The following is a 142,781-nucleotide window of genomic DNA, read 5'->3' as shown; positions in this document are numbered from 1 at the left end:
AACAAGTGAAAATATAAGTCCAAGAAAAAACAAAATATAGTCAGAAAATGTAATTAATGTTTATTTTCAGCAGTGCATGGGGATTCTTTCTACATTTTTGTTTGTTTTCAGTACTGGGGATTGAACTCAGCCCCTCACATATGTAGGCAACAGCTCTATCACTGACTTACATCTCCAGCCCTCTCGGAACTATTTTTGAGTACTAAAATTTCATCTTAAAATATCTCAAAGTGAAATGTTACACAGGTAAAGAATACATTTGACAGTGAGGTGTGTAAGAACCCAAGACACAACATGCTGCAGAGAAAGACAGACAGCGGAGAGGTTTTAGATGATGGCTTAGGGCCAGGGAGTTGGACTCCTTGTCCACTTACGAGACTTTACACCTTTGACAGGTTATTTAGCCTCTTTCAGCTCTGGTGACTTCATCTACTAGGGATGCAGATGGGAGCTGGACAGGAGGATGCAAACATAGTGTTAAGGACAAGGCCTGGCACTAGCAACAACCTAGGAGATGGTCGGTGGGAGCAAAATGAGGCACAGCTCTCCCCTGTCCAAGCCCTATGACTTTTCAGTCTCTGGTACCCCAGGTCTCAGTGTCTACGTCATAGATATTGTAAGGGAGAAGACCATTTGTTTCCCGGCCACTCAACAGCTTAGTCCCGAAAATAATGACACAGAAACCGTATCAATTAAATCACTGCTTGGCCCATTAGCTCTAGCTTCTTATTGGCTAACTCTTACATATTAATTTAACCAATTTCTATTAATCTGTGGCTTACCAGCTAAAGTTCTGTCTGGTATCTGTCTCCCTGACTCTGCCTACTTTCTCCCAGCATTTAGTTTAGTCCCCCACCACCTCCTAGCTCGGTACCCCTATAGCTCTGCTACAGGCCCAAAGCAGTTCCTTTATTAACCAATGATATTCACAGCATACAGAGGGGAATTCCACATCACAGACTCCCTGGTGTTGGCTCACATGAGGAACAGGCCAGGGTCTGTCCTTAGACTGTTTCCTGAGGTTTCTAACTGTCTTATTTATTATTATTATTATTTTAAGATAGGACCTCAGGGCTGGAGAGATGGCTCAGTGGTTAAGAGTACTGACTGCTCTGCCAGAGGACCCAGATTCAATCCCTAGCACCCACATGGCAGCTAACAACTGTTTGTAATTCCAGTTCCACGTGACCCAACACCCATGGCAAAACATGAATACACATAAAATTAAAAAGAAAAAAGATAGAACCTTAGCTGGTCTTGACCTAAGAACCTCCCGTCTCAGCCTGTAGAGTGCTGGGTTTCCAGGTGTGCAACACCCTGTCTCATTAGGACTGCTTGTTTTAAAGGCCAGTAGGAAAGACGCTTATGAACACCTCTTGTTTTATAAGATTGGGGACATAGACCCCAGTTCATTCGTTTGTTCATTTGCGTAACATGTGTCAGTTGGGCGAGGAAGCTGGAAACCACGGGCCAGGCCCTGTATTAGACACGTGGAATGCGGAACAGAAGTGACCTGTCCTTGCCCCCTTGGGTACTCACTCCCTAGGAACTAGCCTTTCTCTGTGGTTTCCTCTGGCTCCCAGCCTTACTCAATCATCCAGACACAAAAACCCTTCACTGTAGGATCCAGACAGCTCAGGCTCACACAGTCGCGTAGGCCAGGTACACAGCACATTGACAGTGCTGTAGACTATTGGGGGTCATGCAAGGTACAAAGCTGCCACTGTCTTATCTGCCATCTCGTCCCCCACCCCAGTGTCCTCCGTTCCACATCAGCTATATGTATGCTTTATCTAGTCTATACCTAAGACTGTTTATCACCTGTGCACCAGGAGTGGGGACCAGTCTCGGAGTACTCCAGACTCTAGGTTCGATCCTCAGCCCTGCAAAACAGACACTCAGTTTTCCTCTTTCCATACAATATCCCTTCTTCCCAAACTTGCAGTCTCTCCTGTGAGGACTGGATCCTCATCTGTCTACCGAGAGTCCATAACTCCAGGCATCAACGTAAGTCAAGGCCCCTGTCCAGCCTCGCTCCATGCAGTTTTCCTGCTGGCCTTTACCCCTGGTGCTGAGCAGCCTGTGTCTTCCAGGCAAGTGAGTGCCCTCCACTGGATGAAGTCCGCACCCCGACTCATCTGCTTTACAGGAAAGCTGCAGTGACATCCAGAACACAAGCAGACTAGATGAACCTCACCTCCTTCCTATCTTTTTTTTTTTTTTTTTTTTTTTTGGTTTTTCGAGACAGGGTTTCTCTGTGGTTTTGGAGCCTGTCCTGGAACTAGCTCTGTAGACCAGGCTGGTCTCGAACTCACAGAGATCCGCCTGCCTCTGCCTCCCGAGTGCTGGGATTAAAGGCGTGCGCCACCACGCCCGGCCTCTTCCTATCTTAATAAACGCGTGAGACAGATTTATCTTGGGTCCTCTCAGTGAAAACAATTCCTTTTCCCTTCAGAGCATTATTTTAGTATTACTTACTGCTTATGCTCTGTAATCTGTAGAGAAGTCTTCGAGATTCTTCATAGATAAGGCCTACTAGCCACAAAAAATTATTAAGCACATTTTATTTTGTTTTGTTTTTTGAGACAGGATTTTTTTGTATGTAACAGCCCTGGCTGTCCTAGAATTTGCTTTGTAGACCAGGCTGGCCTCAAACTCACTGACATCCACCTGCCTCTGCTCCCAAGTGCCGGAATTAAAGATGCGCGCCACCACCATCTGGCTATTAACCACATTTTAGAGGAGGGCCCCAGGTGCCTTCTGCATGGTGAGACAGCCAGGTATAAGATTCTGTTTCTGGAAGGCTATGTGTTTGGTTAAGGAAGGGAAAGATGTGCAGCAGTTAACTTGTGTGTTTCCATTGTGAAAAAGTAAGTTTTGGTAAAGGTGAAGAGCCCAGACTCTGGACACAGTCTGGGTTTTGCTTTCCTTTCCATTAAGAACTTGCTTAGAGGTGAAACAAAAATGGAAAGCGACAAAGGAGGTAAATTGGTGACCACAGGACCTCAAGAGGTGATATCAAAAACCGCTGGCGACATATGCTAAAATCTGTTGTTAGTAACCGAACCCTGATTTTTATCTGCGCACAGGGCCTTCCTCTGCAGCTAGGTGCAGTCATGTGATGAGACTGGTGGGCTCTAAACAGAAGCATTGCACGGGTTTTACAAACTGCTCCAGGTGGAGGCAGCATTTGTCAAAGTGGTTCTGCCTGTTAACGGTCTGGACTATATGGCTGGTGGCTGTGTCTCAGTTGCTCTTTAGGAGAAAGAGAAGGAGGGACACACCCTGGGATTGTCATTGCAACGAGCTAAAGAGTTTGGGTCCTCGGGACTGGAGAGACATCTCAGAGGTTAAGAACACATACTGCTCTTCCTAAGGACTGGAATATGACTCCCAGCACCCACTTCCTGTGACTCTAGTTCCAGGGAATCCGATGTCCTATCTGACTTCACATGCACCCTCTTAGACAAGTTTTTTAATTAAAAAAGAAAAGAATTTTGGTTCCTCGATAGACAGAAAAAGGCTATTCTAGTCCTGGACTTCCTGAAGATCTCTTTTTGTAAATATCAGAGAATTCTTCTTATATTTAAGCCATTACTTTTCAGATCTTATTTTCTCAAAGTGAAACTAATCATAACGATAACTATTATCATCATTATTGTTATTGTTGGCCTACAATCCTACTCTCTTAGGTCCCTCGTTTAGGCCCACACGGCATCAGCGGTGCAAGAGCCTTGCCAGGTTCTGGTTTGATTGCCAACCCATTCATGCCTTTGATGGTGGAGGGTACCCGTGTTCCCTGGCCCAGGAACATGCCTGGCATCCCCTCTACTTTTGTTTTCTAAGTCTCTGAGTTCCTGATTCCTGGAATTCTCCAGTGAGTGGGTGGGACTGTGCCACCTTGAGAGTGGAGAGTATGGATTAGGCAGAAGGAAGCAGAGGGGATCCAGGCGCAGGTAAACCTAAGCAAAAAGGGGGAAGCAGAGGAACATGATCTGAGGCTGAGACGGAAAGAGACTAAGATGCCTGTTGAGGGTGCGGAAAATCGGCTTGAATGAGAGGGTGGGGGATCTTGTTATGGAGGGTCTCCAAGGCCTTGGAGAAGAGTCTGGACTTGATCAGGGAGGGAAAAGAAAACCCCTCCATTTCTGAGTAGGGCAGGGACAGGCGGTAGGCGATGTTTCCAAAAGAGTTAATCTGGCCACAATGTGCAAAACAGACCGAAGGCAGGAAGAGCCTGGAGACAGGGAGAGCAACATAAATCTTCTAGCCAGTCATCAGATAGCCAAACATTGTCAACAGAGTTTGAAAGAAGCCGTATGAAGCAGCTGACCAAAAGTGTAGCGATTTCAGCCAAGCCATAGATGAGAAGTCTTTCCCCAGAAAGCCATGTCCATCCCCAGAATTCTCACACAGAGCAAGCTACAATAGTGAAAATCGGTTCAATCCTTTTGGAAAATAATTTGGCGTGATGGATCAAGAGCCTTAAGCATGGTCACACCCTTTGACCTAGTAATTCCACTTCTGGGAAGGCTAGGGAAAGAATCCAAACTAGAGAGGAAGAAACTACAGGGAGATTTTAATCACAACACATTCTATAACAGCAAGTATTAGAAACTATCAGTGGCCAGTGCTGGTAGGGGGCATGGGGTGGATAAGCAACTATGGCTGTCAATTATTGCACGGCCATTAAGTCCAAGGCAGAGGATGACTAAGCTAATCATGTGAGAAATACGTACAATAGAATTTGAGGAAGATTGGGTGTAAGTTGCATGTGGTTGGTTAACGTACATCTCAAGTACAAACAGCTCAAGAACAGAGAAAACAAGACTTAAAAATAATTGTTCTCAATCATTCTCTTGTTTCATTTCATTGGTGGAAGTATAGATTTTTGCTTGTTTTTCCATTAACTTATTCTCCAATGATTTTTTTTGCTGCTAATTTTGCTGTTTTGTTTGTTTATCTTTTGAAACAGGGTTTCTCTGTAGCTCTGGAGCCTGTCCTGGAACTTGCTCTGTAGACCAGACTGGCCTTGAACTCACAGAGATCTGCCTATGTCTGCTTCCCAGGGTCTGGGATTAAAGGCATGAGCCGCCGCCTGGCTCCAGTGCTTTTATTAATGCATATTCTTTTGGGGTGCTGGGGCTCAAACTCAGAGCCTAGTGCATGCTACATCCACCCATCTCACTGAGCTATACCCACGCTTATATATCTAACTATAGGGAATGCCCAGGAGAATTGCTGCTTTTCACACGTCTGGCCTGGCAAGATGGCTCAGCAGGTAAAGGTGCTTGCTACCCAAACCAGTGATCTCAGTTCGATCCCTGGGACCCACATGGTAGAAGGAGAGAACCGACTTACGCAAGTTGTCCTCTGACCTCCACATGCACACGGCGGCTTACCCCTTCGCAAACAAATAAACAAGTGTAATGTAAAACCTTTCACATTGCAATAATGTGTCAAATATGTCTTGCTTATGTATTAAAATGAATATTTAGACAAAATATGCTAACAAGTGCGTAAGCAATGTTCATGTCATCACCAGCATGTATGCTTGTGTGTATGCATGCATAGGTATATGCACATGTCTACATGCATATATACACATGCATACACACACACAGGGTTTGGAGGGGCAGAGGTGTGACTGGTCATCTGTGCAGAGCTGAATGACGGGGGAAATGATCTAGGAAGCAGGGAATAGGGCTCCTTTGCCCCGTTTTTGAGGAGCTCAAGTGAGAGCATGTGTGAGCTCTCTTAGCGCAGTGCTGTGTTTAGGAACATGCAGTAAACTGGCCGTAAATTTCTCTAGCTATCACTCCCTCCTTTCTTTCTCCTGCCTCTTCTAGCTGAAGAGCTGTGCATTTACAAGATCAACTGTCTAAGAGAGAGACAGAAACCCCAGGCAGTTTCTCAGGCTCTCCGTGAGTTTACGATGCAGCCACTCAAATCAGAACTTCCCCGCTCTGATTTCTGCGGGAAGTTTCTACTCTTTGACAACCTGCCCAGATCACACTCCTGATACAAACGAACCAACTACAGAGACAAAGTTTATTTTTGAAAGAAAGTTTTATGCTTTGCATACTCAGTTGGCATATATTCCAGAATTGTTTAATGTTTTAGATGCTTAGGTTGAAACATAAAGTGGCTTTAGTTTAAATCACTCTGTTACACGTCCCTTGACCCTGGTTTTTATGCAAGTCCCAGGTTACAACTTCAAGAAGGATGCTTTGAGAATTTAAGGGGTCATTGAGATTAGCAGAAAGACAGAGGGAGAATAAGATAAGGAGAGTCGTGGACCACCTAGGATAAAGCCAATTAATGCCAAGAATGATTTTGGGGGCTGCTAAATGGCACCACAAATTTCCCCAACATCCTGCTTAATAAAACCTTCTCACTCGGCCGGATTTTCCAAGTTTCTCAAGGACTACTTAAGTGGGAACCATTCAAAACCTTATTAAAGTCCAGGGAGATGATGTTTATGGGCTCTGTGTGGTCCCATAAGGCTGCTGACTGTCAACGGATACCAGGCATTGCTGGTTCCAAGCACACTGGAGAATGATCCTCTGAGAGGCAAGGACAATGCCCAGCTTCCCTTCCCCATCTTGGGTTCTGTTTTTGCACCAAAGACCACAGCCACTCTGCAAATGGGAACACCGTGTGTGTGTGTCACACTAAACTCATGGATCCTGCCCTTTTCCAAGCCAGATTTACTGTTGTTGTGACGACAGTAAGCCACTCAGGGGAAGGGGACACTTCACCTCCATTTAGAAGGACTGACTCATTTTAAGTGCTGGAGGCAGAGGGAATGGTTTATTGGCATCTTGGGAACCAGCAGGCTCTCCAGGTATGCGCTCCTTTGCTGTAAGTTGTTAGTACTTGTTGGACCAGGATTAGTTCTGAGTTACGTCTCCCTGGCTGTGCATGTGTGGAGAAGGGTGTGTGTTTTATCTCCCATCTGTGGGTGCTTCCTGCTGCCCCACATTGTTTCTGAACCTTTTTCCCAGGTGTGACTTCATCTGACGCTTGGGGTATAGACGATCACCTTCGTCCTCAGACAGAAACTTAGCTGTAGAGGTTTCTTGCTCTTTGTCGGCAGACAGAGGGAATGGGTCCATGTGCCCAGTTATAATAACTATATATTTAGTGAATGAAGGGACTGGGGAATGACTAACAGCTCATTTCTCAAACATTTAATTATCCAAAGCAATGTAGATGGGAGTTATTGCTCTAATTAATAATCAAAATCTCTGCCTGAGGTATAGCTCATGACTTGAGCACTTGCCTAACAAGCACCCGGCCTTTCATTCTTGTGGTAAGTGATCATGTGCATACAACATGCATTTACACACATGTGCTTCGGACACAGATGGAAGAGAAAATACAAAATGTATTTTTCTTATTACAATGGATACATCCCAGGTAGGCTGCAGCTCGGTTGCTCTGTCTAGCTCTTACCTACCATGCTGTAGGTCCTGGGTTAGATCTTGCCTGGATACGGTCAAGCTACAGCACTTGGGTGTTAAAGTGGGAGCGGCAGGGCTGCGTCCCGCCACCCGGTTAGCTTTACCCGGAATAATTACACGGAAACTGTATTCTTTTAAATACTGTCTGGCCCACTAGTTCCAGCCTCTTATTGGCTAGCTCTTACATTTTGATCTAACCCATTTCTAATATTCTGTGTAGCACCATGAGCTGGCTTACCAGGAAAGATCTTAACCTGCATCTGTCTGGAGTGGGAGAATCATGGCGACTGCCTGACTCAGCTTCTTTCTCCCAGCATTCTGTTCTGTTTACTCCACCCACCTAAGGGTTGGCCTATCAAATGGGCCTAGGCAGTTTCTTTATTAATTAACCAATGAAAGCAACAGATAAATACAAGACCCACCTCCATCACTTGGGAGGTGAGGACCAGAGGATCAGGACCTCAAAGCCAGTCTTCCATAAATAGCGAGTTCAAGCCAGCCTGGGTTGCTACGTAACACCTTAACTCAAAAGTAAACTAGCAAATCAAATAAGGATATATCAAGGAAAATATAACAAACATAACCAGTACTTTAAAGAAAAAATTCTTTCATTTACAGCTTACAATCACTATTCCATTTTTTGTATAGACTGTAGTTTCTAAGATGCCTTCACCTGTTTGCTAGTGGATTTAAGTATTAAATCACAAGAAGGACTCTGAATATTTTTTTAAAAATCTCCATGTAACAAAGGGATTGTTTCCCCAATGCCATACAATATAGTTTATATGAAGTGGGCTTCCCTACAAACCCAGATCTCCCAACTGCTTAAATATTTCTTCTCTCTCTGTGTCTCTGTCTGTCTATATCTCTCTGTGTCTCTGTCTATTGTCTCAGTCTCTTCCTTTGTCTCTGGCTGTCTGACTGTCTGGCTGTCTGGCTGGATCTCCCCACCCCCTGTCTCTGTCTGTCTTTCTGTCTGTCTCTGAGAGATAGACAGTCACCTGCAGTCCCATATCTACACACTCCCCGTCGTGTCCTCACCTCTCCCTCCCTTGCTGTCCCCCTGTGCGGCCTCTGCCTAGCACAGTCCTGGGAAATTTTACACGAGGAAACCCAACAGACCATGGCTACTAGGTTCACAGACTTCACAGTGCTGAGATTGACCCTGCTATCCCCCAGGGACTGTGCATCTGTCCCATAGACAAGGTGGCCTGTCCCTTCCTTCCTCCTAGCCAGCGTCTCTAACCCAACCCTTCTGTCTCAGCCTCCCGAAGATCTGGGGTTACAGGCAGGTACCACCATGCCCAGTTGTGAGTTGGGCATGTTTTTGCTCTACACTGAGTCTCTTGAGACAGCAGCACTGGCCGCTGCTCCCAGAGAAAGGCCAGGATGAAGGAGGCAGGTGTCTCTTGCCTTCTGGCTGGTGAATGATGCTAAACCCATCGACCGCTGGATGCGAGGCAGCAACTTCAAGGGCCACCTTTAGAATGGGTGACACAGATCCTGTGCTATGCTCCTCGGAGGACACGACCCTGCCCTGCCCAAGGACTTAAAAAGAGCTCTCCCGGGTATTGTTGGATCTCTTTCCTCTCCACAAGGAAGGACAACCTCTGGGCCACAAGACTATAGAACATCTGAGTCAGAAGAGGAGAGGGGTGTTGTGGGAAAGAGGGGCCTGGCGTGCATGCAGCCTGATATATGTGCATTTGTGACCTGGACCTGCCGGAGACTCCTCTGAGCCCAATTCCTTATTTCTAAAACAGCGGCCAGGCTCCAAAGCTACAGAGAAACCCTGTCTCGAAAAACCAAAAAAAAAAAAAAACAGCAACATGCCTAATGCTTTAGTGATACATAACTTTCAAACTGCTGTAAAGTTTACATTGATTTTTCTCAACTAAATGCTCCTGAGCTTGTTTCCAGGCCCTGTGCTGTGCAGCAGACAGAAGAGGCCCTCGGCCTCGCGTTGGGGAGGAAGGCAGTATCGCACGCACTGTTATGTGTGAGAAAAGAGAGAAAGCCACAAGCCCTGGGCGGAGGGCAGGGAGGGCTGTGTTAAAAGAGACTTCAGGGACATCTCTCTGAACAAGTAGCCCAGGAGGAAGTGTGAGGGACTTGGTGCCATCTGCAGGACAGCAAATTCAACAACAGAGTTTGGTGTGGAGAAAAATGCGCTTCCCTGCCCTGTCCCCTCTGGATATCACGTGCAAGCAGTTAGACCGTCCTAGATGCCCATCCTCTGTGGACTCCTTGACTCCCTAGACAGTTAGCAAAGTGACAGCCACAGAAAAGTAAGAGTGACAGTGTCATGCTGAGAGACCCTGGGATGTCACTCATGAGAGCCAGCTCAAGAGCAGCCAGAAAGAAAGACATCAGAACCTTCTTCACGCCTCCGCTAGAGCAAGGAGCCCCTGTCATGCTTGGTCTATTTCCAGGCAGCTTTATGCCTGGGTCCTGGGCTTCTAGCACCAGAGATGCTTCCCACTGTACAGGGGCCCCAGGGGCTAGCGGTGTGCCACACAGTCTTGGAGTTCTTGACTGGAATCCTGGATCTCTGGCTGTGCTCTCACGATGGTGATTCAGGCATGTTTCTCAATTTTCAGATTTCTGCTTTTATCTGTAGACTGAGACATTTTCAAAGTGAATTATCAGGATGTTGGTAAGAATGAACAGGGCCCAGAACATAGTGTATGCAAAAGTTTAAGCTACAGACTTTGAGGTGGGCGTGGTGGTACATGCCTGTAAATCCCAGCACTTGGGGAACTGAGGCAGGGGGATTGCTGTTCAAGGCAATATGGACTATGTGGTGGATTGCAGTCTAGACCGAGCTATACAATGAGATTCAGTCTCAGAACAGACAAAACAAGAATCAAATTACAAGCTTTTTCGTTATAAGTGTGTTACCATTGCCCGCATTCCAGATGTTGGGAGGTGGTCTGTGCGCGGTACGCTTTGTGTGGTGAACCTCTAGAAAATGGTCCCGAGAGCCTTTCATACTTAGAGCCACTGCTAAAACAAGAATATTCTTACCTGGAACATGCCCTTGGAGGGTTAGAGCTGTCTGTCTTGGATCGCCTGTGAGACAAGCTAAATCCCTAATCTAACTCCTTGCTCCGAAGCTGTTTTAATGCCTTGTTCTCCGATGGAAGCCGTGTCAAACCATTAACTTGATATGAACAGGTTGCCTCGAGCTAAGAAGCTGCAGCAGCTTCGCATCCAGCTTGGCTGCCTTCCAGCTCCCGGGAACAGGGTCTCTAGCAGCCCTGTGTGGCCTTTGGCTCACGGGGACCCTACTTAGAGCTTAGATCTGAAAACCTTCTAAGATCAAGCTGGTAGAAAGGAAAGCAGAACACCAGCCTTCAACCAGGTGTCAGCGCGGACTGTGTGGCCTAGGAAAAGCTGTCAAAGCAGTGCCTCCCAGCCCGAGAGAAGGAGGCTTCAAGAAAAAAGGGAAGAATGTATCCGTCAAAAGAGCATGGCGGTGGTTGTGGGGCTATTTGAGGATCCTAACAGTGAGCCTACTGCTGGAGGGGATTCGCAAGAGATGGCAGAAGGACAAGGGCTTTGCTAACTCGGATTCCAAGTGCCACCAGCATTTTATTTGCTGTCCTGAGACCTGACTCCAGCACGGAGCAAAACTGTCGCTGTGAGCGTGCGGGATTGTTCAGCTGGGAAAGGCACACCTGGGATCGCATCGTGGAAAGGGAGAGCCAGCTCCGGCAGGTCGTCCTCTGACCCCCACGTGTGGCGCTTAAGCTTCTGACACATACGAACAAATAATTGAAATGAAATAAAACTGCGAACTGATACAGGCTCTTTACGTTTTGCACCGCGGGACAATGCAAATCCTAGATATCTAGAAGCTACCATCATCCCAGGCTTCCTTTGAGCTGGGCAACTGAAAACAGGCGGGGAGCTGCCTGGCAGCCGGGCTAATGTCTACGCCTACTTTCATTTCATGGGCACTTTGTCCTGGCAGACAAGGCTCAGCTGAGTGACCCTGAACAAGATGAGCTTTGAATTTTGGTGAAACATTCCCCGGAGTTCAGGGTGTGGCTGGAGTGAACTACAGATCAAGGCCAGGACAGCACTGTCTGGAACCCCGAGTCTCTGCTAACCCTTTCCCATGAAGCCAGAGTGAAAATCAGGGCCCTCATCTAAGGTCCAAGTTGTTGGCTGACAGCCTATGGCTGTGTGACATCAAGCAAGGGCCGTACCTGTCTTAGTATCTAGTTTCTCGTCTATAAAATGGGGGCAATTACTCCTGCCACATCGTTAGCTCTCAGGAGATTGCACTGAGCAACCCTGAACTTCAAAATAATGTAACATATGAAAACTCTCTTTACTCTCTCGTTCATTTGCTGGCAGGTGGGGTTAACACAGTTCCGGGTCCATCCATCTTAGCATTGTAAAGTTCTTCCACCCAGAACCTCTGAGATTCCCCTGCCATTCTCCTTGTCTTTGGCTATTTCCCAGCTCAGCCCTGAACAGCCTCTCCTCAAACACCCCTCCCCTCAGAGCTGGACCCCTCTGGAGGAACATTGATTGCTTCTTACAGACAGACGTCCAGGGCACCCTGCCCTGTCTCCTGTCTCTGCTCCCAGGGTCGAGTCAGCTCCTCTCTGTACCTCTGTTTATTCCCGGAGTAGTCTTCGTCATCATCCACCCCCGCCCCAGCCACACACACACATCAAAAGAGCAAGACACCACCATCTCTTCCCTATTCTCCCTTTAGGCTCTCACATTTCCTGTCCCTCCTTCTTTTAGACGCCCCCTCTGACTACCCCCCACCCCCAACCAGATCGCTTGGCTCACAGGGCTCAGTTTGTGAGGTGTGGTCTTACTTTGACATACAGATATCTTTCTAAACATTCTTTAAGCCACATGGCAGAGAGCAGGGTCTCTTTTAGATTGTCCCCCTGTGCTTAGTAGGATGGACTGAACAGAGCCGCTCAGGGGACACGTGTGGTTGACTGGGAGTCCTCCTTGTCTGCCTTCATAGGCCCCTGTTGAGCAGGAGTTCCCAGAGGGTAGTGCTGCCCTCTAACGAAGCAACTTGGTTCCGATGCCGGGATGGGGCGCTCCCTGAAACTGCAGGGGGCACTACACTCCTGACTCACAGCCTCTCTCTTCAGGAGGCCCTCTTGCCCTCCAGTTTGTCAGGGTCCTGGCAGGCACACACACGCACACAGACACACACACACACCCATGCAGAGTATAAGACAGACAGGGTTAGTGTCTGCACTGTGAGCCAGACATCTGTACTGTAAGCTGGATATTACCCTCTAGTAGTATTGTTTTGTACACCTGCAGAAAGATATACAGGCTCTTTGTGTGAGTGTGTGTGTGTGTATGTGTGTGTGTGTCCACTGTGGATTGCTCCTAGGCCTGCCCTGGGCCCCAGAATCTAAGACTCTGACATGATGTCATTTGTAAAGAGATAATCAGAAAAGAAAAACCGTCCCGACTTGTTTCAAGGTACAGATTTGAAACTAAATTTCTCTTTGTTTCCTCTCCTTGGGAAAGCCTATGCCAAGCCAGATAGATAAGAACACCATGAAGGTCCTGCTCCAGACTCTCGCCCTCTGGCTGACTTCCTACCTCTCTGTCCTAGGGGCCCCAGAGTCCTGATCTCCCGCTCAAGCTTCCTCTGTGAATCTCACAGAAAGTGGGAGTCTCTACACCTCCCCTCCCCCATACACACACTCATATCACGTAGTTTGTATGAAACTCTAGGGAGATTTACAAACCTTATGAAGCCTACCCCCGAAATCCACAGGGGAGGACCACTCCTTGTAACGGACAGGCTGCAAGGATGAGAGAACGGGACAATGTAAACAGAAACACATGGCAAATGAACCCAGCTCTGTTCCAAACAAGTGATATCAGCATACATGTGCGGCGTCTAAAAACAAACCTAGCAAATATTGGATTCTAGCTAGGAGGTTTGCTTGTGTGACAAGAGCTAGCAGTCTGGCAGATTTCGTGTGTTATAGACTAAGATAATGAATAAAAAAGAGTGGGAATAATGGCAGTCTGTTTGGGTATTGGAAAGTGAGTTATAAATATGATAAAAAGGAAAGGGTAAGATGGAGGTATCTGAATGCAGGTGTGTGTCTGTGTGTACAGATCAAGAAATATACTGAGATACAGTTGGTGATATTCCTTCGTTTTCTCTGCTGAAGGGCTTAGAAATAGACACCACAGGAACACTAAACTCACCCAGCACTGAGGTTTTGTTTTTGTTTTGATTTCAAGACAGGGTTTCTCTGTAGCCTTGGCTGTCCAGGAACTCGCTCAGTAGACCAGGCTGGCCTCGAACTCAGAGATCCACCTGCCTCTGCCTCCCAAATACTGGGATTAAAGGCGTGCGCCCTCTTGGTTGTTAAGTACCACCTCCACTAAAAGAAACCACAGTTTCTGTGAGAAATATCCAGTCTAGGGACCAAGAGAAGGAAGGTACAAGGTGAGTCTTTGTGGCAAAAAGCAAGGAAGTGAGGACATGTCAAAAGGATGAAAGAACTGGAGGGGTCCCCCTGGCCTAATCTGGATAATCTGAGCACCAAAATAAGTAACCATGGCAAGAGTAGCACCAAATAAAATAGCCACGAGTGCATTTAATATAGCTGGGCATACAGGAGACAGAAGGGCCAGCTCTTCTATAACAAACACTAGCAAATGCCAAGTATAGGAGGAGCCATAGGCCTGGCATAGCTTCATTGTGTAACCACATTAGTCAAGACTGATTCAGACAGAATAACCAATGGCCACTAAGACTAGTCACTGAAAGTTTAGAGATAAACAGGGTATTTACACAGAGTCAAAACACTTTCCTGGAGCCCAGAGAGATGGCTCCGTGGTTAAGAATACATACTGTTCTTGCAGAGAATGAGCGTTTGGTTTCCAGCATCCATCAAACTTCCTGAAACTCGCTCAGTCAGGATCAATGACCTCTTCTGGCCTCCATGGGCACTTACAGTCATGTACATCCACACACAAACAAACACACACACACCTACACTTCTTAAATTAAAAAATGAGAATATGACCAAAATTCATTGCATAAATTAAAAAATAAAATAGATAAGTTTTAAAATTTTGGTCATGTTGGTGCACACTTTTAATCCCAGTACTCGGGGCAGAGATGGGTAGATCTCTGAGCTTAAGGTCAGTCTGTTCTACACAGTGAGTTTCCGGAACAATCAAGGCTATATAGCAAGACTTTGTATCAAAAAACAAACAAACAAAAACTTATAAAAAAGTTCCCTACCATCAACTTCTTAATTACAAAGGGATCGCTAGTAACTCCATAGTTGGTTAACTTGGTGGAAACCATCATAACTCTTAAATCAAAGTTAGTAATAACAACAAATAACCAGGAGAAGTGGTGTGGCGTATGGTGACAGATGCCTACAATTCCAACCTGAGAGACTGACACAGTTGGCTTCAAGGCCAAACCATGTCATAATAATAAAAAAATAATAATAACAATAACAACAATAGAAATAGAGATGCTGCTGGGTCCCAATGGCTCCCATGGGAGAGGGGGTGAGAAGGCGTAGTGTCAACAACATAGACAGCAAAAGACAGTTGGCCTACAGCAGACTTATTTGTTCAGCTATGGAGAGAGCCTTATATACTCTGCTGCAGGCCTGACTCCTGGTGTCTATGTCAGTGACACTGTGCCTTTCCCTCCCTCCCCTGAGGGAGCTGTTAGGGCCCAGCAACAGGGACACACCAACCTCTCGTGTCTTCTGATATGCTGCCCCCTAAAAGGACTCAATGTCATTCCCTTGGTACACTTGCCAAAATTGCACAACTGGAATCTAGTTATGAAGAAATTGTAAACAAACCAAACCAAAGGATTTGTCGTAATAACTGGCCTGTGATCTCAAAAACAAAAGCCAAGTTTATACAAACTGAAAGGAGGCCTAGACCTGGATGAAATTAAAGGAGAAAAAAAAAACAAGACAAACAGGAAGTGCACCATGTGACCCTGGAGTGAATACCATATGAGGGGAAATCAATATAAAGGGCATTATTGAAGTAACTGGCCAAGTACAAATATGACCTGTGCATCAGAGAATTTAGTAGCAAGGTTCCATTTTCTGATTTTCATAAATGTATTGTGGTTATGCAAGAGAAAGCTTTTGTTCTCAGGAAATATGCATAAAGATATCTATGGCTGGTAGGATAGAGTATGTGTGCATGTGTGCACACACACACACAGATGGATGAATATCAAATTACAGACTGGAATTGGGTCTTAGTGGCATAGACCTGTAATCCAGGATACCCAAGAGACTGAGGCAGAACCACAAATTCAATGCCTGTCTTGGCTATAGCGTGAGTTCAAAGCCAGCCTTAACAACTTTAGTGACCCCCCCCCCCATATTCTCACACTCTTAAAGCCTCAGAATATAGCTTAGTGATGAAGTTATATTCTAGGTTCAATCCTGAGTTCAGAAGAACAAAAACAAAAGCTGGATCAAATGGGACAAAATAGAGGCAATTTGTTGGAAGGCTAAAAATGTGCCTTCTATGACCAGCAAGCATGTTATTATACTTATCCACCTGAAAAGAATGCCTCTGTCCATTAAGGGACAGATAAAAAAATGTTTGTAGTAGTTAAAAACTAGAAATACAAGAATACAGGAAGTCTGGTGGTGTGGGAGTTCCTTCCATATATGTGTTGCTTTTATCAGTTAATGAATAAAGCTGTTTTCATCCAATGGCTTAACAGAATATAATGAGGATGGAAGAGAGAGAGAGAGAGTAGGCAGAGTCAGGGAGACACCATGTAGCTGCCAGAGAAGAAAGATGCAAGCTGCCAGCCGGAATCTTTCTGGTAGTCTGGTAGGCCACGAGCCTCTTGGTAATATATAAAATAATAGAAATGGGTTAATTTCAGATGTAAGAGCTAGATAGAAATACATTTAAGCTTATTGGCCAAACAGTATTGCAAATAATATAGTTTCTGAGTGATTATTTCAAGTCAGGGCAATTGGGAGACAAACTAGCAGCCTCTCCCAACAGTTTGGGGAGATAGCTCAGTGGTTAAGAGCATTGCCTGCTCTTCCAGAGGACCAGGATTCAATTCCCAGCACCCACATGGCAGTTCACAAGTGTCTATAACTCCAGTTCCAGGGTATCCAACACCCTCATACAGATGTGCATGCAGGCTCATAAGCACCAATGCACATGGAATTAAAAAAAGAATACTGGAAGCCCTTGCGATGGTTAATTTTATGTTATCTTGGCTTGGTTAATTTTATGTTATCTTGGCTAAACAACCTGGCAGTAGTCTAAGTAAATGTTTATCTAGATACTGTTGTGAAAGTATTTTGTAGATATGAGCCCTGTGCAATCACATGAAGGCCTTAAAACCAAAACCCAGAGTTTCCCAGGGAAGGAGGAGCCACCTGAGGCCCAACCCACAAACCCTAAGTTTCCAGGCTGCTCCTGAGCAGACTTCAGGCTCAAGACGCCAACAGCATCAGGAGCAGCCTGTCCATAGGATTGCCTGGCAAACCGTGAATGTGCTAGCCCCTCCATCATGCCAGTGACTTCCTTTTCAAAATCTCTCTTAGAAGCTTAGATAAGGCACTGGGAAGTGGAGGGGCTTAAATAGCAGGGCTAGTTTTCCTTTAATTTCAGCACTCGGGAGGCAGAGGCAGGTCAGTCTCTATGAGTTTGAGGTCAGCCTGGTTTACATAGCAAGTTCCAGGGCAGCTAGGACTGTTAGACAGCGTAACCCTGTCTCGAAAAAACAAAAAACACAACAAAAATACTGTATGGTTTAGTGATCATCTCTGTAAGTTGAGTTCTACATCCACATCGCAGATACTGTCAATCTGTTCCAGCCCAAACACACACTTAGGACTAAGCTATTTTTCCCCAAGAAAATTGGCTGTTTCTGCTGGGTGATGGTGGTGCACGCCTTTAATCCCAGCACTCAGGAGGCAGGGGCAGGTAGATCTCTGGAGTTTGAGATCTACAGAGTGAGTTCCAGGACAGTCAGGGCTACACAGGGAAACCGTCTCAAAAAACAAACAAACAAACAAAAACGTAAAAAAGAAAAGAAGAAAAAAATTGCTGTCTCCAAAATTCGGAAGCTGCCCCAGCAGTCCTCTGCCTCTGCACCTGACACACCGGCAGCCACGCTGAGTCTTTCCTGGCCCTGCGCTCCCTTTACTCCCTTTTTGCTATCACTTCCTTCACTTAGGTGTTTATATTTCTACTTTGCCTGCATCGTTTTCTAAGTGACGCCACTTTGATTAGCTTTTGTATAAAGGGAGACCACGGCTTCACGTGGCCACAACGCAGCCCTGACCATCCCACAGGCCCAGTGTCTGCTGCCGAGCCCGTGTTTGCTCAGTCCCCGGCTGCAAGGGGAAATGGCTCATCCTTAGGGCAACAGCCGTGCTTCCGCTCATAAATCTTGGTGTCTGACCACAACTATTCCACAGTCAAGCAGGCTGAAGCCTGGGTGCAGAAAGTCATATAACTACGACACTGTCTTGGGACCTGTCCACCTGACACACCCGGCACAGCTTCCCGCCTGAGTGTAGCCATACCTCTGTGACAATCTAACTGCTTCGTCGCTGTCTAGGTGATGGCCTAGACTCCTTCAGCTTGAGTCCCTGCTTCTAGGCTGTCCTGTGTCTGGGCTCATACATGTCCTCAGTCAAGTCCTTCCCTATACCGATTAGTTGCAAAGTCCAAGCTCCTCTAACCAAGTTCCAGACCCTCCCTGGATGATGTGACAGCTATCTCCTTATTTTTGAAGGGTTGTCAGAGAGGAGAGCGGATTAGCAAACTTCTGTGCTGCCCTGGCAGGCAGAAGCAGCCATCGGAGGCGGAAATTACAGGGAGACTTAAATGCCTCTATTTCTAAAGAAACTGTCTTGAGTGTGTGATATGAATGTGGGTGGTAAGGGTGCTGATGGGGGATGGTTTCCAGGTTGTTCATGGAGCTCTATGTGTGGACCACTGTGTGGAACCCCCAAGACTCTATGTCTGTCCACCAGTCTAACACAGCATTGCACATCCAGCCTCAGCAGCGGCTGGGTGGCGGTTCTGAGTGTACACAGACTGCCCTACAAGAATCTGAGAGTAATGAATGCGGACCCAGGAGGAGCTTCAGGTTTTGAAGAAACTGTAGATTGTGTCACTGCCTCACCTTCTGGAGGCAGGATGGGGTTAGAGGGGCTGAGCCAAATTATGTAAAATCCTATCGACCACAATGAAGAATTTTACTTTTATTCCAAAGGCAACAAGAACAGGCAAGTGACAGGATACCTGAGTAGAAGCAGGAGATTGGGGGGCTTTGCTTTGTAATAGAAGGAGCTTTGGTGCTACTGATGGCCTCACATAGCAGCAAGCTCCCGAACACAGGAGCAGGGATGGACAACCTGACAAAGCTCCTGCTGAGACGCAAAGCTTCCAGGAACCTCCCAGCCCTGATATTCCTGGGCCCAGCCTCTCTCACCTCCACCATCTGACCTACGCTGTGGTCTCTGGGCAGAATCTATTCAAGCTGTCACTCCTCTTCTATTCTTCTCCTTATGTCTAGCTATTCCCCTTCTGCTCATTCAGAGTCTAATGCTGCTACATTTCTGAGAATACCAGAGGACGGATGGGACTTACATGTTTATATGGCAGGGTGTTGTGTGACCACTTATACTGATGTGGTAGAAAGACATTTAATGATGTGGGGAAATGGATACTATATTCTATTCTATAAAAGAAGCTGGTTACAGGGAACTCCCACTCTTGAAGATGAATAGAGATTATTTGTGGTTTGCCTCATATGCGAAAGGGCCTGGGTTCAACCCCCACTACCCCCACACACACACAAATAGAAACCTATACGTTGAAAAATGACATAAAGCATTATATTCTAGTCTAGGTTGCTGGTACATGCATGCCTATATTCTGAGCACTGGGAAGGCTGAGGCAGGAAGATACTGGGTTTGAGGCCAGCCTGGGCTACAAAGTGAGACCTATCACAAGCAAGAGCTGGGATGTATTTAGTAGCAGATGCTTGCCTAGCGCGCACGATGCACTGGGTTGTCTCCAGGACTGCAGGAACCACGACAAAGCCATATTCTCTAGGACCAGACACACTTCTTCTTTAATCTGTTTTCTAAATTCTACAAACGCAGCATGTTTTTGCTGTTACAGATGTCTTTTTATCTGTTTGTCACCTTTCTCTGTCAACTGACCCACACTTACCTTGTGTCCTGCCACTGTGAACCAAGGGCATGACTACATAGCACTCTTTGCTATTTCAAGACTGCTAGTTCACACTGGCCGGATCTCTGCAGGTCAGGGTTTTCTCTAGTCAAATTGTGCCCCCCGCCCCATTTTCCCTGATGCTTCCCTGATGAAACGGGCTGCTTGGAAGGGGGCCAAGGTATGTCCAAGCATACTTATTCAAAAGGCTCTGGCCTCTGTGTCACCAAATACCCACAGGTCTCTTGGGCATAGTGAGCTCTATAGAGGTGCCCCAGGCATCTGGTCACTGGCATATTAGACCTTGTCCCAATTATAACATTCTGTCTCTAAGGGTTGGGCTGAGACACCCTCTTCCCTCCAGAACCTACTGCCTCACACAAATACCAAGTGAACCATCATCTAGTAGCCAGATCACAACTGGAAGTTGGAAGGTCACTTTTGTAATTTCTATTTGTGAACAGCATCAGAGCCAAGAGGGTCTATAGGGGCCACCATTTCTTCAGAAAACACCCTCACCCTCCTCTTGAAAAATGAGCCTTACTGTCACTGTACCTAATGCACTACTGCACCAACAGCATTTCCAGAGCTGACAGTGGGGCAAAGTCCAGACAGCTGCTCCTTTGTTTTGTGGTTTGGTCCATGCTGGGAAGCACCTACTCGCTCACTTTCCCTAGTAAACCGCCTGGCATGTCCTCTGCAGTATTAGCACCGCATCCAGAGGCAACCCTAGCTCCACCGGCCACCACTCAGTGCCACTGACATCTCTTTCCTTCCTGCACGAGGTGGCTGCTTACTGAAGCAGAGAACAGGGGCCCCCGCTGTTTGCTTGGCAGCTGTTTCCAAGTGCGTTCAGACACAACCCTCCATAGATGCTCGAAGAGCCGTCAGGTGGAGGGCTTTAAGATTTGTTCTGTAACTAAATCCTCTTGCTCCTATAACCCTAACATAGCTCCAGCCTCGCCAGTCCGGGTGCAGACCACCGTGGAGCTGTAGGACTGTAACAGCTTTCTACATGGTCTGCCTGCCTGTCCAGTCTTGTTCCCCTTAATCCTTCCCCAGGAGCCCAAGTGTTTAAATGCCGAATCTGATCGTGCCCGCCTCATTTAAACCCTGTAATGCTTTGCTTCGCCTCAGGATAAACCCTGAACCCTGAGCAGTACTTTAAGCCCCAGCCCTTGCTCCACTTCCAGCTGCAACCTCACCCAGTTTCATCCCTGCCAAATACTCTCCCACCTCCAAGCCTCGGACTCCCCTCCCTTGTCTCCTACTTAGCTCATCTGCCCAGGTGTCACTCGGATGTCACTTCTGCTTCTACTCCGGTCCTTTGAGGCTGAATTACAATTCGTTCGTCCTCTAGTATTTTTGTCTTCTAATTGTCTGTTTACACATCATTTCTCTAGACAATAATCTCTAGCCCCAGTTAGGGATGCCTGAGACACTCAATTGCTTCTGAATGGCTAATGAAAAGATGATGGGTCCACACCAAAGAACCTGTGGATACTGGACCCATCCAGCCCTGCCTCGGAGTCTCCAGACAGCGTCCACGCGGACAGCAGGTGGAGAGTCTCCAGCTACAGTGCCCCATGAAACTCATTTCCTATCTGCAGAGATTCACTCATGGGATAAATGATCCTGGCCAGTCTCTGCTCTGCACTTACTGTGAGGCCTTGGGTAAGTCACGGCCTCCCTGGGCTCCTGTCAGTCAAAAGGAGGTGGTACTTGCACTGCCTACTTCATTGCTTTGTCAGAACTAAATGAGATCATATAGGCTCAAGTACCCTGTAAAACGTTCAAGTAGGCTGTTGATGATTCTCCACGGTAAAACACATGCCTGGCATTAGGGAGGCCCTGGGCTCAAGCCCCAGTATCAAAATAACTGTTAAAAAATTACAAGTCAAATGAAGTCTTGTCGCACAATCTTTGGAACTTGCAGCTTCAATGAGTAATTTTAATTCTGCAACTACATTAGGGAACAAAGTGCCCCGTGTAAACTTTCATGGCTCAGGCAGAACCTGGAACCAGACCAAGAGATCAGGAACTCTGTGTCCTGCTGGTGACTAAAGGCACGGGTGGGACGAGGCACCTGCTGTGTGAGCAACAGGTAATGGCCCAGTGTTCCCGGCATCTGGGAGACTCGAGCTGACTGTTTGGTCAAGGGAAGTAGGGCGTTGCACTCCTAAATCATCTCAAGTCAGCAGAAATAAGAACCAGACATACACAACCCTCCCTTTGACTTCCGCTTCAAGTCAGGACGGCTGACAGCATCGCATGCCCCTTTTGGCAAGACAAACCCAACACAACACTTAAAGACTTTTTTCTTTTTAATTAGGAACCAGGGGAATGTGCTGCTATCCCTCTGCAGCTGTCGAGAGCAGGTAGGTCGCCAGGTCCAGGCTGTAGGTCATCAGAGGTACTGCGGTGGGCTTTGCTGAACTTGCTGAGGGCCCAGGAGGAAAGATGATGGTGGCGACAGATGTTGGCGAGAACCAGTGTTAGCCAACCAGAGCCCGGAGAGAGCCTTCTCCCTCTCTTCCAGCTCCACTCGCGACTGGGTCGTGCCAGGAGACACAGACGTGCTGGAGGGGCGGGATGCAGCCGCGCTGTGGGACCCTGGTCCCTTCTTCACTTGCCTTCCCTCCACTCTTCTTGTCGCTTTGTGATTAGGTATTTGAAGAATTCATACACAGACCATGCAATGGCCGTGGAGGGGATCTGGTAGATTACTCTGGCCTGCACCCCTCGGAAGTAGGCAGTCACCCCGCCTACTTGATAAACCGTCCTGAAGGCATTAGCCATGCCTGTGATGTGTCCTGTAATGTTTGAGTTCAAAGCCAGGGATTCCTGGGTGTTGAGCAGTGTTTTGCAAACGTCCAGTGGGGTTGTGGCAGCGGCAGCTACTGCTCCTGCACAGGCTCCGGAGAGCACGTGGGAGCTGGGGTTGTACCGTCTCTGGGGGTTAAAGTGCTCCTGCAGGAACTCATAGGTCATGAAGTGAATGGCTTGAAAGGGAACATTCATGGTCAGCTGAGTCGTGTAGCTGCGGTAGAAGGCCCCGGCCCCTTCGTTTTGCCACACTGCCCGTACACAGTCTGTCACTCGGTGGTATGGTGAGTTGTACATCTGCATCCTCTGCTTGACCACTGGGAGCGCCATCAGGAGCAGGAGGAGGAAAATGGGAACAGCAACCAGTCAATGACACGGTATCCCGATTCAGGGTTCCCAGTCAGCAGATCAGCCAATAGAAAGGAAAGAGAATAAGGCTGAGGAAGTTTCCTGTAAACCTAAGAGTTTGTGTTTGTCTTATTACAGGGAAAAGGGTAGCCAGAGGGTTAGTAAGAAGAAGAAAAATGAACCCATTCTCGTAGGATTTCTTTAAAGCCAAGCAATTAATACTTGGTCTAGCTAGTTTAGTAACCCCAGAGTTTCCGTGAAAAGACCTGGCCTGTCTGTTTTCACTACCTTAGCCTTTCCCAACAACAGTGACTCTGCAGCAGTGAGCACGGCGGTAAACTGAGCACCAGTTCCATTCCTCAGGTATGAACTCTTAAAATTGAGGAGGAAGGAAAAATAAATGCTTCCAAGAAGAAACTACAATTCTTATCCCAGAAGTGCTGGCTTCAGTTTCTAAATACTCCCTGTTCTGTTAGGTGGATAGTGTGGATTTCCTGTGCACCTCTAGCTAACCTTAGCCCTGTCCATGCCATGGCCTTGCAGACGTAAAGCCAGTGGACTGAAGAAATGTGGCAGCTACGTCAGTCCCTCTCATCTGCAATCACCTCAACTCTCACAGGATGTTTCTGGAGAATTTCCCCCCACCTAAAATGCTAATACCCTAGTAGCAAAGAAAGGGTTAAACTACATGGTTTAATCTTCACCTCTGTCTACATACAGTAAGAAATGTAATACTTTAAACTTTAAAATGTTAAAAATCTACTTTCTTTGAAAAACATGAAATACTTTTATATAAATTAGAGAGATCAAATATACTATAAAGGAGACTTCTAGGAAAGCCCAGGACTAAGCCAACAGAGTCATCGCTTTTTCCAGGAAAGCCTCAAAGAGGAATTAAATCCCAGACTATGTTGATCCAGCCAGGGTCCACTCAAGCACAGAACATATGGAGGGCGCGCCCTCTAGTGGTATATCAAGATAAATGCGAGGACTCCCCACAAAAACTGTGTTCTGGTTTTCTTTGCAAGGTAGAAATAGAACCAGACATGAAGATGTAGCTGCCCAGAAGGATGGGTTAAAGAAATCTTTACCTTCCGCTGGATTCATGGCTGCATCGTGAAGTAATGTCGCCACACATCCGGCTGCACCTGCAAATAAGAAAACAGCTGCCACATGTAAGGCCAAGAGGGCGAGCAAGTCACTGAGGCCCCAGGTAAAAGTGAGTGGCTGGGACAGCAGTGAGGAAAGGCATGTTAGGAGTCAGATCCCACTGCTCCTGAGCTCCTGCTCCCCGGAAGGACACACCCCTAGCTTCAAAAGGCCATCACTGCCATTCCACCTCTGATGGAAAGGCCCAGAAGGACAAAGACAACATCCCAGATGTCTTCAGTACAGAGGATTCTAAGAAAAGCAGTTATGCCCTGGCAGGAGGCAGATACACTTCTGGCAAGGCATGCCAGCATAGCCATGGCCCACCACCGCAAGGAGAATGGAGCCAGGCAGCCAGAGCCTCAGTCCAACCTGCTTCCTGCCCTGGGGGATGTAAACTGCCCAAGCTGTGTCTAAATATCGTCCACCCACACCTTCTCTTTCGGTCCTGAACCACGACACCCTGCTCTCCACATTCAACGTGGCTCTCAACCTTCGAACCCTGGGTCGCTACTTCTTTCTTTATTTCTACCCAAACTCTAAAACATCTGGATTCTCCAAACGGTCCCTTAACCCCACCCCCATTCACTTCATGCCCACAATGACACCAACTGCCTCTGATCAAGCGGGATCCTGAAAAGGTGAAGAGCTGGGTCGTATCATTAAGTCTTCCTTGGGAGGCAGGACAGCACCCAACTACCAAGAAACATACAGTGGGGTTGTTCAGTGTGTCTCCATATTACCAGGCACTAGAAGTGATGCCAGGGAGATGAGAGGAAAGTCAAGCTGGTAGGTAAGGGAGGATACTGTGACCTTTTGTTGAGGTGCCCCAAAGGAGGAGTGGGGTTGAAGCAGCCCGCTGTCCGAGCACATCAGGTTTGGAAGTCCCTCCCCTATAATCTGGCCTACCCCAGCCCAAAGCTGCAGCTCCAAACCATGCTGAGACTGGGAAGCACTGACAGCAGCAAAGCCCAGAGAGTTGGGAAAGTGGGGGACCAGCACAGGAAGGCTCAATACCATTGGCAATATGGCTATTGCCCCCTGGGTGGATTACATCACTCAATGTCTTTTTTAACTTTTCGTAGCAGGCAAAATAGAGGGCGTGGGCAGGCCCCGCGCCTGTTGCTGTGACATTCAGCCCCCGCATGGGCCTCCACAGGCCCTCTGTTCTTATAATTCTCCAGAGGGCCTCCAACACGTTTCGATAGCGGGCCGCTGGGTCAGGCTGTAGACTCTGCATCCGGGTCTGAAAGTACAGCAAAAAAGGCAAAGTCAGTGATTCCAACTTCTCGCCCGCCCTATCACACAGGCCCTGGACACTGGTAAGCCTGTGGGAGGGAGACTTCTCATCCAGCTTTTACTTCTTCCCACATCTATGATTCATCCTCCCAAGCCTTGGACCTTTCTTCCTCTTCTCATCCACAGCCAAAAAGCAGAACACCCTGAGAACATCCTTTGAGAACAGTGCCTCTTGGCAACAACCTGAACCTCCAAAATGATCCACTGCCCCAGCAATAAATACCAAATGTGAGATCCAAAAGTTGCCTTTGCACCTTGAGAAACTAAGGCTACATGGAGAGATCAGGGCTGGCTAGGTGGCGCAGCAGTTCAGAGATCAGGGCTGGCTAGATGGCGCAGCAGTTCAGAGCATGCACTATTCTTGCAGAGGGCCTGAGTTCAAGTCCCACACTGGGTGCTTCACAATCGCCTGTGACTCCAGCTCCAGAGGATCTAACGCTCTTCTCTGGCCTCTCTGGTTTCTTGCACTCACATGCACACAGCCCCGCACAGGCACACACAAATAATGCAAAGTAAGCTAAACCTTTAAATTCCAATATTTACTGTCGACACCACACTTGGTGCTTTCTTTCTTTTTTTTTTTTTTTAAATATTTATTTATTTATTCTGTATACAGTATTCTGTCTGTGTGTATGCCTGAAGGCCAGAAGAGGGCACCAGACCCCATTACAGATGGTTGTGAGCCACCATGTGGTTGCTGGGAATTGAACTCAGGACCTTTGAAAGAGCAGGCAGTGCTCTTAACCTCTGAGCCATCTCTCCAGCCCCCTTGGTGCTTTATTTCTAAAGACAGGCCCTGACCCTGCTTCCTGACCAATCAGAGGGCGGCACACCTTCTGATATCTTTTCAGACATTTGGCTTTGGCTGCTGGGTCTGCATGTTAAAGTCTTGGGAGAAATAGCATTCCCTATAGTGGTGTATTATTTGTGTCTTAAATAAATAAAGCGTGCCTGAAGATCAGAGAGCTTCAGACCAGGCAGTGGTGGCACACACCTTTAATCCTGGCAGCCACACTAGTTCACCACAGAAGCAGGTGGTAGTGGTGCAGCCTTTAATCCCAGCACTAGAGAGGAATCTAAGATGGAGGAGACAGCTCTCAGCCTAGTCTCATCCCGACAATTCCTGGAGGCAGGATCGCTCTTTCAGTCTGAGGATTTCTTAAGAGGTAAGAGCTCTCTAGTGGCTTGGCTGCTTTGCTTTTCTAATCTTCAGGTTGAACCCCAATATCTGTCTCTGGGTTTTTATTATTTGTGCTACAATTCCTAACAGATGTCTCTCCTGGAAGAGAAGCCTGGACCCAAACTGTGGGGATGGGGAAACCAAACTAACCTTTAAAACTGAAGGACCATTCAGACTTCTTATCTAAATTGACTGGATCCTCCAAATGGCCTTGGCAAATAAAACCAGTTCTATGAAATACAACTTTTGAAGATGAATGACTGGGATCAAAGTGTGGGGAGTGGACACTTGCAGAATATCCACAGAGTTTACTGAAATTTGGGAACCCAAGCCAGTGAGATGTCTCACTGGGTAAAGTCACTTGCCACCAAACCCTGACAACCTGAGTTTGATTCTTGGACTCCACATGGTGGAAGGAGTGGCCCTCTGACCTCCACAGGTGCGCTATAGAAAGACACACACACATGTGCACACACATGTGCACGCGAGTGCGCCACCCCCACGAAATGCTAAAAAGAAAAAAAGGAAGGCTGGAGAGATTACAAAGGTACAGTGCTCTTTCAGAGCACCCACATTTAGCTCCCAGTTACCCATGTTGGGTGGTTCATAGCTGTAACTCCAGCTCAGGGAATCCAGTGCCGCCTTCTGGAATTCACATGTACATAACTCTCCCCCGACACAAACATATATTATATACAATTTAAAAATAATAAATCTTTAAGAAATTGGAAATCTACCTCATCAGACCGCCTCTGAAGTACATCTTTACACAAAAATCTTTTGTCTACTAACATTGCGAAACTTAGGTAGCATGGGGCCTAACAGTGTAAAAGCAATGCCTTACTACCGGTAGACAGGAACCTCAAGGATCTGTTTGCTGGGTGAATCTCTTGTCACACAGACATGTCTACACCAGTTCAGGAAATAACAGCCACTGTGAGTCAACAGGGGCAACTGATGACCACCGACAGTTTAAACTTCTGTTTTATGCCAATCACTAGATTCAGTTTAGATTTAAAAGTCTGAATCCTCCTGATTCAAGTTAGCCAACTGGGATCCAAGAAAAAGGCCTTTTCTCAAGACCACGAAACAGAGACTAACCAGATGAACAGGTCCTGGGTAGCCGCAAGCAACCCACATTCCTCTGGAGTTGTTCTCTCCTGCCTGCTACTAACAAAACCAGCATGCTTAAAATGTCAATCACTAGGCTTTCAATCATAAATATCATATCACCATATCACAATGGACATTCAGTTTTCAGTTCTCAAAACCACCTAAAAATACAACGTGTGCTTTGCTTAGAGGTGTGACTTAACCCAGGCCAGATGGCTTCAGAACACAAGCTTCCAGGAGTCTGTCTGAAACCAGTTTTCGGCAGAGAAACCACAGTGCTCTGCTGGAGTTAAGGGCGCATTTGGCAACCAGTGATGAAAGATTCTGGCCTCAGAGAACTCCTCATCCCCAAGAGGAAACCGGACTATGCGGAAGTTACTCCCAGCGTTTACAAGTGCATCTAACTCTAAGGCAATGACAGTTATGCGGTTATTAGTCCTATGTGGAGAACCCAGGCAGAAAACAGTCCAAACACAACAACAAATATGGATGTTCACAGATTGGAGCCAATAAATCCCCTTTCTGCAGAATGCTGAAATCGCTAGGAACGAATGAAAAGCTGTACTATAAAATACAAATGCCACTACCTAACACTGAGGAAAAGCTAAGTAAGCCCTGCGGTCGTGGCTCACACCATTAATCCCAACACTAGGAAGGCAGAGAGGCAGGTGGATTTCCTTGAGTTCGAGGCCAGCCTGGTCTACACAGTGAGTTCCAGGACAGCCAGGTCTATACAGACAAACCCTGTCTCAAAAAAACAAAAAAACGGGGGCTGGAGAGATGGCTCAGGGGTTAAGAGCATTGCCTGCTCTTCCAAAGGTCCTGAGTTCAATTCCCAGCAACCACATGGTGGCTCACAACCATCTGTAATGAGGTCTGGTGCCCTCTTCTGGCCTTCAGGCATACACACAGAAAGAATATTGTATACATAATAAATAAATAAATATTTAAAAAAAAAAAACATGGAGGGTGGGGTTAGATGTTTTGGTGCCGTCTGAGTCGGGAAGCCTGCTCTGTCAGACATGCTCAATCTTAGCTATGTCACCCAACTTCTCTCACCACGAACCCACGCAGGGCTGGAAAGATGGCCCAGCAGTTAATAGCGCTTCCTCTTGCACAGGGAGCACGGTTCAATTCCCAACACCAACATCTGCTCACAACCATCACTCCAGTCCCAGAGACTTCTCATCTCCATGCACACCAGGCACTCCTGTGACGCTCAGACACATATGCAGGTAAAACACTCATACACCTAAAGTAATAATCTAAAAATAACCATAGAAAATTGCCATGCTATGTGGATTTAAAAAAACAAGACATATAAAAACCATAATTTGCAAAGTACTATAAACGTAAGGGCTTGATTATTAAAAACATGATTCTAAAATATATTTGTTCATACTCAAGGCCTGACAGGTCATGGAAGCGTGGTATACGTCACTCGCATGGGCAACTAATCAGTCCTTAGCCACTAAGGGATCCGGTTAATTCTAAGGTAGCACATGTGTGCTGACGGCGAGGGTTTCCTGGTCTATCGTAACGTGCACCACACATTCAGATGCCACACTCAAGGTTCTATTCACGGGAGAACACACAGGTGTCACTCCAGCTGGCTTGGTTCTTCAGACCTGTTTTTGGGACGCTACAAGGGAAGTTGATGAGTCAGACTGAATTCAAATCACGACTCTGCCACTTAGACTCTGTGACCTTTGACAAGTTACCTAACCGCTCTCTAAGCCTGTCTTCATCTATGAACTAGTAAGAGTGGTGTTAAGGACTTTACACAGGGCTGGGAATGCAAGAACATCTGGCATTTACTGATTGCTTAGTTATCGCTATGAGGTGTAAGAAAATAAAATACAAGTCAGAGATGACATTTCCTACCTTTCACTGGTGGCTGCACAGAGATAACCTTTCACACCAGAAGTCCAACAAAGGATTCTCTCTGCTCCTTTGCACAAGGCAAAGTACTACGTGACATGTGCTTCACCGAGCAGAGCCCCAGACGATCCCTCGCACTGGAGATGCAGCCAGAACTCTGAGAAGGGTTCTGCCGCCTTGGAGTTTGGAGCCTGTCCCTACAGATAAAGTCTGACACTTGCCTCTGAGGCCTAGAGAAGGAAACTGATTTATCTGGATTTCCAAAGCTCCCTATTATGACCATGGAAATTGCAGGCTTGATAAGCATGGTCTAGCAAGGCTGTGTGGACTTCCCGGGGTCCTTCCCAAGGATATTTTAAGTCAACTTGACCTTGATAAGTGGCTAGGGATACACAGGCCTGCGTGCCAAGAGACAACGTCAGCATTCATTTGCAAGCACTTTGGTGTCCCTTAGGCTCCAACACTGACACCTACCTGTCTCTAGTCTAAGGCTCTGGCTGGTCTGCTCTTCCTCTTTATCATCCATGGAAAAGCCTCCAGGGGACAAAGGAACTGGGAAGTCCTTTCTAAGAGAAGGGATTTGAGTTACAGTCACACCTGCACAACAAGATTAAACCGTGGGATGCTAACTCATACCAGGCTACCTGTTTAATTTCCAGCATTATGAACAAGGAGAAATGATTCTTCTAAGATAAGCCGGCCTTTGCATTTTTGAAGACTCTTGGGCATTTGTCCTTCAAAACAAACAACAAATTCTTAGTACAGGGTTTAGAGGTAAGTCTGTACTGTCAATTCTTTAGAATACAAATCCTACAACATATTCAGGTGATTAAGAACTATTAATCAAACAGTTAACCTTGGTAGGCTAGACATAGCTTACTGGTTATGCAACACCTTTGGAACTCCCTTCTCCTGTGCCCCCCCAATTTACAGGCCTTAGAAGTAAATCAGGGATTTTGTTTGCCAGAGAGAGCAGGCAGTATGGCCCAGACTGATGAGCCATATTTGACTCTGGGTGGTCTTGTATAGGACAAAGATGTGCCCCCACTAAGGATAGTCTAGAGGCATTTCTTTTGTTTGTTTCTTATTCTGTGACAGGGTTTCTCTATGTGCCCCTAGCTGTCCTATAGACCAGGCCGGCCTCGAACTTGGAGATCCTTCTGCCTTTGCCTCCCAAGTGCTAAGACTGAAGGAGTAGACCATACCACCTAGTTCTAGAAGCATTTCCGACAAGGAAACTTATAAAAATGTTTACAACCGGGCTGTAGAGATGGCTCAGAGGTTAAGAGCATTGCCTGCTCTTCCAAAGGTCCTGAGTTCAATTCCCAGCAACCACACAGTGGCTCACACCTATCTGTAATGAGGTCTGGTGCCTTCTTCTGGCCAGCAGGCATACACACAGACAGAATATTGTATACATAATAAAAAAATAAATATTTAAAAAAATGTTTACAACCAAAGCAGCATTATAGAGTAAGGAGACCATCTCCCGGCTGTCAAACTGATAGGTAATAGTAACACTGTCTCTCCTGTGTTCATGTGGGTATGTGTAAGTTTGTGTTTGTGTATGTGGAAGGGGGCAGAGACCCACTTTAGGGATCTTCTCAACCACTTTCCACCTCGTTGTTTATTGACACAGGGCCTTACTACACAGCCCATGTTAGCCTCAAACTCACAGATCTACCTCCTCTGCCTCCAGAGTGCTGGAATTAAAGACATGTGCCACCACACTGGGCCAGCTTATTATCTTTAGGCACAGGTCTCTTACAACCTGGAACTCACGGATTTGGCTACACAGGCTACCTGGTGAGCGCCAAGGAACTGCCTGTCTCTACTTTTCCAACACCAGGGTTACAGATGTACGCACCATGCCTAGATTTGTATGTGGGTGCTAGCAGGCACTTTACTGACTGAGCCAACTCCCCAATCCCAGTAGTGACATTTTAAGTTGGTCATATTACCACAATGTATTTTCCATCCCATTAGATAATTTTCACTGCTTTCTCTGATCTGTTTTCCATTTGATACTTATCCTGAAACACAGCACCCCAGACTGTGCTTGTAGTTAAGAGAGAGAGGGGTTATAGGGACGTGGTGGTGCACATCTTCAATCCCAGCCCTTGGGAGGTAGAGGCAGGAGGCTCTCTATGAGCTCAAGGCTACCCTGGTCTACAGATTCAGGACAGGCTCCAAAGCTACACAGAGAAAGCCTGTCTCGAAAGACAAATGAGAGAGAGGTTATTCTGCAACTCTGCAGCAAGAATTTACTAACTTTTGGATATGTTAGTAAAACGTTCATAGCATTCATTAACTCAAGACATCCACTCTACAGTCTTTTTCCTAAATGTCTGAATTATTTCTATGTATTCATTTTATAACTGTTATCTCATTAGTTATTTCTCTCACACAAGCTTTATTATTTCTTTTAAGAATAGACACAGTAAGTTGTTTGGAAAAAGCTCCTACCCAAAGAACAAGCAGTGAGTCTAGTTCACGGTCTAATTCTGTTGACAGAGACATTTAAGACACTAATGGTCACCTCAGTCAGGTGCACATAAGCACAGTTTTCAGTGGGTCCGGCTCGTTAGGAGTTATCCTGTAACGCGGAGACACTGGGCAACTCAGGGAGCACTTTCTCCACTTCCTCACCACAACTCAAAGTTGTTCAAAAAGCGGCACGAGCACTTTCCCTATTTCCTCACCCACTTTACCAATGAAATTGTAAGATGGTACTGAAACCAGAAGCAAGCAGAATCAACTGATCTTTGCAGGGCTAAAGTTGTTGATGATGAAACACACATCAGAGAATGGACAGAGTATTGCCTGTATTAATTGATGTCAAGAAAGCACCGTTCTCATCAGTAATCTCAACAACCCCCTCAAAGTTCCCCTTCAGTTTAGATGTCACCTTTAGTAGCTGGTACCTCTACTACAGTAAAAGTCTAAGAACAGTAAGGGAAACTGTTTCCATCTTCACCCAGGCTTCTTCGGACTTGTATGTCCATTACCATCCTGCTTGGTTGTGGATCTAATTGGCTTTAGGTTCAACAACGGTCATATCCTGATAATCTCATTCTGTTTTCTCCACGTTGACATCTCCTTTCTAACATCGTCACACTTCCCTTCTGGCCATTTCCCTTTTTGTCAAATTCAGGTGCCCAAAGAAACAGACTATGAGGTTCAGCTCTGTTGTGCACGGGTGAGTGCAATTTTTACGTTCAGGAAATAGACAGGCTATCAATCTTGCTTCACAGAGAAACCGAAACCTTTTCCTTAGCATGCCCTTTCCCATATCCATTGCAGTCTGGAGCTCTCACTTCTGACTGCACAATGATTTTCAACCACTCACGGGTTAAGATTGAATACGTACTTTTATCTAGCTGAGAGATCCCAGATTCCGGTTCCTGCCCCGTCACTTTTAAGGGAAGACGCAGCAAGGAGCTTGTAAAAGCGCCGACCCGAAGCACATAGGAAGCCAAGCCATCAGATCGAGTTCACGGTCTGATTCCATGCCAGCTGGTTTTACCTTAATCGAGTTGTAGACTTACCTGCGCTTCGGGATCCCCCATCCCACCCCATTCCTGCTTAGTCCCAGGCGGGATCAGGTCTTTGGCTGACAAGATTTTTGCTCCGAGTCTCGATTCAGATCTCACTGACCGTTAGAAATAAGTCCTGGTTCCTGACTTAGCTCAACTCCCAGCCAGGACTTTGCTTGCACGGAGTATCGGTTCAAATCGTGCGTAGAGGTAGGAGCCAGGAAGGAACCCATCGGCTCTGGGTCTCAGTCGGGATTCTGGCTCTAAACACGGCTCAGGGTCGGGTCAGCCCCAGGTCGGGTGCGCAGCCCGGTCCAGGTCTCACCTTGACGCAGTCGACCGGGTACATCACGCAATGCTCCAGGATCCCTGCCACGGCGCCGGCCACCATGTGCGTGGTGACAGTGGCTCCAGCCGGCAGCGCCTCGTATTCCGGGCCGGACTCCGGATCCTGCCGTACTGGGGTCTGACAGGCCCCCGCCTCCCCGCCGCCGGCCCCCCGGCCCACGCCCCGCTGCAGCCACCCGTCCAGCAGCGCAGACTCCCCGGGGCTCCGCCCGGGCCCAGCAGCCGGTCCTCCCGCCACACCGCCTGCACTCCGCCCCTCCAACTCCATCCACTCGGGCCAGCCGCGGCGCCCAGCCGCGCCGCTGCCGCCGCCACTACTGCCGCCGCCTCCCGGCCCCGTTGCGTCCGCCTCAGGCGCGGCCCAGAGAGCCCGGGGCCTCCGGCTCCCGCTTGGCCCCCGCGGGCACGCCCCCCAGACAGCCATTGGTGCAGACCTTAACGTGTCCCCACCCTCATTTTACGGAGCGAAATTCTATTTGTGGTATTCGCCAGTTGGCTTGTCATTCCTCACGTAGATCCCACCCCTTCCCCTTTGATCTTGGAAGCTTCTTGTTTATTGGCCACTGATTGGCGGACTTGGCCGATCGGCCCGCCCCTGGCGTTTCGAGGGCGGGAGAAACGTAAAGCTGAACTTTGATAGGCTCAACCGCTCTGGCTACTTTGGCGGCGGCCATTGGCCCGGGCCACTTCGTTCTTCCATTGGCTCTGGAGAGAAGCGCCGGGAGGACGGGGACCGGCTCCGGGCTGCAGCAGCCGGGCTCCGCGGGGCGGCGTGCGTGGCTGCTCGGATCGCCGGGGAGAGGGGGCGGTGCCAGGCCTTCAAGGTCAAACCGCTGTCGGTTGCCGTTACGACGCGTGCTCCGGCGTGCACCGAGTGTCGGGTAGCACGGCACCCACTGTTCCCGCGGGATCTCAGGCGGGGGCGGAGTCGGCCAGGACCCCGCGTCCCCTGGCACGGCCTGACCTGCCGCTAGGGGAGGGCGGCGGCGAGCCTCCGGTCGCTCGGCTGGGACCTCCCACCTAAAGCGCCTAGGGAACCCTGCCGTGGGTGGACGGAGGAGTTCTCACGGGGTGGGCTCTGCGCAGGGAATGGTGACGGCGAAAGGGGGCGGGATGATTCAGAGGCGACGACAGGTGGTCAGGGGCTTGCGCAGCGGTGCAACTGCGAATGCTCCGAAGTTGAGCTTGTCCCGACTCTGAGAAACTTGAGCATCTTCTCCCCGAGCTGACTCGCTGATGAACCCCACTGGCTGAGCTGCTGAGCTGGATCTTGAGAATCGATCCTTGGTTGTAAAACGGTACCAGCCCTTGGGACCACCGCAGGGCCACCACATTGAGCAGACGCGGGCACCGAAGCGACTCTAGAGCCTCAGCCTCTCCTGAGGAGCGCGGGGCCATCTTCCGCTGGTACTGCGGGCTTCCTCAGGCTCCTTTTCACGGCGGAGTGTTTGCACACGCTTCCCCAGCTTCAAGCTCTGCCTTTACAACCTATTTTAAAGAGATGGTGGCGCAATTGCAAACTTTTCCATCTTTTCATAGCGTTTCCTTAGAACGACAGGAGGGTTTTCCATTTCCTCTTGTAAGTTTAACCCTTCTGTGGGCCCCAGCTCTTTGACCGTGGTTTCTAACATTTGGATCGTCATCTTTGGGAAAATAAAGTCCCCATCCCCAAACACACATAATACTGCATTTCATTTCGGATTTCAGAGTGGAGGAGATTCCATTAATCTCAAGAACTCTTCCCTACAGCTTATTCAGTCTTTACTGTTGTTATCCCATTCTTGAAAGTTCAAAACTTAACATCTCCCACCCCAAGCTGGCATTGTACCCGGCATATCAGTAGAGAATAAAATGAGACAGATTTCACTGTCAGAAAGGTGAGACTTCTGAGTGATGGTCCGACCATGACAACTGTGGCAATCGACAACACGGATGAGGTGGCTTTTCAATCTGAAACTGCAGAGGAAGACTGCCTAAGGACATGTGGGAGAGAGTTTCAAGAGAATCTGCTGTTCTTCGTGGAATCTCCTAAAACTTCATGGGGAGCTGGAGAGGTGGTTCAGCCATTAAGGCTGCTTGGTGCAGCCATGGGTGATGGTGAATGCCTTTAATCTCAGCTCTCTGGAAGCAGGTGGATCTGCCTGGTCTACAGAGTGAGTTCCAGAATAGACAAGGCTACACAAAGAAAATCTGTCTCAAAAAACAAAAAAAAAAACAATTAAAAACACTTGTTGCAGAGGTCCGGTTCGGTTCCCAGCATCCATATGGTGGTTCCCAACCTTCCATAACCCCAGTTCCAGGGAATCGAACGCTGTCCCCTTGCACAGTAGGCGTGCACATGTGGCACATACAGACACATGTGTAAGTCTAATGACAACAGGCAGCCTTTTCCTGGAAAGCAGCATGGAAGCAAGGCAGTGCTTTCCTTCTCTTGTTTCTCAATTTTTCTACCTTTACAAAAGAAAGGGGTGACCTCACCTCACCTACCCTTCACCTTGCAAATTCACTTCCAGGCACAGAAAACCCACTTGTCAAGGGCTCCTGATGTTGGCAAGTTTTCCCTGCTTTACTCAAAGTTGTAGACCTCATGTCCTTCCTGGTTTAAATATATTCCTGCTAATGACTAATTATGTCCTTTGGCCTTATTAGATATGCCTCTCCCCTGCCCGTGTGTGTGTGTGTTCTACAGTGGAGCAGTGGGTTTTTAACCTATTCCAAGCCCTGACTGCTTTCAAGTTATATGTTACTATATTCCCTGAGATCAAAGCAAAAAACTGTAATATGAAACAAGGTGATTGTAGTGATACTTCATTTGTCTTTTAATAACTAAAGCTTGCCTGGAGTTCAGAGGGTAAAACAACCACACTGATCAGCCTTCCAGACCAGGCAGTGGTGACACACACCTTTAATCCCAGTAGCCACACTAGTTTGTCATAGAAACAGGCAGTAGTGGTGCACACCTTTAATCCCAGCCCTAGAGAGGAAGATAAAATGGGAGGGGATGGCTCTCCGGCACAGTCTCATTCTGAGATTCCTGAAGGCAGGATCACCATTTTGGACTGTGGTAGAGAGAGGTTAAGAGCCAGTGGCTGATTGTTTTGCTTTTCTGACCTTCAGGTTGAACCCCAATTTCTGTCTCTGGGTTTTTATTAATCGTGCCACAGGTGGTGATGTCTAATTTCATTCAGGTAAGAGCTGTGTCTTACCTATTTATTCTGGGACTAGGATATTCAAGATTTACACTTTTTTAATTTTTGTGCTGGGAGCTAAGAATGTGCTGCAAAGGCAGTGCCCTGCTGTTCAAAATAAACAATAAAATCTGAATGGCACTCCCCGTGGTGCACAGAAATACATGCAGGCATTTAATACACATCAAATTTTTTTTTGAAAAAAAGTCCAAGTGAACTTGTGTCTTACATTGTTTGATACCTAAGTTGTGACAACATTTTCATTTTCCTTTATCAAAGATTATTGGCTGTGCCACTTTATACCCAATACAATGGCTTTAATAAAAATACAAGCACCAAGGCATGACATAAATCTTTATTCCTAGCACTTAGGAGGCTAAGGCAGGAGGATTTCCAGTTTGAGGCCAACCTGGACCCACAGATTCTGCCTCCAAAACCAAACAGAAAACCATAATCGCGGCTGAAAACATCAACCTTTGTTGAGGGAGTGGAGAAACCGGAATTCTCACGCACTGATGATGGGAATGTGCAGGCTGCTCTTTCAGCTTGGTGGGTCCTCAAACGTTTAAACTGGGGCTGGTGAGACGGCTCAGGGAGGAAGGGTGCCTGCTGCACAAGCCTGACAATCTGAATTGCATCCTGGAACCGAGGATGATGGGAAGAGAGAACTGACTCCTCTAAGTTGCCTCCAGACACAGTTGAACAGAACTGCTGGGTGACCCAGTAAGTTCCAGGAGGAAAGCAGGAGATAAGTGCACGCCAGTTAGTTGAGTAGTGGACCTTCCCACAGCAGGCAAAAGTCCGTCAGTGGAAGAACGGGTTTGTGTGTTTTGTACTTTGTAGTATGCTTTGACTACAATTTAGCTTTGGAAGGAAACCAGTACATACTGGTACTTGTTATATTGTGAACAAACCTTGAAAACATTCTGTTTAATGAAGGAAGACAGAAGCAAAAGCACTTGGAATTCCACTTATGTGAAATATTCGGAGTAGGCAGCAATATCCCAGGCTCAAACAAACTGAGGAAAACTACTCATTTTGTTGGTTGTGTTTAGTAGGGAGTCCCCCCCCCCCACTCGTGTATCTGTCTGTCTCTTTCTCCCTGCACACTCCAAACTAAGCTGGAACAGACACAGAGAATTTGGCACGGAAAACGAATGTTTCTTTTTGTTCAGCACAAATCTTTTCGCTCACATTTCTAGTATCTGCATTGCATTGACAAAATGTTGTAAGTTCTGTAAATAAGTTTCCCCAGACAACTGCAGATTTTCTAAGTCTTAACAGTCATCCATCCAAGTCCTTCTTTTCACTGTTCATTTCTACAAAGACGATAAACTTACTGTGGTTTTGGTTTCTGTGGTGCTGGACACTGAAACCAGAGCTTTATGCATGTAGACAAGTTCTCTCAGCATGAGCCCCTCCCCTCCTCAGCTTTTTTACTTAAGTCTCCCAGGCTGGCCTCAAACCCATCTTGTAGTCAAGGCAGGCTTTGAACGTGTGATCCTCTGGTTGCAGTCCCCCAAGTGGCTGTGGTTATAGGAGCTGTAAGACCAGGGCTGGATAGTCCATAGTTTATTACACAGTATGAACACAACCTACTTCCTCTCTAGATGAAGTTTGTAACAAACCAACAAAACTGAATTAGAATGAGGAAGGAAGGAAGAGAAGGAAGAGCTCTATCTAACTCACTCCATCCTATTTTTGTCTTGACTCCCCATCAGGAAATGAGAGCAAAGAAGACAGCACAAGGTTCCCTTACTAGATCTCAGCTTCAGTTTCTTTTCCTGCAACGTGGTGGTAATTACAACGGCAGCCCTTGTGTGACAGAACTTTCCTGGGAAGATGGAACATATAGGTCTACTCATCCCAGATAAGGAGCCCATGACAGCCAAGCACAGACAACACTAAAGTCCAACTTGGTGAACCGTGAGCTTTAATTGAGATTACTTACAGGAATATGGATGAGAGGTTATCTATAGGATCAGAAATGACTCAAAGGTAGCTGCATCATCAAAGCCCATCCCAGCGTGGGTGACAGCTCACAAAAGCTGGGGACCTGGAGCACACTGCACAGCCTGCAGGAAGCTCAGCAAGTTGGACAGTATTCTTCCCAGGTGCCTCCTTTGGTCTAAACGTCTTCCAGGCAGCCAGTGGTCTCAGTCTTCTTTGAAACTTTTAAGATTCTTCTTTGCCGTTCAGCTTCACTTGGTCTGGGAGAAAGCTTAGCTTTTCTTGTTTACTTTAACAGGGAGGGGCCTACTGAATTTTGGTAAGTTTCAGGGACTTCCTGAAACTTTTTTGAGTTGTGTATCTTTCTGATTAAGGAGTTTTGGGAATTTTCTATAGGATAGAATGTTTCAGTATTCAGGAAACTGTTACACAGCAGGTATTATATGATGAGAGTTAAATTAGAAAAAGAAAGAATGTTAGCCAGTGGTGGTGGCTCAGGCCTTTAATCCCAGCACTCTGATAGGCAGATCTTTGAGTTCAAGGCCAGCCTGGTCTATAAAGTGAGTTCTAAGATAGCCAGGGCTACACAGAGAAACCCTATCTCAAAACAAAAACAAACAAACAACGCCGCCCAAATAAAACAAAACAAAAAACAAGAAAAGAAAAGAAAAACGTTACATGCTTAGTATTCTATTAGGCATAAAGTCAGAACTCAACAAATGTTGCTTGCTATTAATACTGTTAGTGGTTTCGTGGGGTGGCTCATACCTTTCTAATCCCTGTACTCAAGAGACAGAAGCAAGAGCATCTCTGAATTCAAGGCTGGCCTGGTTTACAGAGCAAGTTCCAGGACAGCCAAGGCTACACAGAGAAACCCTGTTTCAAAAAAAAAAAAATGCTCTTACTATTATTTACTTTTCCTTTATAAATGTCTGTGAATCATTGCAGAAATACATGACATCATATTACCTCCTCCCAAACAACAAGCTGAAATGTCCTTTGCTTGTCCTGTTTTTTGTCTGTTTATTTGTTTTGGTTTTTTTGTTAGTTTGACACAACCAAGAGTCACTTGAGGCAGGTGTCTCAATTGAGGAGTTGCCCAGATTGTATTGGCCTGTTGCTCTTTCTGTTGGGAATTGTCTTGGTTTTTGATAGATGTGGGAAAGTCTAACCCAAAGTGGGCAGCATCATCCCTCGGCAAAAGAGCCTAGACTGTACCAGAAAGCTAAACGAGAAGCCATTAAGTGGGCTTCCTCCGTGGTTTATGTTTCAGTTCCTGCTAGAATTCCTACCCTGGCTTCTCTCAGTGACAGACCGGGGACTTGAAAGTGTAAGCCAAATAAACCCTTCCCTTCCCAAGCTGCTTCTCCTCAGGGTTTCCTCAGCAGCTGAATGCACACCAGGACACTTGTTTATGCAATCATCTTGTTGCTAGACTACAGCAGTAAATTTGACATTATCTCACAAATAAGACTTTTTCTTCTCACAACAGCATCTGTGAACCCCAGGCCCAGGTCACGTGTGTTCTTAATCATTGTATGAACTTAGCTTCATGAAGACTAGACGAACCCTTACATAAAGTGGCTAGAATTAGGAAGTTCTCAGCTGTGCATAGTGGTACTAACTGGTCATCTCAGCCCTTGGAAGGATCAGTGACTGATGGCCAATCCTCAGCTACCTAGTAGTTTGAGGCTAAGCTGGTCTATATGATCTTATCTCAATTAAACAACAACAACAAAAGCTTTCCTGATTGTTACCAAATAAAGTAAAGGCCTGTTGTTCTTGGCATACAAAGAGTGTAGGCTATCAGCAGGAATGAGGTTTGGATTGGTTGTAACTTTTTAATACTTGGTGGTATAAATACAGGGCACACTATCAAAGCAACCAAACAAGGTTCTGGAGGCAGCAAACATTAAAAATAACAACTTCATCATCAACAAACAGCTTAGGGCAGCACATGTAGACCTCAGACCACAGGCCTCCTGAGCTATCTGCATGGGGTTTTCCTGACTCTTCTCCAGGTTGTATTTTTATATTCTCCATATTATTGATTAATTAACCATATTATTTCTCTCTCTCTCTCTCTCTCTCTCTCTCTCTCTCTCTCTCTCTCTCTCTCTCTCCTCTCCCTCTTTTCCCCAGCTGATGTGATGATTGGACCCAGGGCCATGCACATGCTAGGCAAACACTCTATGGCCGAGCCCCCAGCACCCTGCTTACATTTTTATTGCACCCACATCTAGGCTCCGACTTATCCATACCCCTCTTCCTTTTAATTTTTTTTCTGTTTTCTTTTCTTTTCTTTTTTTTGGAGACAGGGCTTCTTTGTGTCATCCTGAGTGTCCTGGAACTAGCTCTGTTGATCAGGCTAGCTTCAAACTCACAGAGATCCACCTGCCTCTGCCTCCTTCAGTCCCTGTCCTGGGAATAAAGATGAGCTGCACCACCACCGGCTCTTTTAATTCTCTTAATGAGTCAACTTTTGACCTCTTAAACTTTCTCGTCTTTATAGATTACCCAGGACAAACTAGCACCTACAGGGCAGATATTCCAGGTGTGACCGTGAAAACTTGTAATTTTAGCACTTTGGAGGCTGGGGCGGAAGGATCTGAGTTCAAGGGCAGCCTAAACTGATAACAGGAGCCTATGGGGGTGGGTGGATCATGGTGGTGGTGGTGGTAGTGGGGAGAGAAATTTAGACTTCTACGTCATCAACTCTAGTTACACCAGAACAGATAAAATAGGAAGCTATTGTCCAGAACTACTCTTGGATTAATTGGCTCAACTCAAGAGTTACCTGTTGGAGCCCTTCCGGGCCATCAACAGCCTTCTAAACTTTCCTTTCCCTAGGCAGGAAGCAGGGACTTTGCGGCTACTGTGAACCTTAGCGATGAGAAGCCTGCTTTGAATTCTCCTAAGATCTTGTAAGAAACCACTTACTAGCTTTTGCTGTTTTTATCAATAAATGATTTTTTCAGTCTGCATGATTTAAACACAGAATCAAAATGTAAAAGCTAGAAGGCATTGGCTTAATAGATATCCTGTTTGGAAATATTTTAGTTTGGAAAGAACTTTATTTATTTTTTAAACCAATAAATGTCCATTGGGTCCAAAAAAAAAAAAAAAAGAGTTACCTGTTGGATGCCAGTTATTCATATGCTCATACCTGACCTAAGTGGCCAAGAAAGATAAGAGAGGCAGAGGGGCTGGGGAGGAGGTGTGAGCAGCAGTCTTGTGAAAAACAGACATCCATATATTACAATGATAATAACCTATTATGAAGGGCTTATAAGGTACTCCCATTGTATACATTTCCTTTAAGCCTGTGTGGTTGTATATGGGTTATCTGCTGTTCAGTGATGAATTACCACAAAACTTAGTGGCTTAAAACAATAAACATTTATTATCTCTGTGGTGGGGAATCCGATACAGTTGCCTGGGATTACAGATAGCTGAAGACTTGCCAGGATGGCAGAAGTATCTCTCCAATGGCTGCCTCACTTGACTGGCAAGCTGATGCCGGTTATTGACAAGTGGCTTCAGTTCCTTTCCACTCTGGCCTCTCCAGGGGGCTGCTTAAGTGTCTCTATGACATAGTAGTGAGGGTACCACATTCTTGGCAAATCATTGTATCATTCTCAGCTCCAGGACACTATGACATCACCATTGAGTATTATCAAACACTTTAATCTCTGTCAGTTTTAGTTGATGATGCTATCAAGGACTTGGGAGTTTTTGTACATTTCTATTCTGTTATTCCCAGGCTTGTGCTGCAGCAGTACCAAGCATCTTATCCTTAAGGTTATGATCAAAGACTGGGTTTCACTAGCTGAGGCTGACCTCAAACTCTCTATGTTCCCCAGGCTGGCCTTAAGCTCTTGATCCTACTGTTTCTGCTTTCTAAGTGCTAGGATTATAGGTGTGTTCCAAAATGTCTGGTTTATCATGGTTTTTGAACTATTGTCATTCTAAATTATATATGTATATATATATATATATACACATATGGTAATATTTTAGTTTGGATTTTATCAATGATTAATGTTGAAACTGACTTCTTTTTTTTTAATATTTATTTATTTATTATGTGTACAGTATTCTGCTTGCAGCACCAGAAGAGGGCCCTAGATCTCACTACAAATGGTTGGGGGTCCCCATGTGGTTGCTGGGAATTGAACTCAGGACCTTTGGAAGAGCAGTCAGTGCTCTTAACCTCTGAGCCATCTCTCCAGCCCTGAAACTGACTTCTTGTGCTGTGCGTGAGTCTTTTCTGGTATAGTGTTCCAATACTTTCCATTTATATTTGGGAAATTTTCTTCTTTAGTTTTAAGAATTCTTTTTATATCACTATACAAGTCCTTTATTAAATACATGATTTACAAATATCCCCCCTGCAGTGTGTAGTTTATCTTTTATTTTCCTAATAAAAATCCTTAAAGAGTAGGTCTTATTTTAATAAAGACTGTGGTGGTTAGAATAGGAACGGCCCCCATAGACTCATGTGTTTGATGTTTGGCCCATAGGGAGTGGCATTATTAGGAGGTGTGGCCTTGTTGGAGGAAGTGTGTCACCATGGATGCCGACTTTAAGGTCTCAGATGTAGAACTCTCAGCTCCTTCTCCAGCACCATATCTGCCTGTGATGACGAATTAGGTTGGTACAGTAAATAACCAAACCAGCTCAAGAATAACAGTTATTTTTTTAATAGTTGAAAAGGGGAAACTCACGCTACAAGAGTGGAAAGTCAGAAATCTAATTGGTCCGCCAGGCAGTGTGCAGAGAGAGAGAGCGCGCGTGCGCCTGTGTCCTGCCAGTTTTGCTATCTGGGCTACAGGTAGCCACACCCTAACTAGATGTGATTGGTTGACAGAGTTTTCCCATCATCTCGATCCGAACCCAATATAACTATATACAACAGGAACAAATACCAAATATAAAATTACAAACAATAACAATATTAAGCAAGGAACGCATAACAAAAGTTTTACTAAACATTTTATTTTAAGGAGTCTAACTATTGTATTGAAATTAAGCTTGGCTAAATCATGAGGAAGGTAACTATAATTATCTAATCTTCAGCTCCATCAAAGATCTGAGAAGGGAAACAATATTACTCGAGTAAAGAGGAAGTGCAATTGAGAAACTTTCAAAATGTGCACCAAATGACAGAGACAACTGACTACCTGGGCAATCACCCAAAGTCTCATTTGCAATGTTGAGGCAACCAACTTTGGCTAAGGCCTAGCATAACTGACATACCATTTTCAAAGGCAAGAAACTTTTTAAAACTATCTTACCCTGTCTTGGCAGAATATGACAATCCTGTTTTTTTTTTGTTTTTTGGTTTTTTTTTTTGTTTTTTCGAGAAGGGTTTCTCTGTGGTTTTGGAGCCTGTCCTGGAACTAGCTCTTGTAGACCAGGCTGGCCTCGAACTCACAGAGATCCGCCTGCCTCTGCCTCCCGAGTGCTGGGATTAAAGGCGTGCGCCACCACACCACCGCCCAGCAACAATCCTGTTTTATCTATTTATGGATACTTTGTATCTCTGTCAGTGGTTGAGGTATGGGCATTTCTTTGCCCAAAGGCCAGTTCTGCCAAGAAGAAAGGCTCCAGGTAGAGTGTCTTTGGTGCTTAACATTCTCTCGGGAATAGATTGGTGTTGCCAGGAGCAATTGTGTTTTATTACCATGGAACTTTAGGTTAGATTAAAGGCCATTTTTTACAGCTCTTTGAAGAGGTTGAAGATTATACTATCTATACTGAATATAATCTCTATGTATCTAAAGAACCTGATTAGCCTAATTATAAATATGACAAACATAGATGACTATTGATCTATAATTTTTAATACCTATCTAACTTAAAGACTAAGACAATAAACAACTGTGCAATAAATGAGGACAATGACCTTTAAATGCATCTTGATCAGAGGTAGTAATGTACAGTGCAGTATGGTAAATATATATATATATATATCAATACATAAACAATGGTTTAAACAGAGGTAGAAGCATACATGTATATGATATTCAATATAATTTAGCTTTGTATCAATATACAAGAATCAATACCAATATAACTGTCTAAAAACAATAACACACAAATACTCTCATCAGGGGTCCGGGGCTTGCGGTGGCTGCCAGGAGCGGGGCACTGGGCGCGGGGCGCAGAGCCAAGGGAAGCCAAGGGGGCACGGGGACCCCAGAGTGCACAAGCGGTGGGCGGAGGGGGTATTCTATGTCCGCGGCGGCGGTGCACACAAACGGCACTGGGCACACAAAACTGTAGTGGCTCCACGTTTGGGCACCAAGTGTTGACGAATTAGGTTGGTACGGCAAATAACCAGACCAGCTCAAGAATAACAGTTATTTTTTTTAATAGTTAAAATGGGAGCCGGGTGGTGGTGGCGCATGCCTTTAATCCCAGCACTCGGGAGGCAGAGGCAGGCGGATCTCTGTGAGTTCGAGACCAGCCTGGTCTACAAGAGCTAGTTCCAGGACAGGCTCCAAAACCACAGAGAAACCCTGTCTCGAAAAACCAAAACCAAAAAAAAAAAAAAAAAAAAAAAAATAGTTAAAAAGGGGAAACTCACTCTACAAGAATGAGAGATCCGAAATCCAATGGTCCTGCAGGCACCATGCAGAGAGAGAGCGTAGCGCCTGTGTCCTGCCAGTTTTGCTATCTGGGCTACAGGTAGCCACACCTTAACTAGATGTGATTGGTTGATAGTTTTCCCATCATGCCTGGATGCGTCCATGTTTCCTGCCATGATGATAATGAACCAAACCCCTGAAACTGTGAGTCAGCCCCAATGAAATATTTTTCCCTTATAAGAGTTGCTGTGGTCATGGTGACTCTTCACAGCAATAGAAACCCTAACTAAGACAAAGACCACATCTTAAAGTCTCTATTGTCGAGCTTGCTTTTATTTTCAAGTGTTAAGGAGTTCTCCAGGCCTAAGGCCTGGAAACAGGTCTTTCTATGTCCCACTAGCCAGCTTCTAAATAATGACACAAAGACTTCTTATTAATTATGAAAGGTCGGCCTATAGCTTAGGCTTGTTCCTAACTAGCTCTTATAATTTAACCCATTTACATTAATTTACATATGGTATTACTGCTCTTTCATCTTACACCATCTGTTTCCTCTCTATGTCTTGTGACTTCTCTCCTGTGCCTAGATTCCTCCTCTTCTTTCTTTCTCTTCCCAGAAATTTTGCGTATACCTTCTCTCTAGCTATTGGCCATTCAGCTTTTTATTACACCAATCACAGCAATACACCTTCACACAGTGTTCAAATATCCCACAACGTTACTAAGGTGTTGCAGGGGAGAGGCCACTTGTTTGTCCCAGCCACCTGGCTAGCTTGCCCTGAAATAACCACACAGAAAACTGTATTAATTAAATCACTATTTGGCCCATTAGTTCTAGCCTCTTATTGGCTAATTCTTACATCTTGATTTAACCCATTTCTATTAATCTGTATATCACCATGTGGCAGTGGCTTGCCGGGAAAGATTCTAACTGGCATCCATCTCAGGCAGAGGATCCATGGCTTCTCTCTTACTCTGTTTTCTTCCTCCCATCATTCAGTTCTGTTCTGCCCTATCAACAGGACAAGGCAGTTTCTTTATTCATTAACCAATGAAAGCAACACATGAACAGAAGAACCTCCCATACCACTAAGGTATTCTCATTTCTTTTTCTTTTACAAGTATTAGAGTTTTAGCCATTGTATCTAAGATTATGATTTATTTCAAATTAGTTTTTATAAATATGATATATATGGTGCCTATTCTTGGTTTTCAACTTGACTACATCTGGAATTACTGAAATCCAAGTGGCTGCATATACCTATAAGAGATTGTTTTATTAAGTCATTTGAAGTGGGAAGAACCACCTTTAATCCAGATCTTTTGAGGTGGGAAGTATTTGGTTGGAACCTCTAGCTCACTCCTGCACAGTCTGAGAAGCCCCATATCTCTCTCTCTCTCTCTCTCTCTCTCTGTCTAAATCCTGCCCTCTCAGAGAATCTCTAGCAACGAAAAGGTAACAAAAATCCAAGTTCCACATTCTTGGCAGCTATGGCAGCTCCTCTTCTGAAATTGCCAGCAGCTCAGGACCCCACCTGAAGCGTTCAGCTTTTGACTACACTTGGCACACACCCAGCTTGTGGCAGACATGTCATCACCCCTCGCCTACAGGCTATATAACCTCTCTGCTTTAGTTTAGGTTCGTGACTTCTCCTGCCTAGATCTCTGGGACTGGAACTCACCTCACAGTTGCTTTGCTCAAATAAACCTGTTCTTTTACTTTTTCAATTTGGCTTGATCTAGTTTACTGCATTATTGGGGAAATCTATTATCGAGCTACAGAAAATCTATTAGAAAGATCCACCTTTAATCTGGGCTGCACCTTCTGCTGGCAGACTATCTAAGAAACATGGAAAGTGGACACTCTCTCTTCTTGCATACTTGCTGGCAAGTTCATTCTTTAACTGGCATTATAGTCAACTTCTTCAGGATTCCAGCATATACTGTGACTTTGAGCCCCATGGACTTAACAACTACTGGATTCTTGGACTATCCATTGATAGAAAACTATTGTTGGACTAGCTGGACTACAGTCTGTAAGCCTGTCTAATAAATCCCTTTCATATATGTAGATGTGACTCAATGGGATTTATATGTATCAGTTTTGTATCTGTATGTATCGGTTGTGTATCTATATGTACCAGTTCTGTATCTATATGTATCAGTTCTGTTTCTATGTGTATCGGTTCTGTATCTATATGTATTGGTTCTGTATCTATATGTATCAGTTTTGTTCCTCTGAAGAACCTTGACTAGGTTCAGGTTATGTGACTGATACAGGTCCTCTGAAAAACCTTGACTAGGTTCAGGTGACTGATAGAGCCAGGGTTTTTAAATTTTATTTATTATTGTTGTCAGTTATCAGTATTTGGTTTGTTCTCAGTTTTGGGGACAAGGTCTTGCTATTTAACTGGGTTGACATCAAGTCTCCCATTCTCCTGTCTTAGTTCCACAAGGGCTAGGATTCCAGATGCACATCACCGTTGTGGGTATCTGTGCACTGTGTGAAGATGTGTTGCTCTGGTTGGTGTGATAAGAAGCTGAATGGTCAATAGCTAGGCAGGAAGTATAGATGGGACTTCCAGACACAGAGAGAACTCTGGGAAGAAGAAAGGCCAGAGTCACCAGCCAGACAGAAAGGAAACACGAGATGCAAGATGGAAGAGAGGCAACGCCATGTGGTAGGACATAGAGTAATACTAATTGGTTAAGTTATGAGAGCTAGTTGAGATGAGTGTAAGCTAAAGGCCTAGCTTTCATAATTAATAACATCTCTATGTTGTTATTTACAGACTGGTGGTCCTGATGAGACAATAGCACTACGCATCACCATGTCCAGTTTTGTCAGTATTTTTATTTAACAATATTTCTTTGAGATACTTATATATGTACATAATGAGCTTTCTGTTTCATTTTCAAAGTCACATTTTCACTTTGATGGAATTGTTACTCTAGCTGTAGGGAGACAGACAGTAAACCAGTAAGTAAGATTGGGGATGCTGCTCAGTGGAATGTCTGCCAAGCATGAGAGCAGCCCTAGATTCAAAATCAAGTACTGAAAAACAAAATAACTGCTGGATGAGTAAAATACTTTTCAGTAAAACAATGATATAGGAAAGATGGACAATTGGGTGTGAGTGGGAAGAGCTACCATTTTAAATAAGGTGGCTAAGGAGGGTCCTACTAAGGACATATTTTAATACAGGCTGAGAGGCCAGCATGTGGGCAGGGCGAGGGATGAGCAAGTGCACAAAATCTTCAGGGAAAGGAAGGTGCCAAACTGAGAGAGGTGTCTTGATAAACTCTTTAATGTAAGTGTAGACAAGCCTTTAAGGAGCAGTTAAAAGCCTGTTTTGAAATGTGGCTTTCTATGTGTCATTGGGCTACAGCAAATGAGGCAGAGAAATGATTTTAACCTTTTCTGATTTGGCCTGCTTACTGAAAACCTCAGAACTCAACCTTGTAAACTGCTAATCAGATAAGCATGGCAGGGCTTTGAAGAGAATCATGCTGAATGCACGCCCGGGGCAGGTGGATCTATTAGAGGAAGTACTGCCCAAACCAGCTGTCAAGGAAAGTGTCATGAGAAACTCGAGATTAAAGCACAGTTTTCTGTTTTATGGCAGTAGTTGTACACTCTGACTTTAGAGGATGGTTCAATGCCCCCTGGATTGTAAAGGTGATGTAGCTTATAAACCCTATGAATTAGATACTCTTTAAGGTAGTGATGTGGGAGGTCTTTCTGTATATGTGTTGCTTTTATTGATTAATGAATAAAGCTGTTTTGGCTTATGGCAGGGCAGAATAGAAGTAGGCGGGAATTCCCAGCAGAGATAGAAGAGGAAAGAAGGTGAAGTCAGAGAGATGTCATGTAGGTGCCAAAGGAGAAGAACACGCTGGAACCTTACCCAGTAAGCCACAGCCTCGTGACGATACACAGATTAGTAGAAATGGGTTAATTTAAGATGAAAGAGTCACTTAATAAGAAGCCTGAGCTAATAGGCCAAACAGTGTTGTAATTAATATAGTTTCTATGTAATTATTTGGGTCTGGACAGCTGGGAAATGAACAGGCAGTCTCCTACTACAAAAAGGTAAGATAATCAGATAATGTTTCTCTTCTAAAACACCTATATAGCAGAGTACTGGAGTTTGAAATGTACATATTTTAGACTTAGAACTCAAAGAATAAAATTTCAAGAACTTTAAAAAAAAAGTATTTCAAAACAACCTTTGAATTATTTCTATGTCTTCCTTTCTTCAGGCACTGAACAGTTTTCAGGAATAATAAATTATCGGATATTTATATAATTTTGTGATTAATACAAACTTTATGCAATGTGCATGTGTTTGCATGAATGTGTGTGTGCACAAGTGTGTGCCTGTGTTTGTATGAGTGTGTGTGTGTGTGTGTGTTTAGGGTAAGGTCTCACCGAGTAGTCCAGACTGCCTCACAGCAATCTTTCCCCTCCAGCTTCCTACTGTAGTGCTGGGGTTTAAGGACTGAGCCATCAAGCCCTGTCCCACCTCTGCTTTTTCGAGACTAGGGTCTCACGTAGCTCAGGCTAGCCTCAAATGTGTAATGTATCAGAGCATGACTGTGATAGTTGGAATGAAAATGGCTCCGTAGGCCCATAGAGACCGGCACTATTGGGAGGTGTGGCCTTGCTGGAGTAGGTGTGGCCTTGCTGGAGGAAGTGAGTCATTGGGCGCAGGCTTTGAGGTCTCAGAAGCTCAAGCCTGCCCTAGTGTGGCACACAGTCTCCTCCTGCTGCCTAAGACAATGACTTTGAACTTCTGATCCTCCACCTCTCCCTCTGACTGTAGGGATTACAGACATGCACTGCTATGCAGGTTTTTTATTTTATTTTATTTTTGTTTTAGTCTGATGCTGAGGGTCAAACACAGGGTTTCATGGTCTGTGCCAAGAAAACACTACCGGCTGACCTCCATTCCCAGCCCCCACACTTAGCATCCCAGGTTAAGTATAACACTAAAGCTGTGTGTGGTTTAAGAGAGAAGAAAGTTGAGAGATGAGAGTTCAAGGCAAAAGGACAAGGATGGCAACCTGATAGACAGAGCAGCGGAAGGGAAAGACAAACGAGACAAAGATCATAGATGAGCAGCCCTTGCAGCAAGCAGCCAGACCAAGCAGGGCCTCATCAATTCTTTTCCTCCTGTCCCCTCTTTTCCTCCTCTTTTGACAGGGTCTTTCTACTTAGTCCTTCCTCTCCTGGAACTCACTGTGCAGACTAGGCTGGCCTCAAACTAACAGGCATCTGCCTGCTTCTGGCTCCCGAGTGGTAGGATTAAAGGTGTGGGCCACCACCTCCACTAGCTTCCTTTTATGTTTTTTCAAGACAGGGTTTCTCCGTGTAACAGTCCTGGCTGTCCTGGAACTCACTTTGTAGACCAGACTGGCCTCGAACTCCTTTGCCTCCCAAGTGCTAGGATTAAAAGTATGAGTCACTACTGCCTGGCTTAAATAATTTGTTTTTAATTTTATGTGCATTCGTGTTTGCCTGCATGTATGTCTGTGTGAGGGTGTTGGATCCCCTGGAACTGCAGTTACAGACAGCTGTAAGCTGCCATGTGGGTGCTGGGAATTGAACCTTAGGTCCTCTGGAATGAGTATTAGTGCTCTTAACCACTAAGCTATCTCTCCAGCCCCCAAACTAGCTTCTTTTTTATTTGCTCCTTTCCTCTTCAACTCAGGCCCAAGTTGAACATGCTACTCTGACCCAGTCACCCAGCCTTCAGCCTCTCTCTGCTATTAATAACACCCTGAAGTCATAGATGTGTGAACCCGTGTTCCTTTCATTATTAAGCCGTTTCATTCATTCCCCCTGACAGCATCGGTTTTCTGCCAAATGCAGTGACAGTCACTGTCACTCGTTGCAGACAGCTTTGAATGAACCAGCCGCTACTGATCTCATCTTGGTCTTCGTCCCTGTCCCAGTGTTCAAGTATACCCTAAGACAGCCGTGTTTAATGTGTGAGAGGGTGGCCTGGCTTTGGGAATGTGTAAAAGCAGAGTCCTGCCCTCAAGGGTATTCTGGCTAGTGGAGCAGACAGGAACATGATTGTAATTCAAGGGGTACCTGGAACAGAGGTGTTTATAAACAGATATGTGGGTCAAGTAAGATTTGGGGAGGAAGACGATCCTTAAGCCAAAAAGGTAAATCAGCAGGGGCTGATTAGGCAAAGCAGGTGGAAGAAGAACTAGAATGAACAAAAACTATCCGGTCCAAACCCGCAAGGGTACGTGAGGAGCTTAACCAAGAGGCGAGGAGATGCCGCCGGTGTACCGTGGACAGGTTGAGAAAACCTTGGACTTCTGCCATTCCAGGGGGTTCTTCATGCAAATGAGACTCAGGGATGGTGTCAGCAAGAATAAAAGCAACAAACGACCGATGCTTTTGTGTGTATCACCATAATTTTCAGGGCAGTGACACAAATGTTCATGATCCTCACACAGTAGACCATCGATCGACGTTGAAGGAAGGACGGAAGCGCTTCGATGCAAACATCGGTCTTCAATTTTTCCCCACAATGTTTCTATCACGAGAGGTGACAATGAGCCTGGGACATCAATTTGTGGGCAAAAGGAACGGGATGGAGGAACTGCCATTGTGGGAAGAAACGTTGTGGGCAAGGGGTGCACTGCTGTGGTGAAAACCCCGAGACTCACCCACAGGAAAGATCCAACAGTGGGAGCAGCAGCAGAAGAGGCCACCCACAGGGAGCTGGCAACACAACAGTCAGTGGCCTCTTACCTACGCCGGCCACCTCTCACTCTCCAGGCGGAGCTTGGTCGCGACGCCTTTTCGATTGGCAGCGGCTCTAAACCGGAGGCGGGCTTTCGGGGCCGGGCGCCCTTGAGCATTGGCCCGGCTGTGAACAAACTCTCAATTTGTGAACGCGGCGGGTTCGTCTGCAGCTTCGGCTGTGCACAGGGCGGGCCTCTCTGGGTCTCCAGCAGTCATTGGCTCGGTGCGGTTTCCTTGGGGACGTGGCGCCGCTGGCGGCCAGGCCTCCTTCCGGCCGCTCTGGGAGCCACGGGTAACCGCTGAGGACCAGGCTGGGCTGTGAAGAGGGACAAGCGGGCCTCGGGATCCCGTGAGTGGTATCGCGGGAGAGCTGCGGGGAGAAGAGTGACGGGAAAAGGAAGCGGGGTCCCCCATCCTTACCACCTGGGGTGGCTGGCGTGCTCCGCGAGCACGGAGCCTGCCCGCTGAAAGCCTTGCGTCTGGGATGCGCTTAGGGTCCTCTTGGCCCGCGGGGGTAGGGGTGGGGGTTGAGGAGAGACCCGACAGGGAGTGGTGGGTGGTTTCAGTACAGTGGGAGGGAAGTGTGCTGTCGTTGCGGGGATCTAGATCTTTGGGCACTTCTGGACGTCAGTCTAAAAGCCAGCCAACCCTTTCCAGGCTTCAGCCTTAGGAGATGCCGGGGACAAGGAAGCCACCCTCTCAGGGCAAAAGGAAAAGGAGGTGACAGACGTCGAGACTACTGAAGGGAACCCATGGCTAGGTAAGGTTTCCACCCGTTATCTCTGGCAAAGGGCTCAGTGGAGGGTGGTAAGCGGGTTGAGTGGGTGGGAGGCAGTTACAAAGTGAGGTTTGTCCGAGGCTTCACCTGAACTTTGCATTCTGGTCAGGTGTATGCAAAGACGGCAATGTGGTATTCTTTTGAATGGCCGGTGCATTAATTTCCCGTCCACAGTCTGGGGTCATGGGAGTAGCAATGGTTGCCTCTGAAGGATGGTGGAGTCAGAGCCAGATTCAGTTTTTACTATGTACATATCTGTTAAAGCTGAGTTTTGTTTAAAGTCCCTCTGTGTGTATAATTTGTTAAAGCATTTAAAAAAAATCAGTTAAATAACTTTTCTAACTGTCTAGCTTCTTGACAGCATTGTTAGCAGGCATGGAAACAGCAGGTCAGGTCTTTCTGAACTGAATAACAGAAATACTATGAGCCATACAGGTGCTTTTCTCTCGTATGAGAATGAAAAGAACAGCCTTCTCTTGTCATGCATTTTTGTCTTGAGGGCTTTCATCTAGTTTTAAAGCGTCACTTATGGAGAGATTTAAGGCTTAACAGATGTTTGTCTCATTCCAGGATCAGTTTTTCCTACCTCTGCCCAGCCTCCTGGTACTTCACTGTGCCCACAGTGAGCCCATTTCTCCGTCAGCGGGTGGCACTCCTGGGGCTCTTCTTTATACCCTGTCTCCTTTTACTTCTCTTAATCATGGACTTGGGACATCGGGGCACTTCGTCAGCACGAGATAGGCAGTACGAGAGGTGAGTCAGCTTTACATCACTTTGACTAGCCTGCTGTTGAGGTTATCAACTTCCTTCTGGGCTGGGGGCCGTACTGGGGTCTTGGACATGTGGTAAGCAGTCTCCCACCAAGTAATGACCTCACCCTCCTTTTTCATTTTGATTGTCGAGACAGGGTTCTCACTGACATCCCCAGGCCCCGAATGACCTGGTACTCACCCAGTGAGCTGATCTTGGAACTTACAGTCATGTGCAGCTTCAGCCTCTTGACTGGTGGGATAGCAGTCTGTGTCACCAGACTTGGCTGTCTTTTTTTTCTTTTTGATAAACTCTTTAATGCATACCTTGGACTCCTGAGAGATATGACACTTTTATTAGTAAAAGTGCATGCCGTGTATTACATAGGAAGGCCTTAAGTCCATTTTTGGGCTGTGTTCAGTTTTAGCTCAAGAATGCTGATGCTGTATTTTAGCCGTGAAAGACGGCTTTCTGTTTTCTTGTCTGGGTGGATTGACGCTCAGTGAGTACATACATATTTAGGATTGCTGTATGCTTCTGATGATTCTATGAATTAACTTCTCTGTCTCTGTTAAATGAGTCTCTAGCCTTGATTTTATTCTTTGTTCTGAAGTTTACTTGTGTGATATTAATATAGCGACTTCAGCTTTCTTCTGAATCATGTTAATGGGATACTTTTCTATATACTTTTAAGTTTGTCTTTAAAAATATTTATTATTGGCCAGGAGTGGTGGCCTTTAATACCAGCACTTGGGAGGCAGAGGCAGGTGGATCTCTGAGTTTAACGTCAGCTTGGTCTACAGAGAGAGTTGCAGGAAAGCCAGGGCTACACAGAGAAACCCTGTCTCGGGAAAAAAAAATTATTGGTTTGTGTGTATGTGTGTGTGTGTGTGTAATGTGTGATTTTATGTGTACCTCATCCCTGAAGGGGCCAGAGGGTGTTTGATCCCCTGTAACTGGAGTTGTGGATGGTTGTGAGCCACCGTGTGGGTGCTGGGAACCAAACATGGGCCTCTTAATGGCTGAGACTGCTCTATAGTCCCCATATCTCTATTATGTTTAAGGTGGACTTTTTGTAGATAGTTTAGCCTTGCTTTTTAATCCATTGTCTGTGTCTTCCTTTTATTTATTTATTTTATTTTATTTTATTTTATTTTTTTTTTTTTTTTTGGTTTTTCGAGACAGGGTTTCTCTGTGGTTTTGGAGCCTGTCCTGGAACTAGCTCTTGTAGACCAGGCTGGTCTCGAACTCACAGAGATCCGCCTGCCTCTGCCTCCCGAGTGCTGGGATTAAAGGCGTGCGCCACCACCGCCCGGCACTTACCCATTTTCCATTTTTCACCAGTGCTTCTAGCACTATATTTCTTGTTGTCTAAAATAATTTTTTAATTTTTATTGCTTTATAAATAATACCATTCAAAAATTTCACTTCCTCCCCTCCTCCCATTTCCCTCCTGCTCCCCCACACCCCCTCTTTCCTCTCCCTCCAGTCCTAAGAGAGGGCAAGGCACCCTGCCCTGTGAAAAGTCCAAGGCCCTCCCGCCTCCATCCAGGTCTAGGAAGGTGAGCATCCAAATAGACTAGGATCCCTAAAAGCCAGTACATGCAGTAGAGACAAATCCCAGTGCCATTATCATTGGCTTCTCAGTCAGCTCCCATTGTCAGCCACATTCAGAGAGTCTGGTTTGATCACATTCTCGTTCAGTCCCAGTCCAGCTGGATTTGGTGAGCTCCCATTAGAACAGGCACACTGTCTCAGTGGGTGGACCAACCCCTTGTGGTCCAGACTTCCTTACTCATATGCTCCCTCCTTCTGCTCTTCAACTGAACCTTGGGAACTCAGTCCAGTGCTCCGATGTGGGCCTCTGTCTCTATCTCCATCTGGTACCGGACGAAGGTTCTATGATGTTATTCAAGATAGTCATCAGCCTGACTACGGGACAAGGCCAGTTCAGGCACCCTCTCCTCTACTGTCCAAGGACCTAGCTGGAGACATTCCCTGGACACCTGGGAACCTCTCTAGAGCCAAGCCTCTTGCCAACCCTAAAATGGCTCCCTTAATTAAGATATCTTCTTCCCTGCTCCCATATCTGCCCTTCCTCCATCTCAACCTTCCCACTCCCCCAAGCTCTCCCCAGTCCTCCCCTTCTCCCTTCTCTTTTCCCCTCTCTCCTTCCCCCACCTTACTCCCACCCCCACCCCCATGCTCCCAACCTTTGCCTGGCCATCTTGTCTGCTTCCAATTTCCAGGAGGATCTATATATGTTTTTCTTTGGGTTCACCTTGTTATTTAGCTTCTCTAGGATTGCGAACTATAGGCTCCATGTCCTTTGTTTATGGCTAGAGTCCACTAATAAGTTAAAATAATTTTTTTCTTTCTTCTTTTTTTTTAAAAAATATTTATTTATTTATTATGTGTACAGCATTCTTTCCATGTGTGCCCGCAAGCCAGAAGGGGGCGCCAGGTCTCATTATAGATGGCTGTGAGCCACCATGTGGTTGCTGGGAATTGAACTCAGGACCTCTGGAAGAGCAGTCAGTGCTCTTAACCACTGAGCCATCTCTCCAGCCCCTAAAATAATTTTTTAAAAAACTCTTCTTCTCCATTTCTAGTAAGGTGAGTTTACAGGGAGTGGATTCTTTCAATTTTTTTCCCCCTAGACATGGTTTCTCTATGTAGCCCAGGCTGTCCTGGAATTCATTCTGTAGACCAAGCTGGTCTCAAACTCCGATATCTGCCTGTCTCTGCCTCCCAGGGGCTGAGATTAGAGGTGTGTGCCCCCATTGTCTGGCATTTCAATTTTTATGTAACCTATAATGGACTTACTTTGCTCTCATTTTGGAAAGAAGAAATCCACTGTTAAGGAGCTCTGGTTGCTCATTTTTCTTCTTGGCTTGCATTCTTTCTGAGAAGTCAGCTGACACGTGTGTCTTTGTTCTCTCTGTACATGTGTGTGCTTCCCTCCTAGGTGATTTTTAAGCAGTTGGTTGGGGTATTTGTGAGATGTCGCTACGTGATCAGGCACCTCTTGTTTAGGAGCTGTCATTCGCCGTGCGCCGGCTCCGCACAGTACCGAGCTGCAAAGCCGAATACAACACGGCCCTTATGTTTTCAGATCTATAAAGTTAGACTTTTTAAAAAAATGTTTATTTATTATGTATACAGTGTTCTGCCTGCATGCTATAAGAGGGCACCAGATCTCGTTATAGGTAGTTATGAGTCACCATGTGGTTGCTGGGAATTGAACTCGTGTCCAATAGATGAACAGCCAGTGCTTTTAATCTCTGAGCCATCTCTCCAACCCTAAACTTAGACTTTAAAAAACAAATTTAGAAAAACTTTGACCAGCATTTCTTCATATATTTTTCTGTTTTCCCTTTATCATTTGAGGACTCTGGTTACATGTGTATTGAGCCCAGGATCCTTTCCCCAAACCAACTGATGATCTATGTTTTCTTTCTGTGTGTTTTATTCTGAGTATTTTATTTATTTTTGGATAGGGCCTCACTATGTAGTCCTGGCCAGCCTTGAATTCTCTATGTAGATCAGGCTGGCCTCAAAGCAGAGATCTGTCTGCTTCTGCTTCCCATGTGCTGGGATTAAAGGTGTGCACCACTATATGTGATTCATTAATATTGTCTTCCACAATGTTTCATCTACTGCTGATTTTATTCAGTGAATGCAGAATATCCTTTTCTCATAGAAAATTCTGCTAAGTTATTTGCTGTGCTCTCAATGCCTTATCAACTGCACAAGATGGCCTGTAGTCTTTTAAAGAAAACTCTCATTGCTGTATTTTTTAGATTAATTTCTGCTGGGGCTACAGAATTAAATGATGTCGTATTGTATTCATCATTTTCTTTCTTTTCTTCTTTTTTTTATTTTTTATTTTTTTCATGACAGGGTTTTTCTGTGTAATGGCCTTGACTGTCCTGGAACTTACTCTGTAGACCAGGCTGGCCTCAAACTCACAGAGATCTGCCTGCCTCTGCTTCCTAAGTGCTGGGATTAAAGGTTGTGTGCCACTGCCACATAGCTGTATTCATCATTTTCAACATGGTTTTCTTCTTTTTTTCAGACTTGCTTCTCAGATATGTGTCAGGAGACTTTGGCTCCAAGTAATAACTCAGACTGACTTAAATAATAGTAATTACAAAAAAAAAAAAAAAAAAAAAAAAAAAAAAAACCAAAACTTACTGGCTCCTGTAACTTGATATCCAGAGACAGAGACCATGGGCACCATATTAGCCATCAGGATGGAAATTGCTGTTTACGGGGTTAGCTTATTTAATGGTTGCAAAATAACAGCCAGTAGCACACAGGGCCACAGGCATTCTCATTAAGAGAGAAATAGGCTCTGCATGGCCCTCTCATAAGGATGGAGGGGAAACTTGTCAGAATCCTCTACCAATATTTTCCTTGAAGCTTCTGTGGTCAGAATTGTGATAGATGCCTAGTCTTCCTTTTCACTGGTTCTGTCTCCAGAATTTCTCATTTCATGTTTAATTTTGTCATTAATCAGCTAAAAATGTGTTGAGAGCCACCATACGTGGGTATTGCTGGGACATAGACTGTTTGGTGCCTTTTCTCAAGCTGCTTGTATGGTCAACCTTCCCTCTGTTAGAACTGTTTATTTGTAGTTTGGGGTCTTCCTTTCCAGGACACGACATACTGTTTGGGGGACGATAGTAGTCAGCAAGTGATCTTAAGAAACTTGTTAGTTAAAATCATAAGTTTAAAATCCAGATCCATAAATTGAATTTCTTTGCTGCCAAATGGGATTTTCTTGACAGACCTTAGCACAGTTTCCCACTGGAAAGACAGCGTGACCTGACTATGGAGCAGCTAACCCGGCCAGGGCAAAGTATTAAGAGTTAGTAGAGGTAGATTAGGACCGGGAGTGTTAAGTTGGGAGATCAGGGGTGGGATAGGAGTGGGGGTGTGGAGGGAAGTATTTAGATTTCTTCCTGAGGGTAGAGAAAAGGCTTAGCAGGTTTTGAAGAGCTGTGTGTTAGAATTTGTTCTTTAGAAAGTTCAGCAGTGGTGGGGGTAGGTGGGTGATGGTCGTGTGCACACCTTTAATCCTCAGGACGCAGAGGCAGGTGGATCCCTGAGTTTGAGGCCAGTCTGATATACAGGGTGAGTTTCAGGACAGCCAGGGCTACACAGAGAAACCCTGTCTCAAAAACTAACAACAACAAAAGCTCACTTTGGTGGCATTGTAGGGAATGAACTGGAAGGAAATGAGGGAGCAGAGAGACTTACTATAATACTTGAGCCAAGATGAGAGTAGCCTGAAGTTGGGCGGCAGCCACACAGATGGAGACGACAGAGTGGTCTGTGGGAGGTAAAGTGACCACAGTACGTTGTTTGTTTGTTTTTGTTTTTTAATAAGTGCATTTGGTGTTTTGTCTGCATAAATGTCTGCCTGTGTGAGGGTGTCAGATCTTGGAGTTATAGACACTTGTGAGCTGCCATGTGGGTGCTGGGAATTGAACCCAGGCCCTTAGGAAGAGCAGTCAGTGCTCTTAACCACTAAGCCATCTCTCCAGCCCCCAACAGCAATTCTTGTTAACTACCATATGCTAAGTAATCAGATCTAATAACTAACTACTTGTTAGCTTAATTTAATTGAAAGAAGAGCTCTTTGGGACTGTGGAGCACACAGATTGTTCGCTGTAAGGCCATTACCAAAGTCCTCACACCTTGAAATGCTTTGGCCAAGCAGCCTTGAACCCGAGAGCCTATTGTTATTTTTTTTTTAATAAAAAAAAATTGTATTTACTTAGAAGCATTCAGAATGTCAACAAAACAGCTGCAATTTTTTTTGCAATTACAGAGTGGTATTCAGTTAACAGAACAACAATTATCTTCATATAAGCTGCATCAGAGACAACTGAAGATGAAAAAAAAACCAAAACCAAAACAAAACAAAAAAAAAAAAACCAAAAAAACTACCGTCCCCATATATAACTAATTTGTGCTGTGCACCAACAAGAACCTGCTTTAAATTTCCATGCCAATTTACAACCCCCAGACTGTACCAGAGCCTATTGTTATTTATGGCTGTGTACACATTGCCACTAACAGCTGTCTGCTATAAATTCCATTGGTGGCAGCCTCCCCGACACCGCGTGTTCGTCGTATCGTATTTGACACTGGGTACAAAGATGAATAAAACGTGGCTTCTGAACACAGAGTTCATAACCCCATTAGAGAGCGGACCTGAGGGAGTCATTGAGATAGTCATTTAAGATCAGGAGCTCCCTACAGTTAAGAATCAGGAACAAAGTTAATCATAAATGAATCCAGAGAGACCCATGAGTAACTGACCAACTGCGCTATCACTAAGTTCATGTCCTAAAAGAGCGTGTACCTTACTGATAGGCTCTCATATGCAGCTTGCTTTGCTTTTTCTTCCTCCTCCTGCCCCCCCCCCCCCATTGTTTTTGTTTTCGTTCCTTCTCACCCTGTAGGCCCAGGTTAACCTGAAAGGATCCCCCAGGGAAGCCTTAAATGTTAACCTTAATGCTCTTCCAACTCAGACCCTCATGCCCTGCTGTTACAGTCGGGAGCCACCAGTGCCTTGCCTTTTCCCGCGTGGTTCCCGTTTGCCTCGCCAAACCAAAGATTACAGCAAATTAGAATGATGGCTTCTGGGAGTCCAGGTTGTCAATGCGTGCAGGTGCCCTAAATGTATTGATAACTGGCATGCGACAGCGAGGCGTTGGGGGAATTTCTTAAAGACAGACAGAAACCAGGTGTTGTGTTGCATGCCTGTAATCCAAGTCTAGGGAGGTAAGGTAGACTAGGTCACCTAGTAAGATCCTGTCTCAAAAATACTGGGGAAAAAATACACTGAAAAAATCAAAATTTCTACATTGTCTGTCATAGTAAACAGCTCTATGTGTTTTGTTAAAACTTTTCTTATACAGCCTGATAATTTAGTCAATGATGATCTTGAGTAATTGCTTGTAGTCTTTTATCTTTAAATCACTTAGGGACCTGTGACAGGTCTCTGAAGTGCAGAGGCTTCCAGTATGCAGGCTCGGTGAGAGCCATGAGGATGCTATAGTTCCTTAGGGCGGTATTGTGGCTTCAGGGTTAATTAGCCCTAATCATTTGCTTGCAGGTAATCAAGAGGAGGCCTCTTATTATTCTAGAATTCTGATTTTAATGCATAAAGTGGGAGTGAAAATAATTTTTTATCTTGTCATTTGAATTAGGAACAAAGCATCTAGCCAGCTGGAGTGGTGCATGCCTGTAATCCCAGCCCTTGAGAGGGAGAGGGGCTGAGATCCTGTCTTGGAAAAACAAAACTAGCAACAAATAAAGAAATAAAGTGTCTAGACTACCCGAAACATTGATTGATTTAAGCAAATATTAGCTCTAGGATATTTATTATTTGAAATAATGTTGATTTTTCTATCTATTAATTCCCTTCTCTGCCCAGGAAGTATAGTCTGAAGATGACAGGCAACATTGTCTCCACTAAAAGTTCTGCTTTTTCTTTGTTTCTTTTTCTCTCTCTTTTCTTTTCTTTTTCTTTTTTTTTTTCTGTAGCAGCCTCTGCTGCTTGAGTACCAGGGACCATTAGCTGCCAATAGGATGACAAATCCTGTAACTAGGAACCATGGGGAAGGCTTTGTCAACAGTTCTGAAAGATCTCAGGCAAGTCCTTGCACTTGTGACTTTCTTTATTACGTACAGCTATAATATACAGTTTTCTTGCTTGTTGTTCCTAAGTCACGTGCTGGAATTGAATCCGTGCTCTGCATGCTCATGCCCCCTCAGAGGGTGCAGTGCTGCTGGAACAGACCACAGGTGTCCTCACAGGAATGTGCAGACCTTTGCTCAGGAGAACGTGTGCCAAGGAACACTGCAGTCACTCCGTGCTCTCAGTAAAGCGGCACACGCTCATGGTGATCTTTTTGCATCTTTGTGTTTCAAAACGTTTGGAAGTGATGTTTTCATAATGCTTCAGCTGTTTTCTGTTAGAGACCTTGAACTTGCATTTTATTCAGCTCTTAGTGACAGACCATTTCTGAGGTAATGGACTGAAAACATTAGAAGCTCCTTTGAGAGTTTTCTGTAGGCAGTTTCAAAACCAAGCAGCTGTATTTTCGTCGTCGTCTTCTTCTTCTCTTGTTTTTGTTTTCATTTTTGTTTTGTTTTTCGAGACAAGATCTCTCTGTGTAACAGCCCTTGCTGTCCTAGAACTCACTCTGTAGACCAGGTTGGCCTCGAACTTACAGAGATCCCCCTGCCTCTGCCTCCTGAGTGCTGGGATTAAAGGTGTGTGCCACCACAGCCTGGCTGTATTTTCGTTTTTATTGTGAGCACATACCCATATTGTTTCTGGAGGTCAAAAAGAGACATTACATTAAAATAAAAATTTATAACACTTTAGGTTATAAATTTAGAGCTATGTTTCCTTTTATAAGAGTTTGAAAGAACCCTTTTCTGGCGAAACGCATACATCCCCTACCATGCATTCATTTTCTTTATCTTAATGCCAGTTATTCCGTTTGAAAGCAGGATTTTAAGTTATAAATGTTCTTGTTTGGTTAATCTTGTTAGGAGGTGAGCAGTAGCCTTCCAAACTGGTTTTCTGGGCATGGATTGCTGTCTTTCACGGATGGCTAGTGTAATGCCCTTGTGTTTGGTTTTTTGTTGTTGTTGTTGTTTTGTTTTGTTTTTTCGAGACAGGGTTTCTCTGTGGCTTTGGAGCCTGTCCTGGAACTAGCTCTGTAGACCAGGCTGGTCTCGAACTCACAGAGATCCACCTGCCTCTGCCTCCTGAGTGGGGGAGTGTTTGGTTTTGAGTTATGAGTACTGTCATGAAATATGATGACATTCAACAAAGTGCTGGTAGGTCCATACTGATGGAGGCCTCATTTATTGACTTTTGGCACATTGCTGAGTTCTGTTTGAGCTCTGAAAGTGGTTTAACTGATGTTGATCAAGTGAGCCAGGTGATAGTTTGGTCACTTCTAGCGGTAATGTTGTTTATATGTTCAGGATAATGGCAGTGAAAGCCCTCGTCTTTCATTCCTACATGAGGGAATGTATTTGTGGCTAGCTTTCATTGACTCAGCAGCGACTGGAGGGCAATCATATTAGAGAGAGAAGGAGGTGGGCAGAGGAGGAGGTGGAGGGAGATGGAGGATCTGTGCTGTATGAGCGAAGGGAAGCCAAGTGAGTTGCCTGGTGGAGACCTGGCTCTCTCTTGGGAAGGTGGCTGAGGAATTCCGGAGCTTTTAGACATTTTCTCTTAGGCTTTGAGATCTTTCTAGAAATTGTTCTATGTGGTATCAGCCAAGGAGAAGGGTCCAGCGGTGCATGCGATTCACCATGACAGCCAAGGCTAGGTCTGCAAATCATAAATGAAGAAGCTCAAGAGACTGTGGGAAGCGTAAACAAGAGGGTGAGGTCATCCAAGGTTAGCAGTCCAGAAAGTGGTACTTCTGCTACCTCCCAGAGGGAAAGCCCTTCTTTAGTGCCTGCCTGCACACAAGATAAGAAAGCTGGAGACTTCCTGCTCCTTGCATTGACTGATCAAAGACTCAGCTAGGGAGTGGAAGTTGAACGCCATCTGCTCCTTCCTTTCTGCCCTGTGCTCTAAAGCCAGCTGACATTTTCTTTTCCTTTTTGCTGTTGTTTTCATGACAAAGTCTAAAGGAAGAGAAAGCTAAGTTGAGCTGCACCAGAATTAGAACCGTGAAATTGCTTATTTCAGCGAGAATCAGGAAGGATAACAGGACACGTTGCGGAGTCACTGAAACTGTCGAAGGCCGGTTGATTTTGAGGATAGCAGATGGAAGACGTGGAAGAATTGGGAGCAAACCAACAGCTCAGTCCTGTGAGCTCAGGAGGAGTGAGTGACAGCATCTTAGGTCCAGGAATGTGAGGACCACTGATGCGCGCTGCCAGTGGTCGGCATGCTCTTGAGAAATTGCGTAAGCAACAGAGAGAAACATTAAGGGTTCATTCTGAAATGTACACGAGCTACTCGAAGGGTATAGCAGCACTCTTAGAGCAGGAGAAGAAACACTTTCTTGGGGGCTGGAGAGATGCTGCCATGGTTAAGAGTGTGTATTGTTGTAGAGGACTTGAGTGTGGCCCCCAGCACCTGCACTATCACCAGTAACTCCAGCTCCAGGGCATGTTGGTGGAGCGGCGGGGCTGCGTCCTGCCACCCGGTTAGCTTTACCCGGAATAATTACACAGAAACTGTATTCTTTTAAACACTGCCTGACCCATTAGTTATAATCTCTTATTGGCTAGCTCTTACATCTTGATCTAACCCATTTCTAATATTCTGTGTAGCACCACGAGCTGGCTTACCAGGAAAGATCTTAACCTGCATCTGTCTGGAGTGGGAGAATCATGGTGACTGCCTGACTTGGCTTCTTTCTCCCAGCATTCTGTTCTGTTTACCCCGCCTACCTAATTTTCTGTCCTATTAAAAGCCAAACAGTTTCTTTATTAATTAACCAATGAAAGCAACAGATAGAAAGATGACCCTCCTCCATCAAGGGCATCCAGGTTCCTGTCTCTAAGGGCACTTGGACCAGGTGCGCATCTTTAATTCCAGCACTCAGGAGGCAGAGGCAGGTAGATATCTGTGAGTTTGAGACCAACCTGGTCTACAGGGTGAGTTCCAGGTGAAACTGCTTAGCGAGACCCTGTCAAAAACATAAAATAAAGGCGTTTGAAATCACTGGGTTTTGTAGGGCCAGCATTGCTACACAGTGGCTTCTGCCGAGAGACCAGGCTGGGCAGTTGTCAGCCATGTACAAAGCCCTAGGTTTATCCCTAATACTGCATTAACCGAGTGTAGTGCTGTACACTTGGGACTTAGGAAGGAGGACAAGACAAACGAGACCCTGCTCAAAAAAAAAAAAAAAAAAAAAAAAGAAAGAAAAAACAAAACCAAACAAAAAAAGGCTGGAAAACCATTCCAAAGGTGATGAGAAAAAATAAACAGGAAAGAGGGTGCGAGAGGGCGGATGCTTGGGAGAAAAAGGGTTGCATTACAGCATTGGCTATCGAAATGTGAGTCCTTGGGGTCCCTGGGACCATTTTGAGAGCTGTGAATTCAAAGCTTGTAATAATATTGAGATATTGTCTACCATTTTCATTGTAGTAATCACATGAAGTTTACCGTTCTTACCACTTTTAAGTGTCCGGTTCAGTGGTGTTCAGCACATTTGCATCATTGTTACATTGTCTCCAGAACTTGTCATCCAGCAAGTCTGAAGCTCTCTACCCATCAAAGAACAATTCCCCTCTATTCCGCCTGCCAGCCAGTGGTTCCCAACTATTTCACTTTTGTTTCTATGACTTTGACTCCTTTACATACCTCATGCAAGTGGAATAAATAGAGTATTTATCTTCTTGTGGCTAGCTTATTTTTCTTGGCCTAATGTCCCATAGTAGCATATAACGAGATGGTCTTCCTTTGTTACACTGAATAGTATCTCTCTGTATGTATACACCGGGTCATGTTTACCCATTCTTCCAGTGCTGGATGTTCGAGTCGCTTCTACCTCCTGACTCCTGAGAGTGTTCTTTGCCTTTTTCAGCAAGTTGACGATTGCCTCCATGATGTCAGAGGGCATACAACTGGGGAGGGCTTAGCACAAATAAAGATAGCGTTACTCAGTTGTACTTTTGTCACTGCATTTCGCTTTGTGATACAGTTGTGGTGAGGGAAATCTGATGTACTTGACGGCATTTTATTTACTACGCGATGAGTTGAGACATTCAACACTCCCGCGCTCCTAAGCTGTCTTGAGGGAGGCTCCTTGGGCAGTTAAGCCGTGAAACACTATTTTTACCATGAGAAAGACTGTAGTTTTCAGACCTAGGTATTTCATAAATATTTTGTTTATTTTTAAAGATTCTATCTTGTATTTGGGTGTGATGGTCAATGCCTTTAATCTCAGCACTCAGGAGGCAGGGGGTGTAGATCTCTGTGAATTCAAGATCAATTTGGTGTAGATAGTGCATTCTAGGTCATCCAGAGCTACATACTCTGTAGTGAGACTCTTGACTCAAAAAAAAAAAAGTGTGGGGAAACGGCTCAGTGGTTAAGAGCCTAGGTCTGGTCGCTACCCAACGCAGCTCACAAAGGCCTGTAACTGTAACTGCAGTTCTAAGGTACCCACCCACCACCCACCAGCCTCGTCTGCACTCTGTGTGTTCCAGCCCTGCACATGGTATGAACGCGTGACTGTGTGTGTGTTTGCAAAATCTCAGACATATATATATATATATATAATCTTCAAGATATAAAAAATTGGCATGCAAAAGTTTAAACCTTATACCTTGTACACGCTAGGCAAGCGGTCTACCACTAAGTGACACTTCTGACCTGTGGACCTTTTAAAAACGAATAAAATAAGCCTATTTATTACCTTTAAAGGAAACAAATGTCAATATTTAAATAGATAAAGTTTGAGCTTCCAACTGGGAGTTAGAACTTCTAGTTCAGCTTTGCAACTGAATTTGGCACACTTCCCAGGACCTTAAAGATTTTTATGAGAAACATTGGTGCTGATATGAGTGACTTAAAAAAAAACTGTACAGTGAAATGTGTCAATATTAAGATTTACATAATTAATTGAATCATTTTTTCCGATAATGATATAGGATCTTGCCTTATTACAAAAAGCTATCTTTTTATAGTTCAAGATAAGCCAATAGATTTTAATGTAGCAGAATATAAAATTTTGGGGGTTGGATTTTTGTGTTGGCTAGGTTTTGATAGTTTGTTTTTGTTTTTTTGAGACAAGGTTTCAAGATGTAGCTTTGGCTGGCCTGGAGCTCACTATGTAGACTAAACTGGCTTCCATTTTAGAGATCCGCCAGTCTCTGCCTCTGAGTGCTGAGATTAAAGGCGTGCACCATAACACCTGGCTTGTTAGTGAATTTTTTGTCAACTTAACACAAGCTAGGTTTTCTGGGAAGAAGGATACCTCAACAGCGAAAATACCTCCATCGGATCGGTGGGTTGGCAAGTCTGTAGGGCGTTATCTTGGTTACTGATGATGGCAGTGGGCACAGACCTGTGGCTGAGGCCACCCTTAGGCGGGTGGTCCTGGGTGGTTAGAAATCAGGCTGCGCGAACCAAGAAGAGCAGGTTCCTGCCTGTGTTCCTCCTGCTCTGACTTCCAACAGTGATGGAGTGTGACCGGAAGTGTAAGATGAAATTAAACCCTTTCCTTCCCACATGCTTTTGGTCATGGTGTTTATCATGGAGTAGAAACCTTAACTGAGACGGTTGCAATTGCAGCAAAACCTCTAAGAAACTCTACTTATTTTGAGTTATAATATAGAAGCAGAGTGTCTCCAGCGTTCTGAAAGTCTGTTAAAGCTATTTCTTATTCTGAAGATGTTACTCAGTGGTAGAATGCTTGTCTAGCATGTATGAGGTTCAGTCCCTACATTGTTCTACCATGAATAAATAAAAGTAAATTTTAAAAGAAAGAAGCTGGGTGGTGGTGGTGCGCTCCTTTAATCCTAGCACTCGGGAGGCAGAGACAGGTGGATCTCTGTGAGTTCGAGGTCAGCCTGGTTTTACAGAGCAAGTTCCAGGACTGGCTCCATAGCTACTGGGAAACACTGTCTCAAAAAAAAAAAAAAAAAAAAAAAAAAGAAGGAAGAAAGAAAACCTCATCCCTTTTGCAGCAGGTGTGAAAGGCTAGACTATCACACATTCAGCTGAAGCTATGTCTGTAGCACATTGAATACCAAAGCAAACGTGAGAATGTTGATCAAGGTGCAAAAGACATTTGCAAAATTATGAAACAAAACCACTCTTCTAGTTTTTGCTTCTGAAAGCGTAGCATAGGTATGTATGTATAAATATGTTGTGTTAATACAGAGTGAATTTATTGTTGTTATCCAGATGAATTACTATTTAAACATTTGCTGGGTCTAGTAGCTCATGCCTTTAATCCCAGCACTCAGGAGGCAGAGGCAGCTGGATCTTTGTGAGTTCAAGACTAGCCTGGTCTATGTAAAGAGCTCCAGACTAGCCAAGGCTACATAGTGAAACCCTGTCTCAAAACAAACGAACAAACAAACAAACAAAAAAAACCAAGCAAACAAATACTGAAACATTTTTCACTTTATTTTGTAGTATACCAAGTATACATGGGTCTAGCTCAAGTACACGAAAGCTTGGGACACGGAAGGCTCAGCGATCAACGGAAGTACTAGCCCTTTTCATGGACCCACTCGTTTCTGTTTTTTCCATCTTAGGTATTTGGCTCGGGTAGGAGATCTTGAAGCCACCAACACCGAAGACCCAAATCTGAATTACGGACTTGTGGTGGACTGTGGTAGCAGCGGCTCCCGGATTTTTGTTTACTTCTGGCCAAGACATAATGGGAACCCCCATGACTTACTGGACATCAAACAGATGAGAGACCGAAACAGCCAGCCTGTGGTTAAGAAAATCAAGCCAGGTACTCATTAGAATACATTTGCTACTGATCTCTTACCTACTGTAGGAAGAGAAAGGGGAGGAAGGGAGCTCCCTTGTTTTTGTGGGAATCTGGGCACTGGGAGGAATCTCTCACTTAACTGCCAACTAGCTTCTTTCAAAAACATAAATGTAGGTCCTTGGACAGAATCTTACGAGAATTCGTTTTCTGGGTCTTATGTGATCTACATTAAAATACACAGACACATACGTATACATATATGTATACATGTTTGGTTTTACTTCAGGAATCTCTGCAATGGCAGATACTCCAGAACATGCCAGCGACTACCTGCGACCTCTGCTGAGCTTTGCCGCTGCTCACGTGCCTGTGAAGAAGCACAAGGAGACCCCCCTTTACATCCTCTGCACAGCGGGCATGAGGTTGCTCCCTGAGAGGTGAGATTCAGGACGTTAGGGACTCAGGGAAGTGAGTCACCTGCAGCCAGAATGGAGGAGGGTGAAGGCACGGCACACAGAGCTCACAGGTGGGGAAGGCTGCTTGCTCAGAACCATGGAGCCATCCCTATACCCAGTTACCGCACCGTCAGGCAGCCATATCTTCCTGTCATTTGTGGCTTTGGATCAGTATCTCTGTGAGATGATGACAAAGGGGTTCTGAGTTTGGATTGAGGGTGTGGTGGCAATTGGGAGTGGTAGTGACGGTGACTGAGTCATGGAACAGGTATGGTAAGACCGTATTTGCACAAAGAGTCACCTGAAAAATGGGAGTCATACTGGGGGCTACTGGGAGACCAAGGCAGCAGTTCGACCTTCTCTGTAACCTCTGGGTCCCATGATGATGGGTGACTCTTCTTCCTCTCCCTGCTACACAAACCTCAGTCTCTGTCGCTTTAGATGCTTTCACGGCTCCAACCAGTTCGATCTTTTCCACCTGAATCCCAAATTGAGCCTGATATCTTTGTTGTTATTTTTTTCGATACAGGGTTTCTCTGTGTATAGCCCTGGGTTCCTGGAACCCTCTTCGTAGACCAGGCTGGCCTCAAACCCACAGAGATCTTCCTACCTCTGCCTCCCAAGTACTGGGATCAAAGGTGTGCACCACCACCTCAAGAAAGATGCAAGGGCTGAACACAACCTAACTAGGGAGATGCTCTGCCACTAGGACTTCACCCCAGCTACGTATACACTTTTTAAAACAGGTTTTGAAATTTTATTTTAGCCGGGCGGTGGTGGCGCACGCCTTTAATCCCAGCACTCGGGAGGCAGAGGCAGGCGGATCTCTGTGAGTTCAAGACCAGCCTGGTATACAGAGCTAGTTCCAGGACAGGCTCCAAAGCCACAGAGAAACCCTGTCTCGAAAAAACCAAAAAAAGAAAAAAAAAAAGAAATTTTATTTTATATGTATGACTGTTTGCCTCCATGTAGGTATGTGTACCACATGCGTGTAGAGCCCACAGATGCTGGAAGAAGGCATTGGGTCCTCTGGAACTAGAGGTTACAGGTGGTTACTGAGAAACAAACTGGGTCCTGTGCAAGAGCAGCCAGAGTCCTTAACCAGAGAGCCAACTTTCCGGTCATCCATATGTACTTTTAAAGTTTTTTTTTCTTTAACACTGTGTGTGTGTGTGTGTGTGTGTGTGTGTGTGTGTGCTCGAATAGAGGTCAAAGAACAACTTAGAGGAGTTGCTTCTGTCCTTTCAATATGTAGGCTCCAGGGATTGAACTTTGTACCGTTTTATATTCCCACTGTCAAGAGTTCTTTTCTTCCACGTCTCTGCAAACACCTGTCCTTTATTTTTCTGGTAATAGCCACCCTAGCAGATGTAAAGTTGTCTATCCCGTAGTGCTGGCTTGCAGCCCCCTCATGCAGACCTTAAGACGTTGTCATACACCAGCTGACCGTTTGTTTGTCTTTAGAGAAATAGGTGATCAAGTCCACGGTCCCATTTTACAATCAGGTTGTAGGTTCTGTTCTCTCAAGCCGTGAAGGTTTCTCCTGTGTTTTGAGGACTAATCCCTCGTCAGACATGCAGTTTGTAAATACTGCCCTAGGAAGCTTGCCTTTTCCTTCTGCTGGTTGTTCCAGAAACTTCTTGGTTTGGTGTGCTCCCACTTGTGGGTTTTGGTTTTGTTGCCTGTGCTTTTGGTGCCATCTCAGTGAGCTCAGTGCCAGCGTCGACGTTGGAATTAAGCCTCCAAGAGTGACCAGTCTCATAAGCATTGGGCATTCCTTAATAAGGGAATATTCTTCCTTGGTAAATAGCAGTTTGTGTTTCCACACAGTTAAATGTTCTCACTTGGTGTTTCTTCAGACTGCAATACTGGAAACCCTCGCTGTTGATGAGCGCTTTGGTCTGGGTGCGCGGGGCAGTGTAATGTCCCGCTGTGCTGTGCTCAGTGGAGTTCTTGTCTCTCTTGTAGACTCAGCGAGTGGTAGCTCTCTGGCTTTCTGGTGAGGGGCAGATTATTTTTATAGTCATTTGTTATCATAGGAGGCCTTCTAGCTCTGTGTTTACAAAATTTCATTTTGATTTTACAAATCAAATGTCAAATTTAAATGTTAAAGCTATAACCTTACATCATTACAGGAAGTCCTAAAAGTACATACATCAAGCCAAACAAAACTGTTTATTCTGCCTCCCAGCCTTTTCATTTTGTGTTGATGCCTTTTCTTTGTATATCTATATGTAATTTCTACAAAGATAGGTCATCCTATAATTTACATTACATTGTTTATTTTAGACAGGATCTCACTGTATAGCCTCAAACTCACAGAGATTCACTTGCCTCTGCTACCCACGTGCTGAGATTAAAGGCGTGGACCACTACGTCCAGCCAAGATAGAGCTTTATGTGGTCCAGTCTGGTTTCTAACTCGCTGTGTAGCTGAGGATGACCTTGAATTTGAGGTCTTTCTGCCTCTACCTTCCGAGTTCTGAGATTAGTGCTAGACACATTTCTTCTTGCCTTTTTGTTTGTTTGTTTGTTTTAGTGTGGTTCTAGGGCTGAACCTAGGGTTTTATTCATGGTAAGCAAATACTTCCCTAACCAAGCTACATTCTCCCCATTTCTAGAATTATTCTTTTTTTAGATTTATTATTTTATTTGTATGAATGTTTTGCCTACCTGCATATATGTGTTTTATATGTGTGCCTGGTGCCCAAGGAGTTGAGAAGAAGGCTTCAGATCCTCTGGGACTGGAGTTGCAGATGGTTGTGAGCCACCATGTGGGTGCTGGGAATACTCTGCAAAAGCAGCAATTGCTCTTAATCACTGAGCCAACCCCTCAGCTCCAGAATTTTTGCTTTTTGAAGTAAGTAATAATACCTTTTGTTTGTGAACTTTTTTTTTTTTTTGGTTTTTCGAGACAGGGTTTCTCTGTGGTTTTGGAGCCTGTCCTGGAACTAGCTCTTGTAGACCAGGCTGGTCTCAAACTCACAGAGATCCGCCTGCCTCTGCCTCCCAAGTGCTGGGATTAAAGGCGTGCGCCACCACCGCCCGGCAGTTTGTGAACTTCTGAAACCCTGGGAAGAGAACAGAAGGTGAGGGCAGAAGGTGAAGATGCCAGATCACACAACCTAGGGCCTGCCTGAGGCCCCACAACCTAGGCTGGGGAGGAAACCCAGAATAAAGGTCAAAGTGGCAGAGCCAGCCAGCAGGGCTGGGCAGAAGAACATGGGTGATGGTTTAGCCGCCATATGTGTGTCTGGAGCAAAATAGTTCATCTCCTGGCATTGCCCTGTACTGTCTCTGTCACACAAGTATGAATGTGGAATCTCAGAATGGTAGGCTCTGCTGTGTCAAGCGGCTTTCATTTCTCTTCCTACTTTTCTGGTTGCCTTTCAGTAATGCATATGTCCACTCTGGGCTCAATGAAATCATGACTGCCTCTAGGGCAGTGGCTGATCCCCATCTGCCTGTTGCTACAAGAGCCTGTGTTGTGTGATTAATGCCTTCCTGTTTCATTGGTATCTGCCACTAGTGCCCATGAGTCATCTGGACTGCGTTTGAATGTATCTGCCCTAGGTTGTGTTTCTTGCCAACAATCAAGCAGATTTTTTTCTACTTCCTCTTTATTTTATAATGGAAATACCTATAAAATTATATAAAGGTATTTACAGGATCTTATTTCATTTAATTTTTTTAAAAAAATTTTGAGGTGATAATATAATTACAGCATTTTTCCCTTCCCTTTCCTCGCTCCAAACCTTCCATATACTCCTCCCCACTCTCCTTCAAATTCATGGCCTCTTTTCTCATTAATTGTTATTGTATATCTATATACATATATGTTCCTAAAAATAACCTGCTCAGTGTGTATAATGTTACCTGTGTGTATGTTTTCAGGGCTGACCTGGGGAAGACCACCTCTCCTGCTGCCTGCTTTCCCTAGCTGTCTGTGGTTCTTTGATTAGGGTTGAGGTCTCATGGGCTTTCCTCTGTTCCCTTTGGCATGTCCACTGGTGTTACTGTTGTTCAGTTCGTGTTTGGGAAGTCATGTTGGCGAATTTGTTTGTTTGTTTGTTTGTTTTAACTGTAGGAAATTTCAGATATGAAACTCTGGAAGGAGGGAGGACAGTGGGGCAGTGCAGGAGACTTCTATGTAACCTGGCTCTGTTGAGGAGCTCTCAAAGTTTCGCCACTGAGTTTAAAGTAAAGAAAAGAACAATGTTGAGAACGAAAGTTTCATCCCAGTACAGTATGAGTTTTTTTGTTTTGTTTTGTTTTTGTTTTTTTATTTTATTGATGTGGGAGTGATTTCTTTCTAATCTGTTGCTTTCATTGGTTAATTAATAAAGAAACTGCCTAGGCCCATTTGATAGGCCAACCCTTAGGTGGGTGGAGTAAACAGAACAGAATGCTGGGAGAAAGAAGCCAAGTCAGTTGCCATGATTCTCCCACTCCAGACAGACGCAGGTTAAGATCTTTCCTGGTAAGCCAACTCGTGGTGCTACATAGAATATTAGAAATGGGTTAGATCAATATGTAAGAGCTAGCCAATAAGAGGCTGGAACTAATAGGCCAGACAGTGTTTAAAAAAAATACAGTTTCCATGTAATTATTTCGGATAAAGCTAGCCAATGCGGGATCCGGGGCAGCCGGAACGCAGCCCTGCCGTTCTTCATACTACGTAGCCCGCAGCTCCCTTCAACAATTTTATTTCTTTTGAAAACTTATAAGATTTTCTTTTTACTATTTTTAATTATGTGTGCCTGTGTGGGTATCCATGTGTACACGAGTGAGGAACCAGAAGGAGCTGGCATCACGGTGATTGTGATGCTTTATGTGATGCTGGGATCTGAACTCAGGTCCTCTGCAGGAGTTACAAGGCAAGTCCTCCTAATTCAGAGCCATCTCCAACCTTGACTTTTGTTTTGTTTTGGTTTGTTTTTTTGAGACAGTGTGTCTCTGTGTGGCCCTAGCTGTTCTGAAACTAGCTCTTGTAGACCAGGCTGGCTTTGAACTCCCAGAGATCCACCTGCCCTTGCCTCCTGAGTGCTGGGATTAAAGGTGTGTGCCACCACTGCCCAGCTGTTTTTGTTTTTTAAACAAACTCAATTAAGCATATTGAAAAGTATATTGAAAGTCTTTTCATGTTATGTAAAAATATAAATGGACTGCATTCCTTTTAACATCAATATGGTTTTAATTTCATTATATAGATGCTTCATAAATTATTTAACTTATTCCCTTGTCATCATCTTATTTCCCCAAGTTATTATAATAAGTAATATTGTTATCTTTTCTTTATTACTTGGATTATATATTTTTAAAATATGTATTTATTCATTATGTATACAGTATTCTATCTGTGTCTATGCCTGCAGGCCAGAAGAGGTCACCATACCTCATTACAGATGGTTGTGAGCCACCATGGGGTTGCTGGGAATTGAACTCAGGACCTTTGGAAGAGCAGGCAATGCTCTTAACCACTGAGCCATCTCTCCAGCCCTTGGATTATATTTTTTAAAGCATAGTGGCTCAGGGTTGGAGAGATGGCTAGACAGTCAAGAACACTTATTCTCACAGAGGACTCAGGTCCAGTTCCCAGCACCCCCATGATAGTCACAGCCGTCCACAACTCCAGTTCCAGGGTCTGTGATGCCCTCTTCTGACCTCCACAGGCACCAGGAACACACGTGGTGCACACACATATATGCAGGTGGAACACTTATACATGGAATGAAATCAAATCTAAAACAAACATTTGTTAAAGTGTCCCGACTGAATGAAACAGACTTTAGCAGTACAGGTAGTGTACATCACAGACAGCACCGAAGGTGCGTGGCCATCTTTCCCTGTCACCACCAGGTACAGCAAGTCCTCATCTGTGTGTCACTCAGAAGCCTGTCCCATTCCGAGAGATGGATAGCTCCTCCTTACCCTTGTGAACTCTGTAGAACGTTATGATGTGTAACAGCATTTAAAAACGCTGTACATGAGATTGTATTGGAAAATTAGTTCCTCAAGTATAACTTTTAAGTGGCAGCAGTATTTTTCACTGAGTCATGTTGACAGTTATCTGACCTGGTAGAATATTCCTATAATGAATAACTTTAGAAATCCAAGACGTGCTGGGGAGAGGCTTCAGCTGAGAAAGTACTTGCTTCCCAGGCATGAGGGCCTGAGTTCGGATCCCCAGCCAGGTCTAGTGGAGCATGCCTGTAATCCGGTGCTGGGACTACAGGAACAGGAGGGTCCCTGGGCTGCTGGCCAGACAGTCTAACCAAACCAGGAAGTTCCAAGTTCCCTGAAGAAACCCCATGTGGAAAAGAATAAAATGGAGGGCTGGAGAGGTGGTTCAGTGGTCAAGAGCAGTTGTTGCTCTTGTAGAATACCTGGGTTCAATTCCTAGCACCCACAGAGTGGTTCACAGACATCTGTAATTCCAGTCTCAGAGACTCTGATATCCTCTTCTGACCTCCATGGGCATCAAGCATGTATGTGGTACACATACATGCATACATGTAGGCAAAACATACATAAAATAAAATGATTAAATCTAACTTTTAAAAAAAAGTTAGAGATTAGTTGAGGAAGACACCCAGTGTCTGGCCTCCACATATTTACATGTACACACACACACACACAATCATGGGAACATTGCAAATGTAAAATGATCATTGGTCTCATTCTTAACTAACATTTGCCTTGGATTCATTTTATTATCCTTTGCTTTATTTATTTTTACTTCATCTAATAATCCTAGGAAAAACATTTAAAACTTCAGAGGAAAAATACCCACATAGATGCTAAGTATCAAATGTCACCCTCGAAGTGGAAATTCTAATGACCTTTGTATTCTGAACCACCTCTGCGTTTTTCAAATGATAAGATTTTTATAAAGAAACAAAGTCAACCCTTGAAACATGGAAAAGTTAATTGTTAGCTCATTGAATAGATTATATAAGAGCTTGTGGCACTCACTGCCTAGTTGTGAGGTCACGTGAGGCAGGCTGTATTGTGTAAGACCCGAGGGTGAGTTTGTGTCTGTAATTCACATCTTCCTCTCCGAGTTAGAAACAGTGTAGCCAAGAGTGTCTGAATTTCCTGTGACTTCCTCATGCTCGTCCAGAGTTAGAAACAGTGTAGCCAAGAGTGTCTGAATTTTGTGTGACTTCCTCATGGTCGCCTAGAGCCGTAAAGCCATGTGCTCCTCATGTAACACCCAGGTACTGCATGATTTAAGGTGAAGGGGCGCTAGCCAGCCTGAGCATGGCAGACATGCCTCTGGCAGGCCTTGCCCTTCTCCCCCTTCCCCCTGCCTTATAAAACCCATTAGATTACAGTTCTAAAACTAGCCCCCAAGGTCTATTCTCTTATTTGACCTCTTCCTCCTCCTGAGACCAAGGTTCAACTATGGAAGTATTGAAGTCCAGCAATCAAAGGCCCCTTTAGCCCACATAATTAACACACCCAGTAACAATGAAACACCTCATCCTAACTCAGGGTTTCCTCCTTTACCTGTGTAAACTGTCATCTGCCCGTGGGCCATGGCCGCCTGCTCTCTACCCAAAGGCAGTTCTTTGTCTCGCTTCTGGGACAGCTGCCCCTTTCCCTCTCCCTTATTTCCTTCCTCTTCTCCCTTGGCCGCCATCTCCCATCTTTGTCTCTTATTCCTTGCCCTTTGTCCCTCTGGGACAAATCAATCTCCTTTGTGCTGAGAACTCGGCCTTGGGGGTCCTGGGTTGATACTGATCCCTAAATACTGTCTTTGTGTAGGAGGCTGTTCTTCCATTGTAGTTTGAGCCTCTGAAGTCAAAATAGGAACCAAAATGGATAAGCGCTAGGCAAGTGGATGGGTAGATGGGGAGGCACCGTGACAAGACTACATGGGAGGGCAGTTTGTGATAAGAGGTTTTTATTTGTTTTCTTTAAGAGATGGGGGTTCACCATGTTTCCCAGGCTAGCCCTTGGCCCCTGAGCTCCAGCACTCCCTCTGCCACAGTTTACTGGGCCGCTTCGGTGCCAGGTGAAAAGACGGTTAATATTTTTTTTTTTTTTTGATTTTCGAGACAGGGTTTCTCCGTAGCTTTTTGGTTCCTGTCCTGGAACTAGCTCTTGTAGACCAGACTGGCCTCAAACTCACACAGAGAGTTTGCCTCTGTGAGTTTGCCTGCCTCTGCCTCCCGAGTGCTGGGATTAAAGGCGTGCGCCACCACCGCCCGGCTAAGATGGTTAATAATTAACTTTGGGATTTTTTGTTCTTTTTCTGCAGGCAGCAGTTGGCTATCTTGGCTGATTTAGTGAAAGATTTGCCATTGGAGTTTGACTTCCTCTTTTCACAGTCTCAGGCTGAAGTGATCTCTGGGAAGCAGGAAGGTACTGGGCTGGCGGGGTAGCGCTGGGTTGCCTTGGAGATGCTCAGGGTTCAGCTTCCCTAGCAGGTGCTTGGGATTGCTGGGTGCACCGCCTTCGACTTGGCTCAGCTGTCCAGTCTACTGGTAGCTCCTACACTAGTCATCTGTTTCAGATGGCTGCTTCTGGAAGTCTCACGTTTATATCTGCTTTTAACTTAGCACGAAGCACCACACTTAGTATTTAATGATGATTCCAAACAGGTCTTTGATTAGTTAATTGCACTTTTGCAAACATACAGTTCTAGGAGTTATGTGTAGTTTTCCTAATTTAAACGTGAAAGCAAGTTATTCCATTAAGGTGTGAGGAGACCTTAGTTCAAGGAATGATTAGGCTGAGTTACTTTTCTCCTCTTTTGGGCTTTCCTTCTATTGTAATTGCTGTACGGTGTGACTTCGCTTAATACACCACTGCATTGATATTCTCATGTGGCCCAGGGTGCCCAGAATGATCGGTTGCTACCGCTTCTTTCCTAGGTTTGAGACAAGGTCTCACTGTGTAGCTCTTGCTTGTCAAGAACTTGCTGACTGGCTTAAAACTTAGAGCAATCCTCGTGCCCCTGCTTCCTAGTGCAGGGATTACAGGCATGCACCAACATGGCCAGCTATTCCAATTTCTTTTTTTCCCTTCCTTTTTCTTCCTCCCTTCCTTTTTTTTCTTTTTTTCTTTTTTGTGAGTCAGGGTTTCTCTGTGTATCCCTGGCTGTCTTAGAACTCACTCTGTAGACCAACTTAACCTCAAACTCAGAGATTCAGCCTATTCCCGTTTTTTTTTGACCAGAGGTGATAGTGGGGCTGGGAAGATGGCTCATTTGGTAAAGTGCCTACCACATAAGCGTGACGACCTGAGTTAGAGCCTTCAGCACTCACATAAAAAGCCAGGTGTGGTGACACACACCTGTATTCCCGGAGCTGGAGCGGCAGAGACAAGAATCTCTGGGGCTTGCTGACTAGCCAGCCTAGTTGAATTGCTGAGAGACCCTGCCTTCAAAACATAAAGTGGAGGGTGACTGAGGAAGACATCCAGTGTCATGTCTGATCCCCGTGTACACTTAGCATGCACATGTGCACACATGTACGCACACATATACACACACAGGCACACACAGAGAGGCATGCACACACACATACACAGGCACAGGCACACCACAGACACAGGCACACACATACATAGAGGCACACATACAGAGGCACAGGCACACACACAGACACAGGACACACAAAGAGGCACAGGACACACACAGAGGCACACAGGCACACACATAGACACACACACACCACCACCAACAACAACCAGACAAACAAGCAACAGCAAATCCGCCCTGAACTTCCCCCTGCTGCCTCTGAACCTTCGGAGTCTGTTTTTCCACTCTGAGCTGGAAAGGGGTCAGAGAGTTCTCTCTCCTCACACCTGATTCTTCTTCATCCCCAACTGCTTTTGAGTTGAAGCCAAGGGGAAAAAATGAGAGACTTGGTCTAGTTTGGGAACATTTTTCAGTTCTTGTCTCTCTGTGTGTTCACGGTTCGCTTCACTTTCAGAGTTCTTACAAAGCTGTGTGTATCCCATCCAGACTTACACCTGCATCTGGCGGGGACGCTGGGTGGGCGCATTCCCTGTGTGTGCCCCCCGCCCCCCAGAGTTACACTTGCATCGTGTGGGGACGCTGGGTGGTTGCATTCCTCCCACTTTTCTCAGAAGTCACAGTTGCAAGACTCACTCTTCTCCCCCAAGTCCTTGGTCATGCTGAACAGGTGTCCTCCCACTAAGCTGCACCCCAGACCCCCTCCCACCTCTCAGCAGGGTCTCACTATGTAGGCCGGGTTGGCCTGGAACAAGCAGTGTAGATCAGGCTGGCCTCAAATTTATAGAAATCCACCTGCCTCTGCCTCCTGAGTGCTGGGGTTACAGGCGTATGGCACCATGCCTGGCTCTTGATACAGTTTTAAACATTTTTTTAAGAGCTTTTTTTTTTTTTTACAATTAGTTCCTAGTCTTCATAGAATTATTAGAAGTTACAAATGATTGCAGAAAGAATGAAAATCACATGAGAAAAGATGTGATTGGGGATGCAGGTAGCTAGCATGCATGAGCCCAGCGCTATTTGAGATGGGGGTGGGAAGCAGTGTGCTAGATGAAGAGAGGAAGAAAGGAAGGGAGGGAGGGAGGGAGGGAGGGAGGGAGGGAGGGAGGGAGAGAGACAGAGAGAGAGAGAGAGAGAGAGAGAGAGAGAGAGAGAGAGAGAGAGAGAGAGAAGATTTAAGGTCCATGCACCAGGAGTATGGAGTAGACGGGGACTGGAGAGGTGGCTCAGCAGCTAAGAGCACTGGCTAGTCTTCCAGAGGACCTGGATTCAGTTCCCAGCACCCACATGGCAGCTCACAGTTGTCTGTAACTCTGGTTCCAGGGGATCTGACACCTTCACACAGACATACATGCGTGTAAAACAGCAATGCACGTTAAATAAAAACAAGTTTTAAAGAGTATGGAGTAGAATATTGTGGTTCTTTTTATTTTTATTTTTCCAAGAAAGGAGAAAAAGGGTGCCCTTGAGGTGTGTGTGGGTGGATATGGTTCAGCAGTGGAGAATTATAGAGAGGCCTTTTCCGTTTCTTCCTTAGGAGTTTACGCATGGATTGGAATCAACTTTGTTCTGGGACGATTTGACCATGAAGATGGTAAGTCCGTTCTGCCGTGTGATGTTCTTCAAGGGCTGCGGCTTCTCTCCAGGCTCTCGGTAGTGTGTGTGTGCTCGCTGGGAGCTGTTCTTCGTTGTAGTCTTTATGGGAAGCTTCAAATGTCTGTTAAAGAAGTGACAAAATAAACGTGGACGAACCCCTACCCAGTCTCAACCCTTCGAAGAGTTTGCTCTTTTTTGTGTCTGCTCTCGTTCCACAGAACACATTTTTAAAAAGTCCTCCGATGTTGTTATTGTTTGAACATTATTTATTGTGTGTGTATGAGGGTGGGCATGCACACGCCATGGTACAGATGTGGAGGACAACAGGCTGGAGTTGGTTCCTCCTATCCCTGTGCATATAGAGTTGAAGCATTATATTTAAGTCATTTGAAAGAATTATTCTCTGTATAATGTACACAATAGATGAATTTATTTTAGTTGCTTTTATTAGGTAAGCCATCTTGCTGGCTTGGCAAATTTCTTTTTTTATTTTTTTGCAGAGGGCGGGGGTGTAGGTGGGGTGGTGGTGTTGGGGGAGGGGTTGGGGTGTGCTTTCCTTTGGACTTGGTTTTTGTGTTTGATGATTTGAATCTTGTCATTGGTTTCAGAGTCGGATGCTGACACTTCCCTGGACTCAGCAGCGGGACGCAGGAGGACAGTGGGGATACTGGACATGGGAGGAGCTTCTCTCCAAATTGCCTATGAAGTCCCTACCTCAACCTCTGTCCTTCCTCCCAAACAGGTATTTTGCCTTGTGTGAAGTCCAGTTAGAAATCCCAGTAGGGAGGTCAGTGTTTGAAGCTGTATGCTGGGGGCCAGAGTCCTAGATCCGGTCAGGCAGTTGCTAACTTCCGTTATCTTCTTTTCCTTTTTTCCACAGGATGTGGGTCTCACTGTGTGACCCTGGCTGGCCTTAAACTCACTGGGATCTGCCTGCCTTTGCCTCATTAAAGACCTGTGCCTGCCACCACCCTGGCACTAGCTTGCATTATCTCCAGCAGGTAACCTCCCTGGTCCTGGGTGTCCACAAGGCATAATAGTATCTCTCTTACAAAGCTGCAAGGATATCAGAATGTCAAGTACTTAGCAAGTGGCCCACTTATGATAAGTGCTTGATACATTTTAGCAGTGATAATTAATACTATGTATCTTCGGGGGTTGCCTGGGGAGTAAATATACAGGTCAGTCTTGGATACGGGTCATACATACCCTTTCCCCCACTGTTCCTCTCCTTCATCTCTGATACTGCTTACCTATGTGTTCGTATATGTTGGTGTGTACTCACATCTGTGTGCATAACATGTGGAGGTTGGTGTCCTCCTCTTTGACACAGGGTCTCTCACTGAATGTGGAACTTGCCTATACATTTTCTCCATCTCACCTGGTTTCACTAGACCGGTTTCTCTCTGCCCACTTATTAAGATAACCAAGCAGAAGCTTAATATTAATTGTAATTGTTTGGCCAAAGGCTTAGGCACAACTGGGCAGTGGTGGTGCACGCCTTTAATCCCAGTACTCGGGAGGCAGAGGCAGATGGATCTCTATGAGTTCGAGACCAATCTGGTCTACAAGAGCTAGTTCCAGGATAGGTTCCAAAGCTACAGAGAAACCCTGTCTCAGGAAAGAAAACAAAAACAAAACCCAAAAACTTAGGCATATTAAGGACTAGCTCTCAAAATTTAATTAACCCATGTCTACTAATCTGTGTATTGCCATATGGCCGTGGCTTACCAGTGATACCCTGGCATGTTACTCCTTTGGCGACTACATGGCATCTCCTTGACTCTGCCTTCTTTCTCTCCATATCTTTGGATTTCCTGCCTGGCTCTATTCTGGCTGACCATTGGCCAAAACAACTTTGTTCATCAATTAGTGAGAGAAACATATTGACAGCAGACAGAAGGACATCCTGCATTCCTTGCCTGTGAGACTGGCCAGTCAGCAGGCTCCAGGGGTCCTCCTTCCACTCTTCCCCAAGACTGGGATTACAGAAATGTGCTGCCACTGTGTGTGTGTGGTGTGGGCACTTGTGGATGCGGAGTGAGTGTGAGATCTAAGATTGACAGTACACATCTACTTTTTTGTGTGAGCGATAGGGCTCAAACTCAAGCCCTCATTCTGTTCGTGGCAAGTACTTTACTGAGTCCCTGGCCCCTTAAGGATGTATTTTGATGCTAGCTTTTGTTTTTCTTTTTGTGGCACTATGGATCAATCTCAGGGCCCTGCATGTGCTAGGCAAGTGTTTTGCCAATGGGTTCATCTCCAGCCAAGAATGTATTTTTAGAGAGATGATTCATTAGCGAGAGAAAAGAGAAGCATCCCTCTTTAACATGCAGTATGCACGAGAAATAGAACATGCTGGTTACATTGCCTCCAGTGTAATGAAGTCAGTGAGTCAGAAGTGTCAGGCAGACCACAGCAGTCCTGTAATGTGATCTAAATGGTAGTTCTCAACCTATAGGTTGCGACCCCTTTGGGGGTTTGAACAACCCTTTCCCAGGGGTCAAATATCAAATACCCTGCATATCAGTTATTTACGTTACGATTCATAACAGTAGCAAAATATGAAGTAGCAACAAAAGTATTTATGGTGGGGGGTCACCACAACATGAGGAACTTATTAAAGGGTCGCAGCATTAGGAAGCTTGAGAAACACTGATCTAAATGATGGTTTCTCACCCTTGGTGCTGTTGTTTGGGGCTGAATAGTGTGTGGCTGGATATACTGCGATGTTTAGTATTACCCGTGGTTGAGACCCTCTTGTCTCAACAGCTGGGAGGAGATAGGGACCAGCAGGGTCAGCCCCATTTGTGAAAGCTTGAGCAGGAACCGTGCTGCCTTCATGGAATGTGAGCTGCTTACCTGGGCGCAGGACCAGAGTTAAAGCTGAGCAGAGACTGTCTCCCACAGTCACAGTGTGCAGAGGGACAGAGAAAGCAGCAGACTCTGGAACGTCTAAGGAGTGCTCAGGGACTTGTCCACTCTAGGAGCTTCAGGGAGGTTCTGGGGAGAGAGGATGGAATTGGATCATGAGGAGTCTTGAGTATTGTTGGAGGGGCTTGGTTTTCAGTTCTGTCGCTTGTAAGGATCCAGCCAAAGCAAGGCAGTCACGTGAGCCTCGGTTCCACAGTTAGACAAACTCGAAGGTCCTTCCCAGCTGTTAAGTTTTGTGGCCACATTGGCTATATGCTGGCCTGTTTTTTTTTGTTTGTTTATTTGTTTGTGTATGTGTGTTGTTTTTTTTTTTTTTTTTTTGAGAAATGTAGGTGAGAAGAGTCTTGAGTGAGGAGTTGCAAGGTCAGAGTAGACAGTGGAAATGGAATTGGAGGGAAGGGCACACATTTCAGCAAATATTTAGAGCAAAAATCTAGTTATATTTAGGTGAGTGTGCCGGTATGGTTATGAGATCTGCAGAAGTCCTGATGGTCCAGGCTGGGGAACTAGGAAGACGAAGATTCCAGAGGCGAGAGAAGGCAGGGGAAGGGCAGGCAATAGTGTGATCCTGAGCCAGTGTCAGAATGAACAGTAGGGTCCTGAGCCATGGTCAGAGCTGACAGTGGGGTCCTGAGCCGGGGTCAGAGCTGACAGTGGGGTCCTGAGCCATGGTCAGAGCTGACAGTGGGGTCCTGAGCCGGGGTCAGAGCTGACAGTGGGGTCCCGAGATGGGGTCAGAGCTGACAGTGGGGTCCTGAGCTGGGGTCAGAGCTGATAGTGGGGTACTGAGATGGGGTCAGAGCTGACAGTGGGGTCCTGAGCTGGGGTCAGAGCAAACAAACAGTGAGGTCCTGAGCCGGGGTCAGGGCATCTTTTTGGTCTTCTAGTTCTGAAGTCCTGAGGCTTAATGAATTAAAATGAATTCACATTTGTGGTCTTAAATGACTTGTGTGGACAGATTTAGAAAGCAGCAGCGGAAGTACTTGCAAGCACTAAATTAGATGCAGACACAGCAGTATAGTGACTCAGCGATGGATGCTAGCGTTTGGTTAAAAAGCAAAGACCATGCAGCATCGCTTGGAATTCAGAACGTTTCAGCTCTGCCAAAAGCAGTTGTCTCTCATTGTCTAGTCCTCCATCGCTTTCTCTCATCTAGGGACCTGTCTGGGCTTTTCATATAATGAAATCATGTAGTATGACTCTTAGAAAAACATTCCCGAGGTAATCAATGTTGTGGTATGTACCAGTACATTGCTGGTGTTGGTGGTCGAGTCCATTGAATCACCGGCCCACCTTTTGTTCATTCATTCATCCCTGATGCATAGCTGAGTAGTTTCCACATTGAGGGATTATGGACGGCAGTGCTGGGAACATTCATGAACACACTTTTGTGTAGACATAAGTTATTAGGTCTCCTGGGTATAAATCGAGGAGTAGAGTTGCTAGGTGCAGTAATATGTTCACAAATTTAAAATCCCACAGTCCAAGTAGTTATTTCCATTTTGCAATCATACACATTAAAAAATTACGCAAGAAGGGGCTGGAGAGATGGCTCAGAGGTTAAGAACATTGCCTGTTCTTCCAAAGGTCCTGAGTTCAATTCCCGCAACCACATGGTGGCTCACAACCATTTGTAATGAGGTCTGGTGCCCTCTTCTGGCCAGCAGGCATACACACAGACAGAATATTGTATACATAATAAATAAATAAATAAATAAATAAATAAATAATACAAGAAGCACATTGGGGTGGTGATTCAGAGCAGGGGCTAGAGATTGACTGGATGTGAGAATGAGCAAGAGTAATTAGACCAGAGGAAGGGCTTTGCTATGGATTAGAGTTCAGGGACTTAGTTTAATCTCTACCTTTAAAGTTCAAAACCCAAATCAAGGCTGGGTATTGGTGGTGCACCCCTTTAATCCCTGTACTTGGGAAGCAGAGGCAGGTGAATCTCTGTGAGTTTGAGGCCAGCCTGGTCTACAGAGTGAATGTTAGACCAGCCATGGGTACACAGTGAGACTCTGCTTGAAACAAAAAAAAACAAAAAACAAACAAACATAAAAAAAACCACTCAAACAGCAAAACCTCCCTTATTTTGAAGATAAAACTGAACGTTGCCAATGCCCAAGCCAGTCAGAAGACATGGAAAAGCTTTTTGAATAACTCTAGACAAGGTCGTGGAATAGATCTCACAATCCTTTCTTTGTTAAAGGATTTTTTTCTAATATGAAAATAGTACACTTCCGTTGTAGAGAACTGGAGAACACAGATGTCCGTACCAGGAAACGCCATTGACTGTAATGAACCCACTTCCCCTGTGTCCACAGCTTCTCGTGACTTACAAAATGCCCAACAAAACCACTTAAGAGGAGCCGGGCGGTGGTGGCGCACGCCTTTAATCCCAGCACTCGGGAGGCAGAGGCAGGCGGATCTCTGTGAGTTCGAGACCAGCCTGGTCTACAAGAGCTAGTTCCAGGACAGGCTCCAAAACCACAGAGAAACCCTGTCTCGAAAAACCAAAAAAAAAAAAAAAAAAAAAAAAAAAAAACCACTTAAGAGGAAAGGCCATTTTGGCTTACATTCTGAGGGGAAACAGTCCGTGGTGGGGGAGGCGTGGCCCGAGTGAGGCAGCTGTCACATGGCATCTGTAGTCAGGAAGCAGAGAGAGAAGAATGCAGGTACCCCGCTGCCTTTCTGTCTTCATTCGGTCAAGAGCCCAGCGGTGCTCACGCACTGCCCACGTTCAGGGTGAATCCTCACTCTTCAGTTAAACCTCTTGGGAAATGACCTCACAGACACACACAGGGGCTTGCCATGAGCCCAGATTGTCTTTGGATTTGTGGTCCTTCTGCCTCGCTGTGTGGGTGCTGGAGTTACAGGAGAGTATCACTGCACCTGGCCGTGAGATTGGAAGGCCATTTTAAAGAGTAGTCATAGAAATGGAGCCCGGTGGATTCACAGTAGCCGCCACTTTCTAGAAAGGAACTGAAACCCTCTTTTTTTTCTCTTGATGTTGCATGACAGGAAGAAGCAGCCAAGATCCTGTTGGCTGAGTTCAACCTGGGCTGTGACGTGCAGCACACAGAGCATGTGTACAGGGTTTACGTCACCACCTTTCTGGGCTTTGGAGGCAACTTTGCCCGGCAGCGCTATGAAGACCTTGTGCTGAATGAAACACTTAACAGAAACAGGTACGTTTGACACGGAATCCTCACTTCTACCAGACTGCATATGTGGGGGAAAAATGGTGACATCCAGCTACAGTGGCTAAGTTTGCCTCTTCCTTTCCCGCACGTCTCTAGGGACCCGTTTCAGCGTACTTTCGGATTGTTTAGGTGGCTCCCGTAGCTGCCAGTCTACCAGACAGGCCTATCCCCCTGGGTGGTTCTCGCTAATAGTCAGATTCCATTACTCCCGGACATTCTGTTGCCTTACCCCTTCCCGTGTCCCTCAGTTGCTAATTGTTCGTGCATCATCACCCTGCAAAGTCCACTCGTTCACAGCTGCCTGTTCAGGAACTGATAATGAACAGCTAATGCAGGTACCAGCGGTCTCCATGTGCTTTCTATCTTTGTCCATGTCTGCTGTTAATCTCCTTAGTAACGAGAATACGATTGCTAGACAAGTAGAGCCTAGAGAAGTAGAGCTGTGGCCATGGAAGGAGTCAAGTCTTGTCCCCCTCCCGTTTAGCAGCCGAGGGATTTGTGATCCCGGGAGGCTGGCTGGCCCAGCACCACTCACTCCAGGCCAGATGTTGCCATGGTACCACTGCTATGGTTCCCTCTTCAGAACGCTCTCCTCTCTGAGTTCTTCCCACTTTTGTCTCTTCCCAGTTGTGTTTGTGTATTTTTGTGTGTATAAGATACGTGTATGCATGTGTGTGTGTACACATTGATATGTGTGAACGTGGGTATGTGTTTGCCATGGGACACTTGGGGCCTTGGGTCCGTCTTTCCCTTCTCCTTGTTTGAGAGCAGGGTCTCTTGTCCACTGTCACCGCTCTAGCCACGGTGGGACCTGGAGAATGGAGCAGATAATGAAACAGACTAAAGTCTCAGACACCGGTCAACTTTATTCAGAGCCTCAGGCAATTTATACTCTGAGGGTTAAGAAAGGTCACATGAGTTCAAGCTGTATACAGTCACTAGGACAAGCCACACATGACAAAAACGTGTTTCCCATAGAGGCATACAAAGGATAATTTAAACATTTGATTGAATACCATCAGCAAGCAATGACAAGTAGTCTGAAGTAATCACACACCTATCCGCTGCACCTGAGAGGAGCATGAAAGGACTTCCCAAGAACAGTCTGTGTTTTCAAGAAACTGAGGACACAAGACTCTTGTTCTCTTGGAGTGTTTTCACAAGCACTCGTAATTCTCCTCACATGAATCCATTCCTGGACCGTGTTCTGACAGTCCACTGCTGCGCACACACACCAGGCTCGCCGGCCCTGACACCGGGCTCGCCGGCCCTCACAGTCCACGGCTGTGCACACACACCAGGCTCGTCGGCCCTGAAACCAGGCTCGCTGGCCCTCACAGTCCACGGCTGTGCACACCGGGCTCGCCGGTCCTTTAGCTTCCAGGGAGTTTTCTGTCTACCTCCTCTCTCCCTGCAAGGCACTGGGACCGCAGTCACACACCGCCTCATCTGGCTGTTCCACGGGTTCCGAGGATTCAAACTCACATTCTCACACTTGTGCAGGGAGTGCTTTACCCACTGAGCCCTCTCTCCAGCCCCCAGCTGTGTGTTAAACAGGAATCCCTTGCACTTTTCAGAGGCTTGTGGGAAGGCAGGCAGAGGGAGAACAGCAGAGTCACAGGTCCTGATTGACTCTGCACTGGGAATACACGATGATGAGAGGGTGGAATGACATCCATCACTGGTGCACTGCTCTCTGGTTTCTAAACTTAATTTGCTTCAATTAAACATGCATGTGTTGCTGCTGCCTAGAAATACTCCACTCAGCCCTTGTTGCTAGGTTTGTCATTGAAAATCAGAAGGTGCTTTTGAAGTGAACTTAGTTCTCAGAAGAGGTCAGGGCCAGCCCCCCTCACATCCTGTTTTTGTCGTTGTGACAGGCTGCTGGGCCAGAAGACAGGCCTGAGTCCTGACAACCCATTTCTGGACCCCTGCCTGCCTGTGGGACTCACAGATGTGGTGGAGAGGAACAGCCAGGTCCTGCATGTCCGAGGGAAGGGCGACTGGACCACTTGTAGGGCGATGCTGAGCCCCCTGCTGGCCCGCTCCAACACCAGCCAGGCCTCGCTGAATGGCATTTACCAGTCGCCGATCGACTTCAACAACAGCGAGTTCTACGGCTTCTCTGAGTTCTTTTACTGTACAGAGGATGTGTTGCGCATTGGTGGCCGCTACCATGGGCCAACATTTGCCAAGGCTGCTCAGGTAACTCAATTAATACTCAAGATGACTCATGCTGGTGGCTGCCATTTAGTGGATGCCGCCTTTGTGCCAGGCAGTGTACAAAGGGCTTTGCATGCATGATCTCACTTGAGTCTTTCTAAGGGCCAGGAACCCTCACTTTATAGAGGAAAAAGTGACCTCAGAGGTTGAGGGACCATCTCTGCTAAACTGCCTCCTGATAGGATGTGTTTAGTTTTCCATGAGTGTATTTTCACCAAGGGATAAAATTGTTCTAATGGTGAATAGTTAGCTTTTTTTCCAACTTCCCCGAGGTTTGTGGCTCCGAAGTGTCATTTCACATATTTCCCCTTTGCTAGGTGTCTGACTTGCACAGTGCTCTTGGTGGACAGGTCTGCTTTTCCTCTCTTGATCTGAGCCAGAGTCAGGGCTGCAAAGATGGCCAAGTGGCTAAGTTACTGCTGCTCTTCCAGAGGACCAGCGTTCAGTTCCCAGCATTCAGTTTAGTTTTCCCTACTTAGCTCTGTTCTACCCTATTAGGCCAGGCCAGTTTCTTTATTAACCAATGGTATTCACAGCATACAGAGGGAAATCCCACATCAGGTAGCTTACAACAAACTGCTGTAAAAATCCAGCTCCAGGCTCTGATAATGTTTTCTGGTCTCCTTGGGCACCCACACACTCGTGGCACACATATACCCCCCCTTGCATATGTACACATATACACTCCAAAAAATCTTTTAAGAGGCCAGAATGGTCTAATAGAAGGTTGATATAAAGTGTTGTGAACCCCGGTGATGGCAGAAATATCTTAAGCCAAAGAGTAAAAATTCACTTTGCACATATATAGAGCTTACACACTTACAGGCTCACACCTTTAGTTACCAGCACAACTAAAAATCTGACCTGTTCTCTGTAGCCCCTGCCTCAGTTTAAAGTCTGTGTTAGTTAAGTTGGATGTTGTTTCTCTTTTTATTTTTTTTGGTTTTGTTAATTGTTTTTGAGACAGAGTCTATGTTGCCCTGGCTCACCTGGAACTTGCTATAGAGACCAGGCTAGCCTCCCTACTTCTGTCTCTCAAATGCTGGGTTGAAAGGAGTATGTTATCACACCTGGTTTTGTTAGTCAATTAAAAAAATCACTAAAAAAAGAAGCAAATAAATAAAAATAAAAAATAAAACGGTCACTTTAGCAAAATACTTGCAGTGTTCAACTTAAAGAACAAAGGTTTGTTTTGTCCTACAGTTTATAGGTTCCAGTCCACGGTCAGCTGGCCCCTTGCCTTGGACGTAACATGGTGGAAATACATGGCAGAGCCAAACTGTTTATATCATAAGACTGGGAGCAAACAGTGTGGAGGGAGTTGGGGTCCCATAATGTCCTGTAAAGGGCCGCCCCTAACGAAGGACTGCCCCACTATGTCCCAACAGTGCCACCAAGGGGCCCAAGTCTCTAATGCATGAGTCTTAGGAAACATTCTAGATTCAGCAAAGCATGCCTTTGATTTTTGTGTAATTTTGTGATCTGTCTGAGAGACGGAGAGGAAAGAATGTCTCTTCTTGCATTTTTGGGGCTTTCTTTCTTGTTTCTACTTCCCTAAAGTTGTCTCGGGGTACACTTCCAGAGGACTAGCATCTGCAGCTTCTGCTGTCGCACCCCCAGAGTTAATCCCTTGGGGTACGCTTCCAGCAGACTGGCACCTGCAGTTTCTGCTGTCGCACCCCCAGAGGCAGGCCTAGGAGTACTGTGGCGCTCCTGCTTCATGCTGCTCCTTCTCCAGCTCTAGGGACCCCTTCTTCTTTACCTCCTCGAGAGCTCCCTGAGTGGCCTGACTTGGGTCCTTTTCTTGTCACAAAGATTCCTCAAATTCTGTTGTTTTGAACACAGGGCTCAAGTGACTGCTTAGCCAACTTGCTGGGTTGACTTAGGAAGTTTTCTGAGGTAAAAAGAGGTTGTTCCCTTGATTTTTTAAAATTCCAGTGCAAATGTTGTCTTCCCACCTTCCCTAGATAGGCTATCCACAGTTACTAACCTCCTCATATTACCCTTGCCTTTCCTGCTTTGTCTTCCACTCAACACCGTGCCATCCTGCACATTCTGTGATACCCATTTCTTTATTTTCTTACCAACTGAAAACAGTTCTTTGTGAGGTGTGACCCCCAGGCAGGCTGATGATGGCTGCTCCCCATGCCCATATGAGTTTTCACAGACTGGGAGGCAGCTAGCTCCCTGAGTCTTGATATTATTCTTACTTCTAACCCTCGGGCTCTCTGACGCCTAAGCGGCTCAGGAGCCAGCTTGGGCTGTTTCGTATTAGACGTGGAAGCAATGAGAGTAGAGGAGGCATGGCGTCGTGTCCAGTGGTTCAGGAGGCATGGCGTCGTGTCCAGTGGTTCAGGAGGCATGGCGTCGTGTCCAGTGGTTCAGGAGGCATGGCGTCGTGTCCAGTGGTTCAGGAGGCATGGCGTCGTGTCCAGTGGTTCAGGAGGCATGGCGTCGTGTCCAGTGGTTCAGGAGGCATGGCTCGTGTCCAGTGGTTCAGGAGGCATGGCGTCGTGTCCAGTGGTCCAGTGTGCCATTTGTTTTCCTTGGTGAGATAGTAGCTCCGCATACCCAGACGTAGAGCAGCTGTGCCCGTGGGGAGTTGGAGAATCTGCTTGTGGTTTTGTGTCACCCTTTCTCCGTGCCTGTTCCAGGATTACTGTAGCATGGCGTGGCCAGTGCTCGCGCAGAGATTCAAGAATGGCCTCTTTTCTCCACATGCAGATGAGCATCGGCTCAAGTATGTAACTTTCTTGTCTACTTCAGATACGACCTTAGAACGTGGGAGACAGATTATAATGGAGAACCATCCAACAGTGCAAGTCAGATTTTAGGCTAAGGGAGAATTGGATTATTTCAGATTTTGGTTTTCTGGAGAATTGGGACCAAATAGTAAGCCCCTTTTTGCGGCAGGAAACCAGTAGTTACCAAAGGATACTCTCTCCAAGTGACGAGTGTCAAGAGTGATGGCCTTCTTTATCTTAAATATTTTATTATAGAAGATTAGGTGAAAAGTAGTGTCTTAGGGTTTCTGTTGCTGTGAAGAGACACCATTACCATGGCAACTCTTTTTTTTGTTTTGTTTTGTTTTGCTTTTGTTTTTTGAGACAGGGTTTCTCTGTGTAACAGCTCTGGCTATCCTAGAACTCGCTTTGTAGACCAGGCTGGCCTTGAACTCACTGAGATCCACCTGCTTCTGCCTCCCAAATGCTGGGATTAAAGGCATGCCATGGCAACTCTTATAAAGGAAAACATGTAATTATGGTGGCTGGCTTACAGTTCAGAGGCTTAGTCCATTCTCAGCATGGCGGGAATGGAGGCAGCATGTAGGCAGACATGGTGCTAGAGAAGAGCTGATTGTTCTAACATCTTGACTCACATGTAACAGGAAGTGGTCTAAGGCACTGAGTGTAGCTTGAGCATATGTGAGACCTCAGAGCCCAACTTCATAGTGACACTTCCTCTGACAAGACCACACCCACTCCAACAATGCCACACCTAGTAGTGTCACTGCGTTTCCTTTCAAACCACCACAGGTAGAAAGAATAAAAATGTAATTTACCTAGCTTCAACATTTTTTTCAAGGATCCATGATCTTCCCATTTGTAAATGTTTACTTTGAAAATTCAAAGGTGCCAGGAATGGTGGCTCACGCCTTTAATCCCAGAACTCAGGAGGCATAGGCGGGCAGATTTCTGAGTTTGAGGCCAGTCTGGTCTATAGAGTTCCAGGATGACCAGGGCTACAAAGAGAAAACAAAACCAAACAAGCAAACAAAAGAAAAGGCAAATTCAAAGGCACGAACATGAAATAGCACAATGAACCCCTGCATATCTGTCACCAGCCTCCCTAATGACAGTAACTTCTGCCGGTCTGGTTTTCATTTATGTAAATCATGGGTGTTGTGCAAACACATCATAGTTATTTCAGGATGTTCTCTGAGGACAGGAATCTTGAAACTCAAAACAAGAGAAAACAACAGCCACAGCCTCAACTTTGCCTCTCCCTAGAGGGGAGAAGGCAAAGCAAAGAGAGGCTAGTTGCTTGTCGCCTGACATCCTACAGAGAAGTAGGAATTCCTACAAAGGAATGCATTAGTTATCTTTTTCTTCTTATTTTTTAAAACTTATTTTTTAAAGCTTCCTTCTCGCTACTCAGGTATCAGTGTTTTAAGTCAGCTTGGATGTACGAAGTCCTGCATGAAGGGTTCCACTTCCCTTATGACTATCCGAACCTGCAGACGGCGCAGCTTGTGTATGACCGAGAGGTGCAGTGGACGCTGGGAGCCATTCTATATAAAACACGATTCCTGCCACTCAGGTAAAATCAGACTCACCAGGCTGGTTCCTTGACCTCAGAGAATGTTAGGTCGATGCCTCAGAATAGATCTTACCAGTGAACCCCTCAACTCCTCCATCCCACAGAGACTCCCGCCGTTCCTTCCATCTGAGACAGAAAGGTTGAGATGAACTGGTCTGGACTCTCTTCCTTGCCTTTGCCAGCTTTATCTGTTCTCCTCCAAGGGATCACTCTAAGGTTGGGCTCATACTAAATGCTTCTAGGATATGCACTGAGGACCCAAATGTGAGCCATGAGTGGCACACACTGGAAAAAATATTTGACAAGGAGCTGAAGGAGGCTGTGTGGGCAAAGCACTCTTTCCTCATGGGTAAACCATTCCAGAAACGCTGTCACTGACCTGGCACAGTGTGTGGTAGCCCTAGCAGTAGAAAAAGGGCCGGACATGGTTTTAAGATGGGCATTTTCATCCAGTTGCGGGGTCCCATGACTTGCCGCTATGTGCTATAAGATATTTGGGACAGGTTTTAGGTCCTCTTTCCTAGACAGGTTCAGAGAAAATAAGATCTACCTTTACTCTCTTGTGCCTGAACCTCTAAACTCTGTGATCAGGAAGCAGACAGGGGACAAGTGTGAGGGAAGTGGGCTGTGTGGCTCCCGAGGAACCAGACAGTGTGCACCAACTAAAGTACTGATTCCTGTCACACACAGGTGTCCCAGCATTTGCCAGTTCTTGTTTGTCCAGAGAAATCAGAAATCCATATTTTATATGAAATCTTTCCTTTTGAAGAATTACATTTAAAAAAAAAACATTGCATGAAATGTAAATCTAATTAATCTTAATCAACAAGAACCGGGGGTAAACCAGGGTGAAAACCTGGAAGGTCAGAGAATGGGAGCAGCCACCAATTGCTTTCTTCTGGTCTCCCTTTCTCCATCCCTTCCTCCAAGAGCCTGTCTCCACCCTTCCTAATTACTCTGTCTCCACCCCTTGATTGCTGGGATTAAAGGCGAGAGCTGCCACCTCCCAGCTTCAGTGGTTAACTAGTGGCTAGTTCTGCCCTCTGATCTCCAGGTAAGCTTTGTCAGAACACAAAATACCACATACCACAATAATTGCAAGTCACACAAACTAAGATGGATCTAGTACCCGAATGATGCAAGAGCGGCACCCTAGCCAGGCCAGACGACCAGTGCTCTTCCGTTTATATAATGCTGTTTTTCCAGGTCATACTATAGCTGGTCAGGCCACAACTGCCTTCATGCATATAAATGCTAGATCCTAAGAAATAGTGCACTTTTTTTTTTTTTTTTAGAGCTAGACATATTCAATTTTTTGGAGTCAAGGGATACTCTATTCTTAGTACTGTATTTACAAACTATATTTTAAGATTTATGTTACAGCTTGGTGTGGTGGTGCACACTTTAAACCCAGCATTCAGGAGGCAGAGGCAGGTGGATCTCTGTGAGTTGGAGGCCAATCTGATCTACAATAATGAATTCCAGGATAGCTAGGGCTACATAGACCCTGTTTCAAAAAACAACAACAAAAGATTTATTTTGCAGGTGACCAGTTTTGTCTATTTTTTAAAACTTAGTTTTATTGGCCTTTTGAGTTTCTCTCCACATTCTGCAGCACCCGAGCCCCAGGGACAGGAAGGGACAGGAGGCACCAGTCAGCCCTGGGCCGGGGATGTCCTTAAGCTTTGCTTGGTCAGTTCAGCGGGTTTCTTGGGCTGTCTGAGTGGATGGATAAGTGGGATAGACTCGGGTGGTCCTTCACATCACAGCAAATGTTTCACTCTGAAACCAGTTGTTCTTTCTGCTCCCCTAGGGACCTTCGGCAGGGAGGTGTCCGGCAAGCCCATGGCAGCTGGTTCCGTCTCTCCTTTGTGTACAACCACTATCTCTTCTTCGCCTGTACCCTGGTGGTGCTGCTGGCCATCATCCTGTACCTGCTGCGCATCCACAGAATTCACCGCCGACAAACTCGAGCCGCGGCTCCATTGGACCTGCTGTGGATTGAACAAGTGGTGCCGATGATTGGGGTGCAAGTAGAGCCGTGAGGCTGGACCAGAACCAGAGAAACTCCAGAACCTTAGGACTGCTGCTTCCTGAATTCCTCCACTTTCATCAACTGGCCTCAGATGCTGCTTTGGCCTGGGAATTTCTACTTCTTTAATTTTTTTTTTTTTTTTTTTTTTTTTTTTTTTTAGTGCCCAGGACAGGACCTTTTCTCAGAAGCCGTAATGTAATCTGTGAGGAACTAAGTGGCGAGAGGCCGGTGCTAACACAGGGGACCAAGCTTAACCCAAGTGAAGCATGCTTCTCCTTTATCACAGAAAGCCGGTGTGTTTCTGGGATGTAGTATTTCCCCCTCTTGCTGAAGCAAGTTTTTGATTGGGCAACTGGAATCATGGTTGAAGCCAACTTGGATCGACTGATAGAGCCAGAGACATTCCAGCAAGTGCAGTTGCCCCTGCTTTCTCTGTAACAGAGATATCCTTATGTGGAGATCCACAGCCTTGAATAGGGACCCAAGATCTCTGAGGTTCAGTGGACCAGGATCTCAAGGCAACCAAAACGATACGACTTCTTTGCTTACTTGACATCCCTGACAGAGTAGCTGATTATGTTATACAGATCCGAGAGGCTGGACCCCTTTGAAGTGAATGATCCATTGACGACCTGACAGTATTTTATCTGGCACTTGGTCTGACTAGTACAGAACACATTTCCATGGCCTCACAGGCTGCTGGGCATCCACGTTGCCTTTTGAGCCGTACGCGTGCTTATGGAACGGAGAAACTACCGGGGCAGGTTTGCCTGTTTGCCGGTTACTGTCTCAGCCATATTTTTCTGTGCAGAAAATTCAAAGCAACTTCCCTCATTTCACTGTTGAGATCTTACGTATTTTGGGATGGGATGTATTTTGTTTTGTTTAAGGAAGAATAGTATCAAGAGAGTGGGCAAAGGCAGTAAAATCAAAGTTGGGATTTTGGGGGGGCTGCGGTTTTGAGACAGGGTCTCACTGTGTATGTAGCTTTGGCTATTCTGGAATTCACTCTGTAGACCAGGCTGGCCTGAACTCAAACTCACAGAGATCCTACTGCCTCTGCCTCCCAGGTGCCGGGTTTAAAGGCATGTGCCACCATGCCTGGCTTAAAATCAAAGTTCTTACCTATTTTTGGAATTCTTGAAAGAGAGAAAATTCTAAACTTTGGAATAACTAGATAAATATTCCATGGAGCAGGCTGGCCATTTGTTTGGACATCTGTCACAAATAGCACTTCCTTTACTGGGGAGAGGAAAGCCATACCATGTACTCATCACAGCCTCTCAGAAACCGGTCCCTCTGCAGCCAGCCTTTCCGATGCACAAAGTGTCAGCTCCTTCTGCCCCCATGGACTCTTTATTTCCCATAGACCCATGAGGGGCCTGCCTGGGATGGTTCCCAGGGCAGAAATAGTAGCTTGATTTCTTTTTGGGAGTACGGCAAGTTTCTTGAGGCCAATTTTTTAGGTAGCCAAGGCTAGCCTTGAACTCCTGATCCTCCTGCCTCTGTCTCCTCGAAGTGCTGGGTTTAAAGGTGTGCACCACCAGACCTCTCAAAGTGTTGGGTTTAAAGGTGTGCACCACCAGACCTCTCGAAGTGCTGGGTTTAAAGGTGTGCACCACCAGACCTGGCTCATTTCCATTTCATTTTGCCAAAGCCTTTTATTTGTAGGGTTAGAATAGAGAAAACAAATTTAAATTTAAAGAATAAAAATAGACTTTGAAAACAGATTCCATACTGGGAACAGAAAAGAAATACTTTATGAAATGGGAAAAACTAAGATGGCCCTAGGGCTAACTAAGCCAAGGTGAAGATAAATAAGTAGTTAGGCAAGTTCTAAATTATTTTCTTCCTTTCTTTTGAGGCAGGGTCTCATTATGTAACCAGGCTGGCCTGGTACTCAATGATCCTCCTGCCTCAGCCTCCCGAGTGCTGTGATTATAGCTCTGCACCACCGTGCACATCAGATAAGTAGTCGTCTGTCAAAGATGCTTTCACTCTTACATATTTTACTTTCCATCAGGACTATGTCATTGACATTTCTTTTCAGATTTAAGATTCTCTTTAATTCTATTTTTTATGCCCTATGAGTGAGCCTTTGCCTTTTTAATGCTGCTTTAAAATGACAAAAATGTCCTTGCTAGCCATTCGCCTCCTCAGGGAACTTTGCGTTTCATCTTGGTTTCTATGTACCAGTTTTGGTGTTCTTGGGAGACCTTGTTAACAGTGGCTGTGATTCATGAGCTTAGACTGAAGCTGGAGGGAGGAGGTATGCCGTCCAGTTTTGAAGCCCTCCTTACCGAATTTACTCTTCACCCTGATGGTACCAATACCTACCATTTGTTAAGCACTTACTTTGTATTGCTCTTTAGAACGTTACGTGATCTTTGTATATTATTTAATCATGCAGCCTTTTGGATTGATAAACCCTACATTCTTTTTATAGTTGAAAAAAAAAATCTCAGGATGCCTATCTTTATCATTTTCCAATATAAATATATTTCTTAATTTATTTTAATTAGTCTGAGTTTTTGTTTTGTACATTATATCCTATTTACTGTTTTAATATTATGAGATTCAGACTTTATTAACATAAGACTTTGTTACATGGTTGAGAACTGAGCACATTGCTCCTGACTGGTCCTAGGTTTCCCCATCACGCCCATTGGGTGACATCATTTCACTAGCCAAGGTTGATGACTGGTCCTGGGTTTCCCCATTACCCGCACTGGGTGACGTCATCTTGTTAACCAGTTTTCAATCCATCTGTTTGAGTGGTTTTTTTTTTCTTTTAAAAAATACTTTAGGTTTTACTTTTAAGTAATTAGCTTAACTTTGCACAATTTTTTCCCTAACCACAACATTCCAATAACATAATTGCAATCTGAGTGAAGGTACAAATGCCTAATAGAGCTCTCTACCTCATTACAGAACTTGGTGGTGATTCTTGGGCAGTTTCCAGAATGGGACTTGTGTGACTTCATTTCAGTTGGGAGTAGCAGCGGCTGGTTCAGAGTCTCCTAGTTTGTGCTTAGCTTCAGCCTTGCTGTCTGGACGATGGACTTCTGCCAAACTTGTAAGAACTTGATCGGTGTCACAAAAGTTGGTATGTTCAAAAGTGAGGGCTCAGAACCAAGCTTTGGCACCTGTGACTAACAACAGAGTAACGAACGAATGTACTGAATTCAAACACTTTTAGGATGTTCTGAATTCTGAGTGGCTCTGTCCTTGGCTGCCACCTTGCTCCTAACTTGGGTCTGAGCTAACTGGGAAAGCCCTTGCACTTGGGTTCCTGTCAGTCCTGGAGTCTCTGGAGGTGGCTCATTAAGGCTCTATTTTGAGCATCTTTGTCTTATCTTATATCCCAATAGGCTGCCATTGTAGTATTTTACATTCCCCTTTGCCCTAGTAGTTCATTCTTTTTGTTCGTTAATACTATTATTAGAAAGACAGAGGAAAACCACGCACCAACAGACCATTTGTCTTTTGGAAATATGAGCAATAGAGAGACCTTTTATATAGTAATGTGGAATTAATTGCTCATATATAAGGGCTTCCATTTTTTCAATTATGAGACCATTGTTCCCATTTTTTATAAAAACTAGAGTTGAAAATGTTCTGAGTAATAGGATGTTTAGTCATGCATGCATGGCGGACAAGCTTGACGATGTGTCTACTTCTGAGCCCTCCTGAACGTAGGCCAACTGCTGACAGACACCCCACCCCCAAGAGCCTGCTGTCCGCGCCCTCTGTTGTGTTACTCTCTGTTTGCTGTAATGAAACACCTGAGATCATTCATAAGGAGAAAAGAGTTGTTTGATTCACAAGTTTTAGAGGTCAAGTGTTCCCTTTGCTTGTGCCTGTGATGAAGAAGTGCAGTTTGGCAGGCGTGGGTAGCAAAGCAGAATTGCTTAGCTCATGGCCAGGATGCAAGAGAGGATGGAGTTGGGAGTCTCACATGTCCTCCAGTGACTTAAAGACCTATAAAGCTGTGCCTACAAGGACCCACCACCTCCCAATAATGCCACCCTGGGGCCACGCCTTTAACAAGTGGGCCTTTGGAGGACATCCCAAATCTAAGCTACAGCATGATTTGAAGGCAGTCGTGGCGATTCCTAAGCAGCCCACCCCATGGAGCACATTCCAAGTGTGGCCCCACTAGCAGCACAGGGTCTGCTCTTTAGCTTCTTCAGGCCGCTCGGCCAGTAGGGATCCTGAGTACTCTGACTGCTAGGATTTCTGCTTCAAGTTCTCCTTCCACACTTTATATCTATTGAAGCTGTAAAGCATCTGCCTCATCTTCTCCATGATTTCTACCTTTAGTGTGGTCTCTGTGGTGGCCCTGGCATCTCCATGGTGACCTCGAGCCGGACGTGCTGCACCGTGCTGTTTCGGGTGCCTGGGACTGCTTTCCAGATGCTTCACATTCAGTAAGAATTCTGTAGAATTCCTACATTTCATGAATCGTTCTGGATATTCTGATAAACACGAAGCTTATAAACAGAAAATAGGCAATGTCATTGGAATGGTGACTCAGTCACCCTCATGTGGGGGCATAGCTCTGTGTCACATATGCCCACATATAACCCACCATTCACCGTAGGACCAGAAGGAAGGCTGCAGGGAAACTGGCATCATGATTCTCCAGTTGGTCTCTGTGACCAACTTCACTCTTGGCAGTCATTAACCCTGCCACAGTAGAAGCATATCTCAGTGTAGGTCAAAGACAGAAATCTGGGCCACTGAGACAGTTCAGCAGGTGAGACCACAAGCCTGGCAACCTGAGTGTGACTCCCAAAACCCACACAAAGATGGAAGGAGAGAACCAACTCACATGACTTGTCCCCTGACCTCTGCATGCACATGCATGTACACAGTGTATACTCCCCGTCATATGCACACACAATAATAAGTGAATTCTTACAAAGATTAAATGATGTCATAAGAGTTATGTCCTGATCAACCCAATGGGGCTCGTAAAAGAAAAAAAAAAGATCCTGGGTTAGCTGATTGAAAATACATGTTTTAATTACTTTTATGTTTAAAAACAATTGACAGACTGTTGAAAACATTAAAGGAAATTTATTTGATCCTTGAAGTGTGCAATGGCTTTTTCTGAAACAGACATTTGGAACGTAAATTCAGTACTATTATTTTCCACCAGTTCATTCAGTATTTGTATCTGACAGCAAATTACACAAACACAAAAAGAGCTAAGATGATCTTGTTGACCAGGAGTGCAGAGAGCACAGTGCAGTTAAACAGCTAAACACCAGCTCTGTTTCCAGACTGTGATCAAAGAAAAGTGAAGTAAACACCCGAAGCCTGAGCTGACTTGGGATGCCCTGGGCTCAGAATGACTATAAAACCAGGCTACACAGAGAAACCCTGTCTCAGAAACCCACCACACTCCTGTTCCAAGGGCTTGGATTGAGTGGGTCTAAGACGAGTCTTGAGTTCTGAGATCGAGGGAACCTCTCCCGTGCAACAGCACAAGCCCCGAGGGACTGGACTAGGAAATAAAACACTAAGAACAGCTGAGGGCGCGCCCTATAGGACACAGACTCAGAGTACTAGAGCGGAAAGACTGGTCATCTGGTTCAGAAACTGCAAATGGGCAACTTCAGACCAGACATACTAAGCCTCCATGTCATTTTTAAAAACTAGAAATTGTAAACATTTAAGGGTTTTTTTTTTTTTTGTTTTTTTGTTGTTTTTTTTTTTTGCAGGGTGTATATTCGAGACAGGGTTGCTCTGTGTAACAATCCTGGCTGTCCTAGAACTCACTGTAGGCCAGGCTGGCTTCAAAATCACAGAGATCCACCTGCCTCTGCCTCCCAAGTGCTGGGATTAAAGGTATGTGCCACCATTGCCCGACTAACAATTAATTTTAATACTATTCACTCCAAGACTAGAGAGGTGGTTCAGCTAGTAGGAGTGCTTGCTGCTCTTCCCGAGGACCTGTGTTTGGTTACCAGCACCCATGTCGGGCAGCTTACAATTGCCTATAACTCCAGCTCTAAGGGACCCAGCACTTTCCCTGGCCACCATGGTATTATGTACATACATGGCTTATGTTAACACAAACACACACACACACACAAAAGAGGATCTTCACTTCAAAATCTAGCTCACTAGGTGCTTAAGAAGATATAACGCTAGATGCTGATCACAGACCAACATTCAGTTACCTGTCGGCTGGTCCACCCGTTCTTGGGTCTGTCACTGTCACCACCAGCCTGATTAGTGGACAGGATTCTGCAGCACAAGGACACGGAAATCCAAGATCTTCCTAACACTAAGAAAAGCCAGACTGCCTAGTAAGCAGCAGCAAATGATGGACACTTACTTCTACAGCAGATTTTAAAGGAAATCTCTGGTGTAAGGACACCTTAGTGACATTCTTGATCCGGTGTCCATTTCCTAACAGTCTTGAGAGACATGACCAATGTGTAAGCCATGTGGCATGTCAAGGCCACCCTTCTAAGTTCCTGTGCTTGCTGATAAATTACCAAGATAGTTTCAGTCCTAGCGAGTGATTCTCAGAATTATTTTGGGACTCTTCGGAGTTCATTCATGAGCCAAAGGGCACCACTGAGCAGTGCCAAGGAGCCTGACTGGTGTGTGGCAGCCAGAGGAGTTGGAACATACATAAGCAGAGTGCTAATGCCCAAGGTGACCTGTTGTAGAAAAAAGAAGAAAGCTAGTAATACTGAAAGTGACTGCACGTGTGAGCCAGATACACAAACCTCCAAGCTGGCACATCAGAGCATGACAAAGCGTGTATTTAACGCCCATAAGCAAGCATAAAATACGTAGATCAATGAAATTCAAATAGAATAGGTAAACCTAAAATTCCCTTGTCTTACTCTAGCCCATGCTGGCCTGGAACTCTTGGTGCTAGCAACCCTCTTCCTTAGTGCTAAGATTACAGGCACGAGCTACCATACCCAGCATCTACCTGCCTTATTCTACATCAGTAGTTACGGTTACCAGTTTCTATATGCCTTACTTTCATATATGTGGTTACTGAGAGACGCAGGCTTTCATTTTTGTTTGTTGGAGGCAGAATTTCACTGTGTAGCCCTGACTGGCCTAGACCTCACTATGTAAACCGGGCTAGTCTTGAACTCACCTGCCCCTGTCTTCCGAGTGTTGGAATATGCAGGTACATATGGTTCTGCGCTGTTAAAAATGTTGTTCTGTCACTTGCTTTTCCCTAAACCGCTGTGCAGCGCTCCACAGCAAGACATGCCATGGCTGCTTTAGTTCGCTTCCAATTTTAGTACCACAATTATGGGTTTCCTCACATAAAGCTCCTAGTGCAGAAGGGTATTTCTACGGCAGATACAACCGTCAGTCTTCTGGACCAAAGCATTATATATCATAGATATTATATTGTATAATTGCCTTCTGATGAAAGCTATTATAGACTCATGGTCTCATCGAGAATATCTAAATGTATCCATTTTCCTGTACCCATGCTAATAACATTATCTCTTTGCCTGCTCGCCCCACACCCAAATTTAGCTCTCCATAGAATGATAGGCACAAAATGATATTCATTAAGTTGCTCTTCTCTGATATTAAAATGCTGTTGTATTTATTAGCCAGCCATTTGTCATTCCTCTTATGACAATAGTGTTTTGATACTTTTTATGTAGTTTTTTTATTATTAACCTATGATTAACATTAACTTTGTTTGGGGAATGCCATCAGATCAAGAAGGGCTTTGTACCTGTGCATATGCCAAAGCGAGCAGAGTCACTGCTGCCATCTTGGTCCTTCGAGGAAGGGGGATTCTCCGAGACAGGAAATAGAGCACTGTAATGGCAGTGACTGACGTGATGCCCTAGAAGAAAGGAAGATGGTCACCATGTGGGGGTTGCAGGCACACCTCCTGGGAACACTGCTCCACCCACAGTTCCCTTCTGCTGGAACTGAGGCACACTGTCACCCAGGCACCACCTGAGTGTGTTTACTACTTTACACCCTTAGCCTCCCTCAGGTGAGAGCCTGGCCTTTTACATCAGACCTTATGTCCTTAGCTGTAATTTTATATATAATTTTACATTTGTGTTTTTCCCCCAAAGATTTATTTTATCTTATGGGCATGGGTGCTTTGCCCGCATGCATGTCTGTGTACTATGTGCATGCGGCGCCTGAGGAGGCCAGAAAAGGGTGTTGGAGCCTCTGGAACTAGAGTTAGTATGAGTCCCCACGTGGGTGCTGAGAACTGAACTTGGGTCCTCTGCAAGAGCAACAAGTGCTCTTAACTACTGAGCCTCTCTCCAGCCCTAATCCCCTATCTAAAGCAGGGCTGACATAAAGGATTTAACTTTCCTGGGTTGAGAGTAGAAGGGATGGTAGTGCTTCCAGCTGGTAAAAACAATGAAAATCATGGTTTCATTTATACCAGAATAAGGGTCTGGGGTTGGCAATAAGGTTTCTTTTCTCCATCCATGCCAGAGAGAATATTTTCTATCATATGTTTACATCTGTTTCAGAGCGAGCTATAGGGACAGATCCAACCATACTTTTATTTATGCTAAAACACTGTGTAGGGGTGGGAATGTCAACTCTGGTCCGTGGACATGAGTCCTCTCTACATCTCCTTGTCTGCCATCTCACACTCAGCATGCCTCCATCTGATGACATCCTGCCCTTAGCTTAAGGCTCACTCTAGAGATTCCATTTCTGCTGCTCATGATTTAGGAATGCTTCAGGAGAAACTGTGGAGTCTCCTCTGCTCTCTCTTTACATGTATTCCTAACAGCTAATCTTAACTTCGTGTTCCTTTAAAGCTCCTCTCAGATCTGCCAGCTATCAAGGTCTTCCACTTACACCTTGTTCCCTGTGACCCTGTCCTGTTGCTCTAACAACACTAGGTCTCCTGGGTGCACACTCAGGCCAGTCTTAGTACGGTTCCCACACCACCAGTACCTATGGGCTTAAATAAATGGGAAAGTATTAATGAGGCACCTTTGGGGCTCTTCCACAGCTGTGTGCTCACCACAGACTACAGTCTGTTCTAACCCTAACCCTAATAATCACTCTCTCCTGAAATGACACTTAGGCTTATTCGGATTAAGTGGGGTTAGTATTAAATTGCCTATCTGATTTTAAGCTAGAATTTGGGTGTAATGACAAAAATGCCAGATTAGACATCTGGTTGATCCTAGAATTGCCTCCACAAGAACAATCAGTTACTGCCATGCTAACAGTTGTCAGTGCCTCCCTGGCACTCCCAAACCCCATGTGAGGGTCCCTATGCCCAGTGCCTCTCTGGCACTCCCAAACCCTGTGTGAGGGTCCTGATGCCCAGTGCCTCCCTGGCACTCCCAAAACGTGTGTGAGGGTCCTGATGCCCAGCAGCACAAACCAGCACACTTACCAGAAGCCGGTGATCAAACTGTACCATGGTGGGATTCTCAAAGACATTCTTCAGGATGGGAGAGAAGGTAAGGAGATCTTCTGGGATCCAAGAGTCTCCCATTTTGGGGAAGGAGTTGTAAACAAGCCCAGCATCCAGCCCTGCCACAAAAGCCCCTGCATGCCAAGATACAAAGCATGTATCAAAATAAAGACCAAAAAGCAGCTCTGAATACAGAAGTCTCCTACCCCAGAGCTAGACAAAGGAACGATTTGGAGGACAAAAGAAAAATAGGCAATTGAGCTTCTCAGGTACAGAAGATACATCACAGTCTCCACAGGAACTCAGCAACACCTCTAACCCGTATCTGCTCCGACCCCAAGATTCCAGCGTGTCTCTGCTAGAGATCAGAAGCTCTGGAGGAGATCCTATTACTTTGGAAAAAGTCCTTTGTTTTTGATTCTGTGTCCTTCCTGTCCCTAACTGTTGCTGATCTATCTTGGAACTACTTCCTCAGTCTCTGCTCAGACATCACCTTACTAGAGGGAGCCCCTATGGTCTGACACGGCTCTTCTGTTCCCTTCCTCCCCTTCATCTTGCTTTACTTTCCCCACAGTACTGAGTTACTGAGCATGGTTTTGGTGTACATTTTCTGTCTTTCTTCCAAGGATTCAATCAATATTTGTTGAAAGAACAAAGAAGATACAAAAAAAAAAAATCACAAACTAACAAACTAAACCCTGGAAAGCACAAAAAGAAGGCAGGTGTGAGTGGATGGATGATCCATTATTATCAACAGAGGTGGACGGATGATCCATTATCAACAGAGGTGGACGGATGATCCATTATTATCAACAGAGTCACAGAAATTTGAATTATTTTTGTAAACATGACTTATAAGACCAAAATACACATTATATAGGAGAGAAATGAAGAGCAAAGAATCAGGAGCAGGGTAGGCTTTTGGTTTGAATTAATGTTATTTTTAGGATGGAGCAGTGCTGTCCAATAAAACTTTCTGTGAAAATGGACTTGTTCTATGTCTGTTTTTCCTGCAATACATTAGCCACAAGCTACATGTGCAAGCTGATCACTCAGTGTGGCTAGTGTGACTGAATGAAAGCTAAATGTTATTTAACTTAAGTGTAACCACATGGGGATTCTGATTCCTGAATTAGATGTGCATTCAGAGTGAGGAAGGTAAAGGTGAACATCTAGGGGTGAGCAACGGCTCAACGGTTGCTGCTCTTCCAGAAGACCTGAGTTCGATTCCCAACACCCACGCTGGGTGGCTCCCAACTACATGTAACTCTACCTACAGAGGATCCAATGCCCTCTTTTGGCCTCTTTGTGGACCTGCACACACGTGGCATACACTCACACAAACACACACATGTACACATCAATAAAAAAAAGTTTAAAACTCTTAGGATGAAGGACCTACATTGGTCCCAGCTCCAGTGAACTTGAACATCTTTGATCATCAGTGAGGACAGGTCACCTGTCTGATCCATTCTGGTGTAATATGTAATAATGGTCTCACAACACAACTAACACAGCTTTTGCTACACTCCAGGCCCTGTTCTAAGCACTTACAGTCATCATCTCTGTCCTATACACAGCTTACAGTTCCTGGGGAGCAGAAAACAAAGGGTGGATGGTGGCAGTGAAGGAGCCAAGGCAGCGGGAACAACAGAACATCAGGTAAGAAATGCTACTTCATGCTGGATGGAAACGCAGCACGTGTGCTGGGAGGAGGCCTACCTGAGAGAGCCGTAAGGAACACCAGGCCTGCTGTGCCTCCAGCAAAGCGTCTCAGCCACAGCAGCTGTCGGGTTTCAGGTAACTGGAAAGGATAATCAGGTAATCTCTTTGGTAGGAACTACTGAGGTAGGAAGATCTCCAAATCCAAATCTAGACAATTTAAGGTCAGATTGTCTGCTAACAAGGAAAAGTACCCAGCAGACACTGCTCTAACATAGGATAAGTACCCAGCAGACACTGCTCTAAAACAGAATAAGTGCCCAGCAGACACTGCTCTAACATAGGATAAGTACCCAGCAGACACTGTTCTAAATATATGTTTCATTGTTAGACATTTATTATGTATCTTCCCAGATATTTCAATTAATTAAATTTAAATAGTCCCCAGTAGCTAGTGTTACTGCAGTAGAGAACATGACACTGTATCACTTAATAGTCATCTCAATTCTTTCTGTAATTGGGTAGAGTATCAGTAAGTAGCCTAGCACAGTTCAATTCCAGTGTTGGGGTGTGCGAGAGAGTGGGCACATGTGAGGACTGAAGGACTGGGGAGATCTAGGGGCTGGAACATAAGAGCAGGGGGTCAGCAGACAGCTCTAGATACAGGCAATTCATTTTATAAATTCAGCTTAGAATTCAGAGGAAGAATTTTCAGATGAGGACTATTTACTATGAAAAGGCTTCAATATTTGGCTTTCCTGTGAACATCTCCAATCCTTACTGGGACCCAAGTCCTAGCTCTAAATACCTGTTAGGTAATTCTACTGAAAAATCCGATGTCACATCAAAACGTTCTCCATGAACAGTTTATCCAGGCTGACTGACACTTCAATATTTATTTAATAATCACTTTTTAAATTAAGCATTTTAAATTACTGGTGCGTTTGTATGTGTGTGTGCATGCTCATGCCACAGCACACGTGTAGACATCAAAACACAACTTTGTGTCGTCTGCTCTCCTCACCCACCTTCATGTGGGGCTAAAGGATTGAACTCAGGTTTCCAGGCTTGTTGAGCCATCTCACCAAACCAACAATCACTATTGTAAATATCAGAAAAAAGGTGAGCCAGCTATGGTAGAGCACACCTTTAATGCCAGCATGGGGAAGGCAGAGGCAGGTGGATCTCTGGGAGTTTGAGGTCAGCCTGGTCTACAAAGCAATTTCAAGGACAGCCAGGACTGTTACAAAGAGAAACTTTGAACTGAAAAACTGAAAAAGAAACAAGGACAGAAAGAAAGGGGAAATGAGTTTGGTAGCTTGAGACGGTGCCACAGCACAAGTGCAGCCACAGCTCTGGCTCTGAACTTCCTGTCTGGCTCTTCAGTCTCCACCGGGGAGCCAGGGCTAAAGTGGTGGGGCTATCCTTACTGGCAGTTCCTGTGTTTGCACATTCCTCATTAGACAATGCTGACAAGATATCTAGTCTCTATATTATGGAGAAGCTTCATTTCTGGAGATAGATACATATGTATCCATCCCAAAGAATTGAAACTTGTGTCTCAAAGAGCTAGCTGTGCACGCATGCTCACAGACACATTCTTTACACTAGCCAAAATGGAGCAGCAGCTGTTAGAGGGAATCTCTGACTTACTAACTTTGTATTAGAACCAGATTTCCATCTCCCTGCCCGTCAGCACCTGGGCAGCTGTGCAGCGAGGCCGACGGGCGCTTACCTTGTGCTGAGGGAGCAGCAGGGACAGTGAGGTCCACAGGCTGGCACAGTAAAGAACAAGTGCTGACCCCAGGTGGGCTGCGAGGCGGTACTGACTGACCCGAGGAATATCATAGGACTCTGGTTTTTCTTCTAGCCCACTTTTCACCATATACCAACCCAAGAGACCCTAGAATTCAAGAAGAGAGGGGGAAATCAAACAAGGTTTGACATATTAGGTTCTATTGAGAAAGTACATTATCAAAAAGAACACCCTCCCAACCTGTTTCCACACCCTTCTAGTGTGCATAGCCAGTGTTCAGGAAGTGTGAACTGCTGGCGATTCCGTATTAATAGTATTAGTGCTTGATCACTGTTTAGACTTCTGTTTTGTATAGTTCAGATATATGAAATCACACAAGAGTTTATCTGCACTCAAAACTTTACAAATACTTGATATAATTTAACATGTAAACCATGAAACACAATATTTTGGTCTATGAAAACTAGATTATATTTGGAAAAAGCTTAATAAAGGTTAACTGTTTAAAAACAATTACAGTCAAGATAGGTGGGTATAAGACAAACAAAAAAGCCTGGGGGAGGCACACAAATATGTAAGATTTTGCATGTGGATTGCTTTGCAAAAATGTATTTCTACTCTCTAAGAAAAATGGAAGTGGAGATGAAGAAATTTAAACTTCAACTCCAAATTCCAAATTCAGTCAAAGAAAGACTTCAGCTCTTAGAAGGAAAGGAGGAGAGTGCGGGAGACCAAACAATAACAAGAGATCTCACCATTCCCCATCAAAATGCATGTTTATGTTTAGAAAGCTCACAGAATGCATCACATTCCATGGTCCTCTGCTTTAACGAGCAAATAACCCAACTACATCAATTCCAGTCTTATCAGATAAGATACAATCATTCCACCCACTGCCTCCAATCCACAGAATCAGGCCAAAGGGGTGAGTTTCTACTGCTTCTTCAGGTAACCCACTGGGGATATTTCCTTCCCTTTCATGACCAGCCTGGCTATTATAATTACCTTCATCTTCAGGGACCCTGGAGAAATGGCAGCTATACAATTCTCTAGCCTAACTTACTTCCTCCCACAACCCTGACAACTTAAATTTCTACCTTCATTTTTAATGTTTAATTATAAAATTAAACTTATATTTTATTTCATCTAATTTTCTTAGTTAAAAAACATAATAAAAGTTAACTTTTATAATAAACTTCTATAAAGTAACTTTTATTAGTGTCTAAGTATTTACTGTAGTTTCTAATGGCTTGTTAATCGCTTCATTAGCTTATCTCCTTACCACTTCTGAGTTAAATTAACTACTAGTTTTCCTACTGGTCAAATGTTGATGTTCCTTTGATGCTGTGACACCATCAGGACCTTTACATTTTGTCCCAAATACTTGCAGGTGTCTCCTCTGATTCCTTTCATTGGTTCTTGGCGTTAACTTTGAGACTCTCCTGAAGCTCTCTTCCGTAAGAAAAGTCCAGCTTACACGATTTCAAATACCGCTTAAACTTGAACATCAGCTTCATCTGTATCCCAGCTCTCATCCCTGAACTATTTCTTTTGGAGTTTTCCTGTTTGCCTTTGTAGTCACTCTACAGTAGGGATCACTCTAAGACAGCAGACAAGTTAGAAAAGAATGGAAGAGAACCCGGAAGAGAATCATAGTGGGGACACGAACTTTACTTCCAGTGGCACGAGAAAATACACTTATTGAGACCTTACTGATTTTAGACACCCAACTAACTGCTTTATAGGTATTATCTCATTTAATATCTGTACTCCCTAAGTGGTTCTAGTACTGTCTCTACCCAGAATAAGAAAGAAAATATATGACAAGTCAGATAGCTTGCCCTAAGTGGCAGAACTGGGACTTAAAGCCAAGGCTATGGCACTAAAATGCTATTGTAGAGCTTCAAAGATGATGTCCTTAAATAATGCCCACCAGGAAGCTCTTCGAGCATCTCAGGTTTCCCAACCTTGAATAAATCTTACCTGGAAACAGACTAAGCCACAGAGGGCAAGAACACGTCCTTTCATGCCACGGCTGAGCCAACCCTTTCTCCAGAAGTAGGCAGCGGGCAGGATGTATGCAAGGCCTACAGCTCGGCCCCACATTCGGTGCGAGTATTCCATGTACCAGATGAACTTGAATTCTGCCAGTGTCATGTCATGATTCAGGCTAGGTGAAATGGGAGTCGAAAATGAAAAGAGAGGCAACCGCTATTGGGTTTTTCTCCCCCTCCTCCCCCCTGTTTTTTTGAGACAAGGTTTCTCTGTGTAACAGCCCTGGCTGTCCTGGAACTCACTCTGTAGACCAGACTAGCTTTGAACTCACTAAGATCCACCTTCTTCTATCTCTTCAGTGCTGGGATTAAAGGCATGTGCGACCACCACCCAGCATGTTGAGCATTTTCTTGATTAGTGATTGATGTGCGAGGGCCCAGCCCATTGACGGTGGTGCCATTCCTGGGCTGATGGTTCTGAGTTTTATAAGAAAGCAGGCTGAAAACGACAAGGAAAAACTAGGAACCAGCACGTGGTGGACAGTGTATGGCACATCCTCCCGATGGGACCAGTCCCACAATGGAAAGGACTGCACACCGGTACATTCTCCCGTGGGCAGCATCCTCAAAACCATGTTGCTGGGTTGAAAAAATGTCAGACAACAGAGTTTATGCCTGACATGATTTTATTTATTTATATGAAATTCCCAAATCTGTATGATGAAAGGGCACAGGTCAGTTGTGTCTGGGGGTGGGCAGGGTAAGGACTGTCAAGCTGAAACAATGAAAGAAGCATGAGAAACCTGGTCTGACTGATCGACTCATATTGATTGTAAGGGTTCATGGGCAGGCACAGACATCAACTGTACGTGTTAAATATGTATGATCTATTACATACCAGTTATACTGAATGAAGTTGTTAAAATATTTAAATACTTAGAACCCAACAATCCAGAAAGAGAGAGAGAGAATATGCATGTTCAGTAGTGAGGTCTTTGAAATAAACTGTAATTGAAATGAAAAAAAAGAAAGAAAGTAGGCTGAACAAGCCATGGGGAACAGGTCAGTAAGCAGCACCCCCTGTCGGAACACAATCCAAGAATGGAGCTGTGTGAGAAAAAAGACAAGAGACTTATAACCTCAGTTTCTTCAAAACACAGAATTATTCTTAGAATATGTTTCCACGCTCCTCCCAGGTGTGGCAGATAGGAGTGCCTCTATGGAAAAACGTGTTTCTGCCCTGTGTGGTTTGTCCTTTGACTGAATACCTTACTCACGTGATTCTTCTTAACCCTAGAAGTACAAACTGCCTGATGCTCTGAATAAAGTTGGTTATTGCATGACACTTCGGTCCACCTCATTTTTGAGGCTCCACTCTCCCAGGTTCCGCTGCCTTTAGAGTGGTAAACATCCTCCAGGGCCTCTGCAACTGCTCCTGCCTCCCAGTTCCTGCCCTCACTGCTGTGATGATGAACTGTCACAGGGAACTGTGAAATAACCCGTCCTCCCCACGCTGCCTGTGATCATACTGTCATCACAGCAGTATAACCCTAAGACAGGGATTTACGTGAGGGACTTTGGAGATGGCTCAGTGAGTAAGAATGCTCACGGCACAAGCATAAGGAGTTGAGTTCAAATCCCCAGCACCCATATAAAAAGCTGGTGTGGCCGTGTGTTCCTGCAGCTCTAGTGCTGTGGGGCAGAGACAGGAGAAGCAATGAGACTTGCCAGCAGTGAGCTTAGCTCCAGGTTCAGTGAGAAACGACGTCTCCAGTCCTGCCACACACACATGGCTTCATCACACACAGACATTTACCTGACTCTTTTCTAACACTTACATTTTAAATTCTGGAAATTGCTGGTATTTCTGGAATTCTGCTTCCCATTCTTCCTGGCTTGTGGGTGGCTTCATCTCCTTTATTAAATGCCAGTCTACCATTGAGAGGCCAGACTCCGTCAGCCTTAGGATAGAAAATGTGAGTGCATGATTCTACATTACTTATAAATAGCCTATGGCAACAAGAAGATGTGAATTTAACCCATGGGTATGAGTTCCTTTCCTCTTCCTTTTTTCTTTGCATCGCTGGATATGGAATCCAGGTTCTTACACAAACCAAGCCCTGCATGCCAGCCTTTTTTTTCTTTACACTTTTAGTTTATTCTCCCAAGTCTTTTATTCAACCCCACCCCATTTATTGTTTGCTGGTTTTTTCTTTCCTGAAACAGGGTCTATGAGGTAGAATAGGCTAGCCTCCTTCACCTCCCAAGTGCTGATATTACAGGCATGTGCCACCATGACTTGGTCCCACCCAATTCTTTCACTAGCATTTCGATACAGGCAAAAACAATGTTTACACTAAAGAAATGTGTAATAACACATAAACAACATTCTCATTATTTTGGTGCTAAGGACTGAACCCAGGGCCTTGCACACACTAAGTATTCATTCAACTATTGAATTATACATAACACTAGCTAAAACTACATTCTCCACATCAGGAAAAGAGACTTATTGCAGAAGTATAGGTACAAAAGAATATTAAATTTGTTGCAATGTGCCATAACAGCTGAGGATAAATAACACCATATTTTGAAACAGAGCGTAACAAATATGAAGATAAACACACATACTTCATTAAAATTAAAAAGTAGGGGCTGGAGGGGTAGTTCATCCAATAAACATCTGCCTGAACACAAGCCCCAACCTATGCCTAAACAGACCGACAAACAAACAAACAAACAAAAAAACAGGTACAATAGCACAATAGAGCTTGTAATCCCAGTTCTGGACAGGCAGAGACAAATTCAAGGTCAGTGACAGGCCTTGTCTCAAACAAACAAACAAACAACAACAACAACAACGAAAAAGGTGGGCATCACCTAGGAATGAAGCATGAAGTCATCCGACTTCCACATGTATGCAGATGTACACGCACACACAGACACACACACTAAAAAGTACTTTCACCAAAAAGGAACTGGGGTTCCTAATCTAAAGGTAGGAGAAATGTACAAAATAAGCCTGGAAAACCTTAATGTACCACAAAGCAAAGATGCCATCAAAGGGCCTTGTCAAAAGACGCTGGGACCGGGCTGGAGAGATGGCTCAGAGGTTAAGAGCACTGACTGCTCTTCCAGAGGTCCTGAGTTCAATTCCCAGCAACCACATGGTGGCTCACAACCATCTGTAATGAGATCTAGTGCCCTCTTCTGGCCTGCAGGTATACATGGAGGCTGAACACTGTGTACATAATAAATAAATAAATCTTTAAAAAAAAAAAAAAAAAGATGCTGGGACCAATTTCAAGAGATTCCCACCAATTAAGATGGAAGAATTTAAGCAGTGGACTGAGATACATCAAATGTCTTTAAATGTATGAACTCATAGCAAAACTTTAAACCCCAAATCCTTTATTTGTAGCCTTTGGAGGATCTTGGGAACAGATTTATTATTGAAAATTAGTAAATGAAGAGAATGAATCAAATCTTGCCTTTCATATGAAGACTGTATCCTGGGCTAATGACACTGCTAATGAGGGAACGTTTCTCTTTTATAGTAAATAAAATATTACTGTTTTGGAATTCTAATGAAATAATGGATCTAGGCAATAATAAAGAGAGTTGATGTCCCCGATAGGTTCTAGAATGAATGTTCCAGTCACCTATACAGTATCTCACCCCCCATTACCAATCAGAATCTAGTAAGAAACTACTCATTTCCAGGACAGACGCGGACAAAAACTTGGCCTTGTTCAAAAGCAACAAAACTTCAAAGATGTGGGAGAAGGGAACGCCTAAATCCATTAAGTTTGTTTACAGACATAAAGATAACCTAAGAGTATTTGAAGCAATTGTGGTATATGAACATACGTGTTTAATTTAAGCAAACAAACTGCAGGGGGAAAAGTGAGCTCAATCTGAACACTGGCGAGGTTAACCATACAGGAACAATGCCCAGCTACCAGTGAAGACGGAACCCTGCCCTTCTGACAGGCTCCTACCAATAAAACACTGGGCTGTTCTAAGACAAAGCAAGCGAGCTTCTCCAACTGTAAACGTAGGATGCCCAGAGCCCCTTTCCCACGGACAACCTGGTTCGTCCAGAGCAAATGACTCACCGAGTTACTCCTCCGAGAATAACGGCTCCAGCGACGGTTCCGCTGCAGACCAGGAGCCATCGGCCCACTGCCTGCTCGGCTGCCTTCGAGGGAAGGAGCACTGCACCTTTTCCGGATTGCAAAGCCACTTCAGTGACGGTGCCATATTGCCCTGGCCTCAGAGGATGCCTGCTGCCAAAGCTGCAACCACACTGAGGAGCAAGAAAGAAAATTATAACCAAAGAATCGGGGAAAGACTGCTTCCCACACTCGGCCTCAATTTGCCTGGAGAAAAGTGCCTCACAAAGGCGGCATTTCCACGGCTCCCACTATGGCTGACTGCTATCTCTCAACTGGACCACCAGAGCCCTTTTCCCAATGGGTTTCTTTCAGCAGGACCTCCCCAACCACAACTCTTTTTTTTTTTTTTTTTTTTTTTTTTTTTTTGGTTTTTCGAGACAGGGTTTCTCTGTGGTTTTGGAGCCTGTCCTGGAACTAGCTCTTGTAGACCAGGCTGGTCTCGAACTCACAGAGATCCGCCTGCCTCTGCCTCCCGAGTGCTGGGATTAAAGGCGTGCGCCACCACCGCCCGGCCCCCAACCACAACTCTTAACACACTGCCATGTGTCTTCAGGTGATCTGTCTTTGGGTCTGCATGGCAGGTTCTGCTCGATCTTGTTCTTTCTCTCTTCCCCACTCTTTCTCCTCTCTCTTGTTGCCTGTTTATGGCACTGGCCCCTTACATAGCAAGACCCAATACATATTTAACAAGTGAGCCAACAATGAATAAAACTGACTCCTCCAAGGCAGGGGCCATGTGAGCATTTATTTTTCTCTTCCTTGATCATTACACAATGATAATAAATAGAATTCTCTGCTTTCTCTTCCCATTCCCCCAAATCTTTCACCTTTTACTAATAATTATCAGATACGAGAATACATGTCCTCTTTGGGTCTAAGCCTACCAGTAAGATATATGCACAGTTTCCTACTTCTAATTAACAGTGTAACTTAGACAAGCAACTTAAAATAAGCCTCAATTCCCTTCTCTGTAGAATGGGGTTATACAGTAGTTCATGACACTTTTAGCAAAACACCAAATGTGCAAAAAATACTGAGCTTTTATCATGTGCTGAAGATTTGATGTATACTAAAAAAAATTAATCCTCACCAACACCTTGTGAGGTAGTAGTTACCCCATTCGACAGACTGGGACATTGAAACATAAAAGCTAGATAAATTGGCCAGTAATACACAAACAGGGGGCAGTATTTCTGGATCCGCATTCAGGGGGCTGTCTGGACACGAGGAAAAAAACGTGTCGTGAAATGACAGGGAGATAAAACCGGCGGGGCGGTTCGTTAACTTTATTCTAGCCTTTTTCACCCCAGCCGGGCTTCCGTGATGGGAGCCAGCTACAGTGGGTACCTGTGCTCTGGATGCCGCCCTAGGGACTAGGAGCCCGACACTGCGGCTCCCCGTGAAGGCCTTCAGGGACGGAAGGAGCAACCGTTGCATACCGACGGTGCACCGCCTCCGCCGGAACGGCCCAGCGATGTGCGCTCCCCTTCTCCTCCCCGGAAAGGAGCAACACTTCCGGGTCAGACACCGCAAGCGTGCGCCCCGCCCTCCCCCCCCCCCCCCCGCGAGGCTGGCCACTGCACTTGCGCCTACGACTCTACGGGGCGCGGGCGTCGGGAACGCGCCTCCTCCGTGGCTCGCGCAGCCGCGGGGACTCCGTGGAAACCGTAGGCGAGCGAGGGAGGAAGGCGGGAGGCATGAAGAAAGGGGCTTCCTGCGAGCGGAAACCGGCGTGGATGCCGTCGGGGAAGGCGGGTGCGGAAGGCGACGAGGCAGGGGGTGGTGTGCGGGTCGACCCCGGGTGGGTTCCTCAGCTCCTCGTGGGTCCCAGGCAGTGACGCTTCCCGCGAGTCCCCACGCTTCTTGGGGGTCCCGGCGGGTCACGCTTTCCCGCAAGTTCCCCCCAACTCCCCGAAACCCCTTGGGCCACAAGAGGGCACCATCGCCTGCCACCTCCCTGTCGCTGCGGTGGATAATAAACGTGCGGTGACTAGTGGGGTCTGTTTGCCCAGCCTTTGGGTTGGTTACGCGGGACTCGTTGCTTCCTGCGGGAGTCCTCCAGGTCTGGCTATCGCGGCAAATCTCTTCCCACTCAGTGAACTCTTGGTTCTCCAAACCAGCGGTTCTCACGTTTGTTTTTCTTAGGACTTACTGTCCTAAAAAGTATGTATTGACTGATAAGTTAAAAAATAGCCGTAATATACCTATTATATATTAACACGTATAACTTTTATGAAGGATAAATATTCCTAAATAAAGTGGTATAAGTGGCAATGCTCTGTGTTTTGCAAATCTCTTTAATGTGGAAGATTTTGCAGATCTCTTTAATAATGGAAGATAGCTGGTTTCTCATACCTACACTTCCATCCGACACGTTTCCATTGGTGAGAGGCTAAGGTATAAAAAGGCAAGTAAAGCCGCAGACTCAGAGTCCCCAAAGCCACCTGGAGTATCTTGCTTTGAGCGCTACTGCCTCAAACGTCTTTTCTGATCCCTACGAAACACGTTGTTGCCCGGGCCCTTTTGTAGTCTTTGTAGCCATTCCTGTCCTTTCCTGTGAGTGTGACTGTTGATGTGGCTATCAGATTTGTGGAGTTAGTGCGTTGTTATTTAAGGCCATAGGCTAACATTTGAGTCCCAATCTTGGGACTGATAGTCTTTTATTAAATAAACGACAATTGTAACTTCATTTTAGGAGGTGACAGATTTGTGTTTTTCAAAGTAATTTTTCATCGTTAAAGCAATGTTAGGTCGAAAAAGTCAAGCAATACAGAAAAGTAAAAACAATTACAAATTCACTGCCCATTAGTAACCAGTACCACAATATGGTGACTATTTTTAAAGAGAGCAATACATGAAGTATGAGTGTATTGATCGTTATTGTGTGGGGTGGGTACATGTGGCATAGTGAGTGTGTGGAGCACAGAGGTGGTAGCTCTTCCAATTTTAAATACATCGGGATGAACTTGGGTTGTCAGGCTTGCACAGTAAATGGCTGTACCCACTGAGCCGTTTCCTAGGCTCCAGCATTCAAATCTTTAATTAAAAATAACTTACAGGAAAAACTCAAAGCTGTTTACACCATTCTTTTTCATATTAACATGTAAATTTGCAATTCAGGTTTTAGGGTATATTTGGGTGACTTGTTAGCATGGTAGCTCCTGTGCTTGCTGAGAGAGGAAGACAAAACTCTTAAATAATGACCTTACTAAGTCAACCAGTAGAGATCAGATATGTATCTCGAAAGAGGTGAAACTAGGGTTTGAATGAGATATAAGTTATTATATAAGTTATTTGATACAGAAGGAGATAGATCTTTCTACTTTGGGAGAAAAAAACATGGAAATGTGACTTGATATGATCCTTGGAGAAGTTTAGCATTTGAAGATGAAACTAGAAGAATTTTATCATTGGGATAGTATATTCATTGGCAAAGATGGAGACTGAGGAACACTGAAGTCATAAAGAAGAAATAAGATATAGTTTATTAATGTTAATGATGAGGCAGGTGGATCTCTGTGAATTCAAGGTCAGCCTGTCTACAAGAGCTAGTTTCAGGACAGCTATGACTATTGCATAGAAAAATCCTGTCTCATATATATATGTGTATATAATGTTTAGTGGGTGTACACTTTATGTAAATTATCTCAGTGATTACTCTGAGGTCAGGAATTGAAACCTCTACTTTATAGAAAAGTAACTTGTCTAGGGCCACACAGTGAATAAAATGGTGGCATCAGGATTCGAAGTCATTTTAAATATGTAGTCTTTTTAACTGTTAGCATTGAGAAACGTTCTGAGAGTCTGAGCTGGGACACAATGATGAGATCTGTGGTTTAGGAAGATTTAATTTCACATTTACTATATACTAAAAATTGTTTCACTTTGGCTTCTTTTGCGTATGTCTGTATATCTGTTTCATAGTATGGACTCACCGATTTGAATGAGTGTGGCATTTTACCACGTGGATGGGTCTTAGTACGTGTGTTTGTTTCTCTGTTGCACATTCAGGCACAAAAACAGAAGTGTTAGTGGAAAATTGGCATGAATCGCTAGTTCCTTCAAGAATTTCTGTTGTTTGTACCCTTTAGGAGCACCAAATGGATTTCTTATGGAAGTGTGTGTAGACTCGGTGGAGTCGGCCATGAATGCAGAAAGAGGAGGTAAGGGAGACTAGATAATGAACAGTGGTTGACAACCTTTTTAGGGTCTGAGAATGAGTCCTATGAACTGACCTCCAAAATCCCCTGGCCAAGCTGGGCACTTGGGAGGCTGAGACTGATGGGATCGCTGTGAAGTCAGTTCTGGCTATAGAGTGAAACATCATTAAAAAAAATAAAGCCCTTGTCATCCCTTGGACAGTAACAGTCCTTTCAGAAGCAACTAACTAGAAAACCTACTGAAGAGCGTGGCGTGGCGACACGTGCTTATGATCCTAGCACAGAGAAGCTTGAGGTCATGAGGGTTGAAAGTTGGAGACCAGCTTGAGCTAGATGGGGAAACCTTGGCTTTAGAAAGTAAGGCAAAACCAAAAATTTATTGGAAGATTACTGTCTAATATCCTCATTTCCCCAAGGAGGTCACATTTTATGGCAAGCATCTATAATCCTCCTTACTCATTAACATGATTTTTTTTATTGAACTTGACACAAATTTAAGAATTTAAAATAGTTTAAAATACAGGGGACTGAGCAAGTAGTTCAGTGGCAAAGCACTGTAGCATGTGTAATCAATCCCCAGTGCTGAAGAATGAAAATTCTAGATGGTTTTAGAGGTCTTATCTTTTTACCATAGGTGCTGTTTTGTTTTGTGTTCTAATTTTGTTTTTTTGTGAGAAGCATAAGCATTTCCATCATCTCAAGATCAGAAAAATAATTTTAACAACTTTTTGGTAGTTAAAATTTGCTGTGACAGATTACCGGGCAAAAGAAACTTAAAGAAGGAAGAGTTTATGTTGGCTCACAGTTAGAGGGATTCAGTCCATCGTGGCTCTGAAGGCATGGCGCAGAGCTTGGGGCAGCTGATCCCATTGTGTCTGCAGCCAGGAAGCAGACAAGTGGACGCTAATGCTCAGTTGGCTTCCTCTTTCTGTTTTGGTTCTGGGATTCCGGCCATGAATTAGTGCCACCCATGTTCAGTGTGGGTCTTTCCTCCTCAGTCAAGCTGCTCTGGAAGCTCCCTCAGAGATGACTCCAAATCTAATCAAATTGACAATGAAAGATAATCATTATAAACTTCAACCATTTTTAAGTCATGGTCAGTAGTTTTCAGCAGACGTTTTTGGTAGGGAGCAATTTACGTGTTTTCAGTTTTTCTGGACACATTTGATTATTGTCAGTCCTTGCTGATTTCTGGAAACCTTTGAAAATGTAAAATCCCTTCATGGCAATAAAAAGGAATGAAGGGCTGATCATTGCTGTAACAGGTAATCCCCCTTGCCCTGGGGGAATTGAACCCAGGGCTTTGTACATGCTGGGTGCTGTATTACTAAAGCTACATCTCTTATTCTTGGCTGTTTTGAGAGTCTTTGTGTAACCCAGGGTGACCTCGAACTGTGATCATCTTGCCTAAGCTTTTCAAGTGCTAGGATTGCAGACATGTACTACCATACTTTATGATTTCCTCGTTTTTTTTAAAAAGGTTTCTTTTTCTCTTTTCCCATAGTTATTTGTTAGATGCACTGTGATGTTCATCACTCAGAGCACCACAGTCCCAATTTTGCTGACTATGTAAGTGGTGCCATTTGATATTCTTTTCTAATCTCTCTATTCCCTGTTGAGTTTAAAGTCCAATTCAGAATTGAGCTTTAATACAATTGTTTCATAGGGCTGGAGAGATGGCTCATTGGTTACACACACTGGGTGCTTTTTCAGAGGCTATGGGTTCAGTTCCTACACCCTCGTGGTGGTTCAGTTCCAGGGAATCCGATGTCCTCTTCTGGCCTCTGTGCAGCAGGCATACATACACATGGTACACAGACGTTCAGGCAAAATACTCATACATATAAAATTAAATAAGCTGGGCAAGGTGGTACATGTCTTTAACCCCAGCACTCAGGAGATGAAGACAAGCAGATCTCTATGAGTTTGAGGCAAGTCTACTCTACACAGCAAATTCTAGAATTGCCAGGGCTATAGAGAGAGACCCTGTTTCAAAACATCAAAATTAAAATAAAAATTTAGAAATAAAAATAATTTTTAAAAATTGCTTTATAGGCAGTATCCTGTTGTATTACATTAGGAGGACATCTTGTGTTTTTCTTTGTGTGTGTGCATGGGTATAATGTTAAGATTGTTCAGTGGATTCAGGTGTTACCAAACTGATCTATCTTTATAAGTTTTCCAGTCATTTGTTAATATAATATGTGTGTATATTCATAAATATATATATATTTGGTTGAATTTTGTTTGTTCTTTTGTTTTTGAAGGGACATAGGATACCACTACAAACTTGTAGTTGAGGCTGACCTTGACTCATGACAATCTTTCTGCCCTAGAATTACAGGTGTATACCATCACGCCCTGCTTAATATTTATTTATTTATTTATTTATTTAGTGTCTAGTATACAATTAGAAAGAACAGCTTTTTTATCATTTGGTTGTGTTGAAATTTTGTTAGTATGAGAGGAAGGGAGAAAGACTGCCTTCTTTGTTCTCTGATTTCCAGAATAACACATCTGTTTGCTACCCTCCAATGAGTTGTTTTAACATTATAAAACTAGATTTAGACGTGTGTTTTAATTTATCATAGTTATTTTGTTTGTTAATGCTTAAAATATCCTGTCTTTGGTTAGTGAGAGCCTTGTCCCTGAGACCTTTTTTGTAACATGACCCCAATAGTTTGACAGGTTTTGTTTTTTTTTTTTGCTATCAGTATTCACCTCATCTTGAAATTATCTTGATAGCTACTACAAATTAACTGCTTTGTTTTGTTTTAAAACTTAGAGTAATAAGGAATGTTTTCAAAAATTGATGTTACTTTCTTATTGGTTGAGAGTTAACATCCTACTATTTTCTATCCAATAATGTCTTTGTTCCTTGTGCACGGCAACTCTAATACAAATTTTTTTTTTTTTTTTTTTTTTTTTTTTTTGGTTTTTCGAGACAGGGTTTCTCTGTGGCTTTGGAGCCTGTCCTGGAACTAGCTCTGTAGACCAGGCTGGTCTCGAACTCACAGAGATCCACCTGCCTCTGCCTCCCGAGTGCTGGGATTAAAGGCGTGCGCCACCATCGCCCGGCCTCTAATACAAATTTTAAGAGAACTGGCTTAACTTGAGTTAACTCTTTATTTGGCTATCAGTAACACAATGAGGGTTGTAGAATACAATTGAGTTTTAAAATATTTTTACTCTAATTTTATATTTTGATTTCTTTGTTAAGCTCTCAGGTTCTTTTTATATTTAGATAAACAGTTGTCTTATCATAGGAACTTTAAATAAATATGTTTTTTAAAAAGGTGCTGGTCGGATTGAACTATGTGCTGGCTTATTGGAGGGAGGAACCACACCCAGCATGGGTAAGAATCTTTTCTTTCCACCAAATTTCTCGTACAGAGATAGCAACAACTGATTATTTAATGTTATGTTAAGTAAATGAAGACCATGCTACCAAGTAGAAATACTTATAGTTGTAAATCACATCATCAAAGGTTTTAATTAAACATATTTTTAGTTAAACATATTTTTGTCCTCAACCTCAAGAGATTGGAAGGTAAATTGTTTTTATTATATCAGCTGACAAGTGCTTTTAAGTATCTTCAGCCCTTCTGCTTTGCTTTCTATCCCTTGGCTTGCGCGCGCGCGCGCGCACACACAGAGAAGCTGGGATGGATGAATCGTGCTTATTCTGGTGGAGTGGTACCTACAGTGCAGCATCCTGGAGCCTCAGCGTGTTCCTTGGGTACAGCGCAGCTAGAGGAGTGAGCTGGTCTCCCCTTGTGTCTCTGTAGGGAGCAGTCTTAGGGTGCAATCATCTGGGAGGAGGAAGCTGCAGTTGCTAGTTTTTACACTCATTGGTCAGTCATTTGTAAATGCTCAACTTGAACCAGAGGAGGGCTTTGCCATGCCTCTGAGCCTCACCCAGAGGAAGGCTTTGTCAATTGCCATGGGTCTGAAGCTTTGGTCCTTGTTAATAACACACATTCACTAAGAACTTCATCGTTCTTTACACATTCACTCAAGGCTGCCTCCATTCCCCATAGGCCTCCTTCCCTTTGTATCATCCTCTGATTCTTCAGCTCTTTTCCTTTGGAAATGATAGATAAGAATAACTATATATGACCAATAATAGTTTAATAACTTCTCCAGATTTCTTAGCTTATAGTTGAACTTTAGTCTGCTTCTTTCTTAAAGGTATTCTTCAAGTAGTAAAACAAAGTGTCCAGATTCCAGTTTTTGTCATGATTCGACCACGGGGAGGTGATTTTTTATATTCAGATCGTGAAATTGAAGTGATGAAGGCTGACATTCGTCTTGCCAAGCTTTATGGTGCTGATGGCTTGGTATTTGGGGCATTGACTGAAGATGGACACATTGACAAAGAGCTGTGCATGTCTCTTGTGGGTAAGAATTTGTAGCTGAGGTGTAAAAGCCTCTAGCACATATACACACTCTCCTGATGCAGAAAAAAAATACAAAATTGATTTTTCAGACGTACCTGCATATACTTAAACTAACCTATCTTTAAAAAAAAAGTTGTTTAGCTATTTGGGGTAGAGGGTATACGTGGCAAAGCCCTCTTGGTACTCCTTTGTTGTTGTAGATCAGGTTCTGCTCTTGCAGAGTTTAAGAGAAATTTACATTGATTGCATTAACCAATACACCGAAACTTGAGAAGGTATTCTAGTCAATAATGAGGAGAGAAAGTGGAGAGGATAAATGCAAAATATCTACATTATGAGGCCAGAGTTTTTCTTGACGATCCTTAGAGTATCCAAGTAATTGATTTAATGTTGTCTTTGTAGTTCATGTAATTTTTGTTTGGTACCCTAAGGTATAGATAGTTATATTTCATATGAAAGTCAGAGTTTAGAGGAAAGATAGGATTTTTGAATTTATAAGACTGCCGTTTTGTTACTGTTTTAGTTCACTATCTTAGCAGAAGAGAATATAAAAGTTTTACCCAAGGAGAATTCCACAAATGATAATGAGCCTCCTCCTGTTGCATGCCTGTCTTTTATAGCTCTCTGCCGTCCTCTGCCAGTCACTTTTCACCGAGGTGAGTCATTTCTGCTCTGATAGGTTTGTTAGATGCTGTCAGTTTTCAGATCTTACCAGATGGCACCACCCTTCTGTAGTGTCACAGTGATACTAGTTAGTTATAGATGAGGAAATGGTGTTCGGTGCCTAGAAAACTTGAAAACTCTGTTATGAAACCTTGTTAAGAAGGTGGTGGTAGCATATACTTGAGGAGAGAGTAAGCATTGCCTGCAAGTGTATGTGTCCAACCTAGTAGCAATCCTGAGATTCACTATTTATTAGATCACCCTAGATCATATACAGCCCTAAAAGGAGCAAATCATGGCCATTGAAATGAAGTGTACCTCCTGGCTTATTTGTGCCAGGTAAAACCATTCCTAGAGCTAGCGGTGTGGTCAGCTTTGTCAAATAGAGACTTCTTGTGGGAAGACAAAGTAGATGTGTGAACAAGAATCAGACTTTCCACGAAGAATAGATGCTAATAGCTATGACCCCCGTATCTGGCTGAGTCCTGCTGAGCCTTGGCAAAACCGAGAGACAAGTGTCACTGTGTTTAGAAGACACTGCCACTGCAGATGAGAAGAAAGAAGCCTTCAGTCCAAACAGTGATACTTGAGAAAGTGTTAAATGCTTTTCTTCTTTTTAAATAGGCTTAGAGGGAATTGCCAGTATCTGTCTCCATGTATAGAAATTAAGATTAAAGTATTTATTGCCCTTTGAAATTTATGACAGTACCAGAAACTTTTGTCTTGATTTGGTATTAGCAATGTTTCTTTAAAAAAAAAATAAAGGCAATAAAAGACATTATTCTGTCAGTATCTTGATGCCAGGCACACCAAAAAGATTTTTAAATTAGTGAACATTTATCTGAAAAAGTAGTTTAAATTTTGTCATTCTTAATAGTTTTAAAAAATGAAGCAGTCACATAGAATATATTTAAAAAATTTAAACTTTTAAAAGATGACTTCAAATTTCTATTTCTTAATCTTTCTCTAATAAGTCTAACAGAAATATTTTCACGATTTATAGAAATAAAAATTGTGTTTTAATAGTGTTCTTGGTTCCACTTTTTGCCCGCTTGTTTATTTAATAAGGCAGTATAACCACTGTTGGGAAAGTGATGGCACCAAAGCAGGAAAACCTGTGAACTACAGCAGCTGCCTATGTCCAGTAAAGGGTGTCCCCAGGACCCATAGTACCTCATCTCCATAGACTAGAATTCTGTATCTTATACTAGTGCCGAGCACCAAAGCAGAAGTAGGTTTTCTTTTTTAAGGTTCCTAGGCCACTTCTCTTATTGTTCTGAAGAGAGAAGACCCATCCCTTTCCTCTCCATTTAACCTTTCCTCTCTCCTTCCTCCCTTCTCCTGAACTTGGAATCCTCCTGCCTTGTCTCCTGAGTGCTAGAATTACAAGCCTGTGCCTCCATGCCTGACTCAAGAAAGGAAGTATCTTAGTAGAAGAGAATCGAAACCTCGTGTTGTCTGTTGAAAACAATCAGCTATGAGTCTTGAGTGTATCAGGCAAATGATCTAGTACAAACCACTCAGTGATTGTGAGAGTGAGGCCAGGTTTCTCCTGGGACAGGCGAGTATAATGTGCCGTTTCTGCAGTATAGTTTGTCTGCGGCCTTTGAACACTTTTCCAGATGTGACCACATTTACAGCATTGTCATAGCTAAATGTTACCTGTAGAAACTTAATAGTTACTTTAAAATTAAAATTTTAAGTTTCATTTTAAAGAGAAACACTTGTGATTACTGAAAATTTGAAACTTGTCACGTCTTCTCTTTGTCCAAGTAAATGCTCCTATTGAAATGTGTGCTGATAAAATGGCCGTGCCTATTACCGGTGGCATGCAGAGTTTTGTACTGGCAAACTCTGACTCTTAAAAAATAAAAAGAACCCTTAGAAATGAAAAAAAGAACTCTTAGAGCAGGCCTGGTGGTGCATGTCCTTAATCCCGGAACCCTAGTGGCAGAGGCGGATGGGTCACTATGAGTTTGAGGCTAGCCTGGTCTACATAGTGAGTTCCAGGATACTTATAGTTACATGATGAGATCCTGTCTCAAAAAGAAAAGAAGGAAGAAACTCTGATTTGTAGCATTTTCTTGTTTCTGTGGTTTAAATGCTTTACTGTAGAGAGCCGTGTGGAGTCACACCCGATGGCTATGTGTAGAGAGCTGCATGGAGTCGCCCCTGATGGTGCTGGCTTCCGCCCTCTGCGATCCCGAAAGCGAGCGCTCTCTGTGATAATCAACTCCTAATATCAACTAGGCCTGACTTATGCTATTATCACGCAATGATTGTCAGCTGCTTGCTTATGCGTGGTCCTATGGGCAGTGCCCACCTGGCAATCTGGGGTTGGTTGCCCATGCCTACTTAAGGGCTGGGAGAGTTTTGCCCGAGGAGAGAGGAAAAGGGAGAGTGAGAGTGAGTGAGTGAGAGACAGAGAAAGAAAGAGAGAGATAATTGTAAAAAGGTCCTGAATAAAACTGCTTAGCAAGAAGAGCTGCGGTGTGTCGCGCGTCTTCCTTGTGGGACGAGGTAGAGCCGCAACACTTTACCTTGACTAATTTTAAATAAAAATTATGAATATTTCATAATTATCTATTGTAAGGCAATATAAATCTAGCATACCATTATACATAATATATATTATACTATGTATATATACACACTACATTTTGGAACCTATTGAATTAGAGGATATTTCAGTTCAAAATTCAAATGAGTTTTACTTATTTTAGCCTTTGATATGGTTCATGATCCAATGGCAGCTCTGGAGACCCTCCTGACTTTGGGATTTGAACGTGTTTTGACCAGCGGATGTGACAGTTCAGCACTTGAAGGACTGCCTCTAATAAAGCAACTCATAGATGAGGTACAAGAGGGTTGTGGTTACTCTGAACATTCTATTTACTATATATATTATCAGTGTAATATTCTGTTCTATTCAGCTAGTTTATAAAAATGAATATTACTGACTTGGTGATTATGGAAGAAAAGTAGAGCCAGAGACATATTTATATGATTTTTATTTATTTATTTATTGCATGGGTATTTTAAATAACCAGGGCACTTCAGATCAAATCATAGACAGCAAGTTTTACCTTTTCTCTGTCATTAGTCTTGTCGAGTTTTACACCACATCTTTTTACTGTCAATCTATGTATATGCAGGGGAATCCCTGTTAAATTTACAGTTGTCATCTCTGTATATATATCCTAAAACTTATGTTCTTTTTAATTCTTTCCAACTATCAATATATTAGGATTGTTTTCTGATGTGAGTAAACTAGATTTGTAGAGCAGTCAGAGATTGCTCTTGGAAATCTTTTTACATTTGTTAGTGTGTGCATGCACATGGCATGTCTGTGGAGCTCAGAGGACAGTTTGCAAGAGTTTCTCTGTTCACCATGTAGGTCTTGTCAGGGTTGGGCATTATTTCTGCAGGCATGACTTAAGGTACTAAAGAATGAACAGAATTTGAAGTGAAGAAAAGAGTATGTAGAACTTTGAAAACCTTGCTAAACAACATTTTATGTTTAATTTTTGACTATGGGGAAGCCCAAAATGTTTTGGAATAGAAAACATAGTTGGTGAGCCAGGTGCTGCATGAGTTCTAATTGGTATTGATAATTGTAGGAAGAGGAAGAGGGCCTGGGACCGCTTGTTTGTCCCAACCACCCAGAACCAAAATAACCACACAGAACCTATATTAATTAAAACACTTCTTGGCCCATTAGCTCTAGCTTCTTGTTGGATAACTCTTATATTAATTTAGCCCATTTCCATTCGTTTGTATATCACCACATGACAGTGGCTTACTGGCAAAGATTCTAACCGGTGTCTGTCTCAGGCGGAGAATCCGTGACTTCTCTCTGGCTTTGCCCTTCTTTCTCCTAGCATTCAGTTCTTTCTCCCCGCTTTCCTAAGTTCTGCCCTATCAACAGGCCAAGGCAGTTTCTTTATTCATTAACTAGGAAAAGCAACACACAGACAGATGGACCTCCCACATCAAATAATAAAAACCTGGAGCCAGATATTAGTGCAAATGCTGAAAGGTCAGAGAGAGAAAGGAGCAAGCCACAGCCAACTCTTACCTTGTTAACTCCTCATCTGAAAGGGGACCGACCTCTTTCTCCTCCCACCTAATATTCCTCTCTCTATGCAGCCACATCACTTCATATCTGTCTGTACAGACCTTCAGACCTCTATGGTTAACTAGTGGCTAGCTCCACCCTCTGATCTTGAGGCAAACTTTGTTATAGTATAAACAAAATGTTACTGCATTCCCCCCTCCTTTTTTTTGTCTAAAATAAAGAAGGGGCCGGGCGGTGGTGGCGCACACCTTTAATCCCAGCACTTGGGAGGCAGAGGCAGGCGGATCTCTGTGAGTTCGAGACCAGCCTGGTCTACAAGAGCTAGTTCCAGGACAGGCTCCAAAAACCACAGAGAAACCCTGTCCCGAAAAACCTAAATAAATAAATAAATAAGTAAGTAAGTAAGTAAAATAAAGGTTATATAAAAAAGCTATATAGAATAAGTATAATAACTATATAAAATATATACAGGCAATAAATACATTATTACACTGGCATTTGGGCATCTGGGTTTGGGTTGATTATAGGTCTAGGTGTCAATGCCTGTGTCTGCCTTTATTGGATGGCTGTTTTGTTCCTTGGTGTAATGTCCGTACTGCTATGGTCCTGTAGTGCCTGTACTACGTGTACTGCAGTAGGGAAGGTGGTGTCTGAGTTGGGGGAACCACCTGGCGATTAAAATACACACATATAGACAGAGACACGGGTCATTCTTGAAACAAGAACGCCAAGAATGCCAACTTTATTGTGTTCCTGGGCAGCTTATTATAGTGCCTTCCCTGACCATTGTCCACGCCCTAGCTCTCAGAATCCTTCAGCTGCAAGCCACCAGAAACCACTCTCCTGCCTCAGGGTCACGTGCTCAGCAGCTGCAAGCATTGGTTGCTCAGAGCAGCTGCTAGCACAGGAAAGCAATCTGTCTACCCTGGCAGGCAAAGGGTCATAGAAAATTCAGGGTCTGGGGGTCCAAAGTCCCAACACTTGGTTTTTGTTTCTTCCCTGATCTTCTGGTCTAAGTGTCCAAGGGTTCTAGTGACTAGCAAGTCTTCAGTTCCAGTAGGGTATCTCTGCTGGTGTTTTTGTGGTCTGCTAAACTTATGAAGTTTTGGGTGCCAACGTTGCCTTTTCTATTCCAAGTGCCTGTGTAGTCTCTGAAGTTCTGGGGAAGTGCTTGGCATCTGGGATTCCTGGTACAGCATGGCACCTAGTGCAGCAGAAGTTTTCTGCTGGTCATGGCCTCCCGTAAAGCCAGCGCCTTCTTCCAAAGTTGTAGGCCAGAATATGAAGCCCAAGGAGGGGTGCAGTCTGGGCGTCTATCCAGATTTTTAATCCATCAGAGGATTATTCCATTCGTGAAGTTAGAGTCCTCACGATACAGTCATTTCCCCAAAGTCTTTTAGGTGGCAGCCAAGCCCGTGGGGGTCATTTCATGTTCAAACTATACCATAAGGTTTTGTTTTTCAGATTATTACTGATGCTCAGTGTTTTGTGTATTTTTTTAACCACCTCTGATAGTGTTAGGTAAATATATTATTCTAAGTAATCTTTTATAGAAGGACAAAAAGTATGATAATCTTTATCTCTTAAAAATATTTGTCTTTATTTTAGAAAGCTTTCATTTGTAAGAAACAAATAAATGTGACTTTTCCTCCTTCTAAGATCATTTCAACTTCTTAGATAGTCAATGTTTTATGGATGCTTTGCTCTCATGTATTTGAGAACATGATACATCTTTGCTCCAGTTAATTTTTCTAACAGTTAGTAATTTTGTGAAATCACCCCTTCCTCTCCGTCCCTATTTTATTACCTGACTATATTTTACCTCCATTGTACTCGCTATCTGAAATTTTATTATACAAATATTGTTTATCTGTTTCATCTTCTTTTAATGTTTAAAGTTCCATGCCAATAGGAACTTTCTTTGTTTACCATGTCAAAGGGATAAATTCCTCTCTTCTCTCTTACATTTAGTTCCTGGGGCAAATAAGCCAACAAAAAAATGTGCACATAACCATATTCTTGTGTGTGTGTTAGCAAAGAAATATAACTCAAAGAGATAGTTAGAATGAGGGGCTTACATATGATTTTAATAGGTGAGAAGGCTTTAGAAGGGCAGCTATGGGAGAAGAAGGATTTTCTGGAAAGACGTAGGAGGATGGATAAGCCATATGATAATGTCAGAAATTAAATTAATTCGTATATTTTCAATTAAATGAATGTATGGCTTTATTCTGTTGATATTTAGTTAATGAGGCAATATTTGAGTGGATTCCCCTCTTTCCACTCTCACTACCATAACTTCAATTATGTTATATTGTCCTTTCTGCTAAAATTTTATATGCACCTATTTTCATTCTTCTGCATACCAAACTTTCTGTGATTTTTCCAGTAAGATTTTTCTTAAGGTGGTGTGATTATAAAGTTTATTTTTATGTTTATAATACTATACATTTTAAGGCAATAGAATAAAAATCTTTCTAGAAAAAGCTTATAATACTGAACATATTTCTTGCCCACTATCTTTTCCCTAAGAGAGAGAAAACTATTGAAAAATTATTAGTAGTAACTTACATTTTTAAAATATACTTATTAATCTCAATTGAGAGAAAGATACTAAAATTTACTTTTTCCCCCTTTTCAGGCAAAAGGCAGGATTGTGGTGATGCCAGGTATTTATCTCTCTGTTTTTTCTGCTAATATGGAAATAGCGTGTTGAAAGAGCAAATGAGTGGTGTGCCAGTGTGGGCACCTACATCCACTTAAAAACAGAGAGCTTGGGGAGAATTCTAGACAGTGTGTTAGAAATGTACATAGGCTTGGGAGAGCGAGGAAATAGAGTATAGACAGTTATAAAGAGAAAGAAATAGTTTTTAAAAACTAAAAATAAAGTCTTTAAAGAGACAGTAGAAGTGACATAGAAGAGTACAAATAGTCCTCTGTGCCAGGCTGAAAGAGATAGAGAGAGAGTAGGCAGAGTCAGGGAGAAGACATGCAGCTGCCAAAGGAGACTGCTGGAACTGTCTGAAACTTTACCAGTAGGCCACCACCTTGTGGTAGGTAGTGCCCAGATTAGTAGAAATGGGTTAATTTAAGATATAAGAGTTAGCCAGAATTATGCTTAAGCTATTGGCCAAACAGTATTGCAATTTAAAAGGAAAAAAAAAAAAAAAGAAGAGTACGGACAGTCATGAATTAAAGGCGTAAAGAAAAATAAGCCACGTAAAGATGGAAAATACACAGAGAGTCTGGATTATGCATATTATTATGTTTTCTTTGAATTTTTTGACTGCAGATACTGGGGGCTGCTAAGCTAAACCAACATAAAGGTATCTTAACTTCAAAATTTGTGTCTAAGGATATGTTGCTTTGGAAAAGAGGTTCTGTTTTTGTTTCCTCAGAAGATGAGAACCTATAAATTCTTTCCAGGCTAATGTGGTTTGATGAAATAAGACCTCCTGAAAGTTCTCTGTGAACCCTAAAAATACTTCGCCCAACAAATAGCAGGAAGAAGTTTGAAGAAAACTACACCCCAATTCCCAAAATTATTGTTTATAAATATTTGTTTTCATTTGAAGGGGGTTGATTATAAGTGATTAATGGTCACAATAAATTTCTAAAAAAAAAGGGGGGGGGATATGATATATAGTTGGATACTTTGCATTGGTATGGATCTTGGTCTATTGATACATATTTAAGGCTAATTTTGTTACACTGTGTATATATATTTCTGCTCCTGGTTAAGATTTATGTTTAGACAGCTCATTTAAAAATGTAATGTATAATTAAAAATTTCAGATAAATAGGTAGTCATTTATAATAGTCAAACCTGTAGTCATGTTAGATAGGTTTTCTAGATATACAGACATATATTTCAATTATATAATCTTCAATACTTCAAAGACTTATAGAATATGGCATTTACAATGTTTTAAGAACTTAGATTTTTTTTCATGACAATGAGACACATCTCCTGGCAGCACCAGTTTTTTTTCAAGAGGATGATTGGCATCAGAGAGGCTCCTTATGGAGTTTGTTAGCCATTCAGTTTCTTGTATGGACTGCTTGATGGTATGCTGTATAAACTGGACATGTAGGACCCATAAAAAAAATCACTGCTGGGCTTGCCTAAAGAAGGTGTTGCTGCTTCACAGAAAAAAATGCCAGGACACAGAAGAAAGCATCTAGTGAACTTTGCCATTATAAGGCAGACAGATCTTAAATTTCCTGTTTCATGTTAAAATCTGCTGGATAGTATGGGCCTGCAGGCTGAAGATGAATGCTCCAACGTTACAGAAGAACTTTGGGCGACTGTCCAGGCAATGAAATGTCTCTACCAATTCTAGAGTTTTGTAAGTTTCTTACAATGCACTTCCTGTTAACTTAGGTAATATTATGTCCTTCTGGGGTCTTTGAAGAGTTAAAGACAGATAGTTAGTTTTCCTTAGTTATGATAAAAGATAAATTAGATATAAAACTTTAGACCTACAAAGATGGGATATATGATAGAATATTTTCCTTAATTTGCTAAATGTTAATAACTAAATATTATAACTATAATTCTTGATTAATAAGTGTTGTGTTTATATAATTTTACTATGTTAAAGTTAAAACTTTCCTTTTTAATGAGACAGAAAAGGGGAGATGATGTGGGATGTCCTTCTGTATATGTGCTGCTTTATTGGTTGATGAATAAAGCTGTTTTGGCCAATGACTTAGCAGAGCAAAGCCATGTGGAATATCCGAACAGAGATAAAAGAGTAGGCAGAGTCAAAGAGATGCCATATAGCTGCCGAAGGAGACAGATACACAGACAGGGTATTGTTATATAGCCCAGGCTGGTCAAACTTTATATCATCCTGCCATAGCCTCAAGTGCTGAGATTAGAGATGTTCACCACTGTGCCTGACTTGTTCTTTCCACTTTTTAAGGGTTCAGCAACATGGATAGCACTAACAACAACAACAACAACAAAAAGCCAAGCTAATGAGTCTGAAGAAGTGTAGTAAAAACACAGCTTAAAGTACAAAGTACCTAGCTAATACCATCTTAAATGTTTTGAATATATTTTCTTTATCAGAATATGAAAATAAATAATTTCATATTTATAATTACCGAAATGAGTTCAGAGTATGGCTGTTATATATATTAAAGATTATTAAATGAATGTCATAAAATATTTGGCTACTTTTTTTTGAGATTTATTTATTTATTATGTACACAGTGTTCAGCCTCCATGTATGCCCTCAGGCCAGAAGAGGGCACCAGATCTCATTACAGATGGTTGTGAGCCACCATGTGGTTGCTGGGAATCGAACTCAGGACCTCCGGAATAGCAGTCTATTAACCTCTGAGCCATCTCTCCAGCCCCCATGGCTACATTTTTTTTTTTTTTTTTTTATTTTCGAGACAGGGTTTCTCCGTAGCTTTTGGTTCCTGTCCTGGAACTAGCTCTTGTAGACCAGGCTGGCCTCGAACTCACAGAGATCCACCTGCCTCTGCCTCCCGAGTGCTGGGATTAAAGGCGTGCACCACCACCGCCCGGTGATATTTTTTTAAAAAGTTAAATTTGTCAGTGAAATGAAACAGAGTTAATCTTAGGATGAACAAGCTGTAAATAGTTTGCTTAGTCTCATTTCCAGTAGAGTCAATATGTTCTTCAAACCCTGGGCTGAGCCAGGCGATGGTGGCGCACGCCTTTAATCCCAGCACTCGGGAGGCAGAGGCAGGCGGATCTCTGTGAGTTCGAGACCAGCCTGGTCTACAAGAGCTAGTTCCAGGACAGGCTCCAAAGCCACAGAGAAACCCTGTCTCAAAAAGCAAAAATCAAACAAAAAAAAAACCCTGGACTGGAGCAAAGTGCTACAGGTCCTCTGTTAGGGATATGTTTCTGATGCCTTTGTAGCTTTTCCCTTACACCTATCTTGAACTTTCTGTGTATACACTGAGGGGAAAGTAATGATGGAGTGCTGAAGATTTTCCTTGTCCAGATAGATTTTAAAATCCAAACTCAGTAATGTATAGAGCATTGTGACGTAAGCCAAGGGGTAAGTGGGTTTTCTTTATAAGCTCCGTCCTCACAAGTTCTCCTGAGTCTGTAGCGTAGATCTTGTTCACTTGTCTTCTGACCCCATATTAGCTTAGAGACAGTAATTTTTGAAATGTGGAAATATTTAGAATGAATATTTTGTGTAAAATAAGAATTTATATATATTTAACTTTCATGTGATATTCTGTTCCACTTAATGTATTACTTTTTCTTTGTAACAGGAGGTGGCATAACAGATAAAAATCTGCAGAGGATTCTTGAGGGTTCAGGTGCTACAGAATTCCACTGTTCTGCTCGATCTTCTCGAGACTCAGGAATGAAGTTCCGGTACAAATATATTCTTTACATACAGGAGAGGATGGAATCTTTGGTTGCTTAAATAAGAAAACCTTAGTTAATGTCATTATTAAATAATAAATTGCTGTGATTAGTAAGTATTGTGTTTTTCAGGTGAAAAATATTTCTAAAATGATTGTTGTTCTGCCAGAAATAAACAGTAACTTGGGAATATAAGTGAACCTTCATAGCCTTTGCTGAGTCATGCTGGCCGTCACCATTTTTATGGCTATATCTAGTCTGCGGGCCTACTAAGAGACACTTAGTTCAGTGGAAGTGATTTCCTAATTCAAGCATTGCTGGGCGTAAGAACTTTGTAAATTAACTCAGCAGTAAAGTATCCAGTGAGTCATCTACTCACATGTACTAGTTCTCTACGTGCCCTTTACTAAGTTAATAATTGGTACAGGGCAGCTTCAGGACCACTTTATCTCTCCTACTGTAAATAGTCTCCATTTACCTTTGCTCTTTACTTGCAGTTGTTTTGAAATTTTATTACCATTAAGGACTTTAAACTACTATGTTTTTTTCAATACCCTAGGGAATTCCTACAACTTAATTGAGTCATCTCATTTACTGGTGGGTGAGCAGGGATTCAACATAAAAAAAGGAAGACCTTAGCATGTACATTTTCAGATATAAAATCCAATTTCCTGCCTGGTAGATTTAGCTACTAGATTTTTCAAGTCATTAATTAATGAAAATTTCAAGTATGGTAGTCCAGCATCCTTGACCTTCACCTGTTCTTGAGCCATGAATGAGTCTGTAAAGTTAAGGAGGGGTGTATTTCACAACTGATGCGGTTATCTATCTGGTCTTTGTTGTTTCTATTGCAGAAATTCCTCTGTTGCAATGGGAGCTTCACTTGCTCATTCAGAATATTCTCTAAAGGTAACAGATGTGACAAAAGTAAGGACTTTGTATGCTATTGCAAGGGATATCCTAGCTTAACTTCTCCCAGAGACGTGGAATCACACTGTGAAGACTGAAGCAGAACCTTCAATTCTCCACATGGCCATGGAGTGTGTTTCCAAGAAGAAAAAGAAATTGGAACAGCAATGTAATCCTTTTCTCTGCCAGTCATTGCTGTCATGGTGGCTAAATTTAGCCTGTGCTTCTTCCTCAGGGAATCCACTGATAAACTGGCAAAGGTCAACTCTAAGGTATGAAATCAGATTTGGTGGAGAGTCAGTTTAGTCCACTTTTTTTGCATTTTCATTTGTAAAATAAAAATCCTCATTCTGTTGTGTTATAGTCTCATATTCTTTTACTTAATATTTTCAGTAGTTTATTATGAAAGAAGATTGTTTTGCTTTTATATTTCTTGTAGTTTTCCTTTCTATCATGTACTCGTTGGATTTGTTGCTCAGGACAGGATGTATAGGTTGCAGTAAAATGGTATAGTGTAAAAATTCCCAGACTTGGACTTTTTTCTTTGAACTACATCCTGATATCCAAATTGAGTCAAGTTGTGTCTTCCAATGTGAAAGTTTTTATTTCTTTGGGTCTTCCAGTAGCCACAATGAAAATCGGTGCTGATAACAACACAGGAGACAAAAATCTATATTTCTATCTGAAGGGGCTCAAGGTGTTGGATGACAGAGTGATGACCACAGTTAAAGGCAAACCAGAGCTCAAAAAGAAAGTACATCCAACATAGTGGTAATTTGGCAGTAAGTGTTGTACTAGAGTCAGGTACAGTGGTGTGTGCCTGTAATTTCAACTGCTAGAGAGGCTGAAGCAGGGGGATGGCTTGAGTTCCGGAGTTCTGGGCTGTAGTGTACTTTACCACTCAGTTATCTGCACTATATGGTGACCTCTAGCAATCAGGCGACCCCTGGGTGCCTAAAGAGGGATGAATCAGTCAAGGTCCAAAGTCTTATCACTTTAAAGATAATGCAGGGCTGTGGTAAATAATAAAGGCGAGATGAAGGTTCTGCCATTACAGGATCAGTTGCAAAGAAGTTTGCAGATTTGTGGTTCAGGGTTGCGGGCTATGCAGGTAGAATAGCATGGTTCTGGGGATTTTGTTAAATTCACAGACCTCGAAAGCCGCATTTAAAAGTTCCTGGAGTTAACCAATAATCCCAGCACTTAGGAGACTGAGATAGGAGGATTGCCGTGAGTTTGAAATTAACCCAGGCTACAAACTGAGACCTTATCTCAAAAGAACAAATAGCAGGGCTGGAGAGGGAACAACAATTTAGAGCACTGACTGCTCTTCCAGAGGACCCAGATTCAATCCCCAGCACCACACGATGGCTCACAGTCACCTGTAACTAGAGGTCCGGGAGTTCCCGGGCCTTCCTGGGGCCTCCTCAGACACCAGGCATGCATGTGGCACACAGACTTACATTCAGGGAAAACACTCGTACACATAAAATACAAAAAGGCAAAACCAAATTTCTAGACTTGGTACCATATATACTTGCAAAGAAATGCAATGTAGTGCTTCAGGCTGACCCTCTCCTGTGCGTGGACTGTCGGATCCTCCAGAGATAAGAACTGTTCTGTCGTCTCTTTATTTGTTTAAGTTAACAAAGGAGCTAAGAGGCCATGTGAATTCCTTGAGATTTAATAACAAATTCAGCTTGTTTATAAGACCTGGACATTGGTCTCCTAACCCCAAATCAAGTTGTCATCTTTGAGATGCTTTGATTTGTGGGTGTTGCACAAAGGACAATCCTGGGCAAATGAGACGTACCAGGGATCAAACCATATCTCACAATTTAGTCAGAAGAAAGCTAATATTTTGAACCTTAAATCCCTCATTCCTAAACAAGGCATTAAACACTAAACTATCGTTTCTGGCTAGATGATGTATGAAAGCACCAGGCACTCGCTGTTCATTCTTTCCTCCCGTGTTAGCTTTCTAGGACCTGTGTGTTTCAGACCTCTCCAGGAGGCACAGCGTTTTAAAGCCAGCACTCATTTGGTATACTCCACTATATGAGTATAATAAAATAAGGTAGTTCTTTCCTTGGTTTTCTACATTTTAGTCCTGTTTTAAAATACTTTTTGTTGCCAGGCAGTGGTGGTGCACGCCTTTAATTCCATCACTCAGGAGGCAGAGGCAGGCGGTTCTCTGTGAGTTTGGGGCCAGCCTGGTTTATAGAGTGAGTTCCAGGACAGCCAGGGCTACACAGAGAAACCCTGTCTTGAAAAACCAGTAAATAAATAAATAAATACATCTTGTCTTGGTCGTCATGTTTTGTCACAGCAATAGAAAAGTAATAGAGTTTTAAGAATTCTCTGGGAGGGGCTGGAGAGATGGCTCAGTGGTTAAGAGCATTGCCTGCTCTTCCAAAGGTCCTGAGTTCAATTCCCAGCAACCACATGGTGGCTCACAATTATCTGTAATGAGGTCTGGTGCCCTCTTCTGGCCTGCAGACGTACACACAGACAGAATATTGTATACATAATAAATAAATAAATATTTAAAAAAAGAATTCTCTGGGAAATTTATTTGGTTAAAAGAGTCTTGACAAATGACACTGGAAAAACTGGATATCCACATGCACAAGATTGGAGCTAGATCTTTATACCATGTACAAAAGTAAAAGGAATTCTAGCCCTAAATATAAGACCAATAGCACAAACCTTTTAGAAAAAAGCAGTAGTAAGTCTGTGACCATAGACGAGGCAAAGAGTACATGTGGTGAACATAAAATAGGAATAAATTGGACTTTATAAAAATAAAAACTTATGCTCTAAAGGATAACATCAATAAACTAGAAGAACACTGACATAGAATGGGAGAAAATCTTTACAATCATATCTGATAGTGCATAGTAGCTAGAATATATAAAAAACATTTAAAACTCAATCATGAAAAACAATCTAATTTTAAATAGCAAATGATTTAAATAGAAATTTCTAAATGAAAGTTACAAATGGTTGCCATCTTTTTTAGTCGCTAGGGAACTGCAAATCAAAATCACAATAAATTCCCCCTTTATATGCACAAGGATGACTGCACTCCAAGTGCTGGGAAAGGTGTGGAGCAACTAGAACCTTCGTATACCGATGATGGGAGTGTAAAATGATGCAACTGTTTTTGTAGAACAGTCTGGGAATTCATTAGAACATTAAACACAGAGATACAGTATGACTCAGCAATTATATACCCAAAGAACTAAAAGTACATGAGTGTCTGCAAAAACTTGATACATGGATATTCATGGTAATATTATTTATCCTTTAGAAAATAATCATTTTGCAGCTCCTACTGAAATAAGAGTTAAGGATGAGTTTTGTTAAAATCTTTAGGTAAAATGTTGATTGGTAGCTTAATTTTCTACATGGTACTAAAATGTTGATTTACAGATTTGCTAGTTATTAGAATGAAAACCTGACCTTATATTCCACTATTTAGTTCTAAACCACCATAACTCATCAACCAGACTTAAGTTACAAGTAGTGGAAGATTGTGGAAGGAACTGCTTTTTTGCACATACTGGCAAATACCTGCATTGAGCTAAAGAAGACTTCTGGAGGCAGGATCTGAAGAGTTAGACACCTGGAAGGCAACTGTAATTAAGTGTGTAGAGGATGCCCATTGGCCAAACAAAGCTGAATTGTGCATTTCATTATTTTATACAAATATATACACTAATGAAGTATTAGCATCAGCTCATAGAATGACAACTATCTCATTTTAGAGGGTTTTTTTTTCTTCAGTTTTAGCCCTTCAAAGTACCACATCCTTGAAACAAAATATGTGATGCTCTCCAGCTCAGTAAAATGATCTTTGTACCTTTTCTTCTGGTCCTCGCCTGTCTGCTTCAATCCTGGAACTGGTGCAGGAGGCCTTGACAAGCAAGGAAAAATGATAACAAGATTTCCACTTGTTCCTCAGGGTTGGCTGGTTCCAGAAACAAGGAGCTCTGAATTGGATATGAGGTTTCTTTTTTTTCTTTGGGGGTTTTATTTTATTTTATTTTATTTTAAATTTAGGAGATGGTTATTGTACAACTCTGAATAGATTAAAGTAATTTCCTCACAAAGTGATTGAGTTGTATATTACAATAAAGTTGAAATTTTTAAAAGACGTGAGGATTTTTTTCTTAAATTGGTCTAGAACATTTCATACCTACAACACCAAAAAGTAATAGTATCTGCCTGAGATAGGAGTAAAGGAATGGATAACACGTGAAAACACCAGTGAAAGCAAAATCTGTTTCTCATTCTCTAATTTGTATCTGGATTACAAAACACTAAGAATATTCAACCCTTCCTTCCCCTCGGAATCATTCAATATAACCTTGGATAATATCACAGATAGTTGAACCTAGAACCTTCTTGATGCAGGCAAGCACTCTGTCGCTGAGCTATGTACCCAGTGCTCATCTGCTTTTGTGTGTGTTCTATATTTTTTCACATTTAAATATAACCTGTTTTCTTTGATAACTTCATATGTGTATATGACACATCTGGTTACTTCCCTCTCATTTCCTTCCCACATTTGTTTAGCCCCTGCCTCTTTGTAGATCTTACATTCTTGTCTTTGTTTTGTCTTGTGACTCACTGATTTTAACCAAGAATATCTGTGTGACCACAGGTTTTGCGCTATCCATTGGGGCCCAGTGAGCTCAGCTTGTGGCTGTGTGACTGAAGAAAATGACTACCTTGCCTCCAGGCTCCACCCACTTGTTCTGCAGAAGAAGTGCGGTCCTATGGGTACTTCCTCCGGCCATGACTGGCTAGTGACAGGCCCAGTTTTGTGAAGGCCTGGTAGAAGCAACTCCAGTTGCTGTGAGATGACTGTAGTAACTGTGATGCCCAGAAGGTACCATTTTACAAGCCTTCTCCCTCTCTCCAGATCTTACACTCTTTCCGCTTTCTCTCCCTTGATGGTATAAATTTCCTGTTTAGGACTGAGTTCTCAGCCACCACTTAATGCCCAGTGCCTTGAGCAGCCCTGAGTCTGCATTAGTGCAGTTCACTGCAAAGAGAAACCTCTCTAGTTAAGGCCTGCCTGGCATAGGAGTGGTCTAAGGGTATAAACATAAAATGTTTAAAAGTCAGTCTGGTGCCATGTCATGTTAGCTGAACAGCTGTAGTAGTTAAGTTTCCTCTTAAAGCCTAAAAGCTCATCAGTTGTGGCTTTTTTTTTTTTTTTTTTTTTTTTGGTCTCATAAATTAATGAGAAAAGCGCAGAAAGTAAAACTGGAAGAAACAAGTTATGAAGGCATTGTTCGAGTCTCTTGACCTAGCTAAACCTAGATCCTTTCATCAACTTTCTATTAGATTGAGAACTTAAAGGAAAATAACTCCAGTTTGATATGGATCTCTGTGACTTGGAACCAAACAAAGCTTGACTGAATTACTAAGTTGCCCTCTCTTCATTGGCTGATGAGAACAGCAGTCAAATTTGCAGCATTTATGTAGATGAAGCGAGTGAATTTTGCACAGATGGCTTGTCCCTTGCTTAAATCTTTTCTATCCTTTTCATTTGTATTTTTGTCATATTTTATGTTTTTTGTTGTTTTTTTTTTTTTTGGTTTTTCGAGACAGGGTTTCTCTGTGGTTTTGGAGCCTGTCCTGGAACTAGCTCTTGTAGACCAGGCTGGTCTCGAACTCACAGAGATCCGCCTGCCTCTGCCTCCCAAGTGCTGGGATTAAAGGTGTGCGCCACCACTGCCTGGCTATTTTATGTATTTTTAAAACTATTTTAAATTGCTTTCTGATATGAAAGTAAATAAAGTTTGTTCCTGTGTTATCTTGAGTCTGTACTAAAACAAAACTCTCAATGCTTTCATGAGCGTCAGTGCTTAGAGAAGGCCATCTTCAGCCACGGATTCAGGATGGGCCTTATCAAGGAGGAACTTGTATCATTTGAGATGTCAGAAAGTTTGCTTCTACTTCTGGAAGCCCTTCTGAGAGTGTTTCTTTCTCTTAGTATATGTTATATCTAGAGATCGGTCATCTCACACATATGTAAGAATAAAGCTGGGGGCTGGAGAGATGGCTCAGCAGTTTAAGAGCCCTGGCTGCTCTTCCAGAGGTCCCAATTTCAGTTCCTAGCAATCACATGGTGGCCCTCTTCTGTCACCCAGGCAAACATGCAAGTAGAATGCTTATATATACAAAATATATTTTTTAAAAAGAATAAAGCTCAAAATCAGAGAGGGGTATGAAATAGAGCCACTGGAATTCAGTGAGCTGTAATTTCTCAGGGTTTAATTATTTAGTTAGTTACATAAAACAAATATTCAAGCCACTTTGGTTTAGTCATAACCTTTGCAAGGGGCCCTAAATTATTGGAAGAAACAATCCACTCCAAGTCCAGCTGTTGCTAAGGGTTGGGAAAACTAAAGCTATGTAGTATGTCAATAATTTGCAAGATATATAGCTTATCTTTGGAAATGCAATCTTAACAGTAAGGTAAGTCTCTTGGTTTGACTGAGTTCAAAGGCCTCAGAAGTTCTATAGAGCCACTCTGAGTTTAAGCCTGTTTCTCAGAAAATGCACTCTATACCCGAGATTGCTCAGAAGTCTGTTGTTTCTGTGAAGACAGGACTCTGTTCCATACGTCATCAAGGTTGCCGATTTTGTAACTCATACCCGAGAGTCTAATCACAAGATACTGAGAAGGTAGTCCTTCCTGTCTCTAGAGGCCACAGGGAAACAAAATCTCTTAAGTCAATGATGATATAACACAGTTGTCTCTCATGTCAAAGTCATGATCTTGAGAACAGCATTTTTAGCCTGAATATGTATGCCCCCACTGTACCTGCTGCTCACTCTGTAGATGCAGCCTCCATAGTAAAAGATTTAAAAATTCAATTTTAGGTTTTTAAGGTATCATTTATATAAAATATGGGCCTCTTAGTTCAAACTCCTTAAAATTCTGGTGCTAGACCGCCAAAGGTGGCTTCAAGCAAATAAAAGCAAATTTCTAACAAAGTACTTGCGGATGTCTACGTGTGGGGCGTATATAAACACGTGTTTTGTAGACTTGGCAGTAGGCTCACAAAGACTTGTCTAGCAAACTTCCCTGAGCACACCAATTTGGCCATTTTCATGTTGTCAATTCACATTACTGTCTACAGTAAGTCTAGTAGTCATCAGCTGTAAGAATATTATTTCATGCTGGGCGGTGGTGGCGCACACCTTTAATGCCAGCACTTGGGAGGCAGAGGCAGGCAGATCTGTGAGTTCAAGGCCAGCCTGGTCTAGAAAGCAAGTTCCAGGACAGGCTCCAAAGCTACAGAGAAACCCTGTCTGGGTGTGTGGGGGGGTGCATTTGATAGTGTTCATAGGAGACATATGTTCAGGCAGTGCTTTTTGCTGGGATTTATCCTCTTTTGTCTAACAAGTATTTTGCTTACCAGGTCACACTGATGATGACTTGGGGAGTGAATGTTCTACCCTCTTCAAATCCTGTCACTTCCTTCAGTTGTCTAGTTCTGAAAGCAATGGATATTAATTTCCTGCTAGGCAATGACTCGTGCTTGTATTCCCATATACTTGGGGAAAAGGCATGAGGTTGCATGAACCCAGGAATTTGAGGTCAGTCTGGGCAATATAGTGAGACCTTTTCTCAAGAAAAATTATACAATTTACTTGCACTTAATGCTCGTGCAGTTATATGTTTCTCCATAACCCACCCTCTGTGTGTATGTTAATTATGTCAGATAAAATTTCCATCTGCTACTTCTTAGCAGTATTTGACTTAGAAATTTCCTTTTGAAAAATGATAAACCGTGTTTTCCCACTCCCTACATTACCTTCTGTTTTTCAGAACCCAGAGGGTATCTTCCCTTCTATGGCTTATCTTCTGAATCTAGTCTGTTTGCTTCTGTTGTGTTATGATTTGTCACGACTATATTTTGTGGGATGTGTGAAGTCAAGATCTAAGAAATCTTTCATATGTTGATGTCTTGCTTTCCAAAGAACACTGTGTAGGACATTCCATTCTGTCTAGTGTGTCAAGGCTAAAAGCTGCTTGTGATCTCAGCACTGACAGGAGCCTAAAGCTTGAAGATCGAAAGTTCCAGCTAGCTGGGGTTGCACAGTAAGACCCTGTCTCAAACAAACAACAACCCCTCCCCCCAAAATGCACAACCTCTAAACAAAGATGTATTCTTTGAATCTACTAGGAATATGATTCTGTGCCATCGATAACTTTTATAATTTTTATTGTTTTCATTTTGTGTGTGTGCATATACCAGTGTGCCAGGGCAGGGCTCTGCAGAGCAGAGGGCAACTTTGTGGAGTTGGTTCTCACCTTCCCCCGTTACGTGGGTTCCAGGGAGTGAACTCAGGTTGTCAGCACCTTGGCCCACTTGCAACTTTTATGATTTTTAAAAGTATGAACTTAAAGACCACATAAACTTTCTTTTAGTAATTACCCTATTTGGGGGGCAGGCTTTAAGTCTAATTTAGTGAGTTTATTTGTTATTTAAATACGTTCTCTGTAATTTATCCCTCGGGAAGAATTTCACTATATTCTAGATTTTAGTAATTGAAAGGAAAATAATTTCACAGTAAAAATATTAAAATGATGCTAATTGTTACCTGTGTATCTTTCTCTGATCCTTGGATGTGTTTGTTTGTTGTTTTAAGTGCTATACTTAAAACTCAGGGTCTTGCACATAGGTAAGTGCTCTACCACTGAACGACACCCTGGCCCTTGGTTCCTGGATATTCTCCAACAAACAATAACAAAAAATCGCTGTCATTTTATCAGTATGAAAGTATTACCTTTTATGGGAGAAATTATTTTGTTATTTCATACTCAAAATTTTTTCATAGTAAAAATTTTTAATTTTCGTCTAGGTAAAAGATTACTATGCTAAATTTTAAATTATGACAGTAAAAGCAGTCTTTTTACTGTTGCCTCTTTACTCAGGGTGTGTGAGCATCACACAGGAAAGACAGCCTTCCTTAGACACATCTCTAATCATTAACCAAAGTGCACAGCTCTCACATTATCTTTGTCACTGAACTTCTGTAAATTTTTAAAAAGT

At 44.0% G+C, this 142,781-nt stretch overlaps 4 protein-coding genes across 10 annotated transcripts; 2 read left to right on the top strand and 2 right to left on the bottom strand.

Moving 5' to 3' along the window:
* Window positions 1–22,012: 22,012 nt before the first annotated feature.
* Window positions 22,013–33,769, bottom strand: Slc25a28 (solute carrier family 25 member 28). 4 transcript variants are annotated; one of them, XM_057777990.1, is made up of 4 exons: window positions 33,358–33,769; window positions 24,933–25,269; window positions 23,966–24,022; window positions 22,013–22,843 (listed from the first exon to the last, which is right to left on the bottom strand). In XM_057777990.1, exons 1-4 carry the CDS (start codon window positions 33,646–33,648, stop codon window positions 22,326–22,328), a joined length of 1,203 nt encoding a protein of 400 aa, XP_057633973.1. In that variant the 5' UTR covers window positions 33,649–33,769; the 3' UTR covers window positions 22,013–22,325. The 4 variants fall into 4 exon arrangements, with proteins under 4 accessions (XP_057633973.1, XP_057633974.1, XP_057633976.1 ...); XM_057777991.1 differs by having other exon boundaries at window positions 25,041–25,269; XM_057777993.1 differs by lacking the exon at window positions 24,933–25,269 and having other exon boundaries at window positions 33,358–33,687.
* Window positions 33,770–52,105: 18,336 nt separating this feature from the next.
* On the top strand, window positions 52,106–99,128 carry Entpd7 (ectonucleoside triphosphate diphosphohydrolase 7). Of its 2 annotated transcripts, none has more exons than XM_057777481.1 (13): window positions 52,106–52,229; window positions 52,538–52,640; window positions 53,229–53,411; window positions 67,680–67,885; window positions 68,151–68,301; window positions 76,585–76,688; window positions 79,343–79,399; window positions 80,010–80,143; window positions 85,360–85,526; window positions 87,422–87,746; window positions 90,419–90,504; window positions 91,923–92,084; window positions 93,898–99,128. In XM_057777481.1, the coding sequence occupies exons 2-13, from the start codon at window positions 52,633–52,635 to the stop codon at window positions 94,127–94,129; spliced, it is 1,815 nt and encodes a 604-aa protein (XP_057633464.1). In that variant the 5' UTR covers window positions 52,106–52,229; window positions 52,538–52,632; the 3' UTR covers window positions 94,130–99,128. The 2 variants fall into 2 exon arrangements, with proteins under 2 accessions (XP_057633464.1, XP_057633465.1); XM_057777482.1 differs by having other exon boundaries at window positions 52,187–52,236.
* A 53-nt stretch (window positions 99,129–99,181) lies between these two features.
* LOC130879211 (cytochrome c oxidase assembly protein COX15 homolog) lies at window positions 99,182–114,623 on the bottom strand. The gene is made up of 9 exons (XM_057777483.1): window positions 114,472–114,623; window positions 113,065–113,255; window positions 110,785–110,907; window positions 108,936–109,122; window positions 106,932–107,099; window positions 105,257–105,338; window positions 103,514–103,668; window positions 101,858–101,971; window positions 99,182–100,799 (listed from the first exon to the last, which is right to left on the bottom strand). Exons 1-9 carry the CDS (start codon window positions 114,559–114,561, stop codon window positions 100,668–100,670), a joined length of 1,242 nt encoding a protein of 413 aa, XP_057633466.1. The 5' UTR covers window positions 114,562–114,623; the 3' UTR covers window positions 99,182–100,667.
* A 72-nt stretch (window positions 114,624–114,695) lies between these two features.
* Cutc (cutC copper transporter) lies at window positions 114,696–134,055 on the top strand. 3 transcript variants are annotated; one of them, XM_057779320.1, is made up of 9 exons: window positions 114,696–114,879; window positions 117,216–117,287; window positions 120,581–120,640; window positions 121,476–121,685; window positions 122,305–122,340; window positions 125,101–125,204; window positions 129,067–129,094; window positions 132,693–132,798; window positions 133,644–134,055. In XM_057779320.1, the coding sequence occupies exons 1-9, from the start codon at window positions 114,822–114,824 to the stop codon at window positions 133,756–133,758; spliced, it is 789 nt and encodes a 262-aa protein (XP_057635303.1). In that variant the 5' UTR covers window positions 114,696–114,821; the 3' UTR covers window positions 133,759–134,055. The 3 variants fall into 3 exon arrangements, with proteins under 3 accessions (XP_057635303.1, XP_057635302.1, XP_057635304.1); XM_057779319.1 differs by having other exon boundaries at window positions 125,071–125,204; XM_057779321.1 differs by lacking the exon at window positions 122,305–122,340 and having other exon boundaries at window positions 125,071–125,204.
* Window positions 134,056–142,781: the final 8,726 nt, after the last annotated feature.

This window comes from Chionomys nivalis, chromosome 8 (genome assembly GCF_950005125.1).
Source record: "Chionomys nivalis chromosome 8, mChiNiv1.1, whole genome shotgun sequence".
Classification (NCBI taxonomy): Eukaryota; Metazoa; Chordata; class Mammalia; order Rodentia; family Cricetidae; genus Chionomys; species Chionomys nivalis.
The sequence above is the reverse complement of the archived record's forward strand: the minus strand, read 5'-3'. Positions and strand labels throughout refer to the sequence as shown.

Excerpts from the sequence above, each read along its gene's own strand:
- Slc25a28 (XM_057777990.1), bottom strand. The coding sequence starts at position 33,648 with ATGGAGTTGGAGGGGCGGAGTGCAGGCGGTGTGGCGGGAGGACCGGCT. Across the intron at positions 25,270-33,357 it reads ACCCGGTCGACTGCGTCAAG|ACCCGGATGCAGAGTCTACA; the intron begins GTGAGACCTGGA and ends CTGTACTTTCAG. Across the intron at positions 22,844-23,965 it reads AGCCATGAATCCAGCGGAAG|TGGTCAAGCAGAGGATGCAG; the intron begins GTAAAGATTTCT and ends TGGCGCTCCCAG.
- LOC130879211 (XM_057777483.1), bottom strand. The coding sequence starts at position 114,561 with ATGCAACGGTTGCTCCTTCCGTCCCTGAAGGCCTTCACGGGGAGCCGC. Across the intron at positions 109,123-110,784 it reads CAATTTCCAGAATTTAAAAT|CCTGAATCATGACATGACAC; the intron begins GTAAGTGTTAGA and ends CATTTCACCTAG. Across the intron at positions 101,972-103,513 it reads AGTTTGATCACCGGCTTCTG|GGCATCACGTCAGTCACTGC; the intron begins GTAAGTGTGCTG and ends CCTTTCTTCTAG.
- Cutc (XM_057779319.1), top strand. The coding sequence starts at position 114,822 with ATGAAGAAAGGGGCTTCCTGCGAGCGGAAACCGGCGTGGATGCCGTCG. Across the intron at positions 117,288-120,580 it reads CATGAATGCAGAAAGAGGAG|GTGCTGGTCGGATTGAACTA; the intron begins GTAAGGGAGACT and ends TTTTTTAAAAAG. Across the intron at positions 121,686-122,304 it reads GCTGTGCATGTCTCTTGTGG|CTCTCTGCCGTCCTCTGCCA; the intron begins GTAAGAATTTGT and ends TGTCTTTTATAG.
- Entpd7 (XM_057777481.1), top strand. Across the intron at positions 90,505-91,922 it reads GCAGATGAGCATCGGCTCAA|GTATCAGTGTTTTAAGTCAG; the intron begins GTATGTAACTTT and ends CTCGCTACTCAG. Across the intron at positions 92,085-93,897 it reads ACACGATTCCTGCCACTCAG|GGACCTTCGGCAGGGAGGTG; the intron begins GTAAAATCAGAC and ends CTGCTCCCCTAG.